The sequence below is a fragment of the Malus sylvestris genome, chromosome 5, assembly GCF_916048215.2.
Source record: "Malus sylvestris chromosome 5, drMalSylv7.2, whole genome shotgun sequence".
Classification (NCBI taxonomy): Eukaryota; Viridiplantae; Streptophyta; class Magnoliopsida; order Rosales; family Rosaceae; genus Malus; species Malus sylvestris.
This window is the reverse complement of record NC_062264.1, coordinates 40,988,542-41,132,720: the sequence shown is the minus strand read 5'-3', so window position 1 is coordinate 41,132,720 and position 144,179 is coordinate 40,988,542. Positions and strand designations below refer to the sequence as shown.

Sequence of the window (144,179 nt, the reverse complement as noted above, 5' to 3'; positions counted from 1 at the left end):
ATTTGAGAGTTTTCTAATTCCTGGTTTCAGCAAACCGCTAAAGTTGTTCATGGCCAAATCTAGAGTTTTTAGGCTTGTACAATTGAAGAGGTCATCTGGGATTTCTCCATACAACTTATTTGATCCAAACGAAAGGAAAGTAAGATTTGGTAACTGCCCCAGCCCCTGTGGAATTTTCCCTGTTATTCTGTTATAAGCTAAGCTTATAACTAAAAGATGTGTACAATTGGTGATACTTGATGGAATGGATCCCTCAAGAAAGTTGCTGTTCATGGTCAGGTTTTTCAGATTATAAAGCAACCCGATATTTGATGGAAGCTCCCCGGTTAGGAAATTGATGCCCATTGACAAATATGTTAGATTTGTCAGGCTTGTCAAGGATGAAGGGATCTCGCCGGTGAACTTGTTGGAATGCAGGGTCAGTACTTGCAATGATCTTAAAGATTCAATCTCGGCTGGTATTGTTCCGGTTAACTCATTCTGTGAAAGTCCTAAATGGGTTAACGACGTCAACTGAAAAATGGAAAGTGGGATTGTGGAATTTAGACCATTGTTGTACAATCTCAATGTTTCTAAGTGAAGCAAATCTCCAAGTTCAGAAGGAATGCCTCCGGTGAACTGATTGTCATAGAGTTCAAGATTAACAAGCTTCTTACAACGACCTAGTTCGCTAGGGATATTCCCGAAAAAAGAATTCTCAAGCAAGAGAAGCATTTCTAAATTTGACAAATTCCCTAGCTCTCTGGGCATTACACCTGACAACTGGTTTTGACTTAAATCTAGAGCTTCCAAAACTCTCAACCTACCAATGGAAACAGGTATTGAGCCTACCAAGTTGTTGCGATACACCGCGAAGAGCTGAAGATTAACAAGATTTCCTATATTTGATGGGATTTTTCCGGTGAGATTATTAGAATTGGCACCAAACTGTGACAGGTTTTTGCAGTTGCAAATGCTCTCCGGGATGCTTCCAGTTAAAGAGTTATCACCTAAATCTAATGCCCGAAGATTTCCAAGGTTGCCTAGCTCTGGAGGAATTGGACCCGAAAGAGCATTTTGATACAAAATAAGTTCAGAGAGTTGGGAGCAAAGCCCCAGCTCAGCTGGAATATGTCCAGTGAATGAATTTAAAGTTAAATCAAAAACCTGGAGGCCTGAGATGTTTCCGAGGAACGGTGATATCTGACCGCTGAGCTGCTTGTCATACATGGAAATCGAAATGACACGATTTGTGGAAGGGCCACAGGCAACACCAGACCAATTGCAGTGATGGTTTGCATCTGTCCAGTCTGCAAGTGCTCCGTTGGGGTCGCCGTGGATCGATTTCTTGAATGCATGCAAGGCCTCAACTTCAACCTCCAAGCTTGGCTGAGCCGAAAGAACAGTAAGTAGAGCAGAACAGAGTAAGACTACGACCAAACTTAATCTCTGAGACACCATTTTTGTAGCAGATAAGCTTTCAAGTGAGGATAATGCCTTTTATACACAAGCTTTTCGACTAATCAGTGTCCCCCACGATTAATTAAGTGAACTTTGTTAAACTACATATGATCAAAGGAAGGAAGTAAAAAAGATTGTGATTCTTTGAATCATCAAAGAGAGTACAATTTGACTTTGAAGTTTGAACTCAACCCAGTAGGACCAAACCCTACCACCAACTTCTCTACTTGTACACTCAGAAAGTATATAAATCCGGAAAGGCTAGCTGCCTACCCACGTGTTTACTTATCAGGATGTATATAAATCCGGAAAGGCTAGCTCACTACCACGCAAAATCTGAGATATTTCGCATGTTTACTTATCTGGAATTAACATTCGAATGATTACATATTTACTAGCACATGAGGGTTATAATTATTTTGATTCTCGACTCTTCACGTGTTTACCAACATATTTGAAATATTAAGTATATGGATTCTACAGTATAAACCGTAATTCATTACCTGAGTAAACATGCCCAAAATTTACCGACTTTCTAAATTCACGATTTCCTTCGTTTCAAGTAAGTAAATACGGGAAACATTCATATCAAATTAAGCCCTAGTTTGGCTTAGCTTATCTTTTTTTAAAAGTGGGTTTGAAAAAAAGTTGGGACATTTTAGGTGTTTAGTAAACACTTAAAATCAGCTTATTTTCAAAATTATGAGTGAAAAAAAAGGTAAAAGTCCAAAGCTGGAAAAGGTAGCTTTCAAAAATCAGCTTATTTCAACAAAACATGGGTGAACAACAGTAACAAGTTAATGAATTTTTCTAAACCTTCTCATTTCTCATGCTTTCTTCCCCATTTTCCCCAGAACCCACTCGAAGACTTTCAAATTCCGAGACTTCTCTCTCACTCTCACTTCCCCTCTTTGTTTCAGAAAAAATCCTTCAGGTGTGAAGCCATCTCTTCCAAAAAAAAAAAAAAAAAAAAAATCCTTTATATTTTAAGCAAGTCTTTCTTTTTTTCCTTGGTTCATTTAATTGTTTTCTGCTATTATCCAGATCCTAAAACTTGACGAAAAGATTGGAGCTTTCAGCTTGCTACACCATATCTGAAAGAAACCATCCTTCCTCCCAACGATCTCTCTCGTTCTCCAGGTCGCGCTCTCTGGCTCGGTGTCCTTCCTCTTTCACTCACTCTCCCATCCCCAAATTTCGTTATTTATTTGTTTGGATTTTTAAATTTGGAGATGGGAGAGTGAGTGAAAGAGGGGTGAGTAAAAGAGGGGTGGGAAGAGCGAAGGGATGAGTGTATGGGTGTCGGGAAAAAAAAAGTTGGGGATAGAGGGTCGGGAAAAAATTAATTGGGGAAAAATTAGGGTTTGTGGAGGAAACAAGAAAAATTGAGAGAGAAGTAAGAAAAATTGATTACTTCTCTATTCATTTTTTTTTCTTCAGAAGGTCTGGAGGAAACATGTTTATAGTTGTTGATTACATTTTTTAGATTAATTTCTTGTTTATCATTATCTCAATTGCTCTGTGAACTGCTCTGAATTGATCTGTGAACTTTGCTTCTGATTTATCTTAGGGTTTAGGTATTCTGTATTGAAAAGGTGTGACCTTGAACCTCCCCTTAAGTGCATCAACGGTTCTTTTCCTTTTGTAGAAAAATGTTGTGAGAAGAAGGTTATATATCATTAGTAACTGTATGAATCATGATCACGAAAGGATAAAGCTCTGCTTCTGAATTAGTAAATGTTGTGAGAAGAAGGTTATATATAACTAGTAAATGTTGTGAAGTCTGCTTCAGAATTACTCCATGTGTATTTGTTGACCCTAAAAACTACCAAGCTTACGTGGCGCGCATGCCGAGTAATCTATAAGCTAACTACGTCATTCGGTTGAATGCGGGGCATGCCAACTCGTCGGCCGAGTTCGGCCTCGGAGTAAAATTTGTTGATGTTGTGTTGGGTGCGCGACTAACTTCTGCGTCTCGCGATTGCGACCAAGGAATGAACACGTCTTGGCCTCTTGGGTTCTCGAACCTGAAGACAAGGCTACTATTCTTACGAAGTTCACATATTGTCCTTGTTGTTGGATTCGGTCACAATGATGGTATTCGTCAGAGTAAACTCACGCCGAATAGACACCAAGGTGTAAGGGCACAAATACTCAAAGTGAATATATGTCTTAACAATAAACGTGGTTCGGCCGTCGGAATGCCGAACTCTAAATCCCACTTGAGAGTATCCAATCATAAACCAACTCGACGTGCAATGTACTGATCCTAATAAACTGTAACACTTCACTTCACCGAGAAGGCTAATGAGATGATCTCGACCAATAAGGATTCGGAAATCCTTCTCGACCGAGACTTGGATAGGTAACCAGTCACCCTCGATGCAATGCTATCTATGCCGACTGAAGATGTTGCGAGACTGGCTGGTTCTACGGTGACAGTGCTATCTATGCCGACTGAAGATATCACTGGTTGCCTTCACAGTGCTGTTTATCCAAACTGAAGGTGTGTTGGCGAAAAAAGAAAAGGGAAAAGTCTCAAGGTTGTTGAGAGAATTTGCGCAGGGCAGTTGTGTGTTGAATTGGAGGGGGCTTGAACGATGCACAACCTCTTCTATTTATAGCACCAGGCACTTTCTAGACCGAGTTAAAACCCTACTCGGATTAGGATTTCTTCTTCTCATCAAACACGATCTCGACCAGTCCTATTTTCACTATGACTTTGAACCTAGTCCTTTATCAAATCGGATTCACTTCTTATCCATATCTTGCCGAGACTCCTTATTGCGCCAGGATTCAATTACTCGTCTCACAACATGACTTGACCGACCTATATTAGGAAGTCATGAACTAAATGATCCACAGTAACCTTTTTTGTATGGCCTTCCAGGCCGAGAATACATCTCGGCCCAAACCAATATTTTGGGCCCAAACATTGCCCCCTCGCTTCTGAGGACTTTTCAGCTTGAAGTCTCTGGCCGAGCCCTGACCTTGAAGAAACGACACGATGCTCCGTTTCTCGAGGAGCATTTATGAAGCACGATTGCACGATCTTGAGCTCATCAGATATCTCGCCAAGTGTCATCTTCTCAGCCCGACCTGAAGTGTCATTTCATCATTACCCGCTTGATCCGCGAGATTTTTTGAATTCCTCAAGACGTGCGGATGTCCAAAAGTCTTCAAATCAATATACTTGTCGCCGCATGCCATCATACAATCTCGAGTTGTGAATCTTTCGGTCCCTTCGAGATCGTGCGGACACCAAAACGTCATTTCTTCATAAAAGGACGTTGTCACGATATCATCATAACCCCTTAGTCTGCGAGTTTTTCAGTTCTTTCTCCTGGGTCTGTCAATATTCTCCATCACTCCATCATTATTAGCGATCTTCTCGATCACTATCCCCGTTTGGTCTTCCATTCCACGAGTCTATAAATACCTGGCCTTCTATCATTCATTCTTACGCTTTCAAATTTTCCAAACTCTATCTTGCTCAAAGATTAAAAGAAACCTCCTGACTTTCTCCCAGAAAAAAAACCCTTCGAAACCATTTCCAATGGCCTCCTTCATTTCCAAGCTCTCTAAGGAATGCGACAAATGTGGGACCATCATCGATCAACGCTCAATTAAGACTCTGCGCTTTGAGAGCGATATGAGCACCCCCTACCAAATCCTTGGTCCACTTTTCAAGGATGCAGTGCCACCAGCCATTACCGAGCTCTTCAAGGATCAATGCCTAACACCCCTACTGTCAGGGTTTGAATGGTCGAGGTGGGATTTGGCGAAACCCCAGGGCTCCTGGCCCTCGACCACTACGACCTGGGCAGCCTGGGTTGCTCGGATGGAAAAGATCTTCGGTGAGCAATGGAAAGCTCTTGGCATTTACGATGCCATTCGTCTTTTGTCCATGGAACTCGTCATGGACAAATAGCTTCTTATGGAAACCTCAAGCCTATGGTGCTCAGCTACCAACACCATGGTCCTTCCCCTCGGCCCCATGGGCCCCACTATCCTTGATATCACCGCGATTTTAGGGACTTCCCCTTTCGGTATCCCAGTTGACGCTACCCTCTTCAGGTACCCGTCGACCATTGACTTGAAGGTTTTGTTTAATGATCGGGCCATTGAAATGCTGAGCGGAGAGGGCCAATAACCTTCGAAGGAGGAAGTTCAAAAACTTTATAAGAACTTTCTCAACTACAACACTCTCTATCTCCACTTTGACGGTTGATGGGATAAGAACCTACGGTAGGGGGAACACGAAACCTTCATCTTCTACTGGTATAACAAATTTATTTGTTGTACCAAGTCCAACAAATGCTTGGTCGAGAACATGCCGGTGGTTGAAGCCCTAGCTAGTGGTCACACCTTGGCACTCAGTCCAGCTATTCTTGCTCATCTCCTGCGCTGTTTGGCCGAGATGACCCTTCACAAGATCGACCCACACCAGAGTGGTCCCCTTTGGGTATTCCAGCTCCGGCTGCAGGTTTATTTTATCACCCTTCGGCCAGAGCTTGCCAGTTTCTCACCTACTGAAGCGCTCAGTCTTCAGGTGGCCCCTCGACCAGTACCGCTTCACCAAGCTGAAGACGTGTTCAGATACTTCTTTAGCCTTGATGTTCTTTCCGACAAAACATTCTTGATCTGCCGTCGTCGAGAATATCCTTTACCGACCAAACTACCCACATCAGCATGGAGTGCGGATGCTGATGTTGATCTTCGTCAATCCTCGAGGTCGTTTGTGCTTACCCGCGACCTTCCTCTTGGGTGTGACGTGTACCGAGCAAGTTGGGAAGTATATTACCCCTAATTCACTGCTCGGCAACTCGGCTATCTTCAGGGTTGCCCGGTGCCTCTTCTTACCTCTCGCTCCCTGCTGAGTCGAGGACGCCTATCTGGCTATTTAGACAAGAAGTGCAAGGATGCCAATAAGGAGTTTTAAGAGCGGTGCCAAGAATTCCACCTTTGACCAACTGTTCTCGAATCTCTTAACATTGACACTTTCGGTGATTGGTGGGAAGAGTATACCCAAAGCTTTTTTGGTGCTCCGGTCGAAGATGTCCTGAACAAGATCTTCGACAATCGACCCAATAAGGCTTCTGCCCCCCAATATCAAGGTAACAGTCTATTTCTACCTTCTTCCTTCGACTTTGAACTTTACTAACTCGCTCTTGCTTTCTCAGGTGGTCGGTTGCTGAAAAAAGTGGAAGTGGCCACTGCGGCTGCGGCCGGGAAAAAATCAACCATCTCCAAGAGGGCTAACACTACCGCACAGGCCTTGCTGAGCAAACGGCCTCGTTTAGAGGCCGAGATGACCTTCGACCCTCCTCACCCTGCAAAACAGGTCAAGAAGCTGGCGAGGAAAGGAGAACGGGAGATTCATGTTATCTCCAGTCAAACTACGGGAGTAATGACTCCTAGTGTTTCCCCTTCTACCCCTGTCATCCAAGCTTCGACAGAGAGAAGACCAATTCTGGCCAGAGAAACAACCCATGTACGGCCGGTTCCTCAAGTTACTGGACCAGTTGCTACTCCACTGGTCGAGGTGCCTGCAACCTTGGAGCCAGCTGCTACGCCTGTCTTGGAAGGGGAGATCCCCTCCACCGAGAAAAAACTTCCTGAAAATCCAAAACCCACGGCAGTCATTCTAGAAGAGAGCGACGGGAGCGATGAGATTCCACTGACGAGTCGCATTCAACCACGCGATCCGCCTCCCCCTATGTCAGAAGCGGTTGCCCAAGTTGGCCCTTCTACGGCTGATCGTGGCAAACGACCTGCCATTGAGCCAGAAGCGACGACGGAAACATCCATTCATCCGCAGGACCAGGACCTCAACATTCCTCCCTAAGAAGCCACTTCGACCTTCGTAAGTACCCCTACCGCCTTTCTTTGGTTAGTTTTCTGCCTTAGATCTTTAAACCAGGAAGATCCTAAATGTCAGGTGCCTACCCATTATTTTCATCGAACATTCTATGCGCCGAAGGGTGTTATCTATATTTCTTGGCCACCTCCGTGGCCATCGAACGTAGATAACCTTCATCGGCTGCGTGAACTAAGAAGCAGTCTAAGGCACTGGGCTCGGCCATTAAGTTCTTTAAGTTCGAGCAACGAACCCGAAGATATGGCTGAAGTCTCATCTCAGCAGGTTTAAAACAAAAACTTTCTTGCTATATTCTTTCATAATTTCCTTGTACTTAACATGATTTTTATGTGCAGCCTTCATGGGAAGTCGAATTTAATGATCTTTTGTCGAGCACTTCTGGAGCGGCTGGTCCTTCGGCCGCTACGACTGCACCTGCCGATTCAGCTGCTTTGGTTCGACTACAAGAAGTTTTATCTCTTTCGACGTCACAAGTCCTTGAGCGCAAAGGGCTTGATTTGTTGGGTGCATGCCTAAACGATCTCGGAGTAGATGGTCAAATGAGCGCCGAGGCTGTCGTTCAGGCGTCGTCCATCTTGAAGCGAGTTCAGAAATCTTTCAATATTCTCGAGAACGCTATTCAGGCTGATGATGACTTGAAAACTGCACTGGTCGTTCAGGAAACCCTTCGTCCGAAGATCGATGCCTTAAAGACGAAAGGGAAAGCCTTGGCTGACCTCGATCGTCAAATGGCCGAACTGGCAAAACAAAGGTCAGCCCTTGCTTTTGAGCTTACGAGGGACTTTGAGTCGGGCGGGAAATCTTGTCTAACTGAATTTGCGGTGAACGCGAGGCGAGTCAAGCAGCTGAAGTTGGATAAGAAGAACATGCAGGCCAAGGTCATAATGGGCGAGGTGAGGTGGCTGGAGTTGAAGGCACTTCTTGGAACTCTTCTTCCTTCATCGCCTTAGAATAATTTGATTGTAAACCATCTTATTAATGAAATAAAACGAGCTTTTACTCTTGCATCTCCCATGTGACTGGGTAGTATTTTTTTAAGAACTTTCCGTTAATTGGTAATTTGTGAATAATACCGGTTCGATCTCTAAGATGGTATGCCCCCTTACCGAGAACTTTATGGACGACAAACGGTCCTTCCCAATTCGGCGACTATTTGCCAAACCTGGGGTCTTTAAGTCCCACGGGTAACACAGTTTACCAAACTAACTCTCTTTCGCCGAACGTTTTTTGTTTGACTATTTGATTATAAGCTCGTTCGACAATTTTCTTTTGTGCCACTAGAAGATTGTAAGCGTCAAGCCGATCTTCTTCCAAATCTTCTAACTCTTGTAACATGGCCTGATTATATTCGGCATTGGACAAACTACTCTGCTTGATCGCATGTAAAGAATTTACACTTAGCTCGACTGGTAACATCACGTCATGTCTATAGGTTAACGCATATGGGGTGGTCCTCGTTGCCGATCGGGGCAAAGTTCGGTATGCCCATAAGGCTTCATTCAATTTTAAATGCCACATGCTAGGTTGTTCTTTTATCATTTTCTTGAGAATACCGATCAAAACCTTATTACTTGTTTTGGTTTGTCCATTCGCTTGTGGATAGTATGGTATGGACTGCTCGAGCGATTTTTAAGCTTGCCATATACTCTTTGAACCTTTTGGCTGTGAAGACTGTGCCATTATCAGTTATGATCGTTTCTGGCATGCCGAACCTGGTCATAATATTTTCCCCCACAAAATCGCAAACCTCTTTGGATGTTAATTCGGCGTATGATTTTGCTTCGACCCATTTAGTGAAATAATCCATTGCCACGAGTATCCATGCATGTTTCACTGCTCCAGAAGATGGTGTGGTTTTGTCGATCACTTCTATTGCCCATCCTTTGAACGGCCAAGGTTTGGTGACCGAATGAAGTAATTCGACCAGGGCCATTTGGATGGGTCTATGAATTTGACACTGGACGCATCTTCATGCATACTCGATACAATCTTTCAATATGCTTGGCCAAAAGTAACCATGTCGGCGAAGTAGCCAACGCATCTTGCGTCCTGATTGATGGGCTCCATAAATTCCTTCGTGTACCTTTGTGATTGCTTGGGCGGCTTCTTGTGGGCCAAGGCATAACAGTAATAATCCATCCTCACCTTTTCAATACAACTCATTCTGGTACGAGACGTAGTTTGTGGCGTGGACCCTTGTCTTTCGGTCGTGTTTACCTCTGGGATCATCAAGGTATTGCATAATTGGCATTCTCTAGTCGTTTGGTAGCGTCTTGACCGCGCAAACATCTACAGGATCCTCCCGTTCCAATAACGAAGGTAAGGACATTACCCGTGTACAGATGACTTGGTCACGCTGAGAGACTTGTTGATTAACCAAAGCTGGATATGATTACCCTAAAACGGGTATCATCGGTCCACTGTTGCCCCCCAGGAGTTGTGCTCCGGAGGCTATTTGAGTGAGTTCGTCTACGACGGTGTTCTGTCCACAGGAAATATGTTTGAATGTGATACCGTCAAATGACTCAGCCAAGTAACTGTCCACCATGTGATAGGGCGCCAGAGTGCAACTCATACACTGAAAAGTGCCATTGAGTTGGTTGATCACAAGCTCTGAATCGCCGAAAATGAGGACACGAACAATGTGCAAATCATGAAGCACGCTAAGGTCGATAACAAGGGCTTCATACTCAGCCTGATTGTTGGTACAATCGAAATCTAACTTAAAGGAAAAGAACCAACGGTGTTGGGTGGAAACTGGAGGACGATCCCCACGCCGGTCGATGTCGACGTGCTAGAACCATCGAAATACATCGTCCAATAATTGTCACGTGCTCCCACCATTCTGATTTCAACATCATTGCCCCCGAACCTATAAGGAGAAGGGTGATGGGCTAAGAAATCAGCAAGCGCTTGTCCTTTGACGGCTTTTTGTGGGATGTACTGCAAATTAAACTCCGATAGTGCCAGTGTCCATTTCCTGATTCGGCCTTTGACTATTGGCCGATAGTGCCAGTGTCCATTTCCTGATTCGGCCTTTGACTATTGGCCGAGTAAGCATATATCGAATGACATCTGTTTGGGCGATGACCTGCGTAACGGATGGGAGCATGTAGTGTCGAAGTTTGGAGGCGGCGAAGAACAAAGCCAAGCAAAGCTTCTCAACGGGTGAATAATTGATCTCTGGAGTAGTGAGGTTTCGGCTGAGATAGAAAATAGCTTGTTCTCGCCCATTATCGGTATCTTGCACGAGGAGGCAACCGACGGATTCTTCGGCTGTGGAAATGTAAAGCTTAAGGGGTTTATCACGTCGGGGCGGTACGAGGACATGTGGAGTTGCGAGAGTAACCTTGATTTGTGTGAAAGTCGCTCGATGTTCTTCACGCCACTCAAACTTGTCTGAGTCCTTGAGTTTCAATAGTGTAGAGAATTCCATCATTTTGCCAACGGAATTAGCTATGAATCGATGAAGAAAATTTATTTTCTTGAGCAAGGACTGGAGTTGTTTTTTGGTCGTCGGTGGTGGGGCGTCAATAATCATGCAAGCTTTGTTTGCGTCGACCTCGATGCAGCGATGGTGGACAAGAAAACCTAAGAAATTACCGGCCAACACACCAAAGGCTCATTTGGTCGGGTTCATCTTAAGGTTGTGTCGTCGCATGCGAAGGAAAGCTTGCCGAAGATCATCAATATATGTTCGGCGATTTTTCGATTTGACCACGACGTCATCAATATACACTTCTATGGTAGTGCCGATTAGGTCATGAAAAATGGTGTTCATTGCGCGTTGGTATGTGGCACTAGCGTTCTTTAGATCGAATGGTATGACAACCCACTCGTAGGTTCCGAGTGCCCCCGGGCAACAAAAAGCAGTTTTATGAACATCGGCCTCAGTAATAAATATCTGGTTATAACCGGCATGTCTATCCATAAATGACAGCATGTCATGATTAGCCGCGACATCGATAAGCAAATCTGAAATGGGCATGGGATATGCATCCTTGGGTGTTGCCAGATTCAAATTTCAAAAATCAATACAAATGCGTAGGGCCTTATTTTTCTTGAGTACGGGTACGATATTCGCCAACGACTCGATGTATCGAGCGGTTCTGATAAACCCGGTATTTAATAGTCGGACAATTTCATCTTTTATGCCGAGTTGTACTTCGGTCGAGAATTACCGAGGAGGTTGTTGAACAGGCTTGCAACCAGGTTTGATACATAATTCATGTTCGACGAGGGTTCGTTCAAGACACGGCATTTCATGATAACTTCAAGCAAAACAATCTTTAAACTCATGAAGCAATTGATGAAGTTCAACTTTCTTGGCATGGGGCAGTAACGCACTAATAAAGAGCGGCCGAGGATCATCGGCCGTTCCAACATTTATTTCCTCTAGATGATCCTTTACTTGGGGTCGGCTGTCGTCGAGCTTGGCTGGTATAGCCTGAACTTTATCTAACGAAAGTATCGGGCCGTTATCTTCTTCGGCTAAAAATTCGATTAAGTTGATGCCCGAATGCGGGTGCTTGGCACTAACATACCAATGGGCCAGCAGGCGTTCCATCGTGGATGAAACCACAGCCCGATGCCTCTCGCTTTTGATGTCAATCATCAGTGATGGGGAGTAAATTGGCCAAACCGAGTCTCACCGAATCCTAGTGGATAGTCTCGGCGCCTACCTCGATGGCTTTTTGGATTGAGATCCGGGTCGGCCGTCCATCTTCATTAAAACCATGTAAGGTAATATAGCCGACGTGATCATCATAATAGCGGGCCTGAATTATGTTGGTTTCAAACGGCTGAGTGTCGGCCGGGTGGACCACAACTGATTTACCATCCCAAAAAATGAGAACTTGATATAAAGAAGAAGGAATGCAATTCGTTTGATGAATCCAATCCCTACCGAGCAAAGCATTATATTCGATTTTGGAGTCGACAATAAAAAATACGATCATCTGATTGCGACCTGCAATGTTTACCTCTAGAGAGAGTACCCTTTTTGTCTGAGACTTGTCACTAACAAAGCTATTCATGGTTATTCCTGAAGGAATGAGTTCGTCGGTGGATCGTCGTAATGCTTTCATGACGGATACAGGCATGATGTTGACCGTTGCTCCGCAATTAACGAAAATTTTAGAGATTGGGTAGCCTTCAATATGGGTCGTGACATACAACGGTTTTGAATGCTGAAGATTAGTCAAGGAAGAACATGGAAACAAGATATCCAAGGCTGTTTTAAGTTTATCGTCGTCGTATGGTGACTCATTCTCCGTCGTAGTGACGAAATCAATTTGTGTTGCTTCCTCGGCGACCACATTGCCATCCAAGGAACTTGGTTTGCGTGTAGTCAGCTGAAATTCGGCTGGTAGAACATGGACCATGCTGATTTCCATATTTTCCAGGACTAAATGGCCCATTGGATCCTGGTCGTCATCTTCTGGAGTTGTGAGGACTATATCATCGTGTGTCGAAGCGTTCACGGCCGGCTCGTTGTGTGTCTCAACATATTCAGGCGTTTGCGCTATACAATCCGACGATGTATCATGTTGACTGTCGTCTTCGGGTTTGCATGCATCTGGTGTCGGGCTCTGCTCCTGTCGTATTTTATGAGCTCATTCTTCATAGGCGATCCGGGTATTCCTGGTGTCCAAGTAAGCGTTCAGTCGTGCCACACGCTCTGTCTCATCGGCCGTTAAGCCGAACAAGGAAACGACCGAAAAAACTTCGAAGTGATACTGAAGGTGTTGAAGGTCTTCAAGAGAAAAAAAGAGTTCGGTTGTGTCAATATCCGTGTATGGGTCGACCTCGAAGCCGAGAACCTTAGCTTCTCGAATGTGCTGGAATTTGGCTTTCATTGCTGGATCAGTGGTTTTTTGGATGATCTGCTCAACATCGGGGCAAGTTAATGCCAGGTCAATAGCTTCTTGGCAGGCCTTCGGCAACCCATATAAGTCGTTAGCGGAATATTTCTTGTGAAATTCTTTCATATATTCCAATGATTCGCCAAGGAATATAGGGTGCAGATTCCGTCGAACTTTGATTAGAGGTTCTTTCAACGGTAACAGATGCAGTTGGCTTTCAGTCTCTTTCTTAAATTGCTCGAAACGAGCTTTCATTTCCCTGGGCCGAAAAAGAAGTTTGATGCGCTTCTCGGTTGCTTCAATGGTAGTTTCGAAGTCCCGATTGGTTTCCTTCTGCCCTTGTAATTCAGCCATGATTGTTGGGGTTGGCCGATCATCTCCGCTTCTTGCCGTCTCTCTCGGCTGCCATTTAGTGGCCGAAACAGGCTAGGCAGCTTGTCGTCGAACCAAGCAATCTATACACTGACGTCGACGTTTCTGAGATTTGGATAGTGCGGTATACATGTCAGTAGGAGAATTGTAGTTGTACCAACGTTGGTCACGTGGTTCAGGTGGCCTGAAGGTTTTTTTATTTACTGATAAACTCGAACTACTAGAATTGCAGGAATAATAGTCTTCGTTGTAAAACGGTGCGTCGAAATCAAGGTGCCGTCTGACCGATGTAGGTCCATCTGTCTATTTCCTTGGGCCGAGCCTGTCGAAAACTTTCTGGCGCTGGCCTTCACTAAGTTCATTTTAAAGTTTTGCTGTAGTCGCCGATTGGTGTTGTGATGTCGGCATCTGCATCGGAGACAGTTTCCCCTTGGGCTAGGTTAATACAACGCATGCCTTACAATTGCTACATAGAACTATCGGCCCGCCATTTCCATCTTCGCTGGAGTCTGACATGGACTCGACTATGGCAGGTTCTGAGAGTTCGGTGGGTGGTGTATTAGAAAACAAGTTGATCTTGAGTCGAGGTTGGGAGCTTTTCTTTAGGATCTGTGGTACTATTGACCCGCCATTTTCTTCGTTGTTGTAGTTCAACATTGGTTTAACTATGGCCGGTCCTGATAGCTTGGTAGGTTGTGTGTTGGAAAATAGATCGATCTTGAGTTGAGGCTGGGAGCTTTGCTTTCGAATGTGTTGTACTAGGGTAAATTCGACCTTCTCTTTTCCTTTACTTTTGGACAAACGGGCGTCTACCATGCTGATTGTCACTGAAGGGAATGGATCCGTATCAACCGTCATACGTTTTTCAGGAAACTTTAGCTTGCCTTTGTCAATCCAGCTCTGGATATCATCACGAAATATGACACAATTGTTTGTTGCATGCTTTGTTGAGTTATGGTATTTGCAATATGTCCTTCTTTTAAGTTCTTCGGCCTTGGGAATATTATGCCCTGGCCGAAGTTTAATGATCTTTGCTGATAGCAATTGATCAAAAATTGCTTCGGCCTTTGTGATATCAAAGGTATAAACTTTTGATGTTTTTGCTGTTTCTTCAGTGGCCGAGCGGGTTTTGACTTATTTGAAATTAATTAGAGTCAATGCCTTACACACGTATGGTTTATCTATTACTATCTCAGCCGCGTCCATGCTGAAGTACTGAGATTCCTCGCCTTCGGTCAACGCGTAATTGACCGTGGGATTTTTGTAAATCGTCCCTCGAGATAAGGGTTTTGACATCTTCTCTTCTCGGAGCAAATAGTCATATTGCTCGACATGTTGGGCAAATTCATACATATCCCGAAAGTTTGCCCCTAGAAATTTCTTTTTGTATTATACATCGAGTCCGTTCAAAGCAAGTCTAACAAAATCAACTTCAGGGAGAGATACTCGGCACCAATTCCTGGCCGATTTAAATCTGGTAAGATAATCCATTGGTGACTCATCAGATGCTTGAGCCATCCTTGCCAACGACGAAACTGACATTTCCATCCCTGGCCGATAAAACTGCTCGTGAAATCTCTCAACCAATTCCTCCCAGCTTTGGATGGAATTAGGTGGAAGGTTGATATACCAGGCAAATGCTGAACCTGCCAATGAAAAATTGAACAGTCGCAGCTTGTGAAAATCACTGTTGACATCTCCGCATTGCGCGGTGAAACGGGCCACATGTTTTAATGAGGATAAAGGCGATTCTCCAGTGAAAAGACTAAAATCTGGAATTTTGAAACCTTTAGGATATTCAAACCGTTCCACGTAAGCTGGATATGAGTGGATGGATTTAGGGAACTTCGACCCCTTTTTCATGGCCGAATCAATCATCCGCTGGACCTCGGTTATATCGACGGACGTTACTTTTACTTTCTGGTTAGGTTCATCTGTCCTGCTACTCGATCTTTCTTTTTTTCTAAGTCAATTGGCTTGAGCCGAGTAGGAATTGGCTCGGCTTGTACTACTGGCAACAAATTATTCCTTGGTGGTAAGTGCCAGGAAAGATCGAATGACATGTCGTCGCAGACCTTGCTAACCAGTATTTCAAGCAATCTGTTTTGTACCTCACTGTTATTGCGTATCACATTGTGCAGTTTATCAATTCCTCGACTAAACGTCTGTTCAACTGCCCTAGACTGTTCGTCAAGTCATCTTCGAAGAAACGATCTTGTTGGTGGATCAGAGCCTTCACCACCATCCTCATCATAATCATCCACTATCCCTTCATTGAGGACGCAGGTTTTCTTGTTAGGGATTTCTAGACTGCAAAGCTGACCATCGAGACCAATTTCCTTTTCTCGGTGAGTCGCGCTTGTGGACTCAGGTGTCACGGCACTAAGGGGATTCTGTGTTTGTGATACACTTTGTCCTATATTCTAAATTGGCAAATCGATTGTTGATTTTCCCATAGCTGTTTTCTTTTTAACCGATCGTGTTTCAATTGGCATGAACTTCGTAGTTTAGCACTGGGTCTCACTGGGCGTGCCAAAATGTTGACCCTAAAAACTACCAAGCCTACGTGGCGCGCAGGCCGAGTAATCTATAAGCTAACTACGTCATTCGGTTGAATACGGGGCGTGCCAACTCGTCGGTCGAGCTCGACCGAGGAGTAAAATTTGTTGATGTTGCGTTGGGTGCGCGGCTGACTTCTGCGTCTCGCGATTGCGACCGAGAAAGGAACACGTCTCGGCCTCTTAGGTTCTCGAACCGGAAGACAAGGCTACTATTCTTACGAGGTTCACAAATCGTCGTCGTTGTCGGATTCGGTCATAGTGATGGTATTCGTTAGAGTAAACTCACGCCGAATAGACACCAAGGTTAAGGGCACAAATACTCAAAGCGGATATTTGTCTTAACAATAAACGTGTTTCGGCCGTCGGAATGCCGAACTCTAAATCCCACTTGAGAGTATCCAATCATAAACCAACTCGGCGTGCAATGTGCCGAGCCTAATAAACTGTAACACCTTACTTCACCGAGAAGGCTAATGAGATGACCTCGACCAATAAGGATTCGGAAATCCTTCTGGACCGAGACTTGGATAGGTAACCAGTCACCCTCGACATAGTGCTATCTATGCCGACTGAAGATGTTGCGAGACTGGCTGGTTCTACGGTGACAGTGCTATCTATGTCGACTGAAGATATCACCGGTTGCCTTCACAATGCTGTTTATCCAAACTGAATGTGTGTTGGCGAAAAAAGAAAAGGAAAAAGTCTCAAGGTTGTTGAGAGAATTTGCGCAGGGCAGTTATGTGTTGAATTGGATGGGGCTTGAACGATGCACAGCTTCTTCTATTTAGAACCAAGCACTTTCTAGACCGAGTTAAAACCCTACTCGGATTATGATTTCTTCTTCTCATCAAACACCATCTCGACCAGTCTTATTTTCACTATGACTTTGAACCTAGTCCTTTATCAAATCGGATTCACTTCTTATCCATATCTTGCCGAGACTTCTTATTGCGCCAGGATTCAATTACTCGTCTCGCAGCATGACTTAACCGACCTATATTAGGAAGCCCATGAACTACATGATCCACAGTAACTTTTTTTATACGGCCTTCCGGGCCGAGAATACATCTCGGCCCAAACCAATATTTTGGGCCCAAACAGTATTGTATCAAATGTTACCTCGAATATTTCAGTTTTGAACGGATAAAGCTCCAAGGCTTTTAGAGCTTGGTTTGTAGTTGGTTTTAGGTAATTAATATGAGCCCAGTCAAAGTCTCCTTATTAGCAATCTGAGAATGTAGCCCATGAATCACATGAACCTTCACGTTTACATCTGCAATTCAAACTATTTTGCTAAGAGTCAAATGTTGGATCTAAGTGTCAAGCAATGCCATATTGTTTGTGATGTTAGGCGTATTGTAGCGATAGCGAGAGCTGTTGAAACATATTATTTAAAATATGTCCACAAAACTCTGTATTTGAATTTTTCCCAAACAAATAATATTTGGTTGATGGAAGTACTACAAGGGAATGACGTGCAATGTTATAGAATGTTTTGAATGAACACATATGTCTTTTATAGATTATCCAATGACTTGCAAGCTAATTATGAATTGAAAGATTCAAGGAGAATGAATGCAACTGAAATATTAGAAATGTGCATATGTTGGGACATGGTGTGAAAAATAGATTAGCGCAAGAGAGATTTCAACATTCTGGTGAGACTGTTAGTAAATATTTTGGTGCTATGTTAGATATCGTATGTAAGATAGCAATATATATTATCAAACCGATGGATTCGGAGTTTCGTGGCATTCTCCAAGAAATAAGGAAAGATACCAGATACATGCCTCATTTTAAGGTAAAGTTTGACTTGTCTTCTAACTTATTTGCAAACCATAAGTGTAGGTTGATGGTTTTCTTCTATGTTATTATTTTTAGGATTGTATTGGTGTCATAGATGGAGTACATGTTGAGGCTTCAATACCACCTCCGGATCAAGTTCCATACATTGGTAGGAAAGGAATGCCGACTCAAAATGTTATGGCTGCATGTAATTTTGACATGCAATTCACATTTGCTTGTGCCGCATGGGAAGACACTGCACATGATACAAGGGTTTTTCTATCCGTGCTATGGAATCCAAAGTTAAACTTTTCTAAGCCTCCAAATGGTAATCTTTATACTTATTACAACATTTTACATACTTGCTTTGTATAATTATTACAATACAAAACAAAATTTTCAATTGTCAGGAAAATATTTCTTGGTAGATGTGGGGTGCCCATAAATGAGAGGTTATTTGGGACCATATAAAGGTGAAAGATATCATCTCCCGGATTTTCATAGGGGTGCCAAACCAAGGGGTCATAAAAAGGTATTCAACCACATGCATTCTTTTCTTAGGAGCATCGTTGAACAAACTTTTGGGGTATGGAAGAAAAGATGGGCAATTTTAAGGGATATATATGCCTAATTACCCATTCAATAAGCAAGTGAAGATTGTCATTGCTACAATGGCTCTTCATAACTACATAAGGAGGTATTCTGAACGTGATCATCATTTTGATGACCCTATGGACTTTTGTGAAGCGAGCGATAGTAGTGATGATGATGATGAAGAATACCAAAATTATCAAGTTGAAGGATCACATAAGATAGAAGCATTAAGAAATAGAATAGCGGCAAGTTTGATGAATACATCTAATTAGACTACTTTCAAGTACATTAACAATATTGTACTAATGAATCCTAGCTATTCAGTCTAAAATATTTCAATTGAAGTAGTTCGTAATACTAATTAATATCTAAGATAAAGTTTATAAATATTTTTCTTTTAAAAATAAAGTATATTAAGTAATTCACCTTTATTTGTTAAGAAAATTAAATTAATGGCACATCTAGTATTATACCATTTTTGGTCATTTCACACGGTCACAGCTGTTTTACATAAAAGTTTACCAAACACTATAATACTGCTTTTTTTTTTCTTTCCAAAAGGCAAAAACATTTTTACTAAAAAAGTTTACCAAATACTCTGCTGCTTTATTTCACAGCTGCTTATTCTCACAGCATAATAAAAACATTTTTTTTTTCAAAGCTCAGTAATACCAAACTAGCCCTAAGTTTGAAAAATCTGGTTGACAGTATTCCCTTTTCGTTCTGGCACTCGAATAGAAGACTATAGGGCATCTTGTGATTGGGACTCTAGTGGGAGTCTGAATTCCCAATTCTATAAACTGAACAGATTATGGTTCTGAGCGTGTCGTGCCAAACGCGGTTTCGACCAAACACCGTGTGCGCATTGCGCACAACTTGCATATAAAAGCCAAAGTAATGAGTTGGATTTCCAACCCTAATTAGAAGTTGACTTTTATTAATTGGTTGGTGAATTGGTGTGCTGAAAAGATTAGTACAAGTACATATACAGTCACGGGTACGGTGGATTTAAGCCAAGCTGAAGCAAGTGATGTTGGATTATTGAAGATTGAGATTCCCTCAAGATTTGTTAAGGAGGTTAACAAAGCCTGCATGTTGCAAAATGTACTGTTTTTGATACAAGCCATAGTCCTAGGTACTCTAATTCACGAGAAGAGATTGAAACTCGGATGCAAATGGTAGAAGCACTGTCCTGACGAACCAATATTGATGGGCCAAATAGTGATTATACGACTAGAGGAGTACATTTTTTCCAAACGTCCTCATCACTAGAAGAACCAAACCAGTCATTTGCCAATAGAAAAACAGCAACCAAGTAAATCAGCAGAACAAGGTAGAGCTAATCCTATAGTGGATGATATGCAATCCCTCCTGCTCACGGTTCTGTCCCAAGTAAATCAGCATCCACAACTTCAACTACTGCATTATCTCGAATTAAAGAATTTGCAATCCATTGCTTCAAATTCATTTCGCAAACAAATATCTCATCCGTTGGCCTCCTTTTTATAAATATCGTCATATATATTGTTGATGTGTAAATTGATGAATTGATGTGGAGAGGATTACGAGTTTGATTAGTGTAAAGCTTCAGCTCATAGGTTGAGCTTATCTGATTAAAATGTAATTAGTTAATTAAGTCTCATAGGGCTTGATGAGTGACAAGTGTTCTAATCTCAGTGTAGTATAGGATGAATGGCTGAAATTGAAACTTGAGTTGTACCACTCTCTTTCTTCTCTCTAACGATTATATTTGACTTGTATGAGCTCATATGCTTAGTGTGTGCAAGTTTAAAGGAAGGAATTGCAGAGTCATATTCTCTATAAAATTTTGATCGGAAAACTTCCATTTTTTCTTCTTCGAGTTCTCTATGTATTTCTTCATAACTCCCGACATTATTTCTTGTTGGAAATTTGAGTAGTTTGAGTAGAAATTTCTTTGTCCCACATTGGCCATTCCCAAAAGATTTTATCACTTTATAAGGCTTTGTCCTTTATAGAAAGTGATTGGAGTAATATGCCTGGAGACTAAAATTGGGCTCACCTTTGGGGTTGGGCTTTGGGGTGTACTAATTAATTGGTAATTAATTATAATTAATATATAATTAATATATATTTTCGGAATTAATTAATTATTTTTAATTTCGAATTTAAATTAATTAATTAATTATTTTTACCAACAGACTTATCTTTTCAGATGAAGTCTGAAGTGTGAAAACGCAGAAACAAAAACACCCTTTTCAGCAGATGTCTCCCAACAGATGCATCCCTTCCTCATACCTGTTGCGAACAGGTATAATCACATTATATATACATCCATTTGCATGGCATTTAGAACATAGAAAAATCATAAATCTTATCCTGCAACCATAAACATCCTTTCTGAGAGAATCACATTAATATTCGTCAGAAGTCAATTTTCCGGTGCTGGAATTTCTGACTTAGATCGTTGAATCCTGGTGAAGCAGGCGTCCGTAGAACTACAAGCACTGAGTAGGGACGAAATTTCTGTTTCAAGGACATTGCGGTACGCAAGCCTCGATCTTCAAGTTGTCAGTTTTTATAATTCGTATTCTAGTTTATATTCTGTTAATTCCTATTGCATTTATTGTTTATTAGCATATATATTTAAATCACAGATTGTTGACTTATATCCAACATTTCTTCCTAATTCAGAATCTGAAAAACCATCACTAACATATATATCATAACAGTAACAACTCAAATTTTTAGACCTAAATCAAAAGTACCCCAAATAATATCTCAAGCTGCTAATACATGCCCATTGTTTCTCTGTGATCACTAGAGGCGTAACCACCTGTTCTTGCTACTGGTTGCAGTGCATGCAGGCTATCCCAACTGTATACGTGCCACAGTTCCAAAACTTTCTCTCTTATAATTAGCTGTCTTAAAAAGGAACACAATCGGATGCTTTCCCATTTCTTTCCACCGACTCTCCAAATCTGCTCAGATTCTCTTTATAAATGAGATAGCTTAAAGCCTTGAACAAGTAATCACATATTAACATAATCCTAAGCATTATCTAAGATTGCACTAGTTTTAAAGAAAAAAGGGCAAAACCTCATGAAAAATTGGACCCTTTGGTTCTTGTAATATCTAGTAACCGATAAAAAAAGCTGTATGACCAAGAAAAAAAACAAAGAAACAATGCCGCAGGTGGCCTCAAATTAAGTACTGTCATGCCAAACTTCATGCAATCTGGACTAAGTGGAGCACATCATATTGTAACTGCTACAAGTAACTCATCTCCCCTCTACATGAATTCCATCACAGAGTTAGACTAGCTGACATAGTACAGCAAAAATGGCTGAGTTAGCTCTGCCATGTCCTATTTTTTATATATTTATTTATTTATTAACTAAATAAAGAATATTAAAAAAAAGGATATTAAATAAATTCCCAAATTACTATTATTAATACAATTGAGACACTCAGAAAGTATATAAATCCGGAAAGGCTAACTGCCTACCCACTACTAATAGCCACTTTGGCAGTATACATATCACAGCAAAATCCGATATATATCGTATGTTTACTTATCTGGAATTGACATTCGAATTATTACGTATTTACTAGCACATGAGGGTTATAATTATTTCGATTTTTGACTCTTCACGTGTTTATTAACATATTTGAAATATTAAGTATTTGGATTCTACAATATAAACCGTAATTTATTACCTAAGTAAACATGTTCAAAAATTACCGACTTCTCAAATTCACGATTTCCTTCGTTTCAAGTAAGTAAACAAGTGAAACATTTATATCAAATTAAGTTTGACAAATCTGGTTGACGGTATTCCCTTTTCGTTCTGGCACTCGAATACAAGACTATAGGGCATCGTGTGATTAGGACTCTAGTGGGAGTCTGAATTCCCAATTCTATAAACTGAGCAGATTATGGTTCTGAGTGTGTCATGCCAAACGCGGTTTCGACCAAACACCGTGTGTGCAGTACGCACAACTTGCATGTAAAAGCCAAAGTAATGAGTTGGAGTTCTAACCCTAATTAGAAGTTGCGTTTTATTAATTGGTTGGTGAATTGGTGTGCTGAAAAGATTAGTACAAGTACATATACAATCACGGACGGTGGATTTAAGCCTAGCTGTAGCAAGTGAAGTTGGATTATTGAAGATTACGATTCCCTCAAGATTTGTTAAGGGGGTTAATTAAGCCTGCATGTTGCAAAATATACTGTTTTTGATACAAGTCATAGTCCTAGGCACTCTAATTTACAAGAAGAGATTGAAACTCGGATGCATTTTTTCCAAACATCCTCATCACCAGAAGAACCGAACCAATCATTTGCCAATAGAAAACAGCAACCAGCGTCTTCCGTGTTAATCCTTTCCTCCAGCAACTCTTCAGAACAAGGTAGAGCTAATCCTATAGTGGATGATATGCAATCCCTCCTGCTCACGGTTCTGTCCCAAGTAAATCAGCATCCACAACTTCAACTACTGCATTATCTCGAATTAAAGAATTTGCAATCCATTGCTTTAAATTCATTTCGCCAACAAACATTTCATCCGTTGGCCTCCTTTTTATAAATATAATCATATATATTGTTGATGTGTAAATTGATGAACTGATGTGGAAAGGATTACAAGTTTGATTAGTGTAAAGCTTCAGCTCATAGGTTGAGCTTATCTGATTAAAATGTAATTAGTTAATTAAGTGTCATAGGGCTTGATGAGTGACAAGTGTTCTAATCTCAGTGTAGTATAGGATGAATGACTGAGATTGAAACTTGAGTTGTACCACTCTCTCTTCTCTCAAACGATTATATTTGACTTGTATGAGCTCATATGCTCAGTGTGTGCAAGTTTAAAGGAAGGAATTGCAGAGTCATATTCTCTATAAAATTTTGATCGGATAACTTCCATTTTTCTTCTTCGAGTTCTCTATGTATTTCTTCATAACTCCCGACATTATTTATTCCTAATTCAGTATCTGAAAAACCATCACTAACATATATATCATAACAGTAACAACTCAAATTTTTAGACCTAAATCAAAAGTACCCCTAATAATATCTCAAGCTGCTCAATACATGCCCATTGTTTCTCTGTGATCACTAGAGGCGTAACCACCTGTTCTTGCTACTGGTTGCAGTGTATGCAGGCTATCCCAACTGTATACATGCCACAGTTCCAAAACATTCTCTCTTATAATTAGCTGTCTTAAAAAGGAACACAATCGGATGTTTTCCCATTTCTTTCCACCGACTCTCCAAATCTGCTCAGATTCTCTTTATAAATGAGATAGCTTAAAGCCTTGAACAAGTAATCACATATTAACATAATCCTAAGCATTATCTAAGATTGCACTAGTTTTAAAGAAAAAAGGGCAAACCTCATGAAAAATTGGACCCTTTGGTTCTTGTAATATCTAGTAACCGATAAAAAAAGCCGTATGACCAAGGAAAAAAACAAAGAAAAAGTGCCGCAGGTGGCCTCAAATTTAGTACTGCCATGCCAAACTTCATGCAACCTGCACAAAGTGGAGCACATCATATTGTAACTGCTACAAGTAACTCATCTCCCCTCTACATGAATTCCATCACAGAGTTAGACTAGCTGACATAGTACAGCAAAAATGGCTGAGTTAGCTCTGCCATGTCCTATTTTTTATATATTTATTTATTTATTAACTAAATAAAGAATATTAAAAAAAGGATATTAAATAAATTCCCAAATTACTATTATTAATAGAATTGATACACTCAGAAAGTATATAAATCCGGAAAGGCTAACTGCCTACCCACTACTAATAGCCACTTTGGCATTATATACATATCACAGCAAAATCCAAGATATATCGCATGTTTACTTATTTGGAATTGACATTCGAATTATTATGTATTTACTAGCACATGAAGGTTATAATTATTTCGATTCTTGACTCTTCATGTGTTTACTAACATACTTGAAATATTAAGTATTTGGATTCTACAATATAAACCGTAATTTATTACCTAAGTAAACATGTCCAAAAATTGCCGACTTCTCAAATTCACGATTTCCTTCGTTTCAAGTAAGTAAACACGTGAAACATTTATATCAAATTAAGTTTGACAAATCTGGTTGACGGTATTCCCTTTTCGTTCTGGCACTCGAATACAAGACTATAGGGCATCTTGTGATTAGGACTCTAGTGGGAGTCTGAATTCCCAATTCTATAAACTGAGCAGATTATGGTTCTGAGTGTGTCGTGCCAAACGCGGTTTCGACCAAACACCGTGTGCGCAGTACGCACAACTTGCATGTAAAAGCCAAAGTAATGAGTTGGATTTCTAACCCTAATTAGAAGTTGCGTTTTATTAATTGGTTGGTGAATTGGTGTGCTGAAAAGATTAGTACAAGTACATATACAATCACGGACGGTGGATTTAAGCCTAGCTGAAGCAAGTGAAGTTGGATTATTGAAGATTAAGATTCCCTCAAGATTTGTTAAGGAGGTTAATTAAGCCTGCATGTTGCAAAATGTACTGTTTTTGATACAAGTCATAGTCCTAGGCACTCTAATTTACAAGAAGAGATTGAAACTCGGATGCAAATGGTAGAAGCACTGTCCTGACCAACCAATAATATTGATGGGCCAAATAGTGATTATACGACTAGAGGAGTACATTTTTTCCAAACATCCTCATCACCAGAAGAACCAAACCAGTCATTTGCCAATAGAAAACAGCAACCAGTGTCTTTCATGTTAATCCTCTCCTCCGGCAACTCTGCAGAACAAGGTAGAGCTCATCCCATAGTGGATGATATGCTATCCCTCCTGCTCACGGTTTTGTTCCAAGTAGATCAGCATCCACCACTTCAACTACTGCATTATCTCGAATTAAAGAATTTGCAATCCATTGCTTTAAATTCATTTCGCCAACAAACATCTCATCCGTTAGTCTCCTTTTTATAAATATCATATATATATATACACACACACACACTCACACATATACATATATCATCACAGTAACAACTCAAATTTTTAGACCTAGATCAAAAGTACCCCTAATAATATCTCAAGCTGCTCAATACATGCCCCATTGTTTCTCTGTGATCACTAGAGGCGTAACCACCTGTTCTTGCTACTGGTTGCAGTGCATGCAGGCTATCCCAACTGTATACATGCCACAGTTCCAAAACATTATCTCTTATAATTAGCTATCTTAAAAAGGAACACAATCGGATGCTTTCCCATCTCTTTCCACCGACTCTCCAAATCTGCTCAGACATATTAACGTAATCCTAAGCAATATCTAAGATGGCACTAGTTTTAAAGAAAAAAAGGGCAAAACCTAGTTTTAAAGAAAAAAGGGCAAAACCTCATGAAAAATTGGACCCTTTGGTTCTTGTAATATCTAGTAACCAATAAAAAAAGCTTTATGACCAAGAAAATAAACAAAGAAACTGTGCCGCAGGTGGCCTCAAATTAAGTACTGTCATGCCAAACTTCATGCAATCTGGACTAAGTGGAGCTGATCGTATTGTAACTGCTACAAGTGACTCATCTCCCCTCTACGTGAATTCCATCACAGAGTTAGACTAGCTGACATAGTACAGCAAAAATGGCTGAGTAGCTCTGCCATGTCCTATTTTTTCTGTCCTTCTTCTGTTCTTCTCAGGTAAGATCGAGATTCTTCCATTTGATCTTAAGCGGCAAAACTAGTTTTTCCTTTTTATTTTCATAACTCTATGCAGCATTTTATATTTGTAAACTTTCCCCTATTCCTATAGTTTTCATGAAGAGTATTTTCAATTGCAATGAATTTGGTCCATGCTCCAACCTTTTTCCAGTTTGAGTACATCCATCAACTTCTGTTGATTTCTTGTATGAAATCTGTCAAAATTACCTCCGATCTACAAGGAATCAACGGAGTTGACGAATACCAAATTGGATGGAACTGAAAATAAAAGGACGAAAGTACGACTTTGTGAAGGGACTAAAAAGGTGTTTTGGCCAAACTAATAATTATAATGCTCTCTCGCCAAAATAGCCTAAAAGGTCGTACCCAGTGCACAAGGCTCCCGCTTTACGCAGGGTCTGGGAGAGGTGAATGTCGGCTAACCTTACCCCCATTTATGGAGAGGCTGCTCCCAAGTCTCGAACCCGAGACCTACCGCTCATGGGCGAAATATTTGTGCATGAGAGATTTCAATGCTGGTGAATGCACAGGTAAGCCAGCTGAAAACCATATTTTCATAACAATCAACAAATTCTTAGATTAATTTAACAAAATATGAAGTATTTTGATTGCGAGGTTAAGAAATTTCATTAAGAACATGATCAATTGAACATACATAAAATAAGCATGTCCAACGGGATACTTAGAATAATCCAAAAGGCCAAACATGCACCAACTTCACAATTGCAAACTCATCAAATGTGTAATACAATTTCTCAGCCATGGAGGACTGTTAGTCCTAACCCTAAAGCCTTGCCACGAGGACTAAACGTAAATTGTGAGCCAAAGAACTACAGCACCACGAAAAAAAGACCGCACCATCTGCTGATGATTTTTGCTATTGTCAGTAAAGAAGTCCTGCTATGAATCACCTCCAACAAACTCGAACATCCTAAAATCATCACCTCATATTAGAACAATAGGTGCCACTTTAGGATTTGAGGTTCACAACCATAACCATAACAACTCTTCTCTAAAAAACAAGAGAGTGACCACAATTACAAAGGCTCTTCTCAACAGAACGAGAGAATGACCATAACCAGAACAAAGAGGAAAAGAGAGAAGACATAAAAAAAAGATTGTAACCAATCCTAAAACCAAAAGATGGGGGTCAACGGCTAGGATTGTTTCTTTGAAAGTTTTTTTTTCTTAGGGAGAGAGAAAGGGGTTATGAGGTTAAGAGTAAAAGTTAAGAGCTAAATCGTTAAAAGTTAAACTTAACAAACGGTATAGGTAACCACTTACTACTACTGTTTATTGTATTTATTTTCATTTGTAAGCGAGATGTTTTAGGTTCAATTTTCATCAAAGACGAATTTGAACCATATTATTGCTAGCCCAATGTGAGACAGAGACTAAGTCAACCTCATCTCTTTTAGAGTAAATAATTAAAAAAAAAAGAGGGTATAGGTATGTCTTGCTTGAAACTTGTAATCACTTGACGGTCATCGTTTATGATTGTTTAATTTGAAGATCTAATTTTTTAAACAAAAATTCTTACCCAAAAACTCAAATATGACTTGTGATATCTCGCTTTGTGTCTCTTATAAATCAAGTTATACAACGTTGCCAAAAAAAGAGCTGAACATAGTGCAAACCTGATTTGTGCGAAGCCCCTTGAATTTTGTTTTTACTTCAAAATCCAATTATTAATATCATCCATCCAATCCGATCATTGTTTTCGTAGGTAAAGTGATGCGGATTTGGAAGCGCACACAACAATAACAACAATTGCACATGAAACAGACACACGGAAAAGCCTTGCTTCTTTAAAGAGCAATACTCAACAATAATATTACAAAAATCTTCTAAACCCTAAATTATATTTTGCTTAATTAGAGAAAATAACTTAAAGCCTTAACGAGAAAAAAAATATATATAAAAAATACTTAATTTCCTTGTCTAATAAGTAACTATAAAAATAAAATAAATAACATAATTTATTACAAATTAAGAAATAATCTCTCGATTTCCCATGCAACATATAAAAATAATAATGTTAGAGAGACTAAATTTGTAGATAAAAGTTTACGAATTGAATGACATGAAAGTTAATGATTGAGTTATTACTTAAACCTTAATAAACGTACTCATTCTTATTGACGACATGTGTATTATTTAGTTCATAAATTTTATCTATAAATTTAATTTTCCTAACATTATTCCATAAAAAAAGAGGGAGTATTAATGAAATACTTATGGTACTGTTCACTTTTAACGTTAATGATATGTTTACTCTAAAAAATCATTTCTGATACTATTCACTTATAACATGTTTTTGTTCTTTTGGTTAAAACTCAAAATTTTCAAACTTTTTTCATTAGTTTTTTTTTTAAATAGAGAATTTTAACGAAAAGCTTCTGGTACTGTTCATTGTAACGAAAATCCATATTTTTATATTAAAAAGTCAATTGTAGTACTATTTACTTTATCCTTTATTTTATTTTTATCATCAGAAGTTTTCATACTTTTTTTCGTTGGTTTTTCTTAAAAGAATATGCATAATATGGGGCTTTTGTCACTTCTGTCAATTCATCAAGTTTGGTGCGTGGTTAGAAAGTTATTGCCACTTGGCAGCCTATACTTTACACCAATTGACAAATTGACACATCCATCACCATCTTTTCGTCTTTCATGCACCTTGAGTTTGAGGGGTCATATTCACGTATTAATAAAATCGTCAAAGATAACATGCAACTCAAAAACGAAAAGAAAACAACACATAAATACAACAAGTTCAAATTATAAACAAAAATATAACTTAATGGAGATTAAATCAATAATTAGTATATAAATTAAAATTATCAGCATTTGTACTAACTTTTATATTTCTATCATTTCTCATTAGAATTTAGCGGCCTTTATTGCTGTCTTAATGCCTCCCGATCTCTCGGTTCTCTCTATATTAAGGGAATAAACAGAAGATGATACTCTCCGGATTCATTTTATAGGAATCCTTAGTAATCATTCATCGTATATCGTGATGTTAGTTTTCGTTAGGTATTATTTGTGTTTTATTTTAAATAAAAAAAATCAAATAATTTCTGACCGTACGGTGCACGATGAATGATTAAGATGTGAGGATTCCTAAGATCCCCACAATTTGGATCCGATCCAAATCCCTAATAAACACTTATGCCAATTTGCTTTTGTTAGATATATGTCGAAATTTTATAAAGTGTAGAGGGAAGTTGGTTACTCTCATCACTAGTGTCAAGGCATACCCACAATTAATTGTCAGCTTCCAGTTGTAAGAATTTATAGATCGCGAACCAACAAAAACTTTGCAGCAAGGCTCAAATCTTGATGGGGGCGACTCACAAGACAAAGACCTTACTAACTGAGCCAATCCTCATTGGCAATGCTGAATATCTATTTTGATTCGATTAATTAGTGTTGAATATCACTTGTTTGTGTAACTAAATTTTAAGAGTTTATTTTAGTTTTTAGAAGAGTGTTGTATGTTAAAGTGGATGGGGTGCGGTTGTAGAGAGAAAAAGCTGACTAAAAGCAAATTATGGAAAGCATAATAGAAGTGATTAAGGGGGTAATTAACAAAGGGAAATGGGGCATTCACACGAGCAAAGAGGAGAGGAGTCATTTCCACGATACGCAATCGTCAAACCTCGCAGAGGAGGGCCCCACATTTGCCCCCTGCACGCGTGCTCCATCCGACGGCCATCATTGCACCCGCAATAGACGGAAAGCATTTCCAAGGCCCCCAATCCGACGGCTCCCACGCTCCGTGTTTGACTCCTCTGTCCCGGCCCCTTCACATATCCCAACGAAGACCCCAAAATTAAATACCCACTACTCCCAAACACGCCCTCCCATCTCTCTCTCTCTCCTCGCACAAACTCTCTCTCTCTCTCGAACCGGTAGTGGTAGATCTTGTTCAGCAGCGCAAATCTAGGGAAATTTCTGCTCAGAGACAATTACTCATTTCCCAAATCCGAAATCTGATCCTCTGCAATCGATAATCTGGTTCTAATCTGCCATCTTCTTCTTAAAACATAGGTTCTGCTCTCAAAGTTTTGATCTTTGCATTTTTCTGCTGTATCTTTTTGTGGGTATTGGTTTTTAAGGGGCTTGAAGGTTGATTTGTTTGCTTTTGAGGTAGTTCCTGTTGATTTCATAGTTTGGTTTGGATTCATAATCTAGGGTTTTGAATTGGGATTAATTGTTGAAGTAATTTTTAATTCTGCTGATTGTCTGTTTTGTGAGTGTTTCTGTGTTATTAGCTTCTGTTTATGTTGCTAGGAAACTGCTCAAATTAAGAAATTATTTTAATTAGATTTTGGTGTTGTCAATTGATAATGAGCTTTTTCTTTGTTCGACTAATGAAATAATATTCTTTGTTTTTTTTGAAATTTTGATTCGTTAGACTAATTGGGTTTTCTTTCTGTGTTTATTGTGCTAAGTGTCGGATAATGTTTGATTAACTCTGGGATTTTGTTTCCATTTAGTTTTTCCTGTGGAAGAGTGAGAGCATTTACTATTGATTTGGAATTGAAGAAGTAAATTCAAGATGCCGTGGACGTCTTCTTTTGTGAATTACAGCAGGAACTGCGTCCGCTTGGTGGTGTTCTTCCGTGTTATACTGTAAATTGCTTCACTTTGGTGAGATTACAGTTTATTTTGCTTTGTTAGTTATCTGTCGTCAATTCGGCTTATAAGGCTTTAAAAATTTGTGTAAAAATTGAAACTTCTAAAGGATTAATGTAACCGATTGATTGCCGTATGTGTTTCTATAAAAATTTTGTCATCGTGGAACAAAAACGTCAGTACGATGAACTGAAGTTTTTTCCTTTGTGCTTTTCGTTTCTTGGAACAAGTTGATGTTTTCGTGCTCTTTAGCAAGTGTGGCATTGATGATGTATTTCGGTTTCGCACTTCTCTTTTGGTCTCATCCTAACAATGCTGCTTTGTGGATTAACTGTTGCAGGTAAAGTTCTGTTTTCGAAGAATCCTTTTATTTGGTGATTTTTGGGGGTGGTTGGAAGAGTGAGAATGAACATTGGGGTAAACGTAAAGAAATATCGAGCTATTAAGGAAGTCGGGAAGATTTTAATGAGTGTTGGGGTCATTGCTTACTTCCACCAGATGCAAGTTTGTCAGGTACATCTGATATTCATATTTCCCTGTCGTTGTTCGTCTTCTTTCAGCTTTGATTGATTGCAATAAAAAGTTCAGTTGAATTCACTTACATTAAAAATGAAAGAAGATTGTCATTGCGGTTTCGTGTGGACTTCCATAGTTGTTGGCATTCTTTACAAAATTTGTATTTAACTTTTATTCCCTCTAGCAGTGCTGTCTTTACCAGGACTTATGTATTGATATGCATTCAAATGATTGTTCTTGACGTACATGCTTGATTGTACCACTATGAAGATATTAAAACTAATTTGTTGATATCCTACTGTTTGATCTCACAGGCTGAATATTTCCGTCAGCTGCTTAAACCTGTTACGTAGTATTTAATCAGAAGCCCTCTGGACTCTGGGATTTGGGACAAACTTTCACTCTGGCAGTATTCATACATAAGAAGGCAGTTGTAGTTACTGTGGTTGTTTTTGGTTGGGAATAGGTGGCTCTTGTGACCAGAATGGAAATAACTTGATTTGCAAACAGTTCTCGTATTATTTTTGCGAACCTTCATCCAGTTACAAGTCAAAGAATCTCACACTTTGGTAGAAACTCCGTCTGTTAAGCCTTAGTTAGAATTTCTGATGCAGAGTGGCCAGCAGTTTGACCCCAACAAGGCAGCTCCGCCCTTTGCAAATCAAGTGGGTAATAATTACATGCACATTCCAGTTGCTTCTGCTTATGGGGCAGTTTTACCTAATGAGGCAAATCTCTTTAAACCTTTCCATGGTGTTGAATTTCAAACCTCTAGCATCTGCCCGAAGAATTTCATTATCTTCGACCAGACTGATCATCGAAGTCAGATTATGTTCAATCCTGAAATTGCCCACAAAATTACTGGTCCTGCCTTTAACCTCTGTGCAGCTTACATCCAAGACAATCTGGGATTGAACGAGGGAAATAATGACAATAGAGAAGCATCATCTACTCTGAAGGAGGACTCCGATGATATTGATGCATTGTTGAGCTTGGATGAGGAAGAGCTGGAAGATTATGATGAGGAAGAGGTCAGTACAGCACGAACTCATGGAAATTATGGGAGCTCATTCTCTGATTCTTGCTCCAGTAATGGTTTGAAAACCAAGAAGGAAAGGCTGCGTTCTTCACTTGAAAAGTCTTCTGGCATTGGTAGCAGCAGCAGCTGCAACAGTGAAAGGAAACGCCAGAAAATGAAGAAGATGGTGAGGGCGCTGAGAGGGATTGTACCTGGTGGGAATGAAATGAACACCGTCGCTGTTCTGGACGAAGCTGTTCAGTACTTGAAGTCTCTCAAGGTTGAGCTGCAGAAGATTGGAGTTGAGAATTTGAACGACTGAACGTGCACTTGAGCTATGGTGGTAATAACAGAACTCTTGTAGTTATTTATCATTCCCCTCGCTGTTAAACGAAGGCGATTAACCCTCGTATTGGGCCATTAAACGTAATGGCTGTGCTGCTGTCACTCTGAATCTGGTTTTTGGAGCTCTTTCGTCCGGCTCCTGAAGTGTATTCCAGACCTCTCTTTGATTTGTAGTATGCATGCTCATTTTCTTGTATTTCACTTAATTTCGCACGGCAAGTTGCAGCTATCGACTGCTATGTAACTATGCACTCCAGCATCTGTTGGTTAATAACTCAAATTTGCTTCTGTTAGTTATATTTGATGTTCCATTATTGTTTATACTCGTTCGGTCCCTGGGATGGATTTGAATTGGATATATCGTAAAATATTAGATATATTGATGACATGATGATATAATGATTTTGCATTTAACGAAGATTAGAAGGGATTTGACATGAAACAAACGTATTCCTTCTAATCCGTGGAAATTTGCGGGATTGAAAAATGTGTTCCTTTAATTCAACTTCTATTTTTCAAGCGGTATTAAATTTCTGATTTTTTTTCTTCAACGTACTTTCAATATGTTTAGTAATCCAATCCAATCTAGTTCCAGGCACCAAACGAAACCATAACGATCCGTTTAATCCTGTCGCATGATTCAGAGACACGTCACTGTTTTATCTCCTTTCCATACCTCTCACATTCATCCGTTGGAAATCCAGGAACGCGAACATGATGGCCATGCATGCATCCATGGTGAATTCTTGCGTCTCCCCTCACAACCAATCAGCAGACATGTTTGTGGCACACTTGTATTTGGTGCTGGATTCGGTTAAAAGCTGATGCTTTTCTCAAAAGCTGCAGATGATCACTGGTTGCTTTATGTGAGCATGACTTGCTCAAATCTCTGTCACTATCTTCTTGTTTTTTTTTTATTTTTTTATTTTATTTTTATAATTTAGTTATACACTCTAATTTGGATGCTTTTTTATTAGCTTTTTGAGGTGCTGGAAATAGTGGGGACATGGATGGATGGAGGTATTGCCTCCTCCCAAGTCCCATCCCTGTACATATTTCTTAGGTTCCAATAAGATGTGAGGATAGTGGCGCACCACTGAAAACCTCTTTTCCCCACTTACCCCAATATTTCTTGCTTGGTAGTTTTTGTGCCTTTTTGGCCCCCCTCTTTGGGATCAATTTTGGTCAAGTTGGGACTACCCTACCCATCATCCCTCCCAGTTCTCTTTGTTTTCTGATGGCTTTTTGCCCATCCATATATCTACTTTATTTCCTTGTGCAAATTTTTGAAACAAAGAATAACAAATTTACTTAATTTTGTGTTCATGTTTCCTTGGACCTTACATTTGGATAGAATCCATTCTCAGTTGGATGTAATCATGGGAACTATTTACTTCTTAGTTGTACCGTAATTTTTTTTCTTTAGTTATATTGAAAGAAACCGATTTCTTTTAACCTACCTTAATCGTAAATCATTTTTCTGCTTTTTCACTATTTAAACTAACCTCAAGGCTTTTACGTAAAGTCTTTTTCAACCTGCATCGTTGTCAAGTTTAATTTGGAATAATCTTAAGATTATTCCTCATGGTAGAAATTGATTCTTGCATATTTAATTTGGAATAACCTTTAAGATTATTCCTCATGGTAGAAATTGATTCTTGCATATATATATATGTGTGTGCATGCGTAAGTAATATAAAAACAAAGATGCTATTGACGCTCTAAAAATGTTGTTATACACTGTTTCGTAGTAGAACAATAAAAGAGGGACGACTAGACAAAAGTGCATAATGACTTTTAGAATCTGAAGAGGGAATGAGGAACCAAAATGAAAAGAGAAGAAAAGAGTACTTTATTGATCATTAGGGTGAACTGTATACATGTTGAAGGTTAAACAGAGAAAAAGTGAGGTAAATGCATTAAAAAGTCTACTAATTCGTCATTCGAAATAACCTAATTAATTAGCACTAAAAGTTGAATACAATTGTCAATTAACAACCAATTTTACCTGGTCTCAAAGTTAATTTGAAGGGGGAATGAGATCCCATGATCTTCTCCAACCACGATCGCGTGTATCCCCGATGGTAAAAAGCTTGTAACCAGTGTAATCAACAATTCCCAAGCTCTTAGGGACACCGATCACAAAATTAACCTCCATTCTTTGTCCAGCTTTCGCAAACACCCTCTCAAACCCAATCACCTGCTTAGCATGAGTGCCTACAATTCCATCTGGGGGCTTTGAGTAAACAAAAACAACCTCACTCCGATCCCTTTAGCCTACATGTTTCACTTCAACCTTGACTGAAAAATCGTGTTACAAGTCATCTAAAAGGACTGCTGGGCAGGATGGCTTGTATGTTTCATCGCGGTACTTAAATTTGTGGCAGTGTTGGGTCTTGTTCAACAAAATATTCATCAACTCAACTGCAGCTATTAGGGTGTAGTTGAATTGAGTGTAGCTAAGGCCATAGCCAAATGGATAAACGGTAGAGCCATTTAAGAGTTTGTATGTACGACCAGGATAGCCTAGGGTATCGATTAGCCTCAATGGCATGGATGGCATAGGTAGCATTTCGATGTAACCAGCTTCATACCATGTAAGAGGTAATCTTCCTCCTGTAATATAGTCAACATATAATGTTAGGATGTTAGCTGATCACATGACGAAGCAATTGATATGTACTTATTACATCTATTATCTTTATTATAATTAAATATTGGCTAACATATTAATTGTCGCATCATGTGGTCTAAAAATGCAGTTCTATTAACAATTCTTGTACTTACAATTATCATTTTGTTTGGCGAACAACTTGGTTGATAATTGAGTTTGGTAACCAGGAAGAAGGAGGTCAGCTCTGTCCAAGCCCTCCGCTTCAACCGGTAAGTCCAATCCCGCCATAACTATGGTTGCATGAGCTTCCTTGGCGGCTGCCATGGCAGGGAATATATATATCAAGCTCTCGTGTAGACATGCAACATCACATCCCACTTCATACCTCACTTTTCCATAGGATTTGAAAGCATCAGGAGGTGAAGTGTACTGCAAGGAACACGTACACAATGTAGTAAGTAATAATGGTACAAACTTACATGTAACACATTTGTTCTGTAAAACACGTAAGAGTTTGGAAACATTTTTTGCACTTTCAATACCAGCATATTTTCCGATCATGACCTTGGTAGTAGCATTGGCATGAGGCCTGACGACGGCCAGGGTTTTGAACTTAGCAGAGTTCTACGCAAAGTTTCATTGGCATTGTTTCTTCTCTTTGCTGCTTGTGTGGCTAACTCAATATGCTCTCTGGTGCATATAATTATATCCTTCTTGTCAAGAGATTTGAAAGTAGGGTTTCCATCAAAGTAGCCTAGCCTCATAAGCAAAACATAAGGTAATTCAGTGCCCTATCTATGTCGACCACATTCACCTTTCCTTGCTCCACAGCCGTTTCGGTGAAATTCTGGTAGTAAGCTCCACAGTCCAAACCCAATCCTGTACTGATTAATTAGAATGCATGGAACTTAATTAACTGAAATCATATGTTTATCATTTAAAACTCAAGAAATTAGTTAATTATACGCTGGAACACATTATCCATAAATTACTGACATCTTATCTGAACAGTATATTTCTGTTTTTCGTAATCGCAAGCGATCTCATAAGGTCAGTTCTGGCACGCCTCGACCCTGATATTCCTCGAATACCAGGATAGACACATGCTGGCCGACACCCGAGGGTGATGAAAGCCATTAATTGATTACAAGAGAAATGAGTAGGAGAAAATATTCATGAGTAAATATTAGAATCTAGAAGTAATGAACAAAGTTTAAGGAAGTGTCTAGAGTGTACAAGACACAATCTAAAACAAGATTTACAAAAAGAAAGATCATTACAAGATATCACACAAGTGAGGAGTAGACTGCTACTGGTAAGGGAATGCCTCGTACGTCGAGTCGTAGTCCTCGTTTCTATGACCTAAATGGGGGGGGCAAAAACAAAGGTGAGTGGACCAAGTTCATAAATACAATAATAATAAAACAGTTATCAAAGTACTAACCCCCACAGTTTATATAATGAAAACTACTAACATAATAAGTGATGGATTTAATCAAAATCCTAGCATGCCAAAAATATCTCCAAAATCATACCGCGGCATAACATTGCGGAAATCAAAACAATAAACGTATTGTAGATCGTCTCGTAAGCGCGGTGTGCTGCTAGAAAGATCACTGAATAAATATATCTCCCGGCCCAATACCTGCTCCATGGTCTCTGTGCCCGTAGCCAGAGATTACCTACTCCAGGCCCAATGCCTGCTCCATGTCCCTCAGCCCGTAGCTAGGGATTATTTCTCCCGGCCTAAATACCAACACCAAATCCTCGCCCCAAGCGGCATAGTGTCCTCTAGGTACGCACAAATAGTTACGCCTCTCATAAATAACCACTTCATAGTATAAAGTCATCCATCGTCTATACTATAAAGAGGGGTTTCTAAAACATGTTCTAGCATCATATCGTCATCCATCAGATAGTCTACCAGATCATGGTTTTTATAGAAAATACGATATATATATATATATATATATATATATATATATATATATATATATAAATATAGCTCAAAAATAGGCTAACAGTTAATTCCTCACCAAAAACACGAGACGAAAATCAATAAATTCAGTAAACAGGCTTAACATAAATCGAATCATAAATTCGTAGGCATGCTCATCATTTATGCAATTAATTTATAAAATCATGTAATTTTAGAAGGGGTCCACTCACAAATATTCCTTGGCAGAAGAGTCGCGCGGATAAGGATTAAGAATTTCTCCACTAGCAACTTTACCTAAGCACCAAAATGTAATAAATAAATAAAAGGATTTTCTAAAAGATTGGGCTTGAACTAAATAAATTAAGGGATTTGGGTTGGATGGGTTAGGGTCTAATGGGTTTTAGGAACCTAGAGTTTTTGGGTTAAAAGAGTTTAGGGTAAAGGAATGGGGTTTAGGCTTAAGCCCAAACACATACACACACCACCAGCACACACACATGCACAACATGCATATACACACACGCACACACACACTTAAACACACGCACACACACACGCTAAACACACGCACACACACACGGGCTGCACCCCCACATACCCCCACAACACACACCCACACACTTATGGCCCGAAGGCCTTAAGGCCAAAAAGGGCTGGGCTTCAATCCTCAAATAAATAATAAAGGCCCAAGACTATAAGGCCTTTAAAACAATTAAAAGAATGGACTGGGTTTTGATTACGGGCCCAAAGCCCTACAGTATAAGGCCCGTGGGCTTTTGGGTTTTTAAAACCTAAACTAAAAATAAAAATCATGCGGGCTAGGGTACTGGGCTGGCCCAAAACGGCTAAGGCCCAATGGGGGGTTTCTAAACGGCCTGAAAGGCCTAGTTTGCCAAAGAAAAAGGCCGAAGCTGCTACAGCTCTAGTCACCTGAAAACAAGGGTTCTAGACCCCGATCTAAGTACGGACATGAAGAGCAAGGTTATGGGAAGAGGTTGCTACCTTCAAATAACCGTGACATAGTCAGAGGTGACTGGAAATCCCCTCGAAGCTCACGGGTTCGCCGGAAAAACGGGTGTGCTTAATCCAACTCGATTCCAAGGCAAAACCTATGTAAAAAGGTAAGGGTTTAACTCAGAAAACACCACCAAGCATCACACTAACGGAGATAGGGAGAGATCTGTGACTTACCTAACGGAAAAAGGAGAGGGTTCGCCGGAGCTTTTGCTCCCGTGCCGTCGAACTCACAGGGAGGAGGTCTTGGGCTTGCTGTGAGCCTCCCTTGGTGGTGACAAGGTCCTAGCGTCCAGGAGAAGAGAGTGAGGCGAGAGGTAGAGATAGAGAGGTATGGGAGAGCTGAGAGAGAGAGTACAGAGAGAGAGAGATGAAGAAGAGAGAGGTCTCGGGGGATGGGGGGATAGAAAGAGAGAAAAGAGAGGTGAGTTAGATGACTGCCACGTGGCCGTTTGGGGGTAAGGTTACATAAAATACATATAATTGGGGGTGGTTGTAACAGTTCTGTTAACTTCAGTTAGTGGTGTTGTGGATAATATGATATGGAAATCTTCACTGAATCTCGCCCAAAATTTTATCATGTAATTTTCAAAAGAAAATCTTTGAATGCCGAGGAAATAGCTGGGAAATTGAAAAAAAAGCTATGAAACGTTCGATGCCAGGAAACAGGAGTAAACAACTAGCAGTTGGATGAGACCATATAAATTACCAAATTCTTTGGCTCTGCTAATAAGGTGGGTTTGGAGAGATTGTTTAGATATCGTGTAGCGCCAATAGATGATCAAATAGACATGAAGTAGATGAAAATTAGAAATCAACTGGCTACCGTTTACAAGCTCATCTGATCTGAAGAGGGAAAGGAGGTGCATCAGCAGCTAGCCTTCTAATTATTCTACTAAATAATTATTTACTCACAATAAGCCTAATACCCCATTGGGAGTTCATTTGCAATAAAAATTCACTCTTAAATGTTGACTTGAATAGGGAAGGAGACGACATCATCGCCAATCGAAATTGTGTGTCTGCCTGATGTTAGAAGATTGTAAGCATTGTAGTTGACAAGTCCCAAGCTCTTGCAGGCATTGAACACAAAGTTAACAGTTTCGCTTTTTCCGGCTTTCACAAAAACCCTTTTAAACCCAATCACTTGCTTGGCATGCGTAGCGGCGATGCCATTTGGTGGTTTTGAGTAAACGATGATGACTTCACTTCCATCCCTCTTACCCACATTTTTAACTTCAACCCCGAACCCAAATTCATGGTTGCATTGCAAGTCGTCAATAAGGACTGCAGGGCCAGGTGGCTTGTATTCATGATCCTTGTACTCTATGTCGCGGCAGTGTTGGGACTTTCTTAAGTTTATATCCAGAGATCTCTTTGCAGATCGCAGAGTGTAGTTGAACTGGGTGTAGCTAAGGCCGTATCCAAATGGGTAAACTGTGGAGCCATTGTAGAATTTGTATGTACGACCGGGGTAGCCTAGGCTAGCAATTGGTCTCAATTGCATGGATGTCATGGGTAGCATATCCACGTAACCAGCTTCATACCATGTAAGAGGCAATCTTCCTCCTGTAACATAGTAAACATATACATTAGATGTTTGGTGATCAAGTTAAAAGCTAAGAAATACATTTAGGAAAAAAACTATGCTAAATGATGCAACATTATCATCAACTAATGTGGACTCAAAATGTGATTCTTTTAGCTTTATGTGTACTTACCAGGATTGTAATGTCCGAAAGCAACATCTGCAATGGCACGACCGCCTTCCTCCCCCGGGTACCCAGCCCACAATATTGCATTGATGTTATCATTTTGTTTGGCAAAACTGATATCAACACCACCAGCTGACATGATTACAAGGATCACTGGACCCTTGGAGACTTGAGCAACTTGATTGATAAACTGGGTTTGGTAGCCAGGGAGAAGCAGATCCACCTGTTGTGAGGAAGCGTCAAATATGAAACTAATAAGCTACAATGGCAAAATATGATAAGACAAATAATCCAAATAACACAAGGATTTATACTGGTTCGGCGTAAGCCTACGTCCAGTTCCGAGATGGCGAGGAAATTCCACTAATATCAAAATGGAGATTACAAATAGAGTTTTAACTCTCAAACCCAAATCCCACATACACCCAATAACTCTCACTCTCACAAAGAACAACCGGCGAAGAAGAAAATACATACCAAATCCTCCTTTCCCAAAAGCTACACAACATGTAGCAGCAACATCTTTGATTGAGGGATTACTAACAAAAGGGGATTACAGACAAATGGGAAGGAGCAGCACTGTTTCAAATGGGAGAGCCGAACGCTCTCCTTGGTATGTCTCTCATCTGATGCCGCTCCCCCACCTCTCCCACATTCGGCTGCAACCTTTATCCATACAAAAGCATTCAATAAAAAATCCAAAGTAAAGGAATAATCATTCCTTTACAAACATCATCATGACCTTCCTTTTTTCTTTTCAACAAACATCATCATTGTGTATTTACTCATGATGATGTCCACCAAACTTTTCTTTGTTTAGTTTACTAGCCGAAAGTGAATACCAAATTGGCCACTAATTTGGCCACTATCTAACACCACCCTATCCAAGCTCTCTGCCTCAACTGATAAGTCCAACCCAGCAAAAATTATAGCTGCATCTGCGTGCTTTGGGGCCCTCATGGCAGGGAATATCAGACTACCATTTGCACATGCAACTCCATCGCATCCCATTTCATACTTAATTTCTCCATAGGATGAAAATGCATCGAGAGGTGAAGTGAATTGGCAAGGAATACCTGAACACAAAATCGGAATTGTATGTTTAATTGATGAGTATATTATTTTTGACATGTCGAACTTAATTCAAAGAGCATTTTTAGATTCAATACCTGCATAGTTTCCAATCATTGCTGCAGTAGCATTGGCATGAGGCCCGACGATGGCTAGTTTTTTTATTTTCTTCGATTTCAACGGCAAAGTTTCATTGGCATTTTTCAATAAAACGATTCCTTCCCTTGCTGCTTCTGTTGCTAATTCAATATGTTGTTTGGAGCACACATCCTTCTTGCCAAGAGACTTAAAAGTGGGATTCCCATCGAACAAACCTAGCCTCATAAGCACCACATAAAGGTTCTTGAGTGATCGGTCGATTTCTACCTCCTTCACCTTCCCTTGCCTCACCGAACTTTGAGTGAAGTTTGGGTAGTAGTCTCCACAGTCCAAATCCATCCCTAAAGTAATTAACATGGAACTTAATTAATCAAACCTAGTAATTAAGTACGGTAAAGCAAGAACATAAGTATACTTGAATTTTATGGCTTAATTTTCATTGTATTGCATAAAGGAAAAATATATACAAGATACAACCCTTGTTCTACAAGGTAACAATAAAGGACTCACAAATCCTTCCTAGTAAAGGATTCCTAATATTTACAATATATTTATATGCCCTTTTTACAAAACCCCTCACGCCAACACTCCCCCTCAAGTTGGAGCATAGATATCACACATGTCCAACTTGACAAGTGAGTCACCAACCAACCTACCACACACGGCATGAGTGAGGATATATGCGAGTTGCTCTTCTGAGTTCACAAACGGTATTGACACAATTTTCTTCTCAAGCTTTTCCTTAATAAAGTGATGGTCAACCTCTACATGCTTTGTTCTGTCATGTTGTATCGGGTTCTCTGCAATCTCCCGTGCGGACTTATTATCACAATATAAGCTTATTGCCTCCTTTGCTTTGAAACCTAGACCACCAAGTAACTTACGTAACCAAAGAACTTCACATATCCCATGTGCCATACCTCTGAATTCGGCCTCAGCTGAAGACCTTGACACCACATTTTGCTTCTTACTTCTCCATGTAACTAGATTTCCACCAACAAACGTAAAGTATCCAGAAGTAGAGCGCCTATCAGTCACATTACCTACCCAATCAGCGTCAGTAAATCCCTCAACTCTCAGATGACTTGAATTTTTATACAAAATTCCTTTTCCTGGAGCCAACTTCAAATAAGCCAAAATTCGAATAACAGCTGCCATATGATCCACACTCCGCGAGTGCATAAACTGACTCACCACACTTACTGCATAGGCTATATCTGGATGAGTATGAGCTAAATAAATTAGTCTTCCTACCAGTCTCTGATATCTGCCTTTATCCACTGGTTCACACCCAAATATACATGTTTCCTTCAATAAATCTAGAACATATTTTTGTTGAGACAAGAAAATACCTCTGGACAAACGAGCAACTTCAACACCAAGGAAATACTTTAAGTCACCCAAATTTTTCATCTCAAACTCGGCAGAAAGGTTCTTCTCCAGCTTGATAATTTCATCTGAATCATCACCTGTTATTATCATAGGTTCTTCTCCAGCTTGATAATTTCATCTGAATCATCACCTGTTATTATCATATCATCTACATAAATAATCAAGGCTATTACTTTATTGTTCATCCGATTCACAAATAAAGTATGATCAGAATGACTCTGAAAATACCCATTCTTTCTCATGGCCTGAGTGAACCTCCCAAACCATGCACATGGTGATTGTTTAAGCCGATAAAAGGACTTCCGCAGTCGGCACACTCCCATTTTTCCTCCGTTGCTATACCCTGGAGGAAAATCCATATACATTTCTTCTTCTAGATGTCCATGAAGAAATGCATTTTTTTACATCAAACTGTTTCAGTGGCCAATTCAAATTTGCAGCTAGTGAGATAAGGACTCATACCTATTCATCTTAGCCACAGGAGACAAAGTTTCCTGATAATTAACTCCATATGTTTGAGTATACCCTTTCGCCACCAACCTTGCTTTATACCTGTCGAGTGATCCATTAGCCTTGTATTTAACTGTAAAAACCCATTAGCATCCAACTGGCTTTTTTCCTTTTGGCAGCTCAACTACTTCCCATGTATTATTTTTCTGCAATGCCCTCATCTCTTCATCCATTGCTTCTGTCCATTCTCGACTCTTCAAAGCGTTTTCTACTCGAGTTGGTACTTGAATTGAATCCACATTATTCACCCAAGCTTGGCGTTCAGATGAAAGGTTTTTACAGGACACATAATTGGTTATGGGATACTTCACTTTTCCCTCCGGAGAGAACCTGTCAGGAGGTACACCACGATTTTACCTTGGTGGCAATTTATATGTACTTATAACATCATTAGTTACATGAGTATCACTAGTGCTTACCTCAGGGATATCCAGAGAAGATGTATTGGACAACGGCACTGTTGAGCTAGAGAGAGGAGAGGAAGCTGCTTCGGCAACAACTGACTGACCATCAGTACAAACCTCTTCGGCAACACCAACACACGAACTGGCAGCCTTTTCTTCGGTGAGAAGCTGCTGAACACTCACAATAGGCTCTTCAACAGGAGGAGACCGAGCATCAACTGCATCACTCGGCACGGCACCATGCACTCCCCCTGAAACTGTTACCTCTTGTACATCCAACCATTCAAAAACACCATCAAGATCACAACTAAAATTCTCCCCCTTGTGATCGAAGGGTGGTGATACGGGAGTATAAAAATATTCTGACTCAAAGAAAGTCACATCCATGGTTATATACATGTGGCGAGTTGCAGGATGGTAACACTTGTAACCTTTTTGGGGGATGCAAAACCCACAAAGACACACCGAAGAGCAAAAGGATCCAATCTACTACGATGAATCTTGTGAATATGAACATAAGCAACGCATCCAAACACTCGAGTAGTGAGAGTATTCGTAGAAACAACCGGAACATGTTCCGTCAACACTTGGAGTGGAGTACGAAATTCTACAACCCGGGATTGCATGCGATTTATAACATACACGGCATAGGTGATGACGTCTGGCCATAAACTTTTGGGCACATAACCACCAATAAGCAATGCACGAGCAGTTTCCAAAATATGACGGTTTTTTCTCTCAGCTACCCCATTCTGTTGTGGGGTATACGAACACGTTGTCTCATGAAGAATTCCTTGATCACGGAAAAAGTAGATAGCTCAGAGTTAACATATTCTCCCTCATTATTAGTATGAAGAACCTTAATAACGGAGGACTATTGTGTAACCACCATCTAAGAGAAAGACCGAATAATCATACTAACATCACTTTTATGTTTCAACGGATAAACCCACGTCATACAAGTGCAATCATCAACAAATGTAATAAACCATTTAATTCCCGAAGTAGTACTAATAAGGGAAGGCCCCCACACATCAGAGTGAACTAGCGCAAATGGAGAAGATGTTCTATTCATACTTGGAGGGAATGAAGCACGATGACTTTTGGCTAAAATACATACTTCACATTTCAATTCTGAGTCTTCAATACCACTGAACAAATCAGGTAATATATGTTTCAAATAACCAAACGATGCATGCCCCAAACGATGATGCAATAACAATACCCTCTGTAGACTACTATTATGTGACGCATGAACCAAATTAGCTCTTCTAGGAACCACATCATCCACATAATATAGACCCTCTCTCTTAGTGCCACGCCCAATGATCTCTTTTGTCTAAATATCCTGAAGCAAGCAAAATGAAGGATACATTAATACAACACAATCCAATTGTTCATTGACTTGAGGTACCGACAATAAGTGATGGGACAATGACAGAACCAATAAACAATTATGTAAGGGAAGAGAGGGTGTAAGAGACACTATTCCCGCTCTAACAACAGCAGCAGTAGAACCATTGGCGGTTGCCACACACTTTCTATGAGGATGTGTCATAGATTGAAACAAGGTTTTATTATACGTCATATGATCTGTTGCACCAGAATCCAAAATCCAACCTGCATTCGTCATTGTAATAACTCACGAGACAGTAATACACGACAATCACAACACCACACCAATTACGGAACCACATGCTGAATCAATCAATTACTTGAGAACAAGAACAAAGGCACAATACTTGAGAACAATTCAAGTGTAGCACGACACAAGAATTGTAGTTATACTCATCAGTAAACAACTCCTTGTTAAAGCCAATCGCAGACGACAATTTTGATTACAGCCGCACTAAAGACAGCAATAAAGCACATCAAATAGCCCTGTTAAAAACTTGAAGTTACTGCAGCAGATACAAATTCTATTGCCTAAGCCAAATTGTATACGGCACAACAACACAGAACACAACAGCTACACACAAGGGTTTGGCTTGCTATAGAGATGCAGCGACAGCCTAGAAACCTTGCTGCTTTCCTCTTTGCGATACACGGGTATGGTGGGAATTTTTTCTAGGGTACGGTAGGCTCTGATGCCAACTTGAATTTTACGGATTAATTTTCATTGTATTGCATAAAGGAAAAATATATACAAGCTACAACCCTTATTCTACAAGGTAACAATAAAAGACTCACAAATCCTTCCTAATAAGGAATTCCTAATATTTACAATATATTTATATACCCTTTTTACAAAACCCCTCACGCCAACAAGTATTTCCCAAACAAAAACGGTTCAGTAAGTAAATTTTGCAAGGAGTACTGGCCTGCTTTCAAAGCTTGTGCAGCAGCATCCTCATTGGTGTCGCTGAGCCATTTGTGGTGGTCCACCATAACTTCAAGAGAGTCACAATCCGCGACTATATATCTGCAAGACAAAAGAATAAAATAAAAAATTATTCGTATCCATGAAAACTTTAGGAGAAATTTTTTAAAGGTGATTAGCATACGTACCCGTGAAGATCCCACTCTCCTCTAATGGTATGTGTCAGGAGTTTCGGATCAGCACAGGTAGGTATGCCATTAACACGGTTATAAGAGCACATTACACTGCTTACATCGCCATCCTTAATACACATCTCGAATGGTTTTAGGAAAGTTTCCGCCATATCTTGCTCCGTCACCTTTTCACAACAAAAAGGAAATAAGAATATGCTAGGAAACACATTTTGTATCACTTTAATTAGTTGATTATACGTGGTTTATTATCTAACATTATAGACTTACCCTGGCATCAAAATGGTAATGATCAACACCGAGCCAGTTGTCTACATCGTAGGCGGCATAATGTTTGCAGCATGAGGAAACTTCGAGAGGTCTAGAGTTCAAATCTGTAGCATTCTCTGTGCCCTCAACATCCTGCAAGCCTCTGACGTAGTTAGAGGCATAAACGCCAACAACATAAGGGTCTTCACCGGGTGTTTCCGTGGCTCTTCCCCACCTCGGATCCCTCACAACATTAACGTTGGGACTCCAATATGTTGTTGAATAGTAATCTTGTCTTAGGCCCAAGACAAGTGATCCAACCCAAAACCAATGAGAAAATGCTAGAAAACTCTAGCAAAGAAGGTAGAAAGTTGGAAAAGTTTAAGAAAATCTAGAAAAATGGTTTGTATGTAGAAAAGGCTAGAACCATCATAAATGTATAGGTTATTATGTAATGCCCATGTCGGTGGCATGCATAATAAGCTAGAATAATCTAGCAAATGCCTAGGTTGGTGTAGTATGTGCATGTTCATGCACTAGAAAACTCTAGTGATGGCATAGGTCGGCAAACATGCCTATAAATAGGTGTGTGATGCTATGCATCCATGTAACAAAGTGTGAAAGCAATCAATAACTAAGAAGAAGTGAGAGCAAGTAAGAGAGCAATAAGTGTGAGAGTGTTTGAGTGTTTCCTCTTGTACTAAGTTTGTGTGAGAATAAAAATTTTTTGTATAACACTTTGAGTGTTCTTTCTCTTGCCTATCAATTCCGCTGCATTTCATTCTTCTTTGTGAGATAAACATCTCCAAAGTAGTGAAGCCTTTTTAAGTCCCAACAAAGTGGTACCAGAGCTATGGCTAGCAACGCTATGGCAGCCTTCCAAGTTCCAGTGCTCGACAACAACAACTTCGATAATTGGAGTATTAAAATGAAGGCCCTTTTGGGAGCACATGATGTATGGGAAGTTGTGGAGAAAGGCTACACTGAGCCAGAAGATGAAGCTACTCTGTCCCAACCCCAGAAGGAGAGTTTGAAAGATTCAAGAAAGAGAGACAAGAAGGCTCTCTACCTCATCTACCAAGCATTAGATGACAATGGCTTTGAGAAAGTCTCGAGTGCAACCTCTGCCAAGCAAGCATGGGAGAAGCTTCAAACCTCTTACAAAGGAGCCGAACAAGTGAAAAAGGTTCGTCTTCAAGTACTAAGAGGTGAGTTCGAATCTCTACAAATGAAAGGGTCTGAATCAATCTCTGATTATTTTTCAAGAGTCTTAGCCGTTTCCAATCAATTAAAAAGAAACGGAGAAAAGTTAGAAGATGTTAGAATTATGGAGAAGATACTACGCTCGTTGGACCCCAAGTTCGAGCACATTGTCGTGACGATTGAAGAAACAAAGAACTTGGAAGAAATTAGTATAGAGCAATAAATGGGTTCGCTACAAGCATATGAAGAGAAACATAAGAAGAGGCAAGGGAATGATGAGCAGCTCCTCAAGACGCATGTCCAGCCAAAGAAGAAAGAAGAAAGCTTGGACAACGAGAGAAGCCAGTACGAAAGAAGTCGTGGTCGAGGTCGTGGACGTGGACATGGACGTGGACGTGGTTGGAACTTCAACAACCATAACAACTACGAAAGAGGAGGAAGCTCAACAAAAGGTCGTGGAAGAAGGCGCTCAAACTTGAGGTATGAAAAATCTCAAGTTCAATGCTACAATTGTCAAAAGTTTGGGCATTATGCTTGGGAATGTAGAGCTCCAAGCAACAGACCTAATGAGAAGGTCAATTATGTGAGAGAAGATAAAGAAGAGAATGGCGTTGTGCTATTAGCATGCCAGAACAATGATGGAGACCAAGACTATACATGGTACCTTGACACCGGCGCTAGCAACCACATGTGCGGAAGAAGAAGTATGTTCGTAGAGCTCAAAGAATCAGTGAGTGGCAACGTTTCTTTTGGAGACGAATCCAAAATACCTGTAAAAGGAAAAGGTAACATCCTTATTCCCTTGAAAAATGGCGGTCACCAATTAATTTCAAATGTCTACTACGTGCCCAATATGAAAAGCAACATTTTGAGTTTGGGTCAACTCTTAGAAAAAGGTTATGATTTTCATACGAAAAATTATATCCTTTTTCTTAGAGATGACAAAGGAAGATTAATTGCCAAGGCGAAAATGTCAAAGAATAGGATGTTTCCCATGAACATTCAAAACGATGTTGCAAAGTGTCTCAAGATATGTTACAAAGACATATCTTGGCTTTGGCATCTTCGTTTTGGGCATCTTAACTTTGGGGGATTGGAGTTATTATCTAAGAAGGAGATGGTGAGAGGCTTACCGTGCATCAGCCACCCTGATCAAGTTTGTGAAGGATGTTTACTTGGGAAACAGTTCAGGAAAAGCTTTCCAAAGGAGTCGACCACAAGAACCCAGAAGCCACTTGAGCTCATTCACACCGATGTGTGCGGCCCAATAAAACCAAGCTCTTTAGGTAAAAATAATTATTTCCTTCTCTTCATTGATGATTTTTCAAGGAAAACCTGGGTGTATTTCTTGAAGCAGAAATCAGAAGTCTTTGGAGCATTCAAGAAGTTCAAAGCCGCTGTAGAAAAAGAAAGTGGTTGCAAGATCAAAGCCATGAGATCTGATCGAGGAGGAGAATTCACTTCGAAGGAATTTCAAGAGTTTTGTGAAGAAAATGGAATTCGTCGACCTTTGACAGTTCCAAGATCCCCTCAACAAAATGGTGTGGCGGAAAGAAAAAATCGAACTATCCTCGACATGGCTCGAAGTATGCTCAAAAGTAAGAGATTACCTAAAGAGTTATGGGCAGAAGCTGTAGCATGTGCTGTCTACCTATCCAATCGTTCTCCAACAAGAAGTGTGTGGGGAAAGACTCCACAAGAAGCATGGAGTGGAAGAAAGCCAGGTATTTCCCATCTAAGAGTTTTTGGAAGCATAGCCCATGTTCATGTACCAGACGAGAGGAGAACCAAACTCGACGACAAAAGTGAGAAGTTCATTTTCATCGGCTATGACTCAAATTCAAAAGGCTACAAGTTGTATAATCCAAACAATGGGAAGACGGTGATCAGTCGAGATGTGACGTTCGATGAAGAAGGAGAATGGGATTTTTGCTCTCATGCAGGTGATCTTCACTTCTTTCCTCAGTTTGAAGAAGATAATGAACAAGGGATGATGGAGCAAGCAAGAGAGGTTCAACAAGAATCCACTACTCCACCTGCTTCACCAACATCAACCAATCATGGTAATTCACCAGCATCAGCATCATCAAGTGGGAGTCTAAATGAAAGAGAAGTACCACGCACAAGAAGTCTACGAGATCTTTATGAGGTAGCTGAAAGACTCGATAATCCTACACTTTTCTGTCTCTTTGCTGATTGTGAACCAGTTGACTTCCAAGAAGCAGTGCAAGATACTAAGTGGAGGAAAGCAATGGATGAAGAAATTGAAGCAATCCAGAAGAATGATACATGGGAACTCGCTATTCTTCCGAAAGGACACAAAGCCATCGGAGTCAAGTGGGTGTATAAGACAAAGAAGAATGCCAATGGAGAGGTCGAAAGATACAAGGCGAGATTAGTGGCGAAGGGCTATAGTCAAAGAGCCGGAATCGACTATGATGAGGTATTTGCACCTGTTGCTCGTTTGGAAACTATACGATTACTAATTTCTTTGGCAGCTCAAAACAAATGGAAGATTCAACAAATGGATGTGAAGTCTGCTTTCCTAAATGGAATCCTTGAAGAAGAAGTCTACATTCAGCAACCATCAGGCTATGAAATCAAAGGGCATGAAGACAAAGTTCTGAAGCTGAAGAAAGCCCTTTATGGGTTAAAACAAGCGCCAAGAGCATGGAATAGTCGCATCGACAAGTACTTCCAGGAGAACAACTTCACCAAGTGCCCTCATGAACATGCTCTCTACGTCAAAGTCAAAGATGAAGATATTTTGATTGTGTGCTTATATGTGGATGATCTAATCTTCACCGGAAGTAATCCAAGCATGTTTGAAGAGTTCAAGAGAGTGATGACCAAAGAATTCGAGATGACCGACATCGGGTTGATGGCTTACTACCTAGGCATTGAAGTCAAGCAGAATGAAGAAGGCATTTTCATCTCCCAAGAAAGCTACACAAAGGAGATACTGAAAAAGTTCAAAATGGACGACTGCAAGCCCATAAGCACGCCAGTGGAGTGCGGAGTCAAACTAACCAAGCATGACGAAGGAGAAAGTGTAGATCCAACATTTTTCAAGAGTTTAGTTGGAAGCTTGCGTTACTTGACTTGCACAAGACCAGATATTCTCTATGCCGTCGGATTAGTCAGTCGCTACATGGAGAATCCCACAACTACACATTTGAAGACAGCCAAAAGAATTCTTCGATACCTTAAAGGTACCATTAACTTTGGCTTGTTCTATTCAAGTTCTAGTAACTACAAACTTGTTGGATATAGCGATAGTGACTGGGCAGGAGATTCCGATGATAGAAAAAGCACTACTGGATTTGTGTTCTTCATGGGAGACACTGCATTCACATGGATGTCGAAGAAGCAACCGATTGTCACTCTCTCTACCTGCGAAGTTGAATACGTAGCTGCTACCTCTTGTGTCTGTCATGCAATCTGGCTGAGAAACTTGCTAAAAGAATTAAGCATGCCACAAGAAGAACCAACAGAGATCTATGTCGACAACAAGTCTGCAATAGCCCTAGCAAAGAATCCAGTATTCCATGACAGAAGCAAGCACATAGATACTCGTTATCACTACATAAGAGAGTGCATTGCAAGAAAGGATGTGCAAGTGGAATACGTGAAGTCACAAGACCAAGTCGCCGACATATTTACCAAACCACTTAGGCAAGAAGACTTTGTCAGACTGAGAAACTCAATCGGCGTCACAAGACAAGATTAAGGGGGGATGTTGAATAGTAATCTTGTCTTAGGCCCAAGACAAGTGATCCAACCCAAAACCAATGAGAAAATGCTAGAAAACTCTAGCAAAGAAGGTAGAAAGTTGGAAAAGTTTAAGAAAATCTAGAAAAATGGTTTGTATGTAGAAAAGGCTAGAACCATCATAAATGTATAGGTTATTATGTAATGCCCATGTCGGTGGCATGCATAATAAGCTAGAATAATCTAGCAAATGCCTAGGTTGGTGTAGTATGTGCATGTTCATGCACTAGAAAACTCTAGTGATGGCATAGGTCGGCAAACATGCCTATAAATAGGTGTGTGATGCTATGCATCCATGTAACAAAGTGTGAAAGCAATCAATAACTAAGAAGAAGTGAGAGCAAGTAAGAGAGCAATAAGTGTGAGAGTGTTTGAGTGTTTCCTCTTGTACTAAGTTTGTGTGAGAATAAAAAATTTTTGTATAACACTTTGAGTGCTCTTTCTCTTGCCTATCAATTCCGCTGCATTTCATTCTTCTTTGTGAGATAAACATCTCCAAAGTAGTGAAGCCTTTTTAAGTCCCAACATATGTCAACCCGGCTCTTCCTAGATTGTACATGGCTCTTGCTTCTGTTGAAACAACCTAAAATAGTCGTAAGAAAAAAAATTCATTTAGTACAAGATCAAATTATATTAATTAATATATTTATACAATTCCAGCAAACGAAAAGTATAGCTTTGAGCATTTTTTTTATTAATAAAAAGTAATTTCCATAGCTTTGTCTAGTGTTGTCATCTTTTCCAACCAAAAACATTGACAAAAATGTAGTGATTACAGTTTATTTTGCTTTGTTAGTTCTCCGTCGTCAATTCGGCTTATAAGGTTATAAAAATTTGTGTGAAAATTGAAACTTGTAATGGATTAATGTAACCGATTGATTGCCGTATGTGTTTCTATAAAATTTTTGTCATCGTGGAACAAAAACGTCAGTACGATGAACTGAAGTTTTTTCCTTTGTGCTTTTCGTTCTTGGAACAAGTTGATGTTTTCGTACTCTTTATCAAGTGTGGCATTGATGATGTATTTCGGTTTCGCACTGCTCTTTTGGTCTCATTCTAACAATGCTGCTTTGTGGATTAACTGTTGCAGGTAAAACTCGGTTTTCGAAGAATCCTTTTATTTGGTGATTTTTGGGGGTGGTTGGAAGAGTGAGAATGAACATTGGGGTAAATGTAAAGAAATATCGAGCTGTTAAGGAAGTCGGGAAGATTTTAATGAGTGTTGGGGTCATTGCCTACTTCCACCAGATGCAAGTTTGTCAGGTGCATCTGATATTCATATTTCCCTGTCGTTGTTTGTCTTCTTTCAGCTTCGATTGATTGCAATAAAATGTTCAGTTGAATTCACTTACATTAAAAATGAAAGAACATTGTCATTGCGGTTTCGTATGGACTTCCATAGTTGTTGGCATTCTTTACAAAATTTGTATTGAACTTTTATTCCCTCTAGCAGTGCTGTCTTTACCAGGACTTATGTATTGATATGCATTCGAATGATTGTTCTTGACGTACATGCTTGATTGTACCACTATGAAGATATTAAAACTAATTTGTCGATATCCTACTGTTTGATCTCACAGGCTGAATATTTCCGTCAGCTGCTTAAACTTTTTACGTAGTATTTAATCAGAAGCCCTCTGGACTCTGGGATTTGGGACAAACTTTCACTCTGGTAGTATTCATACTGTTGACCCTAAAAACTACCAAGTCTACGTGGCGCGCAGGTCGAGTAATTAAAAAGCTAACTACGTCCTTCGGTTGTATGCGGGTGTGCCAACTCGTCGGCCGAGCTCGGCCGAGGAGTAAAATATGTTGATGTTGCGTTGAGCGCGCTGCTGACTTCTGAATCTCGCGACTAAGGCAGAGGAAGGAACACACCTCGGCCTTCGGGTTCTAGAGCCTGAAGACAAGGCTGCTAGTTCTGCGAAGTTCAATATCAAATTCGGCTCCCAGGGTGCCGAATGTAGTAACCTGGTAACACCTCACTTCGTCGAAAAGGCTGATGAGATGACATCTGCAAATAAGGATTCGAAAATCGTTCTCAACTGAGACTTGGATAGATAACCAGTCGATCTTGACGCAATGCTGTTTATCCAAACTGAAGATGTTCAGCGGTTAGCTAGTTCTACAGCGATAGTGCTGTTTATCCAAACTGAAGATACCACCGATTGCCTTCACAGTGCTGTTTATCCAAATTGAAGATGTGTCAACGAAAAGGAAAATAAAAATCTCAAGGTTGTTGAGAGATTTCGCGTAGAGCGAGGATTTGTGCAGGGCAGTTTGTGTGTTGTGTTGGAAAGAGCTTCAATGATGTCCTCCTCCCTCTTTTTATAGTCGTCTTACATTAAATCACAATCATTCTCGAATTAGAACTCCTTTCCCCGATCCAACCTTATCTCGGTCAATCCTACTTCTACCAAGACTTTGAACCCAACTCGTTATCAGGTCGTATACAATCCTCAAACTCCAACATCTTTATCTTGTCGAGACTCCTTCTCGCAATAGGACTCACCCACATCCCACAGATTCCCAATGGGATACGGTCATCTTTGACAACGCGGCCCACAAGCTGGATAACCCCCAACGACTTCTAAGTGAGGCCCTTGGACCAAAACAACGGCCCACGAGTTGGATAACCCCCAACGACTTTTAATCACGGCCTTTAGGCCGAGAACAATTCTAAACTCGGCCCAAACCAATATTTTTGGCCCAAACACATACATAAGAAGGCAGTTGTAGTTACTGTGGTAGCTTTTGGTTGGGAATAGGTGGCTGTTGTGTCCAAAATGGAAATAACTTGATTTGCAAACAGTTCTCGTATTATTTTTGCAAACCTTCATCCAGTTACAAGTCAAAGAATCTCACACTTCGGTTAAAACTTCGTCTGTTAAGCCTTAGTATGAATTTTTGATGCAGAGTGACCAGCAGTTTGACCCCAACAAGGCAGCTCCGCCCTTTGCAAATCAAGTGGGTAATGCACATTCCAATTGCTTCTGCGTATGGGGCAATTTTACCTAATGTGGCAAATCACTTTAAACCTTTCCATGGTGTTGAATGTCAAACCTCTAGCATCTGCTCGAAGAATTTCATTATCTTCGACCAGACTGATCATTGAAGTTAGGTTATGTTCAATCCTGAAATTGCCCACAAAATTACTGGTCTTGCCTTTAACCTCTGTGCAACTTACATCCAAGACAATCTGGGATTGTGTTGGGGCTTCAAAAGACTTCACTACTTTGAAGATGTTTATCTCACAAAGAAGAATATAATACAGAGGAATTGATAGGCAAGAGAAAGAAAGAACACTCAAAGTTTTTACACAAAATTTTTTATTCACTCACAAACTAGTATAAGAGGAAACACTCAAACACTCTTAGAAGCTTTGTTGCTTCTTCTCACTTCTCACTACTTGCTCTCTTGGTTGTTACAAATGGTGTGGATGCCTTCTCCTTTTATAGGCATGGATGGAACCTTGGAGAAGCATGGAAGCATCATGCTAGAGATATCTAGATAATTCCACTACCTTCTAAGCTAGAATTATCTACATTAATCTTGTATGTTGGTGGAATCCTCACCATTCTTCTAGACCATTCCACCAACTTTGAAATTTGCTAGAATTCTCTAGCATGTGCATGGATATTTTTTTGTGCATGGGCCGGATCGATTGTCTTGGGCCAAGACAAGATTACATTTCAACAGATTGAACGAGGGAAATAATGACGATAGAGAAGCATAATCTACTCTGAAGGAGGATTCCAATGATATTGATGCATTGTTGAGCTTGGTGAGGAAGAGCTGGAAGATTATGATGAGGAAGAGGTCAGTACAGCACGAACTCATGGAAATTATGGGAACTCATTCTCTGATTCTTGCTCCAGTTATGTTTGAAAACCAAGAAGGAAAGGCTGCGTTCTTCACTTGAAAAGTCTTCTGCCGTTGGTAGCAGCAGCAGCTGCAACAGTGAAAGGAAACGCCAGAAAATGAAGAAGATGGTGAGGGCGCTGAGAGGGATTGTACCTGGTGGGAATGAAATGAACACCGTTGCTGTTCTGGACGAAGCTGTTCAGTACTTGAAGTCTCTCAAGGTTGAGCTGCAGAAGATTGGAGTTGAGAATTTGAACAACTGAACGTGCACTTGAGCTATGGTGGTAATAACGGAAACTCCGGTAGTTATTTATCATCCTCCGCTCTGTTAAACGAAGGCGATTATCCCTCGTATTGGGCCATTAAACGTAATGGCTGTGCTGTTGTCACTCTGAGTCTGGTTTTTGGAGCTCTTTCGTCCGGCTCCTGAAGTGTATTCCAGACCTCTCTTTGATTTGTATTATGATTTGTAGTATGCATACTCATTTTCTTGTATTTCACTTAATTTCGTAAGGCAAGTTGCAGCTGTCGACTGCTATGTAACCATGCACTCCAGCATCTGTTGGTTAGTAACTCAATTTGCTTCTGTTAGTTATATTTGATGTTCCATTATTGTTTATACTCGTTCGGTCCCTGGGATGGATTTGAATTGGATATATCGTAAAATATTAGTTATATCGATGACATAATGATGATATAATGATTTTGCATTTTGCGAAGATTAGAAGGGATTTGACATGAAACAAACGTATTCCTTCTAATCCGTGGAAATTTGCGGGATTGAAAAGATGTGTTTCCTTTATTTCAACTTCTATTTTTCAAGCGGTATTAAATTTCTGCATTTCTTCCTTCAACGTGCTTTTAATATATTTAGTAATCCAATCCAATCGAGTTCCAGGCACCAAACGAAACCATAACGATCCGTTTAATCCTGTCGCATGATTCAGAGACACGTCACTGTTTTATCTCCTTTCCATACCTCTCACATTCATCCGTTGGAAATCCAGGAACGCGAACATGATGGCCATGCATGCATCCATGGTGAATTCTTGCGTCTCCCCTCACAACCAATCAGCAGACATGTTTGTGGCACACTTGTATTTGGTGCTGGATTCGGTTAAAAGCTGATGCTATTCTCAAAAGCTGCAGATGATCACTGGTTGCTTTATGTGAGCATGACTTGCTCAAATCTCTGTCACTATCTTCTTCTTTTTTTATTATTATTTTTTTTATAATGTAGTTATACACTAATTTGGATGCTTTTTTTATTAGCTTTTTGAGGTGCTGGAAATAGTGGGGACATGGATGGATGGAGGTATTGCCTCCTTCCCGTTGAATATATCACTACCAACTCATCTCTGCCAGCTCATCAAAACAATTGTAAAGGATTGGATGATGTAAAAGTTGAAAGAGTTAGTTAGTCCTCTAGTCAGCTATATATAGTTATGGTAGACAGCTAGTAAAGTTAGTTCATTGAGTTCAATACAAAACCTTCATTCATTCTTTCTCACATTTCTCTTCTCTCTGTAAAACTTCATTTCTTGGTTTTACAATTGTTCATCTTTGCTTCTTCTCCAATGTAGTTAACATGGTATCATAGCCACCAGGCTCGCGCTATGGATTCTGGTGGTTTCGTTTTTCATTAGATTTCCTCGTTTTTCTAGTTTTATTTTCTCTTCAGATTTTCTTCAGAAATTTCCATTACTTTTTTGGTGCTTCTGCGATTGTTCTTGGGTTGATTTTTTGGCGATTGTTGTGTTAATTTTCCTTTGCCAACTACATTCTACAATATCGAATTTGGGGTTATGCTTGGTGTTTGTGAAAATGCCTAAATGAAACTAAATGCCACGAGGAGATCGGAGATCTGGAGATTTGGTTCTTTCTTCTTGGTGGTCTGCTCATATCATTGTCTTAATTTTTTGGTGGGAAGCCATGGTTGCTGCTGGTCAGTAGATTGATTGGTTTGCTTCCTCATCGTTATTTGGGTCAAGATTGAAGTTCTTATCAGGTTCTTGATTTCTGGTTTTCACAGTGCACATAATATGTTTGATTAAATGTTTCAACAAGGAAACGTTGACTATTTTGTTCATCTTTCTTGTGAATCTTTTCTGGGATATTAGTGTGATATTTGGGATATTTGGACTCAAGATTGGTCATTACTTCAAGATCAGTGTTTGGATTATTTGGGATATTTCATTTGGTGCACGATGTCTTGGAGATCGATTTCGGTCGGGTTAATTTTCCGAGTTATGCTGATGAGTGTTTGTGAATCTCAGTCCCGTAATATTGATGTCTTGAAGATTGATTTGGTGATGACTGTTGCCAAGTTGCTGATGAACGGATATTTGATTTTGTTCATCTTTCTTGTGAATGTTTTGATGAGTGTTTGATTTGGGTAGATAGATGTGTTGGGACTAAGTCTCCATTGCAATAGTTGACCTTGCAGAGTTACGTGCCTGATCATAGGGGTTTGTTGGGATACTAATTCTTGTGAAAGGTTCAGTCTTTGGGAAGAAGACGACGATGCATGAGAATGTGTGGGTGTGCATTCTTGCATTCTGGCATAGCCAAGTTTATGGTGTTAACTGAGGAGTTGTGCAGTATATTTCTTATCACAACCTATAATGTCGAGTCTAACCAACTCAATTGTTAGCATAAATCTACAGTAAGTCCGGTTATACGATGACATTTGAAGAAGTTGTAAACGGTAAATCCCACAAAAGGTAATCCTACATAGATGTTGATATTCTGTTGTTGAAATTGTGAAAGGGTGATGCCACTGTTAAGAGTAGTTGTTTTTGTTTTTTGGTAAAATCCACAAGGGGCGATCTTGTGGTACTATAGTTAAGGCCGATGCCACACTATAGTTTGTTAATTTTCTGTTTTAAAGGCCCAATGTTAAATGAAGTTAATGACGGTAAATCCCACGAAGGGTAATCCCGCAAGGAATTGTAATAACCGGCATGAGGGTGTGTTACAACTTTATAAAAGGCTATTCTTTGATTATGTATTCTATTGGAAACAGAGGGTTTTGCATAAAAATTGGTTCCATAATCTTGCTAAGGGATGAGCAAAGAAAATAGTAGCTACAAAGTATGGATTTAAGTTCTGAATACCTGTCAGTTTAGTGAGCAAGTAGCATGTTGAGTATGGATACCTATCAATTTGAGGAAGGTGCAGATCATGAAGTTGAATGTGATTTGACTTTTACAGTAGCCCATGAGAGAGTTGAGAAAAAAAAAATGAAATTTGGAATTTGATATTGCGGTTGAGAATTTGAGAGGTGCAATGGTGCCACATAAAGACTATCGAAATTATACCTCTCCACTCATTTTTCGGATACAAAACCAATGGTCCTGCAAGTGATAGCTAAATGCATTTTCAAGCTCAGGATCAATCTGCAGTGCGTCCATTTGTCCATATTTCAGTGTTTGCTATTTGAGACACCCTTAAACACCAAGAACAGAGGATTAATTGATGATGGGAGCAGAGCTAGGAGTACATGGACAAGAAGCACTTCGTAGTTCTACATTTGTCAAAGCACTCATTCAATCTCAAACTTGGAAACCCAGTTGAGATTGGGGGGGATGTTGAATATATCACTACCAACTCATCTCTGCCAGCTCATCAAAACAATTGTAAAGGATTGGATGATGTAAAAGTTGAAAGAGTTAGTTAGTCCTCTAGCCAGCCATATATAGTTATGGTAAACAAATAGTAAAGTTAGTTCATTGAGTTCAATACAAAACCTTCATTCATTCTTTCTCACATTTCTCTTCTCTCTGTAAAACTTCATTTCTTGGTTTACAATTGTTCATCTTTGCTTCTTCTCCAATGTAGTTAACACTCCCAAGTCCCATCCCTGTACATATTTCTTAGGTTCCAATAAGATTTGAGGATAGTGGCGCACCACTGAAAACCTATTTTCCCCACTTACCCCAATATTTCTTGCTTGGTAGTTTTTGTGCCTTTTTGGCCCCCTTTTTGGGATCAATTTTGGTCAAGTTGGGACTAACCTATCCATCATCCCTCCCAGTTCTCTTTGTTTTCTGATGGCTTTTTGCCCACCCATATATCTACTTTATTTCCTTGTGCAAATTTTTGAAACAAAGAACAAGAAATTTAGTTAATTTTGTGTTCATGTTTCCTTGGATCTTACATTTGGATAGAATCCATTCTCAGTTGGATGTAATCATGCAAACTATTTACTTCTTAGTTGTACCGTAAAGTTTTTCTTTGGTTATACTGAAAGAAACAGATTTCTTTTAACTTACCTTAATCGTAACTCATTTTTCTGCTTTTTCACTATTTGAACTAATATCAAGGCTTTTATGTAAAGTCTTTTTTCAACCTGCATTGTTGTCAAGTTTAATTTGGAATAATCTTAAGATTATTCCTCATGGTAGAAATTGATTCTTGCGTATTTAATTTGGAATAATCTTAAGATTATTCCTCATGGTAGAAATTGACTCTTGCATATATATGTGTGTGCGGATGTGTAAGTAATATAAAAATAGAGATGCTATTGACGCTCTAAAAATATCGTAGAAAGAAGCAGGATACATAAGAGGCAAAACAATCTTCTTACTTCTACATCAAAGCAAAAGAACAACCATTATATTAGTATGCCATCACCTTGTGCATGTGCACCATCAGCATGGCAAAAAATTTCATTAAACATTTCTATTCCATTTGCAGTGTCAGAAGTATGATCTTCTTGTATCCCCTAATTTCTTTTGCTATTTCTAGTTCTTTTTCGTATCATGTGCAAAAGAATTGTAAATGCCAAGCTACAAATTGATAGCTGGGAAGAAAATAATGAAATTAAATTTAAATTTTTTCATCACACCTAAATTGTAATTAAATAAAGCAAATATATAATATCATATCACAACCACAGAAGCAAGAATTTTAAAATGCCACAACATTTAAATACTATGCATAAATTTTTTTTAGAAAGAGTATAAAACTAACCTGTCACAGCATGTATTAATCATTTCCAAAAGAAGATGCTCAAAATCTGGACAACAGGACCTATCCAAAGTAACAGAAGAAAAAGCTGATGGAAAATATGCATATATTTGCTTCAATAAAATCAAATCTAAACAAATGTGTAAATTGAAACTCTGATTTCAATCTGCCAAAATTTTCAAATTGCTTACCTTGATTACAGATCTTCGTAAGACAACGGCGTTCGAGTCCGAAAACAAAACCCCATAATCATAAAACAACAACAAAAGAATTAAAAACCAAATTAAATAAAATAAATTACTATAAATTAACATGAATTAAAAAAAAAAAGATATTTTATTTGACGAAAGCTCAAATTTCCTTGTGAGCCCTGTTTATCCCAATTTTTTTTTCGCAGATCCAGCGTCATCTAATAGTGCTCTGGCTATAGAGACAGAGGCATTCTTATGTCAAACAATCAGTCCACACAAATCAATGCTTACATAGATGCAGACTGGGTAGGTAGTACAATTGATAGAAAATCTACCGCTGGATATTGCACTTTCGTTGGGGGAAACCTTGTGACATGGAAGAGTGAGAAGCAAACTGTTATAGCACGATCTAGTGCTGAAGCGGAGTATCGAAAAATGGTAGCCACTGTATGCGAACCGATTTGGCTTAAAGGGTTGGTTTCAGATTTAAGGTTCTCACATTAAGCCCCCATGTCTCTAATGTGTGATAACTAGCTGCCATGTACATTGCAGCTAATCTTGTTTTTCATGAAAGAACCAAGCACGTTGAGGTGGACTGCCATTTCATCCGAGCTCAAGTTCAAACACAAGTCATTCAGACTCAATTCACTCGAAGCCATGATCAATTGGCTGACTTATTCGCTAAGGCTTTACCCTTTTCTCAGTTACACAGGCTATTGAGCAAGCTTGGCTCGACTACACTTCACGATCTAGCTTGAGAGGGAGTGTTGGAACCAGTCACACTAAACCCTAGCAACAGCAACCCTAGCATGTCTCTCATTTCAAGCCTACAAGTAATCATGGATACACAAGTCAACCGCCAATTTTCCAACTCCTTGATTTAAGGCACTTAACTTGTTGATTACTTCTTAGTCTTGGATTTGATGTAAATCACCTTAAATTAAGGAAAAGCTTGTGTCCTAGGTTTAACCGGTCTCTAGGGTTCCATGTAAAGATGGTTGCTTGTAACCATCAGTTCCTCTCGCCTATACATACTGCATTGTACATTCAAAATTACTTATGAAATAGAAAACACTTTGAAACCAAAATTCTACAGCACTTTTTATCAATTAGTTTAGCATAAAATAATTTAGAAGATCTGCAAACCTCAAGGAAATTAGCTTTGAAAAAGGAAGCTTAATTACAACAAACACTATGACAGCTAGTTTGGCAACTCTGAGTTGGAGGGCAACTGCATTGGCTTACCAATTTTAGTACTTGAACTTCAAAAATAAGCATCAAAGACTGCAGTCCTTAACATGGTACGGTATGGACACGGTTAAGGACTGCAGACTGTAAAACTTGCAGTCATCACCACCATTCACGGCAGCTAAAAGCCAAAGGGCAGAGACTCCGGCAAATAGAAAAGGACCTGTAGTCATCAGGTCAATAGACAACCCTTGATTCATCGGTTGACTGAGTCATTCGAACTTCTTTGTGTGAAATCCCCGGAGAAAACAAAAGCAAGAATCACATTCGGGCCAGACTGATTGATAAAAAAATTTATGTGGTCGTCAACTGTGAAATGTGCTTGGAAATTTCATGGCGACTAAAACCCAATGGGAAAAGACTCCAGCAAATGGGAAAAGACTCCTACGAAATTCCCATCCTAAGAGTTCCATCAAAGTGCACATACAGGAGGTTCTGATCGTCTTCTATATAAACCCGCGATAGCATGCTTGCTTCTTCACACCAATCACAACTTTAAATCAAAGCCATTGTCGATACAGAACGCCCCTCTCATCATCAGTGGTGCTTTGTGAGCAATGGCGTTTGAAAGAAACATTTTAATTGTTGCCATACTCATCACCTTGGGGACCTTGGCATCTCAAGCCACGTCCCGCACATTGTACGAAGCTTCCATTGCTGCAAAACATGAGCAATGGATGGAAGAGTTTGGGCGCGTTTACCAGGACAGCGCAGAGAAGGAAAGGCGTTTCCACATATTCAAGAACAATGTGGAATTCGTGGAGAAATTCAACAGTGAAGGGAAGAAGACATACAAGCTAAGCATCAATCAATTTTCTGATATGACCCATGAAGAATTTCTCAGACATCATACTGGATACAAGAAGCCCACTGAATCAACCTCATCCGCAGATGCATCTTTTACGCACAAAAACCTAAGCCTGACGGATGTTCCCCCAAGCATTGACTGGAGGGAGCAAGATGCTGTTACTCCTGTAAAAGATCAAGGGAACTGTGGTAAGAGCACCAACCACCATATTAATATTGGGCCAAGCTTACTCGTACATATATATTTTTAATTACGTTCTTCATGCATTCTTTCCTACGGAAATTAATTCGTATCTGTTTGTTTGAGTACATGCAGGTTGTTGCTGGGCATTTTCTGCAGTGGCAGCAGTCGAAGGGATTACCAAAATCAAAACTGGCCAATTGATCTCACTGTCTGAGCAACAACTTGTGGACTGTGATACAAGTAACTCTGGCTGCCAAGGTGGTGACATGGCTAAAGCCTTTGCATACATTCAACAGAACGGAGGAATTGCCAGTGAAGAAAATTACCCATACCAGGGTTCGGATGGAACATGTGATACGAGCCTGGCAAATGAGGCTGCTGCCAAGATAACTAATTATGCAAGGGTAACTCCCAACAGTGAAACCGATTTGCTCAAGGCTGTATCCGTGCAACCAGTCTCCGTTGCCATCGCTGCCTCACAAGCCTTTCAGCTCTATTCCGGGGGCCTGTTCACTGATGATAGTTGTGGGACAGAATTGAACCACGCTGTTACCATCATTGGGTATGGGACAACGGAAGATGGCACCCCCTATTGGTTAATCAAGAACTCATGGGCCGAAAGGTGGGGTGATAATGGTTACATGAAGATTCTTAGAAACGCTGATGCCCCAGAAGGTGTTTGTGGCCTCGCTATGCAAGCTTCCTATCCAATTATGTAATGTATTAATCAAGGGCTGAGGTGAGCTTTTTCACTTTGCCTATAGGCTATAAGTACTACCAAGAAAACCCATAGGCTGTGAAAAAATGCCTGTCTATTGTACTTGCTTAAAATATGCTCAATGAAAACAAAAAAAGAATTGCATTCGGGCGAGACTGATTGATCATAAGTTTACTGTGGTCATCAACTTGAGATATATTCCTGGAAATTTGGCTTCAACAATGAATTTGCAGACCCCGCTTGCTTACTTAGATTAAATTCAGAACCACAGCTGCAACGGCGGCTTGATGGAAACCATGTCATATCCTGCTAATTACTCTTGACTGCTTAGACTAATATTTATTTATGCATATCTGTTCCCTGTTAGCTTAATTGTCTAAAAGTTACTTTGTTGCAGTATTTTTATTTACAAAAATAGAGTGATACTAGCGAGAAATGCCCAGCGCGATGCAGCGGGAATGAAAACCATACGTTACCTAGAAATCAAAGCCTGTTGAAGAATTTTCTTCGAATAGGGAGAACCGGGATGGGATTTCTTGGAAAATTGTCTAGAGATATATAACACAAAATTCATTCAATTCGGGATTTCAAAACAAATAACTCTATGGACGCAAAATTGCAACCCTTTTATGTGGTACTGAAGATAGTGGGGAGCAGGGCAACACACCACAGTGTCAACTAAAAAATGCAAGATTTCTATGTTGAACTTCGCAAACTCAGCATGGTGGTTGCTGAAAGCAGTGATTTCTGCAAGGTGGGGGCACAAATTTTAGCAAATCAATCACATTAAGATAGATAAGCATCTAATAAAGATTCAAAATTTGTATGCAAAAATGCTGATTGTGAAAACATACTTAACTGCAGGACAAACAAATGTGAAGTGCAATGGGTTAAAAAAGAGAATCACATACTTCTTCCCAATGTACTTAGAAAGCTTGACCTGAAATCCAAAACCAATTCTTCAACTTGCAATGAAACAAAGGGCTTTTTAGTTTGGAACCCCTTCTATACGAAGCACTTCTGCTTTTAAGCGCTTCTGCTAGAAGTGCATTTATTTGAAACATGTTTGAAGTTCCTATCCAAGTCCAAATGCTTCCTAAAAAACATAGAAGTACTTCTAGAAAGCAGTTATATGAACCTGAATATAGATTCCTTGACCGGAAAATCAAAATACAGAATATGATTGCAAAACAATGCTTTTGTGTGATACAATCTGCTCTCGGTTAAAATCTAGTATCATTTACAGAAAGGAAAAAAAAAGTAGTAGTAATATTCCTATAATACGCTGTAACATGCTTGCAGTTCTCCGCACCAAGTTCTCAAGGAGCACCAACCTGTGGTTAATCATGTCAGCATCCAGAATCACAACTCTGTGCTTGATAAATAAAGCCAACCGGATACTTGAGATAAAAAAAGGTGAAACTACATGCATAGAGAACTATAAATAAGATAAAAGTCAGTTCTTTGCAAAACCAATTGTATTTACCAAAAAATGAAATAAAAATAAAACCCAACAACCAAAAAAGAGGAGCATGTGCAGTAGCAGTCATGTATAAGTTCAACATCACCTAAAGTTCGGAATTTCAGATTAACCCATTGCATCATTTCTATAAAAAAATATTCCAATTATGGCATTATCATTGAGCAAAATTAATATGTTGGTAGAAAACAAATTTTATGAAAATGGTGTGTGGATTTATAGCTAACCAAAGCATTGGTTATAAAAACTGTGACATGTAACTGATCAAAAGAATAATCTTTACAGTGATAACATACAAATGCAAAGGTGATATCAATTTTTTTCAAAGGAAAACTAATTAAAAGAGTTTGAAAACTTTGAGTTTTAACGATAAGGACAAAATAAAAGGTAAAGTGAATAGTATAAGGTTTGACTTTTTAGTGTTAAAATGTGGTTTTTCGTTAAAGTGAACAGTATCGCGGCTTTTCGTTAAAACTCCATTTTTTCAATTGTCCGAGAGGTATACAATTCTAAGTATTGGGTTTACTTCATATTGGGTGAAATCCTATTTAGAGAATGTGGATAATTGTTGGTCTAATCATTAATAACAACCTCTTTCCTAGCGCTTTTTCAAGATGTCTAGAAGCACCCGGGCTCAAAGTCTCCAAACTCAAACACCATAAAACACATCATTGAAAAAATCACAACTTAAAAATGGTTGAAAATTAAAACTTGGTAAGCAAAATCTAAGGGGGCTAACAAATTACCTGCACTTGGAGCAGAGATTGGCAAATCCACCGAACTACAAAGATCAACCTTTCTTTCATTCGTGTGTATTGGCTATTCTGCACGAATGATTCATACAAACCTTGAACCCCATTGCCCCAAATTCAAACTCTCCAAAACTGAATTTCAGATTAACCCATTGCATCATTTCTATAAAAAAAAATATGTTAGCAGAAAACAAATATTATGAAAATGGTGTGTGAATTTATAGCTAACCAAAGCATTGATTATAAAAACTGAGACATCTAACTGATCAAAAGAATAATCTTTACAGTGATAACATACAAATGCAAAGGTGATATCAATTTTTTTCAAATGAAAACTAATGAAAAGGGTTTGAAAACTTTGAGTTTTAACGATAGGGAGCATTTTTTCTCACCATCATAAACTATGGTGTATGCTCACCATACACTTAATCAATTGACACGTGTCATTTCACTTAATCTTGGTTAATTTTTTTTTTCAAAATTGAAAAACTAACATTTAATGTGAAAGTTAACTAGAGTTAAGTGAAATGACACGTGTCAATTAATTAGATGTATGGTGAGCATACACCATAATTTATGGTGGTGAGCAAAAATGCTCCCTTAAAGATAAGGACAAAATAAAAGGTAAAGTGAATAGTATCATGTTTGACTTTTTATTGTTAAAATGTGGTTTTTCGTTAAAGTGAACAGTATCGCTGATTTTTCATTAAAACCCCCTTTTTTCAATTGTCTGAGATGTATAAAATTCTAAGTATTGGGTTTACTTCATATTGGGTGAAATCCTATTTAGAGAATGTGGATAATTGTTGGTCTAATCATTAATAACAACGTCCTTCCTAGCGCTTTTTCAAGATGTTTAGAAGCACCCGGGTTCAAAGTCTCCAAACTCAAAACCACCGAACTAGAAAGATCAACCTTTCTTTCATTCGTGTGTATTGGCTGTTCTGCACAAACAAACCTTGAACCCCATTGCCCCAAACTCAAACTCTCCAAAACCCTAAAAGCAAATAAAACAGAGCAATCAAACCAAAATATCTGAACCCCTTTTGACCAAAACCCATCAAATAGAACATAAAACCCAGCATTAACCTCGTAATTTTAATTTTTTTTTTTGCTCATTACTCATTTACAAAATATATTAAAATTCATATAAACTAATAAAACCCAAAAAAAGGAAAACAGAGTTTGAAGCTTTTTTATGAACTTACAACAAAAAAAAAAAAAAAAAATTTCTGTAACCATGTGGAGTTTCTTGATTCAATCACATAAAACAAAATTCTTAAGTTCAAAACAAAAAAAATATTACAAATTAAAGTTAAGAAATAGGAAGAATAAAGAAAGAAGAGCGTGCAAACGGAGGAGAATAAATAAAAACGAAGAAGTTCAAAATAAAATCATACTTTAGATAGAATGAGAACGTAGGAATTAAAATTTGGGGACAAATATTAATTAAATTACTGTAGCATCATGCTAAAAAGGGTGAAGTTGGAAATTCATGTACCATTTGAAATGATCAGTATAATCACTGCATGTCTCTTAGTCTTATCCTAATTTGCATGGAGGAAGCTGTCTCTTTTGCCCTTTCTTTCTGGGTTATCTCTGTTTTCTCTCCCACCTATGCCTGTTGATTCAAACATAATGCTTGGTGCCCAGAGAGCAATATGTGCAGGTTGATCAAGAGGTCACTAATTGGTTTTAGCCAACAGACGGTTAACCTATCACACAAAAAAAAAAAAAAAAAAAAAAACAACGACGACGATAAATCTTGAATTAAATTAAATTTCTCACCTCCACCTCCAGTAGAGCTTTCACATTCTTAACCTATCACAAAAATAAAAAATCAAAGAGAACTTGAACTTCCAAATTAATTGAAAGAACTATAAAATGAATCGGGGGTTTCTACTGAAGTGAAAAGTAAAAACAAATAATTAATAAACATCATCCACATCCAGTGAATTAAAATTGAGAAATCAAATTATAAATAGGGAAACCAGAAAGATTGAAAGATGAGATCATCATCCATCTTGCAAAGGAATATGTATAGGGTGGAGTGCCTTCATCAAAGACAAATTCATCCTGCAACCTAATCAATTGTCCTAACAACCATAATGTAAAGAAATTTGTGGTGCTCCATTGCACATAGGCAGCAGGTTGTTAAGAATATCAATATTTGCATAAGATGAACCAACATTTGAAAAGGATAAGCAGATGGACCAACAAAGAGAGAACATCTAAATTTATAGCAAGATGAAAGTATGCGAAAATAGGGTGCAAACATAATGTGCCTCATTTTTAATGTGGGTCAATGAGGGTAAGAGAGAGTGCCCTTGGTGTTCTCTCTCTCAGTGCACAAAGATATGACCTTACTACCAGAATGGAAAGAAGCCGATATAACAGCTTTGGTGCTTACATTGGATATATGCAACATGCTCTAGGAGTAGAGATGAGCAATGGTTATGGCGAGCGGGTAACCGCAATTATTTACCCATAACCGTTGTTACACCCACCCCTAATTTAAATTGTATTTTCACTAAGTTTGAGATTATCTTGCTTTTAAAATTGTTTTTGAGTTTTAAATTGTGTGCTCAAGGGGCCTACCCCCTGTTTTGTCCCCCGTTCCCGTTCCCTTTCCCTTTCTTTTATTTATTTTCTTCTTTCTTCTTAAAAGTCTCTCTTTCTCTCTTCTCCCTCACTCTCCCTTACACTCTCTCTATCTTAGCCCCTCCAAGGGCTTTTCTTACCAACAAACAACACCACAACAACATCAACATCTTCATTAGCACATTAGTGAGTTTAGAATCGAAGAAAGGACACCCTAAACCCCTCTCTTCCATTCAGTCGGTACTGTTCATCGTCTTCCCCAACGAGTCTCTTGATTTTTCAACATTGGTAAGCTTCTAAAAACCCTTGGGATGTGTTTTAGGGTTAGATTGAAGCTTGTTTTAAGTTGTGTATACGTTTGAATCACATAAAATAGCTCAGGAAAGCTTTTCCAAATTTTCCGGCAAGCACCGCCACTTTCGAGGTTACGGCCAACATATGGCGAGTTGGCTAGCATGAAAGGTATCAATCTCTTCATCTTGCTGAGTACTATAACTTTCCTTTTTGAATCACCCAATTTCGTTGAGTATTGAAGAAGTTATACTCATTTGAATCTTACCAAGTTTTCGGCGACCTTAGTGGTTTCGAGGCGTTTTCCTGCCAAAAATCGGCTAGTTAGACGTTGTGCACAGTACCATTCTTTTCGTCTCTTCGAGAACTATAACTTTCGTTTTTGTTTCACTCAATTTCGTTGAGTATTGACAAAGTTATTGATGTTTAAAGGTTACCTAGAAATTCTGGCGGAAAGCCCAGTTTTCTCGGCGAACCCATGCCTTCCAGGCCATTTTCCAGCCAACTCCGGCCACGATGACGGGAACCAAGGGTATATATCGATTCCTTACTTTTTGGGCTTCAACTTGGTATATTGAATTGCATGAGTTGGTTGAGTTTTAAGCTCCATTAGAGCTTGGAAATTCTTAGGCCGAAGTCTGGCCTTCCTCTTGCCTGAGGTCCGACGTCCACCTTTCCCAGTCGAAACAGGCCTTTTAGGCCACCTCAGAAACCATCGGGCCTTAGGCCCGTTTCAGATCCAAGCCCAAGTCCTTTTCTTTCTTTTATTAATTGTTTTGGTTTAATTAAATTGTTAAAGGCCTTTGGTCATTTCCTGCCGAGCCCAACCCATATCCTTTTATTTTTATTTATTTTATTTCAAGCCCAAATCTATTAGAAACCCTTTTATTTATTTATTTTATTTGTTTGAAACTAAACCCAAACTCTTAAAGCCCAACCCTTTTTAAAAGCCTAATCCAAACATTTTTTAACCTAGGGCCTTAAGCACTAAACCCTTTAATCTTTCAAACCCTAAACCCTAACCGGCTCAAACCTTTTTGTGGAATATTCCAATAGAGAATATTCCGTCAGGGAATATTCTCTGGAATATTCTATTGACGTTTATGAAATTTATCGGGACCCTTCTTAGGGTAATTCGACGTCCTGAATCTGTTTTCGACGTCCGTTTTCCCAAATTAAATCGATTGAGTATAGTTTTATTAATTGAGCCCTTTATGTGCTTAGGGGTAATTATCTGTGGCGTTCCTTCTTCGATAGGTTGCGTGGCTCTTTGGCGACGAAGTATCTGTGAGTTGACCCCTTCTAAAAATGCATGTTTTGATAATAGAAATGCATACATGAGAAACATGATTTGATGACTACGTTCTATGAAACGTTTTGAGATAGCATGCTTACTAAGGCTAGATTGAATTACTACTATTTTTCCTATAACCCATGTTTTTATAGAATATCTGATGGATGGCGATATGATATTTAGAACATGTTTCGAACACCTCTTTATAGTATAGATGATGGATGACTTTATACTATGAAGTTGCTTTTCAATATATATATGTTCAATGGTTTTGTACTTACCTAATGGTCCTTTCCGCTACAAGACGTAGGGATAGATTCCGGTCTGTCCCAAGTGAAGGTTTGGTGTTGGCATAGGGCCTGGAGTGTGTTTCCTCTGGCTATTTAGCACAGGGATGGGGGGCCGGCATGGGGCTTTAAGTGTATTTTCCTCTGACTGTCTGCTCAGAGACAGGGAGCCGGCATGGGGCCCAGGGGTTATTGGACAATTCACTAGTGATTATTATATATACAAGTTATGGTTTGAGACATTGCACGGCATGCTAGGTTTCGGAAAACTTATGTTTATCATGATATATATGTGTTTTCATAAAACCTGGGGGTTAGTACATTGATAACTGTTTTACTATTTATATATCAAATTGGTCAACTCATGTTTGTTTTGCGTCCCCTTCAGGACTTAGAATCGAGGCATACAATCCCGGCATCCAGGCACTTCCGCATTGGTATCTTCGAGTCCTCTCGGTGTAGGATCCATCCTTTGTTTCATTCTAATTATATATTTTTTCCTTTAGTGTTCTAGTTAGTTGTATGATCTGAACACGTTCCTGAAATGCATATTCATTAGTCTTTTATATTTATAAGTCTTATTTACTCCTTATTCTCAGCATTTACATTCAATAAATGGCTTTCGTCACCCTTGGGTATCGGCCAGCACGTGCTTCCCGATATTCTCCAAATACTAGGATAAGCACGTGCTGGCCGACACCCAAGGGTGACGAAAGCCATTTATTGAATGTAAATGTTGAGAATAAGGAGTAAATAAGACTTATAAATATAAAAGACTAATGAATATGCATTTCAGGAACGTGTTCAGAGCATATAGGTCGAAAATAGATATGTACTAACATATAGGTTGAAAACTCGTGCTAAACTTAAAACTGAAAACGGAAATACTTCCCCCAAAACATTTGTAAAGCCAAAAACAAATAACTAAAGTAAATGAAGTTAAAATACTTATACGGAAAACCAAAACTGGAAAATGATAGTGGGTCTCGCCCAAGCATACGAAACGTCACATACTCCAAGAATAAATGTCTTTGGGTCGAGCCCCAATAATAACAAATTTGTAACAACTGCTGAAGACGGGTCTTCTTGCTCACTTGCTTAACGAACCCAACGAATAAGTTATTAATACCACAGTCGGCCGCCCGCGATATCGATCACACCTTCGTTGTCTCAATAGGCAAGCAGTAATTTCCTAAAGATGCACAATTCTCATACGTTGTAAATTCGATCATCTGAATACTAGTTCACAATACTCCCCTACCAACTAGTGTTGGATGTAGAAACCCTCGTACCATGTCGCAAAAGTACCATACCCTAAACTGAACAAAACAAAAACTGTCGTCGTAAAACTCTATCCAACACCAAGCATCCTATCCTCTTTAGTTCTTCCAAATGTGACCAACTACTCCAGGGTTTCACCAGTAAAGAACCCATTTGAAAACTGTACCTTGAGATTCAAGAAAAGTGGCTACCATGTTAGTAATAGACCCAAAATCTTAAGCCAAGCAAGCAGAAAACGATAAGTCATCTTTCCTAACAAGTAGTATTTCTTAGGAAGTTGTTGCAATGCTCAATCCACCTTTCCATTTTTGCTTAGTTGCAGATTTCTAGTCAAAGAAGATCAATGTTGGTGGAAAGAAGAAGGACTCGCAGTAATCAACCTAAACAACCAAAGAGAGCACACACATTTCGAGAAAAGTGTAAAGATTATCCAATTCTCGCCTCGATCGTACTGTAGTGCCATCCCAGAATGCACCAAACATATCTGCTAGAAGTGTTTCAACAACCACGTACTCACAACAATAAGTTTCAGAAGTGAAGCAGTGGAAATATGCGATGAGACGAACACATATCGTTGGAAAATAACCTATGTGATGCCTATGAATTCTAGTAAGATGGTGATACAATATGCTGACCTTCCGTACTAAAATCTTCAACCAACTCTTACTAAAAGACCGCTCAAACCTCACGCACACGTGCTCTCGAACCGAAGGATCCTGGTGAGAGGTAATGGAAAGCTGCGTTAGACGAACACATCACATCATTGAAAAGGTCTACTAGAGTAAGATATGATGGTTATGAATTGTAGCAAGATAATGAGTGGTGACCATTCAATTCAGCGTGAAGATAATGATGCAATCTGTTGATCACCTACACTATAATTTTCACCAATCTCTTACCAAAAGGTGGCTCAAACTTCACACCCACGTGGAACTCTTTCTAGTAAGTCTGGTAAGCTTGTGAAAAGGTTATGCTCCTACCGTTCTTGTCCAAATCGACATGAACTGGGTGCACACTTTCGCCGAAACGATCGATCATGAATTCTTCACTGATTGAGCGAGAAGCCATGACGAGAAGGCTAAAAAAACACTCAAGAATTTAAGGGTCAAAACAAGTCCATTAAGTCTAGAGTACAAGATATCGGGATTTAAACCAGAAACTATGTCGAGAACAAACGTTTTTTTTTTTTTTTTTAACCCTCCGTGTAATGTCCCGGCATGATCCAGTTCACATTGAGAAACAAACAAGTGAAGGAAGGTAAAGATACAGAAATAGAAGTCACTATTTATGATTATTTGGCTAATCATCACAATAAGGTTGACGGTTTTTCTTAGCCAAAAGGGAAACAGGTCTAAGCTCAAAGAATAGTTAAAAACTGCTTATAAGATTTGACGAGGTTAAAGACATTTCGCAATTCACGATACTTTGTGAGAGCTTTTTCAAGGTTCAAAAATTAAACATAGAACCTCTGAATCAACAGAATGACAAAGAAGAAAGATACAAAACAGCCTGTGTATGCATGCAGTGACACAATTGGCTACCTTAAAGTGATGCCTCTGAGCAAACTAAAGCTCAATGAGTCCAGAGAAGTTTAGCGTAAAGCTCGATCTTCGTACAATGATGAATATGGTAGAATCTAAAGCCATTACATTGAAAATTACAAGGCTAAACAGTTGGTGGATAAGAGCACTAGTCAGTTAAGCTACAAGCAAGATGCTAAGTTCACCTCCACCTAAAGGTACGTGAACAAAGAGCTAAGGTTTACCACCGAGTACCAGACCCAGGTGAAATTCAAGGAGTTTGTTTATCCAAACAAGACTGGATCTTCATCATCCAAATCCAACTACAACAACAAGAATCACAACTCCATTTGGAAATTGGTGAGAATAGCATCTGCTTTCGAGGAGCTTCCCAAGAAAAACAATTAATGTAAACAAAGTTAACACTAAAAGAATTTGATGTGAAGCTGACGGTCAAAGGTTCGTGAACTTGACTTCGTCGTTGGAATAAGCAAGAAGGTTATCTATAGAACAATCACCGAAGATTCATTCTAAAGATTCACATGAATATCCTCAATGGAAACGAGTCCGAGAACATTGATTTGCTCCCACCAACTACCAACTACCACCTACTAACCGTCGTCACCACTAACACTTACTTGCTTCTTTAGCACGCACTTCGAAAGTTTTGAGTAATTTCCAAGAGATACGACTTTGCCTGCCATTTCTGGGGAACGCATGTCACATAATGATATCACTGTTTTAGGTTTCTAATTGATCTTAACCAACTCGTACCACCAAGATATATATATATTTTTCCTAAGATTTCGATGTAGAGCCGACTCCGCCCACAATTCCTAGGGAACGCATGTTATAGAGTGGCATCGCCATTTCGGATCTACAGCTGGTCTTGACCAAACTTCCTCAAATTGAGATTTCTAAAACACTTCGCTTCCAAGTAACACCGACCCTACTCGTCATTCCCAGGGAATGCACATCACAGAGTATCAATCTGATGTTGAAAGTTGTCCAACAATCCACTTCTTCATTATTGAGGCACAATCCCGACACAAATTCTTGTATTTCAACCAGAATATGACAATTCAAATAGAGGAAGGTTCGCACAACTGCGCCGAATGGCACCAAATCTAGAAGTCTTGACATCCAAATGATGTCAAAACTGACACATTATGAGAATAGATGATAATCCTAAGTATGCTCTGAACAAACCACGCTCTGATACCAATCTAACACGTGACCATCTCGTTGTCCCTAGGACATCGGGATCGGGGCGTGTTGTTACACCCACCCCTAATTTAAATTGTATTTTCACTAAGTTTGAGATTATCTTGCTTTTAAAATTGTTTTTGGGTCTTAAATGGTGTGTCCAAGGGGCCCACCCCCTGTTTTGTCCCCCGTTCCCTTTCCCTTTCCCTTTCTTTTATTTTTTTTCTTCTTTCTTCTGAAAAGTCTCTCTTTCTCTCTTTTCCCTCACTCTCCCTTACACTCTCTCGGCTCTCTCTATCTCAGCCCTTCCAAGGGCTTTTCTTACCAACAAACATCACCACAACAACATCAACATCTCCATTACCACCCTAGTGAGCTTAGAATTGAAGAAATGACACCTCAAACCCCTCTCTTCCATTCGGCCGGTACTGTTCATCATTTTCCCCGATGAGTTTCTGGATTTTTCAACATTGGTATGCTTCTAAGAACCCTTGGGATGTGTTTTAGGGTTAGATTGAAGCTTGTTTTAAGTTGTGTATACGTTTGAATTACCGAAAATAGCTCAGGAAAGCTTTTCCAAATTTTCCTACGAGTACCGTCACTTTCGAGATAATTTCCAGCCAAAACACTGCGATTTGGCCGGCATGCAAGGTATCAATCTCTTTGTCTCGTTGAGTACTACAACTTTCCTTTTTGTTTCACTCAATTTCGTTGAGTATTGAAGAAGTTATACTCATTTGAATCTTACCTAGTTTCCGGCGACCTCCGAGGCTTTTGAGGAATTTTCCGGCCAAAACAGGGCGAGTTAGATGTCTTGTAAGGTACCATTATCTTCGTCTCTTCGAGGGCTACACCTTTTGTTTTTGAATCACTTGATTTCGTTGAGTTTTGATAAAGTTATGGCCGTTTAAAGGTTGTGCATTTTCCGGCTGATTTTTGGCTCTCTCTCCCATTGGGTCCGGCGACCCACCAAACCCAAGCCCTTTGGGCCTTCCCTGCCGAGCCTAACCCTTTTGGTTGTGAGGCCTTTGGGCTGTGAGTGTGTATGTGTGTGTATGTGTAAGTGTGTGTGTTGTGTGTGGATTTGGGCTTAAGCCCAAACCACCCATTTTGTACCTAACCTATCCAAAACCAAAACCCAATAGATCCTAACCTTATTTCAACCTAAACCTAAACCTTAATCCGGATTTCAAGCCTAAAACCCATTAGACCTAATTTGACCGTTGACCTCCGGTCAACGTTGACTTTAGGGTTGACTTTTCGGGTTTTTGTTCGGGACCCTCCTTAGGGTAATTCGACGTTCTGAATCTGTTTCCAACGTCCGCTTTCCCAAATTCAATTGTTATAATAGAGTTTTATTAATTGGACCATTTATGTGCTTAGGAGCAATATTTGTGACGTTTTCGTGGTTGCTAGTTGCGTGGCTCTTCGGCGGTGAAGTACTGTGAGTGGACCCCTTCAAAAGCATGTTTTAATAATAGAAATGCATACATGAAAAGCATGATTTAATACTTATGTTTTATGAAGTACTTTATGAGATAACATGCTTACTGAGGCTAGATTGAATTATTACTATTTTTCCTATAACCCGTGTTCTTATAGAATATCTGATGGATGACGATATGATATTTAGAACATGTTTAGAACACCTCTTTATAGTATAGATGATGGATGACTTTATACTATGAAGTTGTTTTTCAATATTGATATATTAAATGGTTTTGTACTTACCTAGTGGTCACGTAGGGATAGATTCCGGTCCGTCCCGGGCGACGGTTTGGTGTTGGCATAGGGCTTGGAGGGTGTTTCCTCGGGCATTTAAGACCAGGGATGGGGAGCCGGCATGGGGCCTGAAGTGTATTTTCCTCTGACTGTCTGCTCAGAGACGGGGAGCCGGCATGGGGCCTGGGGGTTATCGAACAATTCAGTAGTGATTATTATATATACAAGTTATGATTTGAGATACTGCACATGATGCTAGGTTTTGGAAAACCTATGTTTTACATTATATATGTGTTTTCATAAAATCTGGGAGTTAGTATGTTGATAACTGTGTTATTATATATATCAAATTGGTCCACTCATGTTTGTTTTTCGCCCCCTTCAGGACTTAGAATTGAGGCATACAATCCCGACATCCAGGCATTTCCGCATCGGTATCTTCGATTCCTCTCGGTGTAGGACCCACTCCTGTGTTCATTCAATTTTTATATTAATTCTTTTAGTATTCTAGTTATATGTGTGCTCTGAACACGTTCCTTAAATGCATATTCCTTATTATTTACCATTTATAAGTTTTATTTATCCCTTGTTTTCAGCATTTGCACTCAATAAATGGCTTTCGTCACCCTCGAGTGTTGGCCAGCACGTGTCTTTCTTGGTATTCTGGGAATATCGGGATCAGGGCGTGTCACGTGTCAACCGTTTATGTTCATATCCGCATAACCGTTTACCCGTTGGGTAATTGCATAAACGGTTATACCCAAACCCATAACCGTTTATAAACGGTTAACCATACCCATAACCGTGTACCTTAACCGTTTACCATTTAACCATAACCATACCCGTTTACCCGTTTATCCTTTTTTTACTCATTTACTCCTTTGTCACCCGTCTACATGTTTTTTTAACAACTTGAAAATTACAGAAGAAAAATTTGTCCTAATTTTCATTTTCTGATAATTAAACATCGTTATAGGTAAATTTTAGCATGCATTTCCCAATTTTAATTATTTAAGTCTTCATACAATTCCAATAATTGAAATAATAGTTTACGAACGATATTTTTTTGCTACACCCAACTTTAATTATAATCCATATGATTACAATTTAAAACTTCTAAAAACAAAAAGTAGTCATTATCTTGAATACTAGATGATTCAAGTATTCCAAAACTAAACACTTTTGAACACTAATACTTTAGCACGTTCAATCACAAAGTCTTATTGACTCGTTGCCATCAAAAGAGGCCTACAAAAGAAATGTATAAATTGAATTAGTATCCCATTTAGGAACCAAAAGTCGAAAAAACAACGATGCATGGAAGAATGGCGTGAAGGGTAGAAGAAAGATGAAATCTTGATAGAGATAAAGTGTGACAACCCGTCCCAAATTTTACATTTCTATTAATTTTAGAAGCGTGATTTTACAAAAAATGCCCTTAGAAGCAGAACTGTAAACTCGAGAAATACTTTTGTTTAAGTCACTAATTATATTTTTATATATTTTTAAATGTGGATATTATTTAGTAATTAATTATTTAAAGAGGAAGAGAAAGAAAATGAGGGGAAAAAGAAAAGAAAAACGAAAACAGAAAAAAGAGGAGGGAAGGGCAAAGTTGCCCAATCGGAACAGGAGAGAGGGAGGAGTTGGGCCAACCAGAAAGAAGAGAAAGTGGACGACCAATCAGAGGAAGAAGAAAGGAGGGAAAGGAGGGAGAGTGATGAACGGGGAAAAAGGGGGAAACGGGTCATCCTTGACCCGTGCGACCCATGCCTTCAAACCGGCAGTTTCTCACCATGCTCGTTCAATTTTTCGACGAATTGGACCTATGAACCACTTCCAATCATCCCCTTGGCCCTTTCTCTTCTTTTTTCACAAAAAATTAGAGGGAAATTGATAGTATTTTGGTACAAAAATGGGATGGGTGCTGCGGGAGACTTTGCTCAAAATCAATCAATTGTGAAACCATCCCCTTCAATTACCATCATCAAAACACTCCTCTAGAACCCAGGAACAAAGCCCAGGCAATGGTTGAGGCATCGGAGTTGCTATGGAGCCGAATTGAAGACACCCAAAACTAGGGTTTCCGACGGATTTTGATGAAATTGGAGCCTTTCCAGGCCAAATTGTCCTTGGTCACAGGTATGAAAGTTGTTATACTCATTGAGATCTTCAAATCTGCAAATTTTGGTAATTTTAAGAAATAGTTAAATTTTCTGGCGAGTTGGGGCGGCCGACTGCCACTCGCGGTGGCTGGTGCGGCGGCGCGTGGGCTGAGGGCCGCCAATGCTATTTCTAGGCTATAAGTGATGTCTTGAATTCAGTTTTGAGAAGTGAATGACGTAGATTGATCGTTAGAGCCAAAATTCTCTAAGATACATTAATAAGCTATTATATGAATCGACGATCCAACCGTTGGATCATCATCAAACTTTGATATATTATTATTCATAATATTTGAGGAATATAGGAACTTACGGATTGGGAATCTGACGTATGGATCTCCTCAAATTGGATTTGTAAGTTTGTAAAATAAAATGCTAACCGCCACTTGGTTTTGGCAATTGGTGGAGATCTGACCGTTGGATCGTTCTGAAACTTTAGTATGTTATTCTAGAAGCTTAATTTGGATCCTTGGAAGTTACGGATCAGAGATCTGATTTGTCAATCTTCTGGACCGAATTGCGTAGACTTATGTGCGATGTAAGTTATGTATTATATCAACGAGAATTCTAAGATATGGTTTGATAATTGGTCATAGGCACTGATCGTTTACGACACCTCGATGTTCATGCTAAGAAGCTGTAGCGCGGACTCCAGATGAGTGGATCTTTCCTTGCTCATCTTATGTTTCATGATTGATAATTCTATAAATGCTTTTAAATAAAATTGAGAAACTTATGCCATGACATATATATATATATATATATATATATATATATATATATATATATTTATATGTTATAAAATACTATGAGATGGTTGAGTTAGATTTCATCATGATCTATCCATATGCGTATTACTATAAATGATTTTTGTGAACTACGAATGACTTGATCCCTGCTTAGGGTACGTAGGCAGTCTAACGAGACGTTAGATGCAGCCATATAAGAAATGAGATTAAATCATTGTGACCATAGCCTTGTTTAAGGAAATGAGCACTGTGCGTGGGCTTTTGGTTTTAAGTATATATGTATACACTTGATGTTTTCCCAGAAAATGCAATTAAATGATTTATGCTCTAAAAATGCCATGCTTATTAAATAATGCTTAAACGATGAGATGAATTGTTTGCATATATATATATATAATTGTGGTGCTGTGAATGCTCTGAAGTGCAAAGGTGAACGTAGGACATTCAGGTAAGTTCAAGTAAGTATACGGTATTAGTTGATTGATGAGATATGTGATGAGATATGAATATGTCGTATAGGTCACTAGAGGTGACTCCGACAATTATATGCTAGCCATAACTGATGAGATATGTGATGAGAATCAATATGTCTTATAGGTCACTAGAGGTGACTTCGACTATTATATGCTAGCCATAATTGATGAGATATGTGATGAGATATCAATATGTCTTATAGGTCACTAGAGGTGACTCCGACTATTATAAGCTAGCCATAATTGATGAGATATGTGATGAGATATTAATATGTCGTATAGGTCACTGGAGGTGACTCCGACTATTATATGCTAGCCATGATTGATGAGATATGTGATGAGATATGAATATGTCGTATAGGTCACTAGAGGTGACTCCGACTATTATATGCTAGCCATAACTGATGAGATATGTGATGAGATATGAATAAGTCGTATAAGTCACTAGAGGTGACTCCGACTATTATATGCTAGCCATGATTGATGAGATATGTGATGAGATATCAATATGTCGTATAGGTCACTAGAGGTGACTTCGACTATTATATGCTAGCCATGATTGATGAGATATGTGATGAGATATGAATATATCGTATAGGTCACTAGAGGTGACTCCGACTATTATATGCTAGCCATGATTGATGAGATATGTGATGAGATATGAATATGTCGTATAGGTCACTAGAGATGACTCCGACTATTATGCTAGCCATAACTGATGAGATATATGATGAGATATTAATATGTCGTATAGGTCACTGGAGGTGACTCCGACTATTATATGCTAGCCATGATTGATGAGATATGTGATGAGATATGAATATGTCGTATAGGTCACTAGAGGTGACTCTGACTATTATATGCTAGCCATAACTGATGAGATATGTGATGAGAATCAATATGTCTTATAGGTCACTAGAGGTGACTTCGACTATTATATGCTAGCCATAATTGATGAGATATGTGATGAGATATCAATATGTCTTATAGGTCACTAGAGGTGACTCCGACTATTATAAGCTAGCCATAATTGATGAGATATGTGATGAGATATGAATATGTCGTATAGGTCACTAGAGGTGACTCCGACTATTATATGCTAGCCATAACTGATGAGATATGTGATGAGATATCAATATGTCTTATAGGTCACTAGAGGTGACTCCGACTATTATATGCTAGCCATAATTGATGAGATATTAATATGTTGTATAGGTCACTGGAGGTGACTCCGACTATTATATGCTAGCCATGATTGATGAGATATGTGATGAGATATGAATATGTCGTATAGGTCACTAGAGGTGACTCTGACTATTATATGCTAGCCATAACTGATGATATATGTGATGAGATATCAATATGTCGTATAGGTCACTAGAGGTGACTCCGACTATTATATGCTAGCCATGATTGATGAGATATGTGATGAGATATCAATATGTCTTATAGGTCACTAGAGGTGACTCCGACTATTATATGCTAGCCATAATTGATGAGATATGTGATGAGATATTAATATGTCGTATAGGTCACTGGAGGTGACTCCGACTATTATATGCTAGCCATGATTGATGAGATATGTGATGAGATATGAATATGTCGTATAGGTCACTAGAGGTGACTCTGACTATTATATGCTAGCCATAACTGATGAGATATGTGATGAGATATGAATATATCGTATAGGTCACTAGAGGTGACTCCGACTATTATATGCTAGCCATGATTGATGAGATATGTGATGAGATATCAATATGTCGTATAGGTCACTAGAGGTGACTTCAACTATTATATGCTAGCCATGATTGATGAGATATGTGATGAGATATCAATATGTCGTATAGGTCACTAGAGGTGACTTTGACTTATATGCTAGCCATGATTGATGAGATATGTGATGAGATATCAATATGTCGTATAGGTCCCTAGAGGTGACTCCGACTATTATATGCTAGCCATGATTGCTGAGATATGTGATGAGATATGAATATGTCGTATAGGTCACTAGAGGTGACTTCAACTATTATATGCTAGCCATAACTGATGAGTTATGTGATGAGATATGAATATATCATATAGGTCACTAGAGGTGACTCCGACTATTATATGCTAGCCATGATTGATGAGATATGTGATGAGATATGAATATGTCGTATAGGTCACTAGAGGTGACTTCGACTATTATGCTAGCCATAACTGATGAGATATGTGATGAGATATGAATATGTCGTATAGGTCACTAGAGGTGACTCCGACTATTATATGCTAGCCATAACTGATGAGATATGTGATGAGATATCAATATGTCTTATAGGTCACTAGAGGTGACTCCGACTATTATATGCTAGCCATAATTGATGAGATATGTGATGAGATATCAATATGTCTTATAGGTCACTAGAGGTGACTCCGACTATTATATGCTAGCCATGATTGAAGAGATATGTGATGAGCTATTAATATGTTGTATAGGTCACTGGAGGTGACTCCGACTATTATATGCTAGCCATGATTGATGAGATATGTGATGAGATATGAATATGTCGTATAGGTCACTAGAGGTGACTCTGACTATTATATGCTAGCCATAACTGATGAGATATGTGATGAGATATCAATATGTCGTATAGGTCACTAGAGGTGACTCCGACTATTATATGCTAGCCATGATTGATGAGATATGTGATGAGATATCAATATGTCTTATAGGTCACTAGAGGTGACTCCGACTATTATATGCTAGCCATAATTGATGAGATATATGATGAGATATTAATATGTCGTATAGGTCACTAGAGGTGACTCCGACTATTATATGCTAGCCATGATTGATGAGATATGTGATGAGATATGAATATGTCGTATAGGTCACTAGAGGTGACTCTGACTATTATATGCTAGCCATAACTGATGAGATATGTGATGAGATATGAATATGTCGTATAGGTCACTAGAGGTGACTCCGACTATTATATGTTAGCCATGATTGATGAGATATGTGATGAGATATCAATATGTCGTATAGGTCACTAGAGGTGACTTCAACTATTATATGCTAGCCATGATTGATGAGATATGTGATGAGATATCAATATGTCGTATAGGTCACTAGAGGTAACTTTGACTTATATGCTAGTCATGATTGATGAGATATGTGATGAGATATCAATATGTTGTATAGGTCACTAGAGGTGATTCCGACTATTATATGCTAGCCATAATTGATGAGATATGTGATGAGATATCAATATGTCTTATAGGTCACTAGAGGTGACTCCGACTATTATATGCTAGCCATGATTGAAGAGATATGTGATGAGATATTAATATGTTGTATAGGTCACTGGAGGTGACTCCGACTATTATATGCTAGCCATGATTGATGAGATATGTGATGAGATATGAATATGTCGTATAGGTCACTAGAGGTGACTCGGACTATTATATGCTAGCCATAACTGATGAGATATGTGATGAGATATGAATATATCGTATAGGTCACTAGAGGTGACTCCGACTATTATATGCTAGCCATGATTGATGAGATATGTGATGAGATATCAATATGTCGTATAGGTCACTAGAGGTGACTTCAACTATTATATGCTAGCCATGATTGATGAGATATGTGATGAGATATCAATATGTCGTATAGGTCACTAGAGGTGACTTTGACTTATATGCTAGCCATGATTGATGAGATATGTGATGAGATATCAATATGTCGTATAGGTCCCTAGAGGTGACTCCGACTATTATATGCTAGCCATGATTGATGAGATATGAATATGTCGTATAGGTCACTAGAGGTGACTTCGACTATTATATGCTAGCCATAACTGATGAGTTATGTGATGAGATATGAATATATCATATAGGTCACTAGAGGTGACTCCGACTAATATATGCTAGCCATGATTGATGAGATATGTGATGAGATATGAATATGTCGTATAGGTCACTAGAGGTGACTTCGACTATTATGCTAGCCATAACTGATGAGATATGTGATGAGATATGAATATGTCGTATAGGTCACTAGAGGTGACTCCGATTATTATATGCTAGCCATAACTAATGAGATATGTGATGAGATATCAATATGTCTTATAGGTCACTAGAGGTGACTCCGACTATTATATGCTAGCCATAATTGATGAGATATGTGATGAGATATCAATATGTCTTATAGGTCACTAGAGGTGACTCCGACTATTATATGCTAGCCATGATTGAAGAGATATGTGATGAGATATTAATATGTTGTATAGGTCACTGGAGGTGACTCCGACTATTATATGCTAGCCATGATTGATGAGATATGTGATGAGATATGAATATGTCGTATAGGTCACTAGAGGTGACTCTGACTATTATATGCTAGCCATAACTGATGAGATATGTGATGAGATATCAATATGTCGTATAGGTCACTAGAGGTGACTCCGACTATTATATGCTAGCCATGATTGATGAGATATGTGATGAGATATCAATATGTCTTATAGGTCACTAGAGGTGACTCCGACTATTATATGCTAGCCATAATTGATGAGATATATGATGAGATATTAATATGTCGTATAGGTCACTGGAGGTGACTCCGACTATTATATGCTAGCCATGATTGATGAGATATGTGATGAGATATGAATATGTCGTATAGGTCACTAGAGGTGACTCTGACTATTATATGCTAGCCATAACTGATGAGATATGTGATGAGATATGAATATGTCGTATAGGTCACTAGAGGTGACTCCGACTATTATATGTTAGCCATGATTGATGAGATATGTGATGAGATATCAATATGTCGTATAGGTCACTAGAGGTGACTTCAACTATTATATGCTAGCCATGATTGATGAGATATGTGATGAGATATCAATATGTCGTATAGGTCACTAGAGGTAACTTTGACTTATATGCTAGTCATGATTGATGAGATATGTGATGAGATATCAATATGTTGTATAGGTCACTAGAGGTGATTCCGACTATTATATGCTAGCCATGATTGATGAGATATGTGATGAGATATGAATATGTCGTATAGGTCACTAGAGGTGACTTTGACTATTATATGCTAGCCATAACTGATGAGATATGTGATGAGATATGAATATATCATATAGGTCACTAGAGGTGACTCCGACTATTATATGCTAGCCCTGATTGATGAGATATGTGATGAGATATGAATATGTCGTATAGGTCACTAGAGGTGACTCCGACTATTATGCTAGCCATAACTGATGAGATATGTGATGAGATATCAATATGTCGTATAGGTCACTAGAGGTGACTCCGACTATTATATGCTAGCCATAACTGATGAGATATGTGATGAGATATCAATATGTCTTATAGGTCACTAGAGGTGACTCCGACTATTATATGCTAGCTATAATTGATGAGATATGTGATGAGATATCAATATGTCTTATAGGTCACTAGAGGTGACTCCGACTATTATATGCTGGCCATGATTGATGAGATATGTGATGAGATATCAATATGTCTTATAGGTCACTAGAGGTGACTCCGACTATTATATGCTAGCCATAATTGATGAGATATGTGATGAGATATCAATATGTCGTATAGGTCACTAGAGGTGACTCTGACTATTATATGCTAGCCATAACTGATGAGATATGTGATGAGATATCAATATGTCGTATAGGTCACTATAGGTGACTCTGACTATTATATGCTAGCCATGATTGATGAGATATGTGATGAGATATCAATATGTCGTATAGGTCACTAGATGTGACTTTGACTTATATGCTAGCCATGATTGATGAGATATGTGATGAGATATCAATATGTTGTATAGGTCACTAGAGGTGACTCCGACTATTATATGCTAGCCATGATTGATGAGATATGTGATGAGATATGAATATGTCGTATAGGTCACTAGAGGTGACTTCGACTATTATATGCTAGCCATAACTGATGAGATATGTGATGAGATATGAATATATCATATAGGTCACTAGAGGTGACTCCGACTATTATATGCTATATGTCGTATAGGTCACTAGAGGTGACTCCGACTATTATGCTAGCCATAACTGATGAGATATGTGATGAGATATCAATATGTCGTATAAGTCACTAGAGGTGACTCCGACTATTATATGCTAACCATAACTGATGAGATATGTGATGAGATATCAATATGTCGTATAGGTCACTAGAGGTGACTCAGACTTACATGCTAGTATATATAATGAATATATGTGATGAGCTAATATATGTGGTGAATACGTGATGGGCTAGTAGACGTGATGAATATGCGATAAGTTAACACATGATTATAAATATGTGAAGCATGACTTGAATCAATATACGTATATAAAGATGTATATTTTTATATTCTAAGTCTGGAAATTATACAGGTGTTGTAGCGAGGGGTTATATCAATTTATATGATTTCTATTAAAATTTTAATTACTAGGCCACTCACCTTTGTCTTATCTTCATCCCTCCTCTAGGTCTTCTTAGCTAGCTTTCTTATCATTGAGGAATTGTGGCGATTCTTAGTATTGAAGATTATTCGATGGTACGATTCTTAATTCACTCTTCTATACTTGCTTATGCTCTAACGTCACGTGTGAAGTGGGTTCATTCCCACTCACCAGTGCACTCTGGTATTTAGGCACTCTTAGGTTTAAATTTATTCACAATTTTCCACATCATCACACTTTATGACTTCATCACCTTCCAGGTGTCGGCCATCACAACTTGATTCGGAGTCCTAGTGGACATTTCGGGTCGGGGTGTGTCAGTTTGGTATCAGAGCATAAGTTAGGCAGTATTGTGTTCATCACACGTGTGATGTGAGCATTCTTGGTTTTGTGTCTAATGTTTGAATCTTGTCACCTCGTCGAATACGGGAAAATATGTTAACGTTTTCTTCAGTTTTGAGTAGTTTTATGGTCTTGACGACATTTGAGAAAATCGATTTGGCATTTGATCTTGGAATGAAAACGAAGTTCTTCCTTGTGAAAGAAATGTGTTGATTTAAGGCAAGTTGATGGCCTAAATTAATGTATTAATAACCGTGTATCACTGGAGATTTTACCAACCAATTCCATCATCATTCTTCCGCTGTTAGAATTGATCATTTTGAGATTGGAAAGTTCAGCTAGTTATAATTTCTTGGTAGTATTGTTAGGATATCGCCTAAAAAAATTCTCGTGAAGTCTACATTGTTAAAACTCTGGAATTGTCTCATGTGGCAATGTACTGTTAAAGTGGTAACACTCGGTGGAAGAACATTTTGGGAAATTACTTTCGGTCCCTGATAGTTTAATACTTTTGTGATGTTGGCATTTGATCGTCAAGAACCTTGTTAGCTCATTCTCAAATTTGACCTCGTTACTTTTGGCCTAAGGTAACAACGAAGTTGTTTAGTCTTTCGGCATAATTCATTGGTTGTTTGATTCTTTGATATTCTAGTATGTCGCTGTTATGTTTATACCCCAGTTTTACCTCCTGATATTAAAGGTAATTGGGTTGATATAGAGTCACTGGCCTATTTCCCATATCATTTTGGATAGGGACAAACTCTCCAGGAGGACCACTTAGGCATGGAAATTGTACATTTAGTTCAGATATCTTATACTCTAGATTTCATGAACTTGTTTTGACCCTCAAATTCTTGAGTATTCTTTTAACCTTCTCGACATGGTTTCTCGCTCAATTAGTGAGGAATTCATGATAGATCGACTTGGCGGATGCTTGCGCCACTTTTATATCGATACTAGCATGAAAGTAAACTTCTAAAATAATAGTTTACGAACGATATTTTAGCATGCATTTCCCTATTTTAATCATTTACTCCTTTTTTTACTCATTTACTCATTTTTCACCCGTCTACATGTTTTTTTAACAACTTGAAAATTACAAAAGAAAAATTTGTCCTAATTTTCGTTTTCTGATAATTAAACATTGTTATAGGTAAATTTTAGCATGCATTTCCCTATTTTAATCATTTAAGTCTTTGTACAATTCCAATAATTGAAATAATAGTTTACGAATGATATTTTTCAGCTACACCCAACTTTAATTATAATCCATATGATTACAAAGTAAAACTTCTAAAAACAAAAAGTAGTCATTATCTTGAATACTAGATGATTCAAGTATTCCGAAACTAAACAATTTCGAACAGTAATACTTTAGCACGTTCAATCACAAAGTCTTATCGACTCGTTACCATCAAAAGAGGCCTACAAAAGAAATGTATAAGTTGAATTAGTATCCCATTTAGAAACCAAAAGTCGAAAAAACAACGATGCATGGAAGAATGGCGTGAAGGGTAGAAGAAAGATGAAATATTGATGGAGATAAAGGGTAGAAGAAAAATCGAATAGGGCAATGGGGCTGGTTTGGAGGCGCGTAGGGGAGCACCAATCCAAAGTCAGTTTGGATTCAATTTATAACCACGGTTAAACTGATAAAATTAGAGCAGGGCCAAAACTTGTTGGGTCTGCTGAGTTTTTTTTATTTTTATTTTTAATTTTACATATATTGAATTAAATGGGTAAATAGACATCCGTTATAACTGCGAGTAATACTCATAACCGTTGGCTATCCATTATAAACCCGGGTAATACCCATAACCGTCCATTTAAATTTCATTTATAAATGGTTATACCCATAACAATTTGTTCGTTTAAACGGCTACCCATAACTATAACCATGAACTTTATATGAACGGGTAACCGCGGTATGAAATATCTATTTGAGGTTACCCACACGACATGCAGTATGAAAATATATAGGATGGTGTTTAAATTGAAAATATATCTAGTATTGCTGCAATGACATATCTGCAAATCAAAGTAATATTACAAAAATAAAATAAAAATTATATTTCACCCATTAACCTCCATTCTTTGTCCAGCTTTCGCAAACACCCTCTCAAACCCAATCACCTGCTTAGCATGAGTGCCTACAATTCCGTCTGGGGGCTTTGAGTAAACAAAAACAACCTCACTCCGATCCCTTTTGCCTACATGTTTCACTTCAACGTTGACCGAAAGATCGTGTTACAAGTCATCTAAAAGGACTGCTGGGCAGGATGGCTTGTATGTTTCATCGCCGTACTAAAATTTGTGGCAGTGTTGCGTCTTGTTCAACAAAATATTCATCGATTCAACTGCAGCTATTAGGGTGTAGTTGAATTGAGTGTAGCTAAGGCCATAGCCAAATGGATAAACGGTAGAGCCATTTAAGAGTTTGTATGTACGACCAGGATAGCCTAGGGTATCGGTTGGCATGGATGTCATAGGTAGCATTTTGACGTAACCAGCTTCATACCATGTAAGAGGTAATCTTCCTCCTGTAACATAGTCAACATATATTGTTAGGACATTAGGTGATCACTTGACGAAGCAATTGATATGTACTTATTACATCTGTTATCTTTATTATAATTAAATATTGGCTAACATATTAATTGTCGCATCATGTGGTCTAAAAATGCAGTTCTATTAACAGTTCTTGTACTTATGATTATCATTTTGTTGGGCGAACAAGTTGGTTGATAATTGAGTTTGTTAACCAGGAAGGAGGAGGTCAACTCTGTCCAAGCCCTCCGCTTCAACCGATGAGTCCAATCCGACCATAACTATGGTTGCATGAACTGCCATGGCAGGGAATATATATCAAGCTCTCATTTAGACATGCAACATCACATCCCACTTCATACCTCACTTTTCCATAGGATTTGAAAGCATCACGAGGTGAAGTGTACTGCAAGGAACACGTACACAATGTAGTAAGTAATAATGTTATGTAACACATTTGTTCTGTAGAACACGTAAGAGTTTGGAAACATTTTTTGTATTTTCAATACCAGCATATTTTCCGATCATGACCTTGGTAGTAGCATTGGCATGAGGCCTGACGACGGCCAGGGTTTTGAACTTAGCAGAGTTCCACGCAAAGTGTCATTGGCATTGTTTCTTCTCTTTGCTGCTTCTGTGGCTAACTCAATATGTTCTCTGGTGCATATATACCCTTCTTGTCAAGAGATTTGAAAGTAGGGTTTCCATCAACGTAGCCTACCCTCATAAGCAAAACATAAGGTGATTCAGTGCCCTATCTATGTCGACCACATTCACCTTTCCTTGCTCCACAGCCGTTTCGGTGAAATTCTGGTAGTAAGCTCCACAGTCCAAACCCAATCCTGTACTGATTAATTAGAATGCATGGAACTTAATTAACTGAAATCATATGTTTATCATTTAAAACTCAAGAAATTAGTTAATTATGTGCTGTAAGATATTATCCAAAAATTACTGACATCTTATCTGAATGGTATATTTCTGTTTTTTGTAATCGCAAGCGATCTCATAAGGTCAGTTCTGTTAACTTCAGTTAGTGGTGTTGTGGATAATATTGTTGTGTTTAGCTCATACATTTGTGAGTAATTATGAGTCATGTGTTAACAACAATAAAGTGACCTGTGTTTGCTTTCGGTGGAAATATCACATGGTGTGGGTTGCATGAAAGTTGCAGACAAAGTAAAAGCAAAAGTTTAGTGGACATCATCATGAGTAAAAATATAATGATGATGCTTGCTTTTGCTTTAATGATGATATTTGTCTTTTGCTTTAATGATGATGCAAGACACAATGATGATGGCTTGGCCTTAATGATGATGCCTTTGCCTTATATTGAGAGTGTTTGTCGAGGGAGAGTGAGGGCATCATAGAGCATCCAAAGGGGGAGCATTCGGCTCTCCCATGGGAAAGCATGGGCATGGGTGAGAGAAAATCAAGAGAGTTAGAGTGAAAAATATTCTAATGAAATAACTCTTGGGGTAGAGTGAGACTCTTGGGAAAATTCTATGAGTGGGTGTACAAGGGATTTGGGAATGGGTTATGTCGATTTAACTCATGTGTGCTTGTACTGTTATTCTCATAGTGAAGAGCAATATCTCTCCGGGGACGTAGGCAGGTTTTTGCCGAACCTCGTAAATTTCTCGGTGTCTTTATTTCTTGTATTTTATTCTGTTCAACTGAGTGTGATTTTGGTGAGGTTGTAATCTGAATCTCGTTTCCGCACTAATGAACGGGCCAAGGCACAACAATTGGTATCAGAGCATCGTTGGACGCTTGGTTCGTTGGAGGTCCAGATTTGTTGTTCACCATGGAATTTTTAGTTGAGCAGTTTAATGGGAGAGGCTGTTTTACTCTTGGTAAAGGAGAGTAATGGAAGCCTGAAGAAATTGAAGCTATGTTCAGGGATGCTTAGATCAACTGCGAAAGTTGATGTTGAGGAAGAAGACAAAGACCTCTTTCTTCTTCCATCACTTTCAGATTCGTACGAGAACCTTGTGAAACTTTACTGCATGGAAAGTTACAGTAAGTTTGGAGCAGGTGCAAGCTTCTTTGGTGTGGAATGATACAAAAATGAGACCATGGATGATGGTGGGCACAAGACTGCTTAAGTTATTAAAGGTTGGAATCGTGGAAGAAAATTGGAAAGAGGATCTGAGAGAGACAGCAGGTTCAGATCCGGTTCCGGAGGCAAGGGTCCACAGTGCTACGAGTGCAAGGCCGGGTTGTAGCAAGTTTGTGGCGGAAGACTTTGAGTATGTCCTCTAGGTACTCGAAGCAACACTTCTCCTGGTGATGTTTAGTCTCAAGTGTTGCAGGGGTTTTGCAGCAGGTGGAGCTATAGGATTCACAGGTGATCAGATGGTCCTGAGGTAGGAGGAAGTGTGGGAATTTTGTCTGGCTCGATAGGTTGTTGCTGGAAACGGGCGCGCTGACGAGTTCCAGGTTGCAGACAATGAAGAGGAGGAAAACCTGTAGGAGGAGACGAAGATGTGTCGAGATCCTGTCTGAAGCTAAATTGTGATTTTTAGCTTGCAGCAGCTGCACATGCATTGGCAGTGACTGAATCGGAACAAGGCCAATGAGGTGGATTCAGAGTGTGCATGCTGGTACGTAAGGCCAATGGACTTTGGTGATGGGTGCAAGGATTTTTGCATAGTGTATTCGCCAAGGTGGAGATTGTTGTGTTTAGCTCATACATTTGTGAGTAATTATGAGTCATGTGTTAACAACAATAAAGTGACCTGTGTTTGCTTTCGGTGGAAATATCACATGGTGTGGGTTGCATGAAAGTTGCAGACAAAGTAAAAGCAAAAGTTTAGTGGACATCATCATGAGTAAAAATATAATGATGATGCTTGCTTTTGCTTTAATGATGATATTTGTCTTTTGCTTTAATGATGATGCAAGACACAATGATGATGGCTTGGCCTTAATGATGATGCCTTTGCCTTATATTGAGAGTGTTTGTCGAGGGAGAGTGAGGGCATCATAGAGCATCCAAAGGGGGAGCATTCGGCTCTCCCATGGGAAAGCATGGGCATGGGTGAGAGAAAATCAAGAGAGTTAGAGTGAAAAATATTCTAATGAAATAACTCTTGGGGTAGAGTGAGACTCTTGGGAAAATTCTATGAGTGGGTGTACAAGGGATTTGGGAATGGGTTATGTCGATTTAACTCATGTGTGCTTGTACTGTTATTCTCATAGTGAAGAGCAATATCTCTCCGGGGACGTAGGCAGGTTTTTGCCGAACCTCGTAAATTTCTCGGTGTCTTTATTTCTTGTATTTTATTCTGTTCAACTGAGTGTGATTTTGGTGAGGTTGTAATCTGAATCTCGTTTCCGCACTAATGAACGGGCCAAGGCACAACAAATATGATATGGAAATCTTCACTGAATCTCGCCCAAAATTTTATCATGTAATTTTCAAAAGAAAATCTTTGAATGCCGAGGAAATAGCTGGGAAATTGAAAAAAACTATGAAACGTTCGATGCCAGGAAACAGGAGTAAAACAACTAGCAGTTGGATAAGACCATATAAATTACCAAATTCTTTGGCTCTGCTAAGGTGGGTTTGGAGAGTTGTTTAGACATCGTGTAGCGCCAATAGATGATCAAATAGACATGTAGTAGATGAAAATTAGAAATCAACTGGCTACCGTTTACAACCTGATCTGATCTGAAGAGGGGAAGGAGGTGCATCAGCAGCTAGCCTTCTAATTATTCTACTAAATAATTATTTACTCACAATAAGCCTAATACCCCATTGGGAGTTCATTTACAATAAAATTCACTCTTTAATGTTGACTTGAATAGGGAAGGAGACGACGTCATCGCCAATCGGAATTGTGTGTCTGCCTGATGTTAGAAGATTGTAAGCATTGTAGTTGACAAGTCCCAAGCTCTTGCAGGCATTGAACACAAAGTTAACAGTTTTGCTTTTTCCGGCTTTCACAAAAACCCTTATAAACCCAATCACTTGTTTGGCATGCGTAGCGGCGATGCCATTTGGTGGTTTTGAGTAAACGATGATGACTTCACTTCCATCCCTCTTACCCACATTTTTAACTTCAACCCCGAACCAAAATTCATGGTTGCATTGCAAGTCGTCAATAAGGACTGCAGGGCAAGGTGGCTTGTATTCATGATGCTTGTACTCTATGTCGCGGCAGTGTTGGGACTTTCTTAAGTTTATATCCAGAGATCTCTTTGCAGATCGCAGAGTGTAGTTGAACTGGGTGTAGCTAAGGCCGTATCCAAATGGGTAAACTGTGGAGCCATTGTAGAATTTGTATGTACGACCGGGGTAGCCTAGACTATCAATTGTTCTCAATTTCCTGGATGTCATGGGTAGCATATCCACGTAACCAGCTTCATACCATGTAAAAGGCAATCTTCCTCCTGTAACATAGTAAGCATATACATTAGATGTTTGGTGATCAAGTTAAAAGCTAAGAAATACATTTAGGAAAAAAACTACGCTAAATGATGCAACATTATCATCAACTAATGTGGACTAAAAATGTGATTCTTTTAGCTTTATGTGTACTTACCAGGATTGTAATGTCCGAAAGCAACATCTGCAATGGTACCCAGCCCACAATATTGCATTGATGTTATCATTTTGTTTGGCAAAACTGATACCAACACCACCAGCTGACATGATTACAAGAATCACTGGACCCTTGGAGACTTGAGCAACTTGATTGATAAACTGGGTTTGGTAGCCAGGAAGAAGCAGATCCACCCTATCCAAGCTCTCTGCCTCAACTGATAAGTCCAACCCAGCAAAAATTATGGTTGCATCTGCGTGCTTTGCGGCCCTCATGGCAGGGAATATCAGACTATCATTTGCACATGCAACTCCATCACATCCCATTTCATACTTGACTTCTCCATAGGATGAAAATGCATCGAGAGGTGAAGTGAATTGGCAAGGAATACCTGAACACAAAATCGGAATTGTATGTTTAATTGATGAGTATATTATGTTTGACATGTCGAACTTAATTCAAAGAGCATTTTTAGATTCAATACCTGCATAGTTTCCAATCATTGCTGCAGTAGCATTGGCATGAGGCCCGACGATGGCTAGTTTTTTTATTTTCTTCGATTTCAACGGCAAAGTTTCATTGACATTTTTCAATAAAACGATTCCTTCCCTTGCTGCTTCTGTTGCTAATTCAATATGTTGTTTGGAGCACACATCCTTCTTGCCAAGAGACTTAAAAGTGGGATTCCCATCGAAGAAACCTAGCCTCATAAGCACCACATAAAGGTTCTTGAGTGATCGGTCGATTTCTACCTCCTTCACCTTCCCTTGCCTCACCGAACTTTGAGTGAAGTTTGGGTAGTAGTCTCCACAGTCCAAATCCATCCCTAAAGTAATTAACATGGAACTTAATTAATCAAACCTAGTAATTAAGTACGGAAAAGCAAGAACATAAGTATACTTGAATTTCACAACTTAATTTTCATTGTATTGCATAAAGGAAAAATATATACAAGATACAACCCTTGTTCTACAAGGTAACAATAAAGGACTCACAAATCCTTCCTACTAAAGGATTCCTAATATTTACAATATATTTATATGCTCTTTTTACAAAACCCCTCACGCCAACACTCCCCCTCAAGTTGGAGCATAGATATCACACATGCCCAACTTGACAAGTGAGTCACCAAACAACCTACTACACACGGCACGAGTGAGGATATCTGCGAGTTTCTCTTTTGAGTTCACAAACGGTATTAACACAATTTTCTTCTCAAGCTTTTCCTTAATAAAGTGACGGTCAACCTCCACATGCTTTGTTATGTCATGTTGTATTGAGTTCTCTGCAATCTCCTGTGTGGACTTATTATCACAATACAAGCTTATTGCCTCCTTTCCTTTGAAACCTAGACCACCAAGTAACTTACGTAACCAAAGAACTTCACATATCCCATGTGCCATACCGCTGAATTCGGCCTCAGCTGAAGACCTTGACACCACATTTTGCTTTTTACTTCTCCAAGTAACTAGATTTCCACCAACAAACGTAAAGTATCCAGAAGGAGAGCACCTATCAGTCATATCACCTGCCCAATCAACGTCAGTAAATCCCTCAACCCTTATATAACTTGAATTTTTATACAAAATTCCTTTTCCTGGAGCCGACTTCAAATAAGCCAAAATTCGCATAACAGCTACCATATCATCCACACTCGGCGGGTGCATAAACTGACTCACCACACTTACTGCATAGGCTATATTCGGACGAGTATGAGCTAAATAAATTAGTCTTCCTACCAGTCTCTGATATCTGCCTTTATCCACCGGTTCTTAATCCAGATAAATTCCCAGGTAATGTTTCTCCACAATAGGAGTATCCACTGGTTTACACCCAAGCATACCTGTTTCCCTTAATAAATCTAGAACATATTTTCATTGAGACAAGAAAATACCTCTGGACGAACGAGCAACTTCAACACCAAGGAAATACTTTAAGTCACCCAAATTTTTCATCTCAAACTTGGCAGAAAGGTTCTTCTCCAGCTTGATAATTTCATTTGAATCATCACCTGTTATTATCATATCATCTACATAAATAATCAAGGCTGTTACTTTACTGTTCCTCCGCTTCACAAATAAAGTATGATTAGAATGACTCTGAAAATACCCATTCTTTCTCATGGCCTGAGTGAACCTCCTAAACCATGCACGTGGTGATTGTTTAAGCCCATAAAGGGACTTCCGCAGTCGGCACACTCCCATTTTTCCTCCGTTGCCATACCTTGGAGGAAAATCCATATACACTTCTTCTTCCAGATGTCCATGAAGAAATGCATTTTTTACATCAAACTATTTCAGTGGCCAATTCAAATTTGCAGCTAGTGAGATAAGGACTCGTACCGTATTCATCTTAGCCACGGGAGAGAAAGTTTCCTGATAATCAACTCTGTATGTTTGAGTATACCCTTTCGCCACCAACCTTGCTTTATACCTGTCGAGTGATCCATCAGCCTTGTATTTAACTGTAAAAACCCATTGGCACCCAACTGGCTTTTTTCCTTTTGGCAACTCAACTACTTCCTATGTATTATTTTTCTGCAATGCCCTCATCTCTTCATCCATTGCTTCGGTCCATTCTCGACTATTCAAAGCGTCTTCTACTCGAGTTAGTACTTGAATTGAATCCACATTATTCACCCAAGCTTGGTGTTTAGATGAAAGGTTTTTACAGGACACATAATTGGTTATGAGATACTTCACTTTTCCCTCCAGAAAGAACCTGTCATGAGGTACACCACGATTTTACCTTGGTGGCAATTTATATGTACTTATAACATCATTAGTTACATGAGTATCACTAGTGCTTACCTCAGGGATATCCAGAGAAGATGTATTGGACAACAACACTGTTGAGCTAGAGAGAGGAGAAGAAGCTGATTCGGCAACAACTGGCTGACCATCAGTACAAACCTCTTCGGCAACACCAACACACTTGATGGGCAGCCTATTCTTCGGTGAAAAGATGCTGACCACTCACAACAGGCTCTTAAAACAGGAAGAGACCGAGCATCAACTACATCACTTGGCACGGCACCATGCACTCCCCCTAAAAACGTTACCTCTTGTACATCCAACCATTCAAAAACACTATCAAGATCACAACTAGAACTCTCCCCTTTGTGATCAAAGGGTGGTGATACGGGAGTATAAAAATATTCTGACTCAGAGAAAGTCACATCCATGTGGCGAGTTGCAGGATGGTAACACTTGTAACCTTTCTGGTGGGATGCAAAACCCACAAAGACACACCGAAGAGCACAAGGATCCAATTTACTACGATGAATCTTGTGAATATGAACATAAGCAACGCATCCCAACACTCGAGGAGTGAGAGTACTGGTAGAAACAACCGGAACATGTTCTGTCAACACTTGGAGTGGAGTACGAAATTTTACAACCCGGGATGGCATGCGATTTATAACATACACGGCATAGGTGATGGCATCTAGCAAAAAACTTTTGGGCACGGACCCACCAATAAGCAATGCATGAGCAATTTCCAAAAATATGACGGTTTTTTCTCTCAGCTACCCCATTCTGTTGTGGGGTATATAAACACGTTGTCTCATGAAGAATTCCTTGATCAAGGAAAAAAGTAGACAGCTCATAGTTAACATATTCTCCCCCATTATCAGTACGAAGAACCTTAATAACGGAAGACTATTGTGTAGCCATCATCTGAGAGAAATACCGAATAATCATACTAACATCACTTTTATGTTTCAACAGATAAACCCACGTCATACGAGTACAATCATTAACAAATGTAATAAACCATTTGATTCTCGAAGTAGTACTAATAGGGGAAGGCCTCCACACATCAGAGTGTACTAGTGTATATGGAGAAGATCTTATATTCATACTTGGAGTGAATGAAGCACGATGACTTTTGGCTAAAATACATACTTCACATTTCAATTCTGAGTCTTCAATACCATTGAACAAATCAGGTAATATATGTTTCAAATAACCAAACGATGCATGCCCCAAACGACGATGCAATAACAATACCTTCTGTAAACTACTATTACGTGATGCATGAACCAAATTAGCTCTTCCAGGAACCACATCATCCATATAATATAGCCCATTTCTCTTAGTGCCACGCCCAATCATCTCCTTTGTCTGAATATCCTGAAGCAAGCAAAATGAATGATACATTAATACAACACAATCCAATTGTTCAGTGACTTGAGGTACCGACAATAAGTGATGAGACAATGACGGAACCAATAAACAATTATGTAAGGGAAGAGAAGGTGTAAGAGACACTGTTCCCGCTCCAACAATAGTAGTAGTAGAACCATTGGCGGTTGCCACACACTTTCTATGAGGATGTGTCATAGATTGAAACAAGGTTTTATCATACGTCATATGATCTGTTGCACCAGAATCCAAAATCCAACCTGCATTCGTCATTGTAATAACTCACGAGACAGTAATACAAGACAATCACAACACCACACCAATTACGGAACCACATGCTGAATCAATCAATTACTCGAGAACAGGAACAAAGGCATGATACTCGAGAACAATTCAAGTGCAACACGACACAAGAATTGTAGTTATACTCACTGCAACAAACTGGACAGCAAGCAGCAAAAAATTGTCATATCATCAGTAAAAAACTCCTTGTTAAAGCCAATCACATACGACAATTTTGATTACAGCCGCACTGAAGACAGCAGTAAAACACGTCAGATAGCCCTCTTACAAACTTGAAGTTACTGCAGCAGATACAAATACTATTGCCTAAGCCAAATTGTATACGGCACAACAACACAGAACACAACAGCTACACACAAGGGTTTGGCTTGCTGCAAAGATGCAGCGACAACCCAGAAACGTTGCTGCTTTCCTCTTTGTGATACACGGGTATGGTGGGAATTTTTCTAGGGTACGGTAGGCTCTTATGCCAACTTGAATTTTACGGTTTAATTTTCTTTGTATTGCATAAAGGAAAAATATATACAAGATACAACCCTTATTTTACAAGGAAACAACAAAGGACTCACAAATCCTTCCTAATAAAGGATTCCTAATATTTACAATATATTTATATGCCCTTTTTACAAAACCCTCACGCCAACAAGCATTTCCCAAACAAAAACGGTTCAGTAAGTAAATTTTGCAAGGAGTACTGGCCTGCTTTCAAAGCTTGTGCAGCAGCATCCTCATTGGTGTCGCTGAGCCATTTGTGTTGGTCCACCATAACTTCAAGAGAGTCACAATTCGCGACTATATATCTGCAAGACAAAAGAATAAAATAAAAAATTATTCGTATCCGTGAAAACTTTAGGAGAAGTTTTTTTAAAAGTGATTAGCATACGTACCCGTGAAGAACCCACTCTCCTCTAATGGTATGTGTCAAGAGTTTCGGATCAGCACAAGTAGGGATGCCATTAACACGGTTATAAGAGCACATTACACTGCTTACATCACCATCCTTAATACACATCTTGAATGGTTTTAGGAAAGTTTCCGCCATATCTTACTCCGTCACCTTTTCATAACAAAAAGGAAATAAGAATATGCTAGGAAACACATTTTGTATCACTTTAATTAGTTGATTATACGTGATTTATTATCTAACATTATAGACTTACCCTGGCATCAAAATGGTAATGATCAACACCGAGCCAGTTGTCTACATCGTAGGCGGCATAATGTTTGCAGCATGAGGAAACTTTGAGAGGTCTAGAGTTCAAATCTGTAGCATTCTCTGTGCCCTCAACATCCTGCAAGCCTCTGACGTAGTTAGAGGCATAAACGCCAACAACATAAGGGTCTTCACCGGGTGTTTCCGTGGCTCTTCCCCACCTCGGATCCCTCACTACATTAACGTTGGGACTCCAATATGTCAACCCGGCTCTTCCTAGATTGTACATGGCTCTTGCTTCTGTTGAAACAACCTAAAATAGTCGTGAAGAAAAAAAATTTATTTAGTACAAGATAAAATTATATAAATTAATATATTTATACAATTCAAGCAAACGAAAAGTATAGCTTTGAGCATTTTTTTTTATTAATAAAAAGTAATTTCCATAGCTTTGTCTAGTGTTGTCATCTTTTCCAACCAAAAACATTGACAAAAATGTAGTGATACAACGTACACCTGACCAATTTGCTTCCACAAAGACTGGTTGAACGCTGCGGTGGTAAGAATAACAGTGGGGAAGGTTGTTGCACCCGGAATAAGATCATCGAAATAAGTCCCGGGACCAACATTTGACACACCGTGGAGTGCCTCAGACCACCTCATACTTTGGCAACCCCAACCTTGGAACCCCCTTTGCATTGTTTAAGTAATTTTTAATTCTGCTGATTGTCTGTTTTGTGAGTGTTTCTGTGTTATTAGCTTCTGTTTATGTTGCTAGGAAACTGCTCAAATTAATAAATTATTTTAATTTGATTTTTGTGTTGTCATTTGATAATGAGCTTTTTCTTTGTTCGACTAATGAAATAATCTTCATTTTTTTTTTTGAAATTTTGATTCGTTAGACTAATTGGGTTTTCTTTCTGTGTTAATTGTGCCAAGTGTCGGATAATGTTTGATTAGCTCTGGGATTTTGTTTCCATTTAGTTTTTCCTGTGGAAGAGTGAGAGCATTTACTATTGATTTGGAATTGAAGAAGTAAATTCAAGATGCCGTGGACGTCTTCTTTTGTGAATTACAGCAGGAACTGCGTCCGCTTGGTGGTGTTCTTCCGTGTCATACTGTAAATTGCTTCACTTTGGTGAGATTACAGTTTATTTTGCTTTGTTAGTTCTCCGTCGTCAATTTGGCTTATAAGGTTATAAAAATTTGTTTGAAAATTTAAACTTGTAAAGGATTAATGTAACCGATTGATTGCCGTATGTGCTTCTATAAATTTTTGTCATCGTGGAACAAAAACGTCAGTACGATGAACTGAAGTTTTTTCCTTTGTGCATTTCGTTCTTGGAACAAGTTGATGTTTTCGTACTCTTTATCAAGTGTGGCATTGATGATGTATTTCGGTTTCGCACTGCTCTTTTGGTCTCATTCAAACAATGCTGCTTTGTGGATTAACTGTTGCAGGTAAAACTCGGTTTTCGAAGAATCCTTTTATTTGGTGATTTTTGGGGGTGGTTGGAAGAGTGAGAATGAACATTGGGGTAAACGTAAAGAAATATCGAGCTGTTAAGGAAGTCGGGAAGATTTTAATGAGTGTTGGGGTCATTGCCTACGTCCACCAGACGCAAGTTTGTCAGGTACATCTGATATTCATATTTCTCTGTCGTTGTTCGTCTTCTTTCAGCTTCGATTGATTGCAATAAAATGTTCAGTTGAATTCACTTACATTAAAAATGAAAGAAGATTGTCATTGCGGTTTCGTGTGGACTTCCATAGTTGTTGGCATTCTTTACAAAATTTGTATTGAACTTTTATTCCCCCTAGCAGTGTTGTCTTTACCAGGGCTTATGTATTGATATGCATTCAAATGATTGCTCTTGACGTACATGCTTGATTGTACCACTATGAAGATATTAAAACTAATTTGATATCACAGGCTGAATATTTCCGTCAGCTGCTTAAACCTGTTACGTAGTATTTAATCAGAAGCCCTCTTGACACGTCCCGATCCTAATATTCCCCGAATACTAGGATAGGCACGTGCTGACCAACACCCGACGGTGATGAAAGCCATTTATTGAGTGCAAATGCTGAAAACAAAGGATAGATAAGACTTATAAATATAAAAGAATAAAGAATAACCATTTAAGGAACGTGTTCAGAGCATACAACTAACTAGAACACTAAAATGAATAATGTAAAATTTAATGAAACAAAGGATGGATCCTACACCGAGAGGACTCAAAGATACTAATGCGGAAGTGCCTTGACGTCAGGATTGTATGCCTCGATTCTAAGTCCTAAAGGGGACGCAAAACAAACATGAGTGGACCAAGTTGATATATATATAGTAAAACAGTTATCAACGTACTAACCCCCAGGTTTTATAAAAACACATATAATGATAAACATAGGTTTTCCGAAACCTAGCAGGTCATGCACTGCCTCAAATTATAACTTTTAAATATAATAATCACTAGTGAAGTGTCCTATAACCCCCATATCCCATGCCAGCTCCCCGTCTCTGAACAGACAGTTAGAGGAAAATACACTTCAGGGCCCATGCCGGCTCCTCATCACTGTGCTAAATAGCAAGAGGAAACACACTCTAGGCCCTATGCCAACACCAAACCGTCGCCCGAGACGGACCAGAATCTATCCCTACGTCCCGTAGCGGAAATGACCACTAGGTAAATAAAAAACCATTGAACATATATATATTGAAAAGCAACTTCATATTATAAAGTCATCCATCATCCATTCTATAAAGAGGTGTTCGAAACATGTTATAAATATCATATCGTCATCCATCGGATATTCTATAAGAACATGGGTTATAGGAAAAATAGTAATAATTCAAACTAGCCTCAATAAGCATATTATCTCAAAGCGCCTCATAGAACATAATTGTTAAATCATGCTTTTTCATGTATGCATTTGTATTATTAAAACATGCATTTTAGAAGGGGTCCACTCACATATACTTAGCCACCGAAGAGCCACGCAACTAGCAACCACGAAAACGTCACAAATATTGCCCCTAAGCACATAAAGGGTCCAATTAATAAAACCTTATTATAACAATTGAATTTGGTAAAACAGACGTCGGAAACGGATTCATGACGTCGAATTACCCTAAGAAGAGTTCCAGATAATTTCGTAAACGTCAATAGAATATTCCAAAGAATATTCCCTAACGGAATATTCTCTGATGGAATATTCCCTAATGGAATATTCCACAAAAAGTTTTGAGTCGGCTAGGGATTAGGATTGGAAGGGTTAAAGGGTTTAGGCTTAGATTTTTAGGTGGGTTAGGTTTAGGTTTTTAAATTAAAAGGGTTTAGGACTTTAACATATAAGGCCCAATGGCCTTTAAAACCAAAAATAAATAAAACAGAAAATAAAAAGGGTTGGAGGATTCTAGGCCCAAAGGCCTAAACAAAATAAAAAGAGAAATGGGTTGGGTTGGGTTCGGCAGGAAAGGCCCAAAAGGCCTATGCTTGATGGGTCGCCGGATCCAAGGAAGAAAAAGGCCGGAATTCGGCCGGAAATTTGAACAAAATTTAAACCCTCATAACTTTGTCAATACTCAACAAAATCAAGTGATTCAAAAACAAAAGTTGTATTTCTCGACGAGAGGAAGAGAATGGTACCTCACACGACATCTAACTCACCGTGGATTGGCCGGAAAACCCCTCGAAATAGGTGGAGGTAGCCGAAAACTGGGTAAGATTCAAATGGATATAACTTCTTCAATACTCAAGGAAATTGGGTGAAACAAAAATAAAAGTTGTAGTATGCAGCGAGACAAAGAGATTAATATCTTGCATGCCTAAAATTTGGAAAAGCTACTCCGAGCTATTTTCTGCGATTCAAACGTATACACAACTTAAAACAAGCTTCGATATAACCCTAAAACACAACCCAAGGGCTTCTAGAAGCTTACCAATGTCGGAACGATCGACGGAGAATATGATGAACAGTATCGGCCGAGAGGAAGAGAAGGGTTTGGGGTGTTCTTTCTTCGATTCTAAGCTCACTAGGGTGCTAATGGAGATGTTGATGTTGTTGTGGTGCTGTTTGTTGGTAAGAAAAGCCCTCGGAGGGGCTGAGATAGAGAGAGCCGAGAGAGAGTGATAAGGGAGAGTGAGGGAGAAGAGAGAAAGAGGAAGACTTTCCAGAAGAAGAAGAAGAAAAAAAATAAAAGAAAGGGAAAGAAAACCGGGGGACACAGCAGGGGTGGGCCCCTTGGGCACATCATTTAAGATTCAAAAACAATTTTAAATGCAAGATAAACTCAAACTTAATGAAGATACAATTTAAATTAAGGGTGGGTGTAACACTTCTGGACTCTGGGATTTGGGACAAACTTTCACTCTGGCAGTATTCATACATAAGAAGGCAGTTGTAGTTACTGTGATTGCTTTTGGTTGGGAATAGGTGGCTCTCGTGACCAGAATGGAAATAACTTGATTTGCAAACAGTTCTCGTATTATTTTTGTGAACCTTCATCCAGTTACAAGTCAAAGAATCTCACACTTCTGTTGAAACTCCGTCTGCTAAGCCTTAGTTAGAATTTCTGATGCAGAGTGACCAGCAGTTTGACCCCAACAAGGCAGCTCCGCCCTTTGCAAATCAAGTGGGTAATAATTACATGCACATTCCAGTTGCTTCTCCGTATGGGGCAGTTTTACCTAATGAGGCAAATCACTTTAAACCTTTCCATGGTGTTGAATTTCAAACCTCTAGCATCTGCCCAAAGAATTTCATTATCTTCGACCAGAATGATCATCGAAGTCAGATTATGTTCAATCCCGAAATTGCCCACAAAATTACTGGTCCTGCGTTTAACCTCTGTACAGCTTACATCCAAGACAATCTGGGATTGAACGAGGGAAATAATGACAATAGAGAAGCATCGTCTACTCTGAAGGAGGATTCCGATGATATTGATGCATTGTTGAGCTTGGTGAGGAAGAGCTGGAAGATTATGATGAGGAAGAGGTCAGTACAGCACGAACTCATGGAAATTATGGGAACTCATTCTCTGATTCTTGCTCCAGTTATGGTTTGAAAACGAAGAAGGAAAGGCTGCGTTCTTCACTTGAAAAGTCTTCTGGCGTAGCAGCAGCAGCTGCAACAGTGAAAGGAAACGCCAGAAACAAACGTATTCCTTCTGATCCGTAGAAATTTGCGGGATTGAAAAGATGTGTTCCTTTTAATTCAACTTCTATTTTCAAGCGGTATTAAATTTCTGCATTTCTTCCTAAAACGTACTTTCAATATATTTAGTAATCCAATCCAATCTAGTTCCAGGCACCAAACGAAACCATAACGATCCGTTTAATCCTGTCACATGATTCAGAGACACGTCACTGTTTTATCTCCTTTCCATACCTCTCACATTCATCCGTTGGAAATCCAGGAACGCGAACATGATGGCCATGCATGCATCCATGGTGAATTCTTGCGTCTCCCCTCACAACCAATCCGCAGACATGTTTGTGGCACACTTGTATTTGGTGCTGGATTCGGTTAAAAGCTGCAGATGATCACTGGTTGCTTTATGTGAGCATGACTTGCACAAATCTGTCACTATCTTTTTGTTTTTTTTTTTTTTTTTTTTTAATTTCGTTATACACTCCAATTTGGATGCTTTTTTTATTAGCTTTTTGAGGGGCTGGAAATAGTGGGAACATGGATGGATGGAGGTATTGCCTCCTCCCAAGTCCCATCCCTGTACATATTTCTTAGGTTCCAATAAGATGTGAGGATAGTGGCACACCACTGAAAACCTCTTTTCCCCACTTACCCCAATATTTCTTGCTTGGTAGTTTTTGTGCCTTTTTGGTCTCCCTCTTTGCGATCAATTTTGGTCAAGTTGGGACTAACCTATCCATGATCCCTCCCAGTTCTCTTTGTTTTCTGATGGCTTTTTGCCCACCCATATATCTACTCTATTTCCTTGTGCATATTTTGGAAACAAAGAATAAGAAATTTACTTAATTTTGTGTTCATGTTTCCTTGGATCTTACGTTTGGATAGAAATCATTCTCAGTTGGCTATAATCATGGGAACTATTTACTTCTTAGTTGTACCACAAAGTTTTTTCTTTGGTTATACTGAAAGAAACCGATTTCTTTTAACCCACCTTAATCGTAACTTATTTATCTGCTTTTTCACTATTTGAACTAACCTCAAGGCTTTTACATAGTCTTTTTTCAACCTGCATCGTTGTCAAGCTTAATTTGGAATAATCTTAAGATTATTCCTCATGGTAGAAATTGATTCTTGCATATATATATATGTGTGTGTGTGCGCTCATGTGTAAGTAATATAAAAACAGAGATGCTATTGACGCTCTAAAAATGTCGTAGAAAGAAGTAGGATACATAAGAGGCAAAACAATCTTCTTACTTCTACATCAAAATAAAAGAACAACCATTCTATTAGTATGCCATCACCTTGTGCATGTGCACCATGAGCATGGCAAACATTTTCATTAAACATTTCTATTCCATTTGCAGTGTCAGAAGTATGATCTTCTGTATCCCCTGATTTCTTTTGCTATTTCTAGTTCTTTTTCGCAACATGTGCAAAAAAATTGTAAAATGCCACAACATTTAAATACTATGCATAAATTTTTTTTTTTTAGAAAGAGTATAAAACTAACCTGTCATGGTAGCTATTAATCACTCCCAAAAGAAGATGCTCAAAATCTGGACAACAGGACCTATCCAAAGTAACAGAAGAAAAAACTGATGGAAAATATGCATAAATTTGCTTCAATAAAATCAAATCTAAACAAATGTGTAAATTGAAACTCTGATTTCAATCCACCAAAATTTTCAAATTGCTTACCTTGATTACAGAGGACTTCGAAAGACAACAGTGTTCGAGTCCGAAAACAAAATTAAATAAAATAAATTACTGTAAATTAACATGAATTAAAAAAAAAAGATATTTTATCTGATGAAAGCTCAAATTTCCTTGTGAGCCCTGTCTATCCCAATTTTTTTCCGCATATCTAGCGTCATTTAATAGTGCTCTGGCTATAGAGACAGAGGCATTCTTATGTCAAACAATCAGTCCACACAAATCAATGCTTACACAGATGCAGACTGGGTAGGTAGTACAATTGATAGAAAATCTACCACTAGATATTGCACTTTCGTTGGGGGAAACCTTGTGACATGGAAGAGTGAGAAGCAAACTGTTATAGCACGATCTAGTGCTGAAGCGGAGTATCGAAAAATGGTAGCCATTGCATGCGAACCGATTTGGCTTAAAGGGTTGGTTTCAGATTTAGGGTTCTCACATCAAGCCCCCATGTCTCTAATGTGTGATAACCAGCTGCCATGTACATTGCAGCTAATCTTGTTTTTCATGAAAGAACCAAGCACATTGAGGTGGACTGCCATTTCATCCAAGCTCAAGTTCAAACACAAGTCATTCAGACTCAATTCACTCGAAGCCATGATCAATTGACTGACTTATTCACTAAGGCTTTACCCTCTTCTCAGTTACACAGGCTTTTGAGCATGCTTGGCTCGACTACACTTCACGATCTAGCTTGAGAGGGAGTGTTGGAACCAGTCACACTAAACCCTAGCAACAGCAACCCTAGCATGTCGTCTCATTTCAAGTCTATAAGTAATCATGGATACATAAGTCAACCGCCAATTTTCCAACTCCTTGATTTAAGGCTCTTAACTTGTTGATTACTTCTTAGTCTTGGATTTGATGTAAATCACCTCAAATTAAGGAAAAGCTTGTATCCTAGGTTTAACCGGTCTCTAGGGTTCCATGTAAAGATGGTTGCTTGTAACCATCAGTTCCTCTCGCCTATACATACTGCATTGTACATTCAAAATTACTTATGAAATAGAAAACACTTTGAAACCAAAATTCTACAGCACGTTTTATCAATTAGTTTAGCATAAAATAATTTAGAAGATCTGCAAACCTCAAGAAAATTAGTTTTGAAAAAGGAACCTTAATGACAACTAGTTTGGCAACTCTGAGTTGGAGGGCAACTGCATTGGCTTACCAATTTTGGTACTTGAACTTCAAAAATAAGCATCAAAGACTGCAGTCCTTAACACAGTACGGTATGTACGCAGTTAAGGACTGCAGACTGTAAAACTTGCAGTCATCAGCACCATTCACGGCAGCTAAAAGCCAAAGGGCAGAGACTCCGGCAAATAGAAAAGGACCTGTAGTCATCAGGTCAATAGACAACCCTTGATTCATCGGTTGACTGAGTCATTCGAACTTCTTTGTGTGAAATCCCCGGAGAAAACAAAAGCAAGAATCGTATTTGGGCCAGACTGATTGATAAAAAAATTTATGTGGTCGTCAACTGTGAAATGTGCTTGGAAATTTCATGGCGACTAAAACCCAATGGGAAAAGACTCCAGCAAATGGGAAAAGACTCCTACGAAATTCCCATCCTAAGAGTTCCATCAAAGTGCACATACAGGAGGTTCTTCTATATAAACCCGCGATAGCATGCTTGCTTCTTCACACCAATCACAATTTTAAATCAAAGCCATTGTCGATACAGAACGCCCCTCTCATCATCAGTGGTGCTTTGTGAGCAATGGCGTTTGAAAGAAACATTTTAATTGTTGCCATACTCATCACCTTGGGGACCTTGGCATCTCAAGCCACGTCCCGCACATTGTACGAAGCTTCCATTGCTGCAAAACATGAGCAATGGATGGAAGAGTTTGGGCGCGTTTACCAGGACAGCGCAGAGAAGGAAATGCGTTTCCACATATTCAAGAACAATGTGGAATTCGTGGAGAAATTCAACAGTGAAGGGAAGAAGACATACAAGCTAAGCATCAATCAATTTTCTGATATGACCCATGAAGAATTTCTCAGACATCATACTGGATACAAGAAGCCCTCTGAATCAACCTCACCCGCAGATGCATCTTTTACGCACGAAAACCTAAGCCTGACGGATGTTCCCCCAAGCATTGACTGGAGGGAGCAAGATGCTGTTACTCCTGTAAAAGATCAAGGGGACTGTGGTAAGAGCACCAACCACCATATTAATATTGGGCCAAGCTTACTCGTACATATATATTTTTAATTACGTTCTTCATGCATTCTTTCCTACGGAAATTAATTCGTATCTGTTTGTTTGAGTACATGCAGGTTGTTGCTGGGCATTTTCTGCAGTGGCAGCAGTCGAAGGGATTACCAAAATCAAAACTGGCCAATTGATCTCACTGTCTGAGCAACAACTTGTGGACTGTGATACAAGTAACTCTGGCTGCCAAGGTGGTGACATGGCTAAAGCCTTTGCATACATTCAACAGAACGGAGGAATTGCCAGTGAAGAAAATTACCCATACCAGGGTTCGGATGGAACATGTGATACGAACCTGGCAAATGAGGCTGCTGCCAAGATAACTAATTATGCAAGGGTAACTCCCAACAGTGAAACCGATTTGCTCAAGGCTGTATCCGTGCAACCAGTCTCCGTTGCCATTGCTGCCTCACAAGCCTTTCAGCTCTATTCCGGGGGCCTGTTCACTGATGATAGTTGTGGGACAGAATTGAACCACGCTGTTACCATCATTGGGTATGGGACAACGGAAGATGGCACCCCCTATTGGTTAATCAAGAACTCATGGGCCGAAAGGTGGGGTGATAATGGTTACATGAAGATTCTTAGAAACGCCGATGCCCCAGAAGGTGTTTGTGGCCTCGCTATGCAAGCTTCCTATCCAATTATGTAATGTATTAATCAAGGGCTGAGGTGAGCTTTTTCACTTTGCCTATAGGCTATAAGTACTACCAAGAAAACCCATAGGCTGTGAAAAAATGCCTGTCTATTGTACTTGCTTAAAATATGCTCAATGAAAACAAAAGAAGAATTGCATTCGGGCGAGACTGATTGATCATAAGTTTACTGTGGTCATCAACTTGAGAAATATTCCTGGAAATTTTCAACAATGAATTTGCAGACCCCGCTTGCTTACTTAGATTAAATTCAGAAACACAGCTGCAACGGCGGCTTGATGGAAACCATGTCATATCCTGCTTACTCTTGACTGCTTAGACTAATATTTATTTATGCATATCTGTTCCCTGTTAGCTTAATTGTCTAAAAGTTAGTTTGTTGCAGTATTTTTATTTACAAAAATAGAGTGATACTAGCGAGAAATGCCCAGGCCGATGCAGCAGGAATGAAAACCATACGTTACCTTGAAATCAAAGCCTGTTGAAGAATTTTCTTCGAATAGGGAGAACCGGGACGGGATTTCCTGGAAAATTATCTAGAGATATATAACACAAAATTCATTCAATTCGGGATTTCAAACAAATAACTCTATGGACGCAAAATTGCAACCCTTTTATGTGGTACTGAAGATAGTGGGGAGCAGGGCAACACACCACAATGTCAACTAAAAAATGCAAGATTTCTGTGTTGAACTCCGTAAACTCAGCATGGTGGTTGCTGAAAGCGGTGATTTCTGCAAGGTGGGGGCACAAATTTTGGCAAATCAATCACATTAAGATAGATAAGCATCTAATAATGATTCAAAATTTGTATGCAAAAATGCTGATTGTGAAAACATACTTAACTTAGTATTAAAAATTGACACACCAGAGGGTTGGAAGGTGGAACGGTGAACTTGCTGAGGTGCCCTGTCAAAAATGTGGAGAAGTAAAACACTAATGCACACTTCAGGGATTCGAAAGCAGGACCTAGTAGCTGGGAACTTGCGAAGACGCGTTAGCCAACACGTACAAGCCCCACGTGTGTCAAATCCTGGCAACAATTACAATATAAGCTGGGCTAGCAGCTGCATTTGTCAATTGAAAAACCTGAGCTATTCTTGAACACACTTTGGATTCCCTTCCACTAGCCTCGATCATAGAGCCAAACGGCTCTCTTCTGTCCAGTCCCACCCCCTTGTCAGACGGAGAGGGATAATAATGTGATTTGCAAACCCCGAAGGCTCTCGTTCTCTCTAGAAAAATGAGAGACATCTCTCATGGCTTTCATTTCAAACCCATCCATCCCTGCTCTCTCTCTCTCTCTTCTGCATGACTCTCAAAAACGCAAGAGCCTTCTGTCTTTAAAAATTCAGCCCCCGCGTCCTCTTAGCACGTTCGCACCAGCGCCCATTATTACAACCCTTCTATCTCACAGGAGCTCCTTCATCCTCGCTAAGCGCTGCATCCGTAGACTTCCATAACCCAGCAACAAACACACGTCCGTGAGTACCTAGCCGTGGTGGAAAATCAGAAAAACTGAAACCCAAAGGTAAAATCATCCTCCAATTTTTTTTGTTTTGTTTCATTGTCAGATTTATTTGTTTTAGAGAAATGGAACAAGATCTAACACATGCATGTCGCTTTATCTGTGTGAGGACCCCCAATAGCTGCAAATCTGAGACAAAAACACAAGAAAAACACCCGGAATCACCATCTCTACTCAACCAAATCATGTGTCTCCCAAGCTTCAAGCCATCACGGGTTCAGTTCCATTCATGTAGATCGAGACCTATGTCATTCCCGGAGCAAAGATAGGCTCAGAAAACAGAGATTGGATTGCAAATCACGACCATTTCGAACATGCAACGGTAAGCACCTCCCATTCTGTGCAATATACATATTTCTTAGCTTGCAAAGAAACTCTGAGAGCTAATTTTGTTTTCCCTATGATTCGTCCCTGTCCAAGCTCACACTGAAGGACTTCTGTGGTAAGAGTTGGAGATTCGTAAGGAAAATGACGATATATACTCGAATAATCCCCAACCGCACCAATCTGCAAAGAAAAGGTAAAAACTGTAACCCTTTTGACTGATCGGACTGTGAGCTGTTATGTCTATAATAAGACCATGTGATGAGACAAAATAATGAACTAAAACTCGGAAAACCCTAAATCCTGTTGAATGATATGACAAAGTTGAACACCCTGGACGAATGAGTCACCTGTAACTTGATTCATTGCATGCGTTTCCTCTCTGATTGTTGTAGGTGCCGCTGCATATGATCTAACTAGAGATATTATTTGTTTTGTGTGCGAAGTAGCCTCGATCCGCAAGGAAAATGAAGAGGACTGGGAAGAACATGCAGATAACACGGATCCATGAACTCGAAACGCGTAGATCTTTGAAAACAGGTGCGGTATAACCCATCATCCTCCAATTTTTGCTGTTTACATGCTAAACAGTCTAAGAAAACTTAATGCATTGATGCCTCTGTTCCATCTTGTGAAGGTAATGCTAGATCCGTAAGAAAATGCCTAACAACAGGACTCAAAACGGAAACATAATTCCTTGCAAACTCAATAGTTAAAAATAGGCCCTTATGACTGGATCTGGATGGAACTGACTAATGTGAGACCAAATGTGACTTGGAACCAAAACATGGAAGACCCCAGATGTGATAAACAAAAGGACTAATAAGACTGCATACTGCATTTTGAACTTAATAACTGCGTGATCCATTGATGTGAATATGCCCATTCAAATTACAAGTTATTGGTGATACTACTTTTGTATTCTTGCAAGGTACACGACTTCAATCGGCAATTAGAAAGATGGAGGTCCACCATACCGCAATAATCCATGAAAATGAACGTATAAAACGTGTCTTTTGCATTGATGTAGAACTAGATCTGCACTTGGAAACCCCCAAACTTTAACGCTGTCATAAAGATCTGATGAATTAGTATCTCATGCTCAAATATTGTTTGCAGATTCGTACAGTCCAATAAGGCTCAACCATATGGAGGTACTGGGAAACCAAAAGAAACTCCCAGATGCTTATTTGCATAGGTATAATCCCGAACTTGCTCCATATGTCTTTTGTTGATTTATGCGTTGAGTAACTGCTATGGTTGATGGTAAAGTAGACTTGCTACTGGGTGCATGATTCCAGCATAGGATTATCTGCTTTTATTCTCCCTGTGTTGCAACCTGCAATTAACCAATACAAGTTAAAAGTAAAGAAAGAAAGTTTTTTATTTTATTTTATTTTTTTTCAACTATGTTTGTTTGTACTTGTATCTAGAAATGCAAACGAATAATAAAAGTGAACGTCAAGCGAAAAATAAAATAAGGAAATAGTTTAGAAAAATTGGGTTGCCTCCCAATAAGCGTTTTAGTTAATGTCTATAGTTAGACATTGCTGAAGGTTGGTAGTCAGATCACTGGTTCCTTTAGAGTCACTGACTCGTCTGTAATGTCAAATGGTGTTTCCAAGTAGTGTTTGAGTCGATGGCCATTGACTTTAAACTCGAAACCTGTCTCCCCATTTTTAATATCCACAGCCCCGTGTGGATAAACTTTAGTAACAATATAAGGACCCTGCCACCTTGATTTTAATTTTCTAAGGAATAACTTTAACCTTGAATTGAAAAACAAAACCTTTTGACCTGGCTGAAGCTGTTTGTGAAGAATGTGGTTGTCATGGAATGCTTTTGTTTTCTCTTTGTATATCTTTGCAATCTCATATGCATCATTTCTGAGTTCTTCCAGCTCGTGCAATTGCAATTTTCGTTTTTCTCTAGCAGCATCATACGCATAATTAAGCTCCTTAATTGCCCAATAAGCCTTATGTTCAAGCTCCATAGGTAGATGGCAAGCCTTACCATAAACAAGCCGAAAGGGAGACATCCCAATCAGTGTTTTATATGCTGATCTATAGGCCCATAAAGCATTATTTAACTTAACACTCCAGTCTTTGCGGCCGGCATTGACTGTTTTCTCGAGAATGTGCTTAATTTCCCTATTAGAAACTTCAACTTGCCCAAAAGTTTGAGGGTGGTATGAAGTGGCCACCCGTTGACTTATCGCATATTTAGTAAGTAGTGCAGCAAATTGTTTATTTAAAAAGTGCTTGCCCCCATCGCTGATAATTGCCCTAGGTGTCCCAAAACGTGGAAAAATAATGCCTTGGAGGAATTTCAGGACCACAGATCCTTGATTTGTTGGTGTTGCAACAGCCTCGACCCACTTAGAAACATATTCAACAGCCACCAATATATACTGATTTCCATTGGATGATGGGAATGGTCCTATAAAATCAATGCCCCAAACATCAAATAATTCAACCACCAAAATACTTTGTTGTGACATTTCATTTCGCTTAGACTGATTTCCCACTCCTTGACATTTATCATAAGCCTGACACCAAACATGAGCATCTTTAAAAATGGAAGGCCAGTACAACCCACTTTGTAATATTTTAGTTGTTGTTCGTCTTCCCCCAAAATGACCACCACAAGCATGCTGATGTGCAAACATCAGAACACTTTCGTGCTTCTCTGCAGGAATACACCTGTGAATAATTTGGTCTGGGCAATACTTGTATAAGTAAGGCTCATCCCAAAAATAATACTTAACCATTGCTAAAAACTTTTTCTTTTGATGGAAAGTCATATTTGGCTGCAAAATACCTTTAGCCAAATAATTGACAATATCTGCAAACCACAGAGTTGTGTTGCGAATGGACATAAGCTATTCATCAGGAAAATCCTCATTTAAAGGAAGTAAATTATCTTTAGCTGGGCTAGTGCTGACTAGCCTGGATAAGTGATCAGCCACAACGTTTTCACTGCCTTTTTTATCTCTAATTTCTAAATCAAATTCTTGCAAAAGCAAAACCCAACGAATTAACTTTGGCTTGGCGTCTTTTTTAGATAATAAATATTTCAATGCAACATGGTCTGTGTAAATTATAACCTTAGCCCCAACCAAGTAGGATCTGAACTTTTCCAATGCAAAAACAACTGCCAATAACTCATTTTCAGTGGTTGCATAATTCAATTATGCATCATTTAATGTCCTACTAGCATAGTAGATGACCTGAGGAATTTTATCTTTTCTCTGACCAAGAACTGCCCCAATTGTATAATCAGAAGCATCACACATCAACTCAAAGGGTAAACCCCAACTAGGTGCAGCAATGATAGGAGCTGTAGTTAAAAGTGTCTTTAACTGGTTAAATGCCTCTAAACAATCTGCATCAAAATTAAACGGGGCGTCCTTAGCAAGTAGGTTGCACAAAGGACAGCTAATCTTGGAGAAATCCTTGATAAACAGTCGATAAAACCCAGCATGACCCAAGAATGATCGAATGCTTGTTACTGTAGTAGAGGGCGGCAACTTGGCAATTACATCAATCTTTGCCTTGTTAACTTCAATTCCTTTGTTTGAAACAAGATGTCCCAAAACAATACCTTGCTTTACCATAAAATAACACTTCTCCCAATTTAACACTAAGTTTGTTTCTTAACATCTTTCGAGAACTTGAGATAAAGTTTTTAGACAAAGATCAAAACGATCCCCAAAAATTGAGAAATCATCCATGAATACCTCAACAATTCTCTCAACCAAGCTTGAAAATATGCTTATCATGCACCGTTGAAAGGTGATTGGTGCATTACATAACCCAAATGACATCCTCCGATAAGCAAAAGTACCAAATGGACAAGTGAAAGTGGTTTTCTCTTGATCCTCTGGTGCAATTGGAATCTGATTATACCCAAAATACCCATCTAGAAAACAATAAAATGCTCGGCCAACTAACCTTTCCAACATTTGGTCAATGAAAGGCAATGGAAAATAGTCTTTTCTTGTCCCTGCGTTAGGCTTCCTGTAGTCCACACACATTCTCCAACCCGTAGTCAACCTTTTAGGAATTAACTCATCATTATCATTTTTCATCACTTTAATACCTGTACGCTTAGGCACAACTTGTGTAGGGCTAACCCATTTACTGTCAGAAATTGGATAAATCATGCCTGCATCAAGTAGTTTCATTACTTCGTTTCGCACAACTTCTTTCATGATAGGATTTAACCTCATTTGAGCATCAAATGTAGGCTTTATGTCATCCTCCATCAATATTCTGTGCATGCAAATGGTTGGGCTTATACCCTTAATATCAGCTATAGTCCACCCCAATGCATCTTGGTATTTTCTTAAAACACGCAGTAATTTTTCCTCTTCTATGCTTGTCAAATCTGAAGCAATAATAATTGGCAGCGTTTCATCTGCCCCAAGATGTGCATATTTTAAATGTTTTGGCAATGGTTTTAGCTCCACTTTAGAAGGTTGCATGGGCGTTTTTGGCTCTCCAGGGCTTTCGTAAACATGTCTCCAACATGGTAATTGGGCTGGTACACTGTCTAATGCTGTTACATACTAAAAAATGTCTTCATTCTCTATTTGTGTTGTATCTGGACTATGTAAAACACTCAATAATGGATCAAATGGCAATCGGGTCATAATTTCTACATGAATAACACCTTCTAACACATCTACCCGCATGCACTATTGTTGTCCTTTTGGGCGTTTTGCAGCCTCAAATAGGCTAAAAACCACTGATTGGTCTTGAACTCTAAATGTTAAAGTGCCTTTTTCCACATCAATTAATGTTCGGGCAGTGGCCATAAAAGGTCTTCCCAAAATAATTGGTGTCTGCAAATCTTCATCCATGTCCAAAACTATGAAATCAGCCAGTAGATACAAATAGTCAACCTTGATAATTAAGTCTTCAATAATCCCCCTAGGAGAATAATGGAGAATAATGGATGTAGGCTTTAGATTTTCTTGGTCCAATCTCTGAAAAACAGAATAAGGCATTAAATTAATACTAGCACCTAAATCAATTAATGCACGTTTAAAATTAGAATTTCCAATAGTGCAAGAAATTGTAAAACTATCTGGATTTTTTTTTTTTTGTGGCAATTTGTGCTATAGAACTGCGCTGCATTGTTCAGTAAGAAAGACTTTTTCAAAATCAACCAATTTCTTTCTAGAGTGCACACATCTTTTAAAAATTTGGCATATGATGGAATGTTTTTTATTGCATCAAGTAGTGGCAGATTAAACTAAACTTTAGATAGAGGTTGCATGAAGTCCCTCAATTGTTTGTCTTTTGCTTTTGGCTTCAAACGTTCTGGATATGGAATTGGGGCCTCATAAACATGTTCTGGGCATTTTTCTGTTGTTGGATTTTTTTGGGTAGTTGTTGTTTAGCAGCAGATTCTGTGAGTTATTCAGCAGATTCTGTAGGGTTTTCTGCCAAGTGGTCTTCACTTTTTGCATTCTCACGATTATCATAACTTTTACCACACCGCAAAATTCTAACAGCATTGCATGCTTCTGAACCCCGTGGATTAGGGACTGTTTGGCTAGGAAATTTTCCTTTCTCCCTTTCCATGATATGACTTGCTAACTGGCCAAATTGCTTTTCCAGATTTTGAATTGAAGCTTGTACATTCTGCATATTCTGATCATTTTTGTCTATGTACTGCTTTGTAGATTGCATAAACATTTGGAGTGTATCCTCCAAAGAACGTTTGGGCTGCACAACTGGCTGCTGTATATGATTTTGCTGAAAAGGCTGCACTTGTTGGTTTCCTCCCCACTTCATATTTGGGTGATCCCTCCAACCTGGGTTATAAAAATTAGAATATGGATCATTTATGGGTCTTTGAAAATTGTTGAATGCATTTACTTGTTCTGCCACATGTTCTGGATAAGTGTCTTTATGTGGGCAGCCCATAAAATCATGATTTGGCATACTGCAGATGCTACAAACTGCTACAGTAGGCTACTGTACAGCAACCTGATGCACTGGTACTATTATTTTTTTGCAAAAGCATGTCAAATTTTGAGTCAAAATTTTCAAGTTTTTTCTCAATTTTTTCTATTTGAGCAGATACATGTGGAGTTCCAATTGACATATCAAAAACACCTCTAGTTTGTGTCTGGTCCGTTGCCCATTGTTGTGTCTCTGTAGCCATTTTCTCAAACAACTGAAATGCTTGTTGGGCATTTTTATCTGAAAACGAACCTCCAGATGATGCATTCACATAACTTTTAGTAGTTGGATTTAAACCTCTGTAGAATATTTGCATTCTTGTGTCCCCATTAAAGAAACCTAGAAGTTAGAAAATAAAGGCAGCAAAAAGGAAAAAAAAAAAAAAAAAACGTTTTTTGTTTGTTTTTATTAAAATCAATTTAGGGAAAGACTAGGGTTTAGCAGTTACCGTCACAATCATATGCAATTCTATCAATTACTTATGAATTTTCACATCCATGCTTTGAAGGTTAGGTTTTCCTAATGCATATGTTCCTTGTGATGTTCAAGCGAAAACGTATATCTAGCATGCAATCCGTCTGTGATGTTCATATCAAATATAAACAAGCAAGACTCACTAAACTTCGTGAAAACCCTTTGAAAAACCATGTAACCCTTAAGAGCGTGATGTTCGCCTTAAGTGAACTTACAATTACTAATCACAAGAAGCCCTTCTCAATTTCAGGGTGATGTTCCAACAAAAATTGCATCAAATTACTTGTCTAAATACCCTAATGGTGATCAATCATTAAAATATATAGATAGTCTTAACCGCAGTGATTAATAATTCAAAGCAAGCATGCATCCGTTCATAAGCAACTTAATAAAACTACATATTCTTGCTCAGGTTCATGGCCTAACCCTAGCAAAAGAATTAGTTACATATACTCATAATAAAAATCAAAGGAAATATCATTAAAATGAATAAGAATAAAAACACCTCCAAGTAGAAAATCTTCAAGAACCCTATCAATTCTTTCTGTCTCCAAAGTTTCATAAAAATAAGCCTCCTCAAAACTTGTAGACGGCTAAGCAATATATCTGCCAAACCCCCACACAAACCCTAAAAACAGGTCCCTTATTCCCACTAGGAAACTAATAATAATAATCAAATAAAATAGGAAATATAACCCTAAATTAAATGGTAAAATTCGCCTAAAATCTGAACAGCCACGTTTTGGACCCATAAGCTGCTCCAAAACTGGCCCAATATAGCTGGATCTAATGTTTGGAATATTCTGAACACTTCTCTAGAAGGCCACAAACCCATCAGAGGTCATTTCAGGCTCCAAAAAACACAATTTAAGCCCAAAAACGCCATTTTCCAACACTGCGCACTACTTCTTTATTCCATCGCGAGGAAATAACCGCTTAGTGGAAAAATCCCAAATTTTGATAGGATCAAGCTAAGTGACTCACGAACGTCCTTCAACTAGAATTACTCCAAAATTCGTCCATTTGGTCATGCTTTACTCCAGATGAAGTTGAAAGTCCTATATTAAAAATACAATTCAAAGTATCAAAATTTTTTCAAAATATTAACCAAAATATAATAAGAATAGGGTAAAATATATAATATAAAATCTACTCATCATGAGGCCCGAAGACGGCTAGGGTTTTGAACTTAGCAGAGTTCTACGCAAAGTTTCATTGGCATTGTTTCTTCTCTTTGCTGCTTCTGTGGCTAACTCAATATGTTCTCTGGTGCATATATACCCTTCTTGTCAAGAGATTTGAAAGTAGGGTTTCCATAAAGGTAGCCTACCCTCATAAGCAAAACATAAGGTAATTCAGTGCCCTATCTATGTCGACCACATTCACCTTTCCTTGCTCCACAGCCGTTTCGGTGAAAATCTGGTAGTAAGCTCCACAGTCCAAACCCAATCCTGTACTGATTAATTAGAATGCATGGAACTTTATTAACTAAAATCATATGTTTATCATTTAAAACTCAAGAAATTAGTTAATTGTATGTTATAACACATTATCCACAAATTACTGACATCTTATCTTAATGGTATATTTCTGTTTTTCGTAATCGCAAGAGATCTTATAAGGTGAGTTCTGTTAACCTCAGTTAGTGGTGTTGTGGATAATATGAATCTTCACTGAATCTCGCCCAAAATTTTATCACGTAATTTTCAAAAGAAAATCTTTGAATGCCGAGGAAATAGCTGGGAAATTGAAAAAAACTATGAAACGTTCGATGCCAGGAAACAGGAGTAAAACAACTAGCAGTTGGATAAGACCATATAAATTACCAAATTCTTTGGCTCTGCTAAGGTGGGTTTGGAGAGTTGTTTAGACATCGTGTAGCGCCAATAGATGATCAAATAGACATGTAGTAGATGAAAATTAGAAATCAACTGGCTACCGTTTACAAGCTGATCTGATCTGAAGAGGGGAAGGAGGTGCATCAGCAGCTAGCCTTCTAATTATTCTACTAAATAATTATTTACTCACAATAAGCCTAATACCCCATTGGGAGTTCATTTACAATAAAATTCACTCTTTAATGTTGACTTGAATAGGGAAGGAGACGACGTCATCGCCAATCGGAATTGTGTGTCTGCCTGATGTTAGAAGATTGTAAGCATTGTAGTTGACAAGTCCCAAGCTCTTGCAGGCATTGAACACAAAGTTAACAGTTTTGCTTTTTCCGGCTTTCACAAAAACCCTTATAAACCCAATCACTTGTTTGGCATGCGTAGCGGCGATGCCATTTGGTGGTTTTGAGTAAACGATGATGACTTCACTTCCATCCCTCTTACCCACATTTTTAACTTCAACCCCGAACCAAAATTCATGGTTGCATTGCAAGTCGTCAATAAGGACTGCAGGGCAAGGTGGCTTGTATTCATGATGCTTGTACTCTATGTCGCGGCAGTGTTGGGACTTTCTTAAGTTTATATCCAGAGATCTCTTTGCAGATCGCAGAGTGTAGTTGAACTGGGTGTAGCTAAGGCCGTATCCAAATGGGTAAACTGTGGAGCCATTGTAGAATTTGTATGTACGACCGGGGTAGCCTAGACTATCAATTGTTCTCAATTTCTTGGATGTCATGGGTAGCATATCCACGTAACCAGCTTCATACCATGTAAGAGGCAATCTTCCTCCTGTAACATAGTAAGCATATACATTAGATGTTTGGTGATCAAGTTAAAAGCTAAGAAATACATTTAGGAAAAAAACTATGCTAAATGATGCAACATTATCATCAACTAATGTGGACTAAAAATGTGATTCTTTTAGCATTGTTGTTAACCAGGAAGGAGGAGGTCAACTCTGTCCAAGCCCTCCGCTTCAACCGATGAGTCCAATCCGACCATAACTATGGTTGCATGAACTGCCATGGCAGGGAATATATATCAAGCTCTCATTTAGACATGCAACATCACATCCCACTTCATACCTCACTTTTCCATAGGATTTGAAAGCATCACGAGGTGAAGTGTACTGCAAGGAACACGTACACAATGTAGTAAGTAATAATGTTATGTAACACATTTGTTCTGTAGAACACGTAAGAGTTTGGAAACATTTTTTGTATTTTCAATACCAGCATATTTTCCGATCATGACCTTGGTAGTAGCATTGGCATGAGGCCTGACGACGGCCAGGGTTTTGAACTTAGCAGAGTTCCACGCAAAGTGTCATTGGCATTGTTTCTTCTCTTTGCTGCTTCTGTGGCTAACTCAATATGTTCTCTGGTGCATATATACCCTTCTTGTCAAGAGATTTGAAAGTAGGGTTTCCATCAACGTAGCCTACCCTCATAAGCAAAACATAAGGTGATTCAGTGCCCTATCTATGTCGACCACATTCACCTTTCCTTGCTCCACAGCCGTTTCGGTGAAATTCTGGTAGTAAGCTCCACAGTCCAAACCCAATCCTGTACTGATTAATTAGAATGCATGGAACTTAATTAACTGAAATCATATGTTTATCATTTAAAACTCAAGAAATTAGTTAATTATGTGCTGTAACATATTATCCAAAAATTACTGACATCTTATCTGAATGGTATATTTCTGTTTTTTGTAATCGCAAGCGATCTCATAAGGTCAGTTCTGTTAACTTCAGTTAGTGGTGTTGTGGATAATATGATATGGAAATCTTCACTGAATCTCGCCCAAAATTTTATCATGTAATTTTCAAAAGAAAATCTTTGAATGCCGAGGAAATAGCTGGGAAATTGAAAAAAACTATGAAACGTTCGATGCCAGGAAACAGGAGTAAAACAACTAGCAGTTGGATAAGACCATATAAATTACCAAATTCTTTGGCTCTGCTAAGGTGGGTTTGGAGAGTTGTTTAGACATCGTGTAGCGCCAATAGATGATCAAATAGACATGTAGTAGATGAAAATTAGAAATCAACTGGCTACCGTTTACAACCTGATCTGATCTGAAGAGGGGAAGGAGGTGCATCAGCAGCTAGCCTTCTAATTATTCTACTAAATAATTATTTACTCACAATAAGCCTAATACCCCATTGGGAGTTCATTTACAATAAAATTCACTCTTTAATGTTGACTTGAATAGGGAAGGAGACGACGTCATCGCCAATCGGAATTGTGTGTCTGCCTGATGTTAGAAGATTGTAAGCATTGTAGTTGACAAGTCCCAAGCTCTTGCAGGCATTGAACACAAAGTTAACAGTTTTGCTTTTTCCGGCTTTCACAAAAACCCTTATAAACCCAATCACTTGTTTGGCATGCGTAGCGGCGATGCCATTTGGTGGTTTTGAGTAAACGATGATGACTTCACTTCCATCCCTCTTACCCACATTTTTAACTTCAACCCCGAACCAAAATTCATGGTTGCATTGCAAGTCGTCAATAAGGACTGCAGGGCAAGGTGGCTTGTATTCATGATGCTTGTACTCTATGTCGCGGCAGTGTTGGGACTTTCTTAAGTTTATATCCAGAGATCTCTTTGCAGATCGCAGAGTGTAGTTGAACTGGGTGTAGCTAAGGCCGTATCCAAATGGGTAAACTGTGGAGCCATTGTAGAATTTGTATGTACGACCGGGGTAGCCTAGACTATCAATTGTTCTCAATTTCTTGGATGTCATGGGTAGCATATCCACGTAACCAGCTTCATACCATGTAAGAGGCAATCTTCCTCCTGTAACATAGTAAACATATACATTAGATGTTTGGTGATCAAGTTAAAAGCTAAGAAATACATTTAGGAAAAAAATTATGCTAAATGATGCAACATTATCATCAATTAATACAACAACAACAACAACAAAGCCTTTTCCCACTAAGTGGGGTTGGCTATATGAATCCTAGAACGCCATTGCGCTCGGTTTTGTGTCATGTCCTCCGTTAGATCCAAGTACTCTAAGTCTTTTCTTAGGGTCCCATCCAAAGTTTTCCTAGGTCTTCCTCTACCCCTTCGGCCCTGAACCTCTGTCCCGTGGTCACATCTTCGAACCGGAGCGTCAGTAGGCCTTCTTTGCACATGTCCAAACCACCATAACCGATTTTCTCTCCTCTTTCCTTCAATTTCGGCTACTCCTACTTTACCTTGGATATCCTCATTCCTAATATTATCCTTTCTCGTGTGCCCACACATCCAACGAAGCATCCTCATCTCCACTACACCTACGTGTTGATGCTTCACCGCCCAACATTCTATGCCATACAGCATTGACGGCCTTATTGTCGTCCTATAAAATTTTCCCTTGAGCTTCAGTGGCCTACGACTGTCACACAACACGCCGGATGCACTCTTCCACTTCATCCATCCAGCTTGTATTCTATGGGTGAGATCTCCATCAAATTCTCCGTTCTTTTGCAAGATAGATCCTAGGTAGCGAAAACGGTCGCTCTTTGGTATTTCCTGATCTCCGATCCTCACCCCTAACTCATTTTGGCCTCCGTTTGCACTGAACTTGCACTCCATATATTCTGTCTTTGATCGGCTTAGGCGAGGACCTTTAGATTCCAACACTTCTCTCCAAAGGTTAGGCTTCGCGTTTACCCCTTCCTGCGTTTCATCTATCAACACTATATCGTTTGCGAAAAGCATACACCAAAGAATATCATCTTAAATATTAAGTTTGTGATCTTCGCTAGATTGCTCCGGTCATTAGTGTGGATAAGTATGTAAATGGATAGAGACAGGAAGCAAACACAAGATGTACGTGGTTCACCTAGATTGGCTACGTCCACGGAGTAAAGGAGTTCTCATTAATTGTGAAGGGTTTACACAGTATATAGGTTCAAGCTCTCCTTTAGTGAGTATAAGTGAATGATTTAGTACAAATGACATTAGGAAATATTGTGGAAGAATGATCTCGTAATCACGAAACTTTTAAGTACCGAAGTGTGGTATCGTCTTCACTTGCCTTATCTGTCTCATAGGTAGATGTGGCATCTTCTTTGGAAGTACTCTTCCTCCCTCCAGAGGTGGTATCTTTAATTGGTGGAGATGCACAAGGTAATGTATCAATTTCACTTGACGCTTACTTGTAGTTTCAGGCTTGGTCAAGCGCGATACAAACCATGTAGTAGGAGTCCCCCAAGTCGCCGAGCTAGGGGATCTGCTGAAAGAGGTGACAGACAAGGTAAGCAATCAGAGCTCCAAGCAATCAGTCCCAGATCAGAAGTTTGATTTCGAGTTCCGGCTAATTGTTATCCTTCTCCTTATCTTGCAGGTAGCATGAAGGATAAAGAGAAGAAAAGGAGAAAAGGTGATATGAGATACTTTTGCTTTTGAAAAAGTAACTTTCCACAGGCTTATTCTTGAACTGGGCTGGAGGGTTTTCTTGTTTCCGCCAAAGTATAAGGCCGACTGAAGAATTTGAGGGTCAAAATAAGTCCATCAAATCTAGAGTACGTTCGACCCTGCTGATATGGGATACTTTTGTTGTTGACAAAGTAGTGGATGTATCGGCACGTGTTCTGTTGCGCTTGTCTCCACATGCTTCCTTGTATCCTTCTCACTTGCCCTATTTGTTCCTCCGGCATATGTAGTATCTTCTCGAGGAGCATAAGATGTTGAAGATGAGTACTCGAGAGCAATGGGTTTCCAGGCAGTCAGTTCCGGACTGGAAGCTTGATTCCAAGTGCTGACTGATTGCTCTCTTTCTCCTTGTCTTGCAGGTAAGAACAAGGCCAAAGGAAAAGACAGGGAAAAAGCATGATATGGGATACTCTTGCTTTTAACCCTGATGATATGAGATATTCTTGCTCTAGTGTAGCTTGTTTCCAGAGGTATTCTCGGGGGGAAAGAAAGCTGAGTATTTCGAGAGGCTTCGTTGGGAGTGCCCTCTCAGATATGAGGAAGGGTTGAGCATATTTGCAGGTTTGCCTGTCCGTTGAGGATGGAGGTCGACATATATAGGAGTCTCCCTAACAAGGAGTAATACTATTCTTTTACCCTGCTTGGTCATAGCACGGTAGTGGGAGTTGCCAGCTTCACGTGTTTTAACTCTGTCAGAGCACTTTGAAAAAGTGGTCTGTGGTATCTGGAAAGCTGATGTTACGTGTGAAGATTACAGACAAGCTTTATCCAAGGAGATCTGACTCTTGAAGTTGAGAAAGCGGTGTGAGGATTACAGACAAGCTTTATCTAAGGGGCTCTCGAAGTTGAGAAAGCGGTGCCTCTTCGGTTTTCGAACAAGCAATCCTGTCGGGGATCTGTCTCTCGAGATTCGGAGAACGGTGCCTCTTCGATTTTTGAGAAAGCAATCCTGCTAGGAGTCTGGCTCTCGAGATTCGGAAAGCGGTGTCTCGTCGCTTTTTAAGAAAGTAATCGTGTTGGGAGTCTGACTCTCGAGATTCGGAGGACGGTGCCTCTTCGATCTTGAAGCAAGCAATCTTGTTGGGAGTGTTTTCTCGAATGTGAGTAAAGGTTAGGCGTGTTTGCTAGTCTACCTTGCCACGAAGCACAGAGGTTGACCCACAGGGACTTTCCAATTATCCAGCAATGGTCCTGTTCCTTTACCCTTATGGGTAATAATATGGTAGCTAGACCTTCAAAATTTATGTGTCTAAACTTTGTTAGTGTTGTTTCTTTGCTATTCTTTTACCCTTCTTGGTCATAGCGATGTAATGGGAGCTGCAAGCTTCACGTGTCTAAACTTTGTCAGAGATTTTTGGCAAAGTTATCTGTGGTACCCGTGAGCTGATGTTGCGTGTGGAAAGTGAATGATTGAACAGTAACATTCACGTGCTTTCTACTTCACTAGAAATCTTCGACAGAATGCCCGTAATTTCTGCAAAGTTGAGTGTGCATGTGACAGGTGCTGACAAGGCTGAAAAAGCAGGTGCCTCTTCGATTTCTGAGATCGGCCCTCGTGGTCTCTGAGCAGCCCAGCTTTTGAGAAAGTAAGTGCCTCTTCAATTTCTGCGATCGACCTTCATGGTCTTTGAGCAGCCCAGCTTTTGAGAAAGTAAACGCCTTTTCGATTCCTGAGATCGGCCCTCGTGGTCTTTGAGCAGCCCAGCTTTTGAGAAAGCAAACGCCTTTTTGATTTCTGAGCAGGCGCCTCTTCGATTTCTGAAGCTCCATCGAGTGCGGATTTTTATAAAGGCTAGTATTAAGTTCCAAGGCACACTTGAATCTCCACCAGTAGAAGCTCCATTCTTGCATTTCTAAGATCTTGATTTGTCCGACTTCTTTTCTCTTCAACACCTTTGAAAATGTCTGGCCCCTCCGACCGTCATTTTGACTTGAACCTTGTTGAAGAGGCAGCCACGCCTTCTCCAGACAACATATGGCGCCCATCATTCTTATCCCCTACTGGTCCTCTTACCGTTGGGGATTCCGTGATGAAGAATGATATGACCGCTACGGTGGTGGCCATGAACCTTCTCACTCCCAAAGATAACAGACTACTTTCCAAACGGTCTAATGAGTTGGCTGTTAAGGATTCTCTGGCTCTCAGTGTTCAGTGTGCAGGTTCTGTGTCTAATATGGCCCAACGCCTATTTGCTCGAACCCGCCAAGTTGAATCATTGGCGGCTGAAGTGATGAGTCTCAAACAGGAGATTAGAGGGCTCAAGCATGAGGATAAACAGTTGCACCGGCTCGCTCATGACTATGCTATAAACATGAAGAGGAAGCTTGACCAGATGAAGGAATCTGATGGTCAGATTTTACATGATCATCAGAGGTTTGTGGGTTTGTTCCAAAGGCATTTATTGCCTTCGTCTTCTGGGGCTGTACCGCGTAATGAAGCTCCAAATGATCAACCTCCGATGCCTCCTCCTTCTAGGGTGCTGTCCAGTACTGAGGCTCCGAATAATCCCCCTCCGGTGCCTTCTCTTTCTGGGGCTCTGCCGACTGCTGAGACTTCTCATAAGCAACCTTTGTGAAGGCTCCCTCTTGTTTGTTTATTTTGACTCGTATATATGTACATATTTGTAACTTCTTAGAGATATCAATAAATAAGCTTTGTTTCATTTCAACGTATTGTGTTAAATACACCAAAGCCTTCTTCACTAAGTTCTTTGAATTTTTCTTTTGTTGAAGCTTTGTGAGTGGAGCATGTAGGTTGAGGTAGTGTTCCCTTAATTTCCCGAGTGGGGAAAACTTCTCGATTGGAGACTTGAAAAATCCAAGTCACTAAGTCGGGTCGGCTATATGAATCTTAGAACGCCATTGTGCTCGATCCTGTGTCATGTCCTCCGTTAGATCCAAGTACTCTAAGTCTTTTCTTAGAGTCTCTTCCAAAGTTTTCCTAGGTTATTTCTACCCCTTCGGCCCTGAACTTCTGTCCTGTAGTCGCATCTTCTAACCGGAGCGTCAGTAGGCCTTCTTTGCACATGTCCAAACCACCGTAACCGATTTTCTCTCAGTTTTCCTTCAATTTCGGCTACTCCTACTTTACCTCGGATATCCTCATTCCTAATCTTATCCTTTCTCGTGTGCCCACACATCCAACGAAGCATCCTCATCTCCGCTACACCCATTTTGTGTACGTGTTGGTGCTTCACCGCCCATAATTCTGTGCCATACAGCATCACCGGCCTTATTGCCGCCCTATAAAATTTTCCCTTAAGCTGCAGTGGCATACGACGATCACACAACACGCCGGATGCACTCTTCCACTTCATCCATCCAGCTTGTATTCTATGGTTGAGATCTCCATCTAATTCTCCGTTCTTTTGCAAGATAGATCCTAGGTAGCGAAAACGGTCGCTCTTTGGTATTTCCTGATCTCCGATCCTCACCCCTAACTCATTTTGGCCTCCATTTGCACTGAACTTACGCTCCATATATTCTGTCTTTGATCTGCTTAGGCGAAGACCTTTAGATTACAACACTTCTCTCCAAAGGTTAAGCTTTGCATTTACCCCTTCCTGAGTTTCATCTATCAACACTATATCATCTGCGAAAAGCATACACCAAGGAATATCATCTTGAATATGTCTTGTTAACTCATCCATTACCAACGCAAAAAGGTAAGGACTTAAGGATGAGCCTTGATGTAATCCTACAGTTATGGGGAAGCTTTCGGTTTGTCCTTCATGAGTTCTTACGGCAGTCTTTGCTCCTTCATACATATCCTTTATAGCTTGGATATATGCTACTCGTACTCCTTTCTTCTCTAAAATCCTCCAAAGAATGTCTTTTGGGACCCTATCATACGCTTTTTCCAAATCTATAAAGACCATGTGTAAATCCTTTTTCCCATCTCTATATCTTTCCATCAATCTTCGTAAGAGATAGATTGCCTCCATGGTTGAGTGCCCTGGCATGAACCCGAATTGGTTGTCCGAAACCCGTGTCTCTTGCCTCAATCTATGCTCAATGACTCTCTCCCAGAGCTTCATTATATGACTCATTAGCTTAATACCCCTATAGTTCATGCAATTTTGTACATCGCCCTTATTCTTGTAAATAGGCACCAAGGTGCTCTTTTGCCACTCGTTTGGCATCTTCTTCATTTTCAAAATCCTATTGAAAAGGTCAGTGAGCCATGCTATACCTGTCTCTCCCAAGGCTTTCCACACTTCAATCGGTATATCGTCTGGGCCCACTGCTTTTCTATGCTTCATCTTCTTCAAAGCTACAACCACTTATTCCTTCATGATTCGACGATAAAATGAGTAGTTTCTACACTCTTCTGAGTTACTCAACTCCCCTAAAGAAGTACTCCTTTCATGTCCTTCATTGAAAAGATTATGAAAATAACCTCTCCATCTGTCTTTGACCGCGTTCTCTGTAGCAAGAACCTTTCCATCCTCATCCTTGATGCACCTCACTTGGTTTAGGTCCCTTGTCTTCTTTTCCCTTGCTCTAGCTAGTTTATAGATATCCAACACTACTTCTTTGGTATCTAGTCGCTTATACATATCGTCATAAGCCGCTAACTTAGCTTCTCTCACAGCTTTCTTCGTCTCTTGCTTCGCTCTTCTATACCTTTCACCATTTTCATCGGTCCTATCCTTGTATAAGGCTTTACAACATTCCTTCTTAGCCTTTACCTTTGTTTGTACCTCCTCATTCCACCACCAAGATTCCTTTTGGTGTGGAGTAAAGCCCTTGGACTCTCCTAATACCTCTTTTGCTACTTTTCGGATACAGCTAGCCATGGAATCCCACATTTGGCTAGTTTCCCCCTCTCTATCCCACACACACTGGGTGATTACTTGCTCTTTGAAAATGACTTGTTTTTCTCCTTTTAGATTCCACCATCTAGTCTTTGGGCACTTCCAAGTCTTGTTCTTTTTTCTCACTCTTTTGATATGTACATCCATCACCAACAAGCGATGTTAATTAGCCAAGCTCTCCCCCGGTATAACTTTGCAATCCTTACAAGTTATACGATCCCCTTTCCTCATTAGAAGAAAATCTATTTGTGTTTTTAACGACCCACTCTTGTAGGTGATCACATGTTCTTCTCTCTTCTTAAAGAAGGTGTTGGCTAAGAAGAGATCATATGCCATTGCAAAATCCAAGATAGCTTCCTCATCCTCATTTCTCTCCCCAAAACCATGGCCACCATGAAAACCTCCATAGTTGCCTGTCTCCCTGCCCACGTGTCCATTTAAATCTCCTCCTATAAATAACTTCTCCGTCTGGGCAATTCCTTGCACCAAGTCTCCAAGGTCTTCCTAAAATTTCTCTTTCGAACTCGTATCCAACCATACTTGAGGTGCATACGCACTAATCACATTGATGAGTTCTTGTCCTATTACAATCTTGATTGCCATGATTCTATCTCCTACCCTCTTGACATCTACAACATCTTGTGTCAAGGTCTTATCCACAATGATTGTAATGTCTGAAAGCAACATCTGCAATGGCACGACCGCCTTCCTACCCGGGTACCCAGCCCACAATATTGCATTGATGTTATCATTTTGTTTGGCAAAACTGATATCAACACCACCAGCTGACATGATTACAAGAATCACTGGACCCTTGGAGACTTGAGCAACTTGATTGATAAACTGGGTTTGGTAGCCAGGAAGAAGCAGATCCACCCTATCCAATCTCTCTGCCTCACCTAATAAGTCCAACCCAGCAAAAATTATGGTTGCATCTGCATGCTTTGCGGCCCTCATGGCAGGGAATATCAGACTATCATTTGCACATGCAACTCCATCACATCCCATTTCATACTTAACTTCTCCATAGGATGAAAATGCATCGAGAGGTGAAGTGAATTGGCAAGAAATACCTGAACACAAAATCGGAATTGTATGTTTAATTGATGAGTATATTATGTTTGACATGTCGAACTTAATTCAAAGAGCATTTTTAGATTCAATACCTGCATAGTTTCCAATCATTGCTGCAGCAGCATTGCCATGAGGCCCGATGTGGGCTAGTTTTTTTATTTTCTTCGATTTCAACAGCAAAGTTTCATTGACATTTTTCAATAAAACGATTCCTTCCCTTGCTGCTTCTGTTGCTAATTCAATATGTTGTTTGGAGCACACATCCTTCTTGCAAAGAGACTTAAAAGTGGGATTCCCATCGAAGAAACCTAGCCTCATAAGCACCACATAAAGGTTCTTGAGTGATCGGTCGATTTCTACCTCTTTCACCTTCCCTTGCCTCACCGAACTTTGAGTGAAGTTTGGGTAGTAGTCCCCACAGTCCAAATCCATCCCTATAGTAATTAACATGGAACTTAATTAATCAAACCTAGTAATTAAGTACAGGAAAGCAAGAACATAAGTATACTTGAATTTCACGGCTTAATTTTCATTGTATTGCATAAAGGAAAAATATATACAAGATACGACCCTTGTTCTACAAGGTAACAATAAAGGACTCACAAATCCTTCCTAATAAAGGATTCCTAATATTTACAATATATTTATATGCCCTTTTTACAAAACCCCTCACGCCAACACTCCCCCTCAAGTTGGAGCATAGATATCACACATGCCCAACTTGACAAGTGAGTCACCAAACAACCTACTACACACGGCATGAGTGAGGATATCTGCGAGTTGCTCTTCTGAGTTCACAAACGGTATTGACACAATTTTCTTCTCAAGCTTTTCCTTAATAAAGTGACGGTCAACCTCCACATGCTTTGTTCTGTCATGTTGTATTGGGTTCCTGCAATCTCTCGTGCGGACTTATTATCACAATACAAGCTTATTGCCTCCTTTGCTTTGAAACCTAGACCACCAAGTAACTTACGTAACCAAAGAACTTCACATATCCCATGTCCCATACCTCTGAATTCGACCTCAGCTGAAGACCTTGACACCACATTTTGCTTCTTACTTCTCCAAGTAACTAAATTTCCACCAACAAACGTAAAGTATCCAGAAGTAGAGCGTCTATCAGTCACATCACCTGCCCAATCAGCGTCAGTAAATCCCTCAACCTTCAGATGACTTGAATTTTTATACAAAATTCCTTTTCCTGGAGCCGACTTCAAATAAGCCAAAATTCGCATAACAGTTGACATAGGATCCACACTCCACGAGTGCATAAACTGACTCACCACACTTATTGCATAGGCTATATCTGGACGAGTATGAGCTAAATAAATTAGTCTTCTTACCAGTCTCTGATATCTGCCTTTATCCACCGGTTCTTGATCCGGATAGATTCCCAAGTAATGTTTCTCCAAAATAAGAGTATCCACTGGTTTACACCCAAGCATACTTGTTTCCTTCAATAAATCTAAAACATATTTTCGTTGAGACAAGAAAATACCTCTGGATGAACGAGCAACTTCAACACCAAGGAAATACTTTAAGTCACCCAAATTTTTCATCTCAAACTCGGCAAAAAGGTTCTTCTCTAGCTTGATAATTTCATCTGAATCATCACCTTTTATTATCATATCATCTACATAAATAATCAAGGCTGTTACTTTACTGTTCCTCCGCTTCACAAATAAAGTATGATCAGAATGACTCTGAAAATACCCATTCTTTCTCATGGCCTGAGTGAACCTCCCAAACCATGCACGTGGTGACTGTTTAAGCCCATAAAGGGACTTCCGCAGTTGGCACACTCCCATATTTCCTCCGTTGCTATACCCTGGAGGAAAATCCATATACACATCTTCTTTCGGATGTCCATGAAGAAACACATTTTTTACATCAAACTGTTTCAGTGGCCAATTCAAATTTCCAGCTAGTGAGATAAGGACTCGTACCGTATTCATGTTAGCCATGGGAGAGAAAGTTTCCTGACAATCAACTTCGTATGTTTGAGTATACCCTTTCGCCACCAACCTCGCTTTATACCTGTCGAGTTATCCATCAACCTTGTATTTAATTGTAAAAACCCATTGGCACCCAACTGGCTTTTTTCCTTTTGGCAGCTCAACTACTTCCCATGTATTATTTTTCTGCAATGCCCTCATCTCTTCATCCATTGCTTCGGTCCATTCTCGACTCTTCAAAGTGTCTTCTACTCGAGTTGGTACTTGAATTGAATCCACATTATTCACCCAGCTTGGCGTTCAGATGAAAGGTTTTTACAGGACACATAATTGGTTATGGGATACTTCACTTTTTCCTCCGGAGAAAACCTATCATGAGGTACACCACGATTTTGCCTTGGTGGTAATTTATATGTACTTATAACATCATTAGTTACATGAGTATCACTAGTGCTTGCCTCAGGGATATCCAGAGAAGATGTATTGGACAACAGCACTATTGAGCTAGAGAGAGGAGATGAAGCTCTTTCGGTAACAGCTGGCTGACCATCAGAACAAACCTCTTCGGTAACACCAACACACAGACTGGCAGCCTCTTTTTCGGTGAAAAGTTACTGACCACTCATAACAGGCTCTTCGACAGAAGGAGACCGAGTATCAACTGCATCACTTGGCACGGCACCATGCACTCCTCCTTAAACCGTTACCTCTTGTACATCCAACCATTCAAAAACACCATCAAGATCACAACTAGAACTCTTCCCCTTGTGATCGAATGATGGTGATACGGGAGTATAAAAATATTCTGACTCAGAGAAAGTCACATCCATGGTTATATACATGTGGCGAGTTGCAGGATGGTAACACTTGTAACCTTTCTGGTGGGATGCAAAACCCACAAAAACACACCAAAGGGCACAAGGATCCAATTTACTACGATGAATCTTGTGAATATGAACATAAGCAATGCATCCAAACACTCGGGGAGTGAGAGTATTGGTAGAAACAACTGGAACATGTTCCGTCAACACTTGGAGTGGAGTACGAAATTCTACAACCCAGGATGGCATGCGATTTATAACATACACGGCATAGGTGATGGCGTCTGGCCAAAAACTTTTGGGCACGGACCCACCAATAAGCAATGCACGAGCAGTTTCCAAAATATGACGATTTTTTCTCTCAGCTACCCCATTCTGTTGTGGGGTATACGAACACGTTGTCTCATGAAGAATTCCTTGATCACGGAAAAAAGTAGATAGCTCAGAGTTAACATATTCTCCCTCATTATCAATATGAAGAACCTTAATAGCGGAGGACTATTGTGTAGCCACCATCTAAGAGAAAGACCGAATAATCATACTAACATCACTTTTATGTTTCAACAGATAAACCCACGTCATACGAGTGCAATCATCAACAAATATAATAATCCATTTAATTCCCGAAGTAGTACTAATAGGGGAAGGCCCCCACATATCAGAGTGAAGGATACATTACACAATCCAATTGTTCAGTGACTTGAGGTACCGACAATAAGTGATGAGACAATGACGGAATCAATAAACAATTATGTAAGGGAAGAGAGGTAAGAGACACTGTTCCCGCTCCAACAACAGCAGCAGTAGAACCATTGGCGGTTGCCACACACTTTCTATGAGGATGTGTCATAGATTGAAACAAGGTTTTATCATACGTCATATGATCTGTTGCACCAGAATCCAAAATCCAACCTGCATTCGTCATTGTAATAACTCACGAGACAGTAATACACGACAATCACAACACCACACCAATTACGGAACCACATGCTGAATCAATCAATTACTCGAGAACATGAATAAAGGCACGATACTTGAGAACAATTCAAGTGCAGCACGACACAAGAATTGTAGTTACACTCACTGCAACAAACTGGACAGCAAGCAGCAAAAAATTGTCACATCATCAGTAAACAACTCCTTGTTAAAGCCAATCGCAAACGGCAATTTTGATTACAACGGCACTGAAGACAGCAGTAAAGCACGTCAGATAGCCCTGTTACAAACTTGAAGTTACTGCAGCAGATACAAATACTATTGCCTAAGCCAAATTGTATACGGCACAGCAACACAGAACACAACAGCTACACACAAGGGTTTGGCTTGCTGCAGAGATGCAGCGACAACCCAGAAACCTTGCTGCTTTCCTCTTTACGATACACGGGTATGGTGGGAGTTTTTTCTAGGGCACGGTAGGCTCTGATCCCAACTTGAATTTTACGGCTTAATTTTCATTGTATTGCATAAAGGAAAAATATATACAAGATACAACCCTTGTTCTACAAGGTAACAATAAAAGACTCACAAATCCTTCCTAATAAAGGATTCCTAATATTTACAATATATTTATATGCCCTTTTTACAAAACCCCTCACGCCAACAAGTATTTCCCAAACAAAAACCTGTTCAGTAAGTAAATTTTGCAAGGAGTACTGGCCTGCCTTCAAAGCTTGTGCAGCAGCATCCTCATTGGTGTCGCTGAGCCATTTGTGGTGGTCCACCATAACTTCAAGAGAGTCATAATCCGCGACTATATATCTGCAAGACAAAAGAATAAAATAAAATAAAAATTCGTATCCATGAAAACTTTAGGAGAAATTTTTTAAAGGTGATTAGCATGCGTACCCGTGAAGATCCCACTCTCCTCTAATGGTAACTGTCAAGAGTTTCGGATCAGCACAAGTAGGTATGCCATTAACACGGTTATAAGAGCACATTACACTGCTTACATCACCATCCTTAATACACATCTCGAATGGTTTTAGGAAAGTTTCCGCCATATCTTGCTCCGTCACCTTTTCACAACAAAAAGGAAATAAGAATATGCTAGCAAAACACATTTTGTATCACTTTAATTAGCTGATTATACATGGTTTATTATCTAACATTATAGACTTGCCCTGGCATCAAAATGGTAACGATCAACACCGAGTCAGTTGTCTACATCGTAGGCGGCATAATGTTTGCAGCATGAGGAAACTTTGAGAGGTCTAGAGTTCAAATCTGTAGCATTCTCTGTGCCCTCAACATCCTGCAAGCCTCTGACGTAGTTAGAGGCATAAACGCCAACAACATAAGGGTCTTCACCGGGTGTTTCCGTGGCTCTTCCCCACCTCGGATCCCTCACTACATTAACGTTGGGACTCCAATATGTCAACCCGGCTCTTCCTAGATTGTACATGGCTCTTGCTTCTGTTGAAACAACCTAAAATAGTCGTAAAGAAAAAAAATTCATTTAGTACAAGATCAAATTATATAAATTAATATATTTATACAATTCAAGCAAACGAAAAGTATAGCTTTGAGCATTTTTTTTATTAATAAAAAGTAATTTCCATGGCTTTGTCTAGTGTTGTCATCTTTTCCAACCAAAAACATTGACAAAAATGTAGTGATACAATGTATACCTTGTTGGGGCTTAAAAAGACTTCACTACTTTGGAGATGTTTATCTCACAAAGAAGAATGTAATGCAACGGAATTGATAGGCAAGAGAAAGAAAGAACACTCAAAGTTTTTACACAAGATTTTTTATTCACTCACAAACTAGTACAAGAGGAAACACTCAAACACTCTTAGAAGCTTTGTTGCTTCTTCTCACTTCTTGCTACTTGCTCTCTTGGTTGTTTCAAATGGTGTGGATGCCTTCTCCTTTTATAGGCATGGATGGAACCTTGGAGAAGCATGGAAACATCATGCTAGATATATCTAGACAATTCCACTACCTTCCTATGCTAGAATTATCTACACTAATCTTGTATGTTGGTGGAATCCTCACCATTCTTCTAGACTCTTCCACCAACTTAAACTTTGCTAGAATTCTCTAGCATGTGCATGGATCTTTCTTTGAGCATGGGCTAGATCCATTATCTTTGGGCCAAGACAAGATTACAATTCAACATCCCCCCTTAATCTTGTCTTATGACGCCGATTGTGTTCCTTAATCTGACAAAGTCTTATTGCCTGAGTGGTTTGGTGAATATGTAGGCGACTTGTTCTTGTGACTTCACGTATTCCACTTGCACATCCTTTCTTGCAATACACTCTCTTATGTAATGATAGCGGGTATCTATGTGTTTGCTCTTGTCATGAAATACTGGATTCTTTGCTAGAGCTATTGCAGACTTGTTGTCGACATAGATCTCTGTTGGCTCTTCTTGTGGCATGCTTAATTCTTTTAGCAAGTTTCTTAGCCAGATTGCATGACAGACACATGAGGTAGCAGCTACGTATTCAGCTTCGCAGGTAGAGAGAGTGACAATCGGTTGCTTCTTCAACATCCATATGAATGCAGTGTCTCCCATGAAGAACACAAATCCAGTAATGCTTTTTCTGTCGTCAGAATCTCCTACCCAATCACTGTCGCTATACCCAACAAGTTTGTAGTTATCAGAACTTGAATAGAACAAGCCAAAGTTAACAGTACCTTTAAGGTATCGAAGAATTCTTTTGGCTGTCTTCAAATGTGTAGTTGTGGGATTCTCCATGTAGCGATTGACTAATTCGATGGCATAGAGAATGTCTGGTCTTGTGCAAGTCAAGTAACGCAAGCTTCCAACTAAACTCTTGAAAAATGTTGGATCTACACTTGCTCCTTTGTCATGCTTGGTTAGTTTGACTCCACACTCCACTGGCGTGCCTATGGGCTTGCAGTCATCCATGCTGAACTTTTTCAGTATCTCCTTTGTGTAGCTTTCTTGGGAGATGAAAATGCCTTCTTCGTTCTGCTTGACTTCAATACCTAGGTAGTATGCCATCAGCCCGATGTCGGTCATCTTGAATTCTTTGGTCATCGCTCTCTTGAACTCTTCATACATGCATGGATTACTTCCGGTGCAGATTAGATCATCCACATATAAGCACACAATTAGAATATCTCCATCTTTGAATTTGACGTAGAAAGCATGTTCATGAGGGCACTTGGTAAAGTTAGTACTTGTCAATGCGACTATTCCATGCTTGTGGTGCTTGTTTTAACTCAAAAAGGGCTTTCTTCGGCTTCAAAACATTATCTTCATGCCCTTTGATTTCATAGCCTAACGATTGTTGAATGTAGACTTCTTCTTCAAGGACTCCATTTAGGAAAACGGACTTCACATCCATTTGTTGAATCTTCCATTTGTTTTGAGCTGCCAAAGAAATTAGTAATCGTATAGTTTCCAACCGAGCAACGGGTGCAAATACCTCATCATAGTCGATTCCGGCTCTTTGACTATAGCCATTCGCCACTAATCTCGCCTTGTATCTTTCGACCTCTCCGTTGGCATTCTTCTTTGTCTTATACACCCACTTGACTCCGATGGCTTTGTGTCCTTTCGGAAGAATAGCGAGTTCCCATATATCGTTCTTCTGGATTGCTTCAATTTCTTCATCCATTGCTTTCCTCCACTTAGTATCTTGCATTGCTTCTTGGAAGTCAAGTGGTTCACAATCAGCAAAGAGATAGAAAAGTGTAGGATTATCAAGTCTTTCAGCTACCTCATAGAGATCTCGTAGACTTCTTGTGCGTATTACTTCTCTTTCATTTAGACTCTCACTTGATAATGCTGATGCTGGTGAATTACCATGATTGGTTGATGTTGGTGAAGCAGGTGGAGTAGTGGATTCTTGTTGAACCTCTCTTGCTTGCTCCATCATCCCTTGTTCATTGTCTTCTTCAAACTGAGGAAAGAAGTGAAGATCACCTGCATGAGAGCCAAAATCTCATTCTCCTTCTTCACCGAACGTCACGTCTCGACTGATCACCGTCTTCCCATTGTTTGGATTATACAACTTATAGCCTTTTGAATTTGAGTCATAGCCGATGAAGATGAACTTCTCACTTTTGTCGTCGAGTTTAGTTCTCCTTTCGTCTGGTACATGTACGTGGGCTATGCTTCCAAAAACTCTTAGATGAGAGATACCTGGCTTTCTTCCACTCCATGCTTCTTGCGGAGTCTTTCCCCACACACTTCTTGTTGGAGACCAATTGGATAGGTAGACAGCACATGCTACTGCTTCTGCCCACAACTCCTTAGGTAATCTCTTGCTTTTGAGCATGCTTCCAGCCATGTCGAGGATGGTTTGATTTTTTCTTTCTGCCACACCATTTTGTTGAGGGGATCTTGGAACTGTCAAAGGTCGACGAATTCCATTAGCTTCACAAAATTCTTGAAATTCCTTTGAAGTGAATTCTCCTCCTCGATCAAATCTCATGGCTTTGATCTTGCAACCACTTTCTTTCTCTACAGCAGCTTTGAACTTCTTGAATGCTCCAAATACCTCTGATTTCTGCTTTAAGAAATATACCCAGGTTTTCCTTGAAAAATCATCAATGAAGAGAAGGAAATAAATATTTTTACCCAAAGAGCTTAGTTTTATTGGACTGCAAACATCGGTGTGAATGAGCTCGAGTAGCTTCTGGGCTTTTGTGGTCGACTCCTTTGGAAAGCTTTTCCTGAACTGTTTCCCAAGTAAACATCATTCGCAAGCTTGATCAGGGCGATTGATGCACGGTAAGCCTCTCACCATCTCCTTCTTGGATAATAACTCCAATCCCCCAAAGTTAAGATGTCCAAAACGAAGATGCCAAAGCCATGATGTGTCTTTGTAACATGTTTTGAGGCACTTTGCAACATCATTTTGAATATTCATAGGAAACATCCTATTCTTTGACATTTTCAACTTGGCAATTAATCTTCCTTTGTCATCTCTAAGAAAAAGGCTATAATTTTTCATGTGAATATCATAACATTTTTCTAAGAGTTGTCCCAAGCTCAAAATGTTGCTTTTCATATTGGGCACGTAGTAGACATTTGAAATTAATTGGTGACCACCATTTTTTAGGGGAATTAGGATGTTACCTTTTCCTTTGACGGGTATTTTGGATTCGTCTCCAAAAGAAACGTTGCCACTCACCGATTCATTGAGCTCTACGAACATGCTTCTTCTTCCACACATGTGGTTGTTGGCGTCGGTGTCAAGATACCATGTATAGTCTTGGTCTACATCATTGTTCTAGCATGCTAGTAGCACAACGCCATTATCTTCTTTCTCTTCTTTCACATAATTGACCTTCTCATCAAGCCTGTTGCTTGGAGCTCTACATTCCCAAGCATAATGCCCAAACTTTTGACAATTGTAGCATTGAACTTGAGTTTTTTCATACCTCAAGTTTGAGCGTCCTCTTCCATGACCATTTGTTGAGCTTCCACCTTTTTTGTAGTTGTTATGATTGTTGAAGTTCCAACCACGTCCACTTCCATGTCCACGTCCGCAACCTCGACCACGACTTCTTTCATATTGGCTTCTCTCGTTGTCCAAGTTTTCTTCTTTCTTATTTGGCTGGACATGCGTCTTGAAAAGCTATTCATCTTTCCCTTGCCTCTTCTTATGTTTCTCTTCATATGCCTATAGCGAACCCATTAATTGCTCTATACTAATTTCTTCCAAGTTTTTAGTTTCTTCAATCGTCATAACAATGTGCTCGAACTTGGGGTCCAACGAACGTAGTATCTTCTCCATAATTCTAACATCTTCCAACTTTTCTCTGTTTCTTTTTAATTGATTGGAAACGGCTAGGACTCTTGAGAAATAGTCAGAGATTGATTCAGACCCTTTCATTTCTAGACATTCTAACTCACCTCTTAATACTTGAAGACGAACCTTTTTCACTTGTTCGGCTCCTTTGTAAGAGATTTGAAGCTTCTCCCATGCTTGCTTGGCAGAGGTTGCACTTGAGACCTTCTCAAAGCCATTGTCATCTAATGCTTGGTAGATGAGGTAGAGAGCCTTCTTGTCTCTCTTTCTTGAATCTTTCAAAATCTCTTTCTGGGGTTGAGACAGAGTAGCTTCATCTTCTGGCTTAGTGTAGCCTTTCTCCACGACTTCCCATACATCGTGTGCTCCCAAAAGGGCCTTCATTTTGATACTCCAATTATCGAAGTTGTTGTTGTCGAGCACTGGAACTTGGAAGGCTACCATAGCTCTGGTACCACTTTGTTGGGGCTTAAAAAGACTTCACTACTTTGGAGATGTTTATCTCACAAAGAAGAATGTAATGCAACGGAATTGATAGGCAAGAGAAAGAAAGAACACTCAAAGTTTTTAAACAAGATTTTTTATTCACTCACAAACTAGTACAAGAGGAAACACTCAAACACTCTTAGAAGCTTTGTTGCTTCTTCTCACTTCTTGCTACTTGCTCTCTTGGTTGTTTCAAATGGTGTGGATGCCTTCTCCTTTTATAGGCATGGATGGAACCTTGGAGAAGCATGGAAACATCATGCTAGATATATCTAGACAATTCCACTACCTTCCTATGCTAGAATTATCTACACTAATCTTGTATGTTGGTGGAATCCTCACCATTCTTCTAGACTCTTCCACCAACTTGAACTTTGCTAGAATTCTCTAGCATGTGCATGGATCTTTCTTTGAGCATGGGCTAGATCCATTATCTTTGGGCCAAGACAAGATTACAATTCAACATACCTAACCAATTTGCTTCCACAAAGACTGGTTGAACGCTGCGGTGGTAAGAATAACAGTGGGGAAGCTTGTTGCACCCGGAATAAGATCATCGAAATAAGTCACGGGACCAACATTTGACACACCGTGGAGTGCCTCAGACCACCACTCATACTTTGGCAACCCCAACCTTGGAACCCCCTTTGCATTGTTTAAGTAATTTTTAATTCTGCTGATTGTCTGTTTCGTGAGTGTTTCTGTGTTATTAGCTTCTGTTTATGTTGCTAGGAAACTGCTCAAATTAATAAATTATTTTAATTTGATTTTTGTGTTGTCAATTGATAATGAGCTTTTTCTTCGTTTGACTAATGAAATAATCTTCATTTTTTTTTTTTTTGAAATTTTGATTCGTTAGACTAATTGGGTTTTCTTTCTGTGTTTATTGTGCCAAGTGTCGGATAATGTTTGATTAACTCTGGGATTTTGTTTCCATTTAGTTTTTCCTGTGGAAGAGTGAGAGCATTTACTATTGATTTGGAATTGAAGAAGTAAATTCAAGATGCCGTGGATGTCTTCTTTTGTGAATTACAGCAGGAACTGCGTCCGCTTGGTAGTGTTCTTCCGTGTCATATTGTAAATTGCTTCACTTTGGTGAGATTACAGTTTATTTTGCTTTGTTAGTTCTCCGTCGTCAATTCGGCTTATAAGGTTATAAAAATTTGTGTGAAAATTGAAACTTGTAAAGGATTAATGTAACCGATTGATTGCCATAGTTTCTATAAAAATTTTGTCATCGTGGAACAAAAACGTCAGTATGATGAACTGAAGTTTTTTCCTTTGTGCTTTTCGTTCTTGGAACAAGTTGATGTTTTCGTACTCTTTATCAAGTGTGGCATTCATGATGTATTTCGGTTTCGCACTGCTCTTTTGGTCTCATTCTAACAATGCTGCTTTGTTGATTAACTGTTGCAGGTAAAACTCGGTTTTCGAAGAATCCTTTTATTTGGTGATTTTTGGGGGTGGTTGGAAGAGTGAGAATGAACATTGGGGTAAACGTAAAGAAATATCGAGCTGTTAAGGAAGTCGGGAAGATTTTAATGAGTGTTGGGTCATTGCCTACGTCCACCAGACGCAAGTTTGTCAGGTACATCTGATATTCATATTTCCCTGTCGTTGTTCGTCTTCTTTCAGCTTCGATTGACTGCAATAAAATGTTCAGTTGAATTCACTTACATTAAAAATGAAAGAAGATTGTCATTACGGTTTCATGTGGACTTCCATAGTTGTTGGCATTCTTTACAAAATTTGTATTGAACTTTTATTCCCTCTAGCAGTGCTGTCTTTACCAGGACTTATGTATTGATATGCATTCAAATGATTGTTCTTGACGTACATGCTTGATTGTACCACTATGAAGACATTAAAACTAATTTGATCTCACATGCTGAATATTTCCGCCAGCTGCTTAAACCTGTTATGTAGTTTTTAATCAGAAGCCCTCTTGACACGTCACGGTCCTAATATTCCCCGAATACTAGGATAGGCACGTGCTGACCGACACCCGACGGTGACGAAAGCCATTTATTGAGTGCAAATGTTGAAAACAAGGGATAGATAAGACTTATAAATATAAAAGAATAAAGAATAAGCATTTAAGGAACGTGTTCAGAGCATACAACTAACTAGAATACTAAAATGAATAATATAAAATTTAATGAAACAAATGATGGATCCTACCCCGAGAGGACTCAAAGATGCTGATGCGGAAGTGCCTTGACGTCGAGATTTTATGCCTCGATTCTAAGTCCCGAAGGGGGTGCAAAATAAACATGAGTGGACAAAGTTGATATATATATAGTAAAACAGTTATCAACGTACTAACCCCCAAGTTTTATAAAAACACATATATAATGATAAACATAGGTTTTCCGAAACCTAGCATGTCATGCACTGTCTCAAATCATAACTTTTAAATATAATAATCACTAGTGAATTGTCCTATAACCCCCAGGCCCTATGCCAACTCCCCATCTCTGAGCGGACAGTTAGAGAAAAATACATTTCAGGTCTCATGCCAGCTCCCCGTCCCTGTGCTAATGACACGCCCCGACCCTGATATTCCCCGAATACCAGAATAGACACGTGTCGGCCGACACCCGAGGGTGACGAAAGCCATTAATTGATACAAAAGCTGAAAATAAGAAATAAATAAGGGTTATGAAATTTAAATACTATGAATTAATAATTAAAGGAACGTGCTCAGAGCATACAACTAAACCTAATCACTAAAAAGAATTAAGATAAAATTGAATGAATAAAGAAGTGGGTCCTGTAAAACTTTATTAGCCTATATAGATTAAAACACATATAAGTAACTAACCTGGAGACGCCATGCGTGAAACCTTGGTGTGCAAAGAGTCTTCTACGTTGTACTGATCCTTAGCAATCAAACCATATGGGGAGTTTGTGAATATTGCGCATCTCAGCAAACGCAGGGACCTTCACTTATATAGACATATTAACCTAATAGGCTTAGCCCATCATTGAGACCTAATAGGTAACTGAATATGTCTATATCTCCTTAACCAATCAGGATTAGGAACCCCTTTAGCAAGAATAACAACTTAATATTACATTCCTTTTGCAACCGGTAAAGTCCAAGTTAATTCCCTAATCCTATAACTTGATCCTCAAGTAACGTACAATGATTGTGAGACCACAAAACCTTGTGAGAACCGGATTTTACTCCAACATTCTCCCACTTGGTCGAAACAAGCATTGTATGAAACTTAACTTAAGAGAAAACAAATCAGGATTACTTTAGTGGCCATGGAAATCACTTAAACTCAAAGTTCCTTATAGCTTCTGTCAATTAGCACAATCACATAGAACTAACAAGTCTATTGGACAAGAGCAACGTCCATAGTCTTCATAATCACATATGTGAGCATGGTTAATCACATGAAACATCAATAAGTGAGAAAATCGAAATATAAATATCAGACTTGATGTAATATATTGATATTTTAATTTCTAAGGTCCTCCTTGATCAGACCATGAAAGTCTGCTTAATGCTTCAACCGAAGCCCTCCAAAACTATTAAAAGAATGAAGAATAACGACTGAAACCTTATGTCCAAAACCCAGTCAGTTCTAGCATGATGACTGGTGTAACTGTATCAGAACACCTTAGTTTTCTACTCTTAATGAAAACAGTATCTGAAAACATTCTTCATATCATCTTGTAAATGCTTGTGACTTTAAAGCATTGACTTTACTTTTTACTTCATAGCTGCATTCAAACAGCCACACAAATATATAAAACAATCAACAAGTTCATAATAAAATAACTGAAAATGCTTCAAACTTTATAATCCAAACTCACGAACCAACCAAAACTAATAGTTTTAGTGACTTAACTCTAGAATCAATGCAAGGGAACTAACTAAAATAAATTAATCTCCCACTAATTCAGTGCATCAAAATCGAAAACTAAGCCCATGTTTTTCACATGCACATGGAACGCTGCATTAGGAAGAGCTTTGTTAAGTGGATCCGCCAACATTGACTTAGTATCAATGTAATCAATTTTAATATGCTGCTTCTTGACTTCCTTGCGAATCATCTTATACTTGAGATCCAAATGTCTAGTTCCATTAGACCTTTTGTTGTTCCGAGCATGGAAAACAGCAGCTTTGTTATCGCACCATAACTGAATTGGCCTAGCAATCGATTCGACAACATTCATGCTAGATATGAAGTTCTTCAACCACACAGCTTGTGAAGTGGCTTCATAACAAGCTACATATTCAGCCTGCATTGTAGATGTTGCAACTTCCCCTTGTTTTGCACTTTTCCAAGACACTGCTCCCCCAGCGAGCATGAAAACGTAGCTGGAAGTAGACTTGAGAGAATCTGCACACCCCGCAAAATCCGAATCCGAGTAGCCAATCAACTCGAGATTATTGGTCCTTCTATAGCAGAGTTTATAAGTCTTAGTCCTTTTTAAATATCTCATTACTCTCTTTGCAGCCATCCAATGAGCAAAACCTGGATTAGATTGATATCTAGACAAAACACCAATTGCTTGAGCGATGTCGGGTCTAGTGCACACTTGTGCGTACATGAGGCTGCCAATAAGAGAAGCATAGGGTCTTCCAGCCATCTCTACCCTTTCAGTTTCAGTTTTAGGGCATTGGGATTTACTTAGCTTATCTGCCTTTGCCATGGGAATGTCACAACCATTGCAATCCTGCATCTCAAACCTTTTCAAAACTCGTTCAACATAAGCCTTTTGAGATAAGCCAAGTATTTTATTCTTCCTATCTCTAGTAATTTCTATCCCCAAGACGTAAGAAGCCTCTCCCATATCCTTCATCTCAAATCTATTAGACAAGAAAAGCTTTGTCTCATGGAGTAGGGTAAGATTTGTGCTAGCTAGCAAGATATCATCTACATAAAGTACCAAGATCACAAAATGCCTCCCACTGAATTTTAGATATATGCACTCATCAGACGGGTTCTCAATGAAACCATAATCTTGTATAACTTGATCAAACTTCAAGTACCATTGTCTTGAGGCTTGTTTCAAACCATAAATGGATTTCTTGAGCTTACACACTAAATTCTCTCTCCCTTCTTGAATGAACCCTTCCGGTTGCTTCATGAAAATTTCTTCATCCAAATCACCATTCAAGAATGCAGTTTTTACATCCATTTGGTGTAGAAACAAGTCGAAGTGAGCTACAAGTGCCATTATGACCCTAAATGAATCTTTGGTAGAAACGGGAGAAAATGTCTCATTGTAGTCAATTCCTTCCTTTTGAGTGAACCCTTTGGCTACTAATCTAGCCTTATATCGCTCTATATCTCCCTTAGAATCTCTTTTGGTTTTGAATACCCACTTACATCCTATAGCCTTGCACCCCTTTGGTAATTGTACTAGCTCCC

The 144,179-nt window shown here is 39.3% G+C and overlaps 6 protein-coding genes and 5 pseudogenes across 19 annotated transcripts in view; 6 read left to right on the top strand and 5 right to left on the bottom strand.

The window, feature by feature from the left end:
• LOC126623791 (LRR receptor-like serine/threonine-protein kinase FLS2) overlaps positions 1 to 1,680 on the bottom strand; it is a 4,242-nt gene extending 2,562 nt beyond the window's left edge. Inside the window, exon 1 of the mRNA XM_050292769.1 lies at positions 1 to 1,680. This exon is cut by the window's left edge and continues 1,693 nt beyond it. Within this exon, the coding sequence (XP_050148726.1) occupies positions 1 to 1,440 (1,440 nt within the window). The 5' untranslated portion in view covers positions 1,441 to 1,680.
• A 28,326-nt stretch (positions 1,681 to 30,006) lies between these two features.
• LOC126621722 (transcription factor bHLH144-like) lies at positions 30,007 to 32,986 on the top strand. 4 transcript variants are annotated; one of them, XM_050290287.1, is made up of 4 exons: positions 30,007 to 30,189; positions 30,672 to 30,825; positions 31,151 to 31,323; positions 31,641 to 32,986. In XM_050290287.1, exon 4 carries the CDS (start codon positions 31,935 to 31,937, stop codon positions 32,664 to 32,666), a length of 732 nt encoding a protein of 243 aa, XP_050146244.1. In that variant the 5' UTR covers positions 30,007 to 30,189; positions 30,672 to 30,825; positions 31,151 to 31,323; positions 31,641 to 31,934; the 3' UTR covers positions 32,667 to 32,986. The 4 variants fall into 4 exon arrangements, with proteins under 4 accessions (XP_050146244.1, XP_050146245.1, XP_050146243.1 ...); XM_050290288.1 differs by having other exon boundaries at positions 30,007 to 30,222; positions 30,672 to 30,807; XM_050290286.1 differs by having other exon boundaries at positions 30,007 to 30,321.
• Positions 32,987 to 34,518: 1,532 nt separating this feature from the next.
• Positions 34,519 to 36,957, bottom strand: LOC126622919 (beta-D-xylosidase 3-like; annotated as a pseudogene).
• A 2,077-nt stretch (positions 36,958 to 39,034) lies between these two features.
• On the bottom strand, positions 39,035 to 51,867 carry LOC126622918 (beta-xylosidase/alpha-L-arabinofuranosidase 1-like). The gene is made up of 9 exons (XM_050291598.1): positions 51,847 to 51,867; positions 51,712 to 51,764; positions 46,229 to 46,481; positions 45,956 to 46,125; positions 45,769 to 45,869; positions 41,141 to 41,482; positions 40,851 to 41,047; positions 39,978 to 40,194; positions 39,035 to 39,825 (listed from the first exon to the last, which is right to left on the bottom strand). Exons 1-9 carry the CDS (start codon positions 51,865 to 51,867, stop codon positions 39,221 to 39,223), a joined length of 1,959 nt encoding a protein of 652 aa, XP_050147555.1. The 3' UTR covers positions 39,035 to 39,220.
• Positions 51,868 to 53,527: 1,660 nt separating this feature from the next.
• Positions 53,528 to 103,769, top strand: LOC126621724 (transcription factor bHLH144-like; annotated as a pseudogene).
• On the top strand, positions 53,959 to 55,618 carry LOC126621725 (transcription factor bHLH144-like; annotated as a pseudogene).
• LOC126621721 (zingipain-2-like) lies at positions 61,926 to 63,333 on the top strand. The gene is made up of 2 exons (XM_050290284.1): positions 61,926 to 62,451; positions 62,579 to 63,333. The coding sequence occupies exons 1-2, from the start codon at positions 62,013 to 62,015 to the stop codon at positions 63,163 to 63,165; spliced, it is 1,026 nt and encodes a 341-aa protein (XP_050146241.1). The 5' UTR covers positions 61,926 to 62,012; the 3' UTR covers positions 63,166 to 63,333.
• Positions 92,147 to 98,817, bottom strand: LOC126621718 (beta-xylosidase/alpha-L-arabinofuranosidase 1-like; annotated as a pseudogene).
• Positions 103,770 to 107,028: 3,259 nt separating the features above from the next.
• On the top strand, positions 107,029 to 108,410 carry LOC126621720 (zingipain-2-like). The gene is made up of 2 exons (XM_050290283.1): positions 107,029 to 107,551; positions 107,679 to 108,410. Exons 1-2 carry the CDS (start codon positions 107,113 to 107,115, stop codon positions 108,263 to 108,265), a joined length of 1,026 nt encoding a protein of 341 aa, XP_050146240.1. The 5' UTR covers positions 107,029 to 107,112; the 3' UTR covers positions 108,266 to 108,410.
• Positions 108,411 to 109,378: 968 nt separating this feature from the next.
• LOC126621723 (uncharacterized) lies at positions 109,379 to 116,264 on the top strand. Of its 11 annotated transcripts, XR_007623174.1 has the most exons (7): positions 109,382 to 109,800; positions 109,919 to 110,119; positions 110,218 to 110,317; positions 110,568 to 110,661; positions 111,053 to 111,121; positions 111,241 to 111,319; positions 115,814 to 116,176. XR_007623174.1 is itself a non-coding variant. In XM_050290296.1 (6 exons), exons 3-6 carry the CDS (start codon positions 110,589 to 110,591, stop codon positions 116,253 to 116,255), a joined length of 663 nt encoding a protein of 220 aa, XP_050146253.1. In that variant the 5' UTR covers positions 109,381 to 110,119; positions 110,230 to 110,317; positions 110,571 to 110,588; the 3' UTR covers positions 116,256 to 116,264. The 11 variants fall into 11 exon arrangements, 7 of the variants coding, with proteins under 7 accessions (XP_050146253.1, XP_050146251.1, XP_050146250.1 ...); XM_050290296.1 differs by having other exon boundaries at positions 109,381 to 110,119; positions 110,230 to 110,317; positions 110,571 to 110,661; positions 115,814 to 116,264; XM_050290294.1 differs by having other exon boundaries at positions 109,381 to 110,119; positions 110,230 to 110,317; positions 115,814 to 116,264.
• Positions 116,265 to 120,653: 4,389 nt separating this feature from the next.
• LOC126621719 (beta-xylosidase/alpha-L-arabinofuranosidase 1-like) lies at positions 120,654 to 133,979 on the bottom strand (annotated as a pseudogene).
• Between the last annotated feature and the right edge of the window lie 10,200 nt (positions 133,980 to 144,179).

What these genes read in the sequence shown, in the direction of transcription:
- LOC126622918 (XM_050291598.1), bottom strand. Translation starts at nt 51,867, where the DNA reads ATGCTCAAAGCTATACTTTTC. An exon ending in TGCTCAAAGCTATACTTTTC is followed by an intron (nt 51,765 to 51,846) that starts GTTTGCTGGAAT and finishes CGACTATTTTAG; the next exon opens with GTTGTTTCAACAGAAGCAAG. An exon ending in CTAGGAAGAGCCGGGTTGAC is followed by an intron (nt 46,482 to 51,711) that starts ATATGTTGGGAC and finishes CTATTCAACAAC; the next exon opens with ATATTGGAGTCCCAACGTTA.
- LOC126621722 (XM_050290287.1), top strand. Translation starts at nt 31,935, where the DNA reads ATGCAGAGTGGCCAGCAGTTTGACCCCAACAAGGCAGCTCCGCCCTTT.
- LOC126621723 (XM_050290296.1), top strand. Translation starts at nt 110,589, where the DNA reads ATGAAGAGGACTGGGAAGAACATGCAGATAACACGGATCCATGAACTC. An exon ending in GCGTAGATCTTTGAAAACAG is followed by an intron (nt 110,662 to 111,052) that starts GTGCGGTATAAC and finishes TATTCTTGCAAG; the next exon opens with GTACACGACTTCAATCGGCA. An exon ending in AATAATCCATGAAAATGAAC is followed by an intron (nt 111,122 to 111,240) that starts GTATAAAACGTG and finishes TATTGTTTGCAG; the next exon opens with ATTCGTACAGTCCAATAAGG.
- LOC126621721 (XM_050290284.1), top strand. Translation starts at nt 62,013, where the DNA reads ATGGCGTTTGAAAGAAACATTTTAATTGTTGCCATACTCATCACCTTG. An exon ending in AAAAGATCAAGGGAACTGTG is followed by an intron (nt 62,452 to 62,578) that starts GTAAGAGCACCA and finishes GAGTACATGCAG; the next exon opens with GTTGTTGCTGGGCATTTTCT.
- LOC126621720 (XM_050290283.1), top strand. Translation starts at nt 107,113, where the DNA reads ATGGCGTTTGAAAGAAACATTTTAATTGTTGCCATACTCATCACCTTG. An exon ending in AAAAGATCAAGGGGACTGTG is followed by an intron (nt 107,552 to 107,678) that starts GTAAGAGCACCA and finishes GAGTACATGCAG; the next exon opens with GTTGTTGCTGGGCATTTTCT.